The sequence below is a fragment of the Cottoperca gobio genome, chromosome 20, assembly GCF_900634415.1.
Source record: "Cottoperca gobio chromosome 20, fCotGob3.1, whole genome shotgun sequence".
NCBI lineage: Eukaryota > Metazoa > Chordata > Actinopteri > Perciformes > Bovichtidae > Cottoperca > Cottoperca gobio.
Genome location: NC_041374.1, coordinates 17,015,286 through 17,159,464, shown reverse-complemented (window position 1 = coordinate 17,159,464; position 144,179 = coordinate 17,015,286). Strand labels below are relative to the sequence as shown.

General features: G+C 39.7%; 1 protein-coding gene across 1 annotated transcript; it reads right to left on the bottom strand.

Moving 5' to 3' along the window:
* Positions 1-39,210: 39,210 nt before the first annotated feature.
* On the bottom strand, positions 39,211-114,650 carry vstm2a (V-set and transmembrane domain containing 2A). The gene is made up of 5 exons (XM_029458058.1): positions 114,113-114,650; positions 112,794-112,960; positions 57,467-57,517; positions 55,425-55,761; positions 39,211-42,669 (listed from the first exon to the last, which is right to left on the bottom strand). Exons 1-5 carry the CDS (start codon positions 114,189-114,191, stop codon positions 42,593-42,595), a joined length of 711 nt encoding a protein of 236 aa, XP_029313918.1. The 5' UTR covers positions 114,192-114,650; the 3' UTR covers positions 39,211-42,592.
* Between the last annotated feature and the right edge of the window lie 29,529 nt (positions 114,651-144,179).

Below are 144,179 nucleotides of genomic sequence, written 5' to 3'. Positions count from 1 at the left end.
CGGAGAGCCTTCTTATACGTTTTAAGATGATCTAACCAGACTAAATGAGATTCTTCCAATTTAGTGGAACGCCATTTACTTTCAAGATTTCTCGACTTTTGTTTTAGTTTGCCGATTTGTAAATTAAGCCATGGAGCTTTCTTTTTCTGTTTTATGATCTTCTTCTTTAGAGGAGCGACAGAGTCGAGTGTTATTCGCAGTGAGGCTGCAGCGCTATCAACAAGATAATTAATTTGTGAGGGACTAAAGTTAGCATTGGAGTCCTCCATTATATTGATATTGAGTCCTGGTATTGAATTAAGTGCTGATGGAATCACTTCCTTAAATTTAGTCACAGCACTTTCAGATAGACATCGAGCGTAGTATATTTTGCCTACTGGCTTGTAGTCCAGTAACAGGACTTCAAAAGTTATTAAAAAATAGTCTGATAAAAGAGGATTATGTGGACACACTGATAAACTTTCAATTTCAACACCATATCCCAGAACAAGGTCCAGAGTGTGGTTTAAACAGTGAGTTGGTTCATGTACATTTTGATTGAACCCAATTAAATCTAATATTGAGATAAATGCATTATTAAGGCTGTTACTATCAACATCCACATGAATATTAAAGTCACCTACAATAATTACTTTATCTGTTTTAAGGACAAAATTTGATAAAAATTCTGAGAATTCAGATAGAAATTCAGAATACAGACCAGGAGGGCGGTACACAGTAACAAATAAAACTGGCTTTATTGTTTTCCATGTTGGGTTTGAGAGCGTAAGAACAAGGCTTTCAAAAGAGTTATAGTTTAGTTTAGGCTTAGGATTGATCAAGAGGTTTGAGTCAAATATGGCCGCAACTCCACCTCTTCGGCCAGTACCTCGAGGAATGTGAGTATTAATATGACCAGGTGGAGTGGATTCATTTAGACTGACATATTCTTCATGTCTCAGCCAGGTTTCAGTGAGACAAAATAAATAAATCTTATTAGCTGATATTAAATAATTTACCAATCCAGCTTTCGTTGATAAAGATCTGATGTTTAAGAGCTCACATTTAATTTTTCGATTTAGTTGCACTTTTGCAGCGGTGGTATTTATTTTAATTAGGTTTTCATGTATAACTCCTCTTCTGTTAACCATAGACTTGATTAGTTTCAGTGGTCGTGGGGCAGACACAGTCACTATGGGGATTTGAGTGGGTGACTGCCTGGAAAGAAGCACAGAGAAGTGTGTAAGACTGCAACTCTTTGTCCTGGTCTCAACTCAGGGTTGTCATGGATTAGGTCCACTATTAGACTTTGTAATATTATTGGATATGAGATCTGCTCCATTCAAAGTAGGATGGATGCCGTTCCTCCTAATCAGACCAGGTCTTCCCCAGAAAGTCCGCCAATTGTCTACATAGCCCAAATCATTATCTGGACACCACCGTGAGAGCCAGCGACGGAATGATGACATGCGGCTAAACATGTCAACATTTAAAAGATTTGGCAGAGGACCAGAGAAAACTACGGAGTCCGACATTGTTTTAGCAAATGTACACACCGACTCCACATTAACTTTAATACACTCCGATTGACGCAATCGCGTGTCATTACCGCCGATGTGAATAACAATCTTACTGTATTTACGTTTAGCCTTAGCCAGCAGTTTCAAATGTGCTTCTATGTCGCCCGCTCTGGCCCCAGGAATGCACGTGACTGTCGTCGCTGGTGTCTCAAAATGAACGTATCTCAAAATTGAGCTACCGATAACCAGAGTTGGCTTCTCAGCTGGTGTGTCACTGAGTGGGGAGAATCTGTTAGAAACAGCAAGTGGTTGGTGGTGAACCGTGGGCTTCTGATAACACTTCTTTCGGACAGTCACCCAGTCTCCCGGCTGCTCGGGCCCCGCCGGGGGACAGCTAACAGGAGATACCACTGGCCGCACCGACTATAGGGGGCTTGCTAAGAGCTACACTTGCTAACCGCTGACCAGCCATGGTGCGGAGCCGCTCATCTATCCCTCTAAAACTCGCCTCCAACCCTGCGTATAAACTACATTTAATACACGTACCATTATCACTAAAGGAGGCAGAGCAATAGCTAAACATGAAACACACCGAGCAGGAGAGAGCAGAAGAGGGAGATGCCATCGCTAGCTGCCGAGCGTAAAGAATACTACAGCCATGTGGAAAACATATTATAAAAAAGGAAAAAAAGGAAACAAGGTGAAAATTTGAAATAAAAAGAACAAGAAGTAATTCAGTTAGTTTATGTGGTTGGTTTTAGCAGTGAAGAATCCCATAACATTAAGAGCACAACATGTTAAAAAGTAGCAATGTTTCTAAGTATATACTCATATTATATATATATAGATAGATTATTATTATTTGTCCTCAAGGAGGACATTATTTTCCACAGCATGTGCATACAGAGCCCAAAAAGTAAGACATACAGAGTTATAAAGTTATACACAAGAGACAAAGAGATGGATAATAAACACTGTTACATTTACTGCTGAAATATCCTATATAGACACTCTTCACACTGAGTTCACATTGAACATATTATGCTGTGTGCTTTATGTTGATCAATATAAACTGTTTAATATGTTTATGATGTTTATGTCACTGTGGTATGCGTAAAGAATATTTAACAGAGCACCTCCGACCTCTGAGCGTTCACATCTTCACTAGGAGAAAACACTATTCAAATTGAGATGCAAAAGCAATTATAAGATGCTGCTTGAGAAAATACACAAGTGTCGTGTTGTGGTTTAAACACGATATTACACCAGAACACTACAGTCTGCATCTTCTTCAAAATCAAATCAAATCAAATTTATTTGTATAGCCCAATATCACAAATTATACATTTGTCTCAGTGTGCTTTACAGACTGTACGACATCCTCTGTCCTTAGACCCTCGCATCGCACAAGGAAAAACTTCCTAAAAGAAACCCCAAAATTAAAGGGGGAAAAATGGAAGAAACCTCAGGGAGAGCAACTGAGGAGGGATCCCTCTCCCAGGACGGACAGACGTGCAATAGATGTCGTGTGTACAGGATAAACAACATAGTACAAATACAACATTTAACAGAAATTATGTTATGTTGGAAAAAAAAAATAGAATAGAATTGTCCTTTGTCAATGCAATCTGTAGAAGTGGATCAATAAATCATTAAACACCTTCTAATAGAGGAGTAGGGGAGTACTGAACTACATGTAAATAAAATTGTGATTCAACAAGTGGACACTTTTTGAAATAAACTTAATAGACTTCTTCAAGTGTGAAGTAATTGGTAGCTTGCAAAGCTACGCTTTCAAAGTAGCCTCCCCTACACTGTAAATTAGCATAGGATTAGTATTATTAGGTACTACTGTCTATAACTAAATTACATTTTTAATTTATAAATGACAGATTTATGCAGGATTACAATCGCCAATGTTCTTTGCAATTATTAACAATCACCAGCTGTCTGAAGGTAATACTGTTCTGTGGCTTTCACTTCTTGTCATAGCTCTAATTTGGAACCCGTATTTCTCCAGAGAAGCGACACACAGAAACAACTGTGACATGTGCCGCAGACCTTTTAACAAACTTTGGCTTTTGGAATGCCAAAGCCTGGTTCCCACTCTCTTTGTGATTTTTTAAGGAAAAAAGAATGATGAAAAGCCCTCTTCACAGCTTATACCGGCTGCAAAAAAGAAGACTTATCTTTTCAGTAAGATTCCAAATTGTGAAAGGCAGAAACTCGCTGGCAGATGTGCTTTGCTTTCATTATTTGCTTGGGTTTATCTGCAAGCAGATATCCACGATGTGACAGAAATACATTTTACAACTGTAATGACAAGCAGACCAAATCCTGTGACGGAGTAACATTCAACAGTTCTTTGTAGATGGTGTGCAGACTGCAAAGTTGCATATTAGTCAGTGAGATAACATTGAGTCCCACTTTATTATTAACTGAAAACACCACAGCACTGCTGTTCATGCTTACAGAAGGCATGAGGAATCAACAATCATGCTCTCCTCAGGCGGCTGACCCATCATGCTCTCAGTTGATCTGTTTGTACCTTTCTTTTGATGAATATTCAAGACAAGAATGTGGTTCATCTTGCATCAGAGACCAGATGACACACAAACTGTAACTAATGTTTCTAAGCTTACTGTGCTAGAAACTCATTCTGCTTGCCAAGCCGTACAAAATCAATGTCGGTGCAATCAGACGACCATGGATACAGCTGTACTATAAGGTATTCTATTGCATGTTTGACTCATTCATGCTTATGGAGAATACATTTATTCAGACCTTAAACATCTTATGACCGTTAGATCCTACATTGTGATCAATCCACACACATATACATTATATATGCTTTTTTTCTTTTTCTTTCATGGGAGATATAATGATTTTGGTTTAGCATACATATTGTTTTTTTTATTTAAAGTAAGCCGGGCTGCAAAGGTCAAACATATACATTAGCTTATATTTATTCTTTAGCAAATTTAAGCGGTTGATTTTCGTTACGCGTTTGATGAAATAGAAATACTTATATTTACATACATATAAAGCATATACAATAAAATGGTTGCCATCGTTTTGGTATGGGAATCACATACGCTTCATTTTGGCTAAAATTAAGTATTATCTATATTTGACTCATTGTCATAGGTTATGGCCATAGTGTGGACGTGAGCTTCCAGTTTGACTGAGGATTCATTTCTTCATCTTATAAAAATGTGAGAAATATAAAAAAGATTAAATTCTTTTCTGTTTTTGTTGATTTAGTTTTCTTTCTTATCCCTGTAATCATCTTGTGAACCCTACAATTCATCTTAGGACCCCCTGAGTGGTGCAGGCACCCCAGATGGGATGCCCTAATACAATATATTTAAGACCCTTTTATAGTTATACACTAGTTACTTTTGTATTTTAATGTATTTGTAATTGCGACCATGTGATGGTGGAAGGTTTATAACCGACAATCCCTTTATAAAGAAGTATTAATTCATGTTTTTGGCCTCTTGGGGGCAGTGGACTATCTTATGAACACAACATTGACATATCATAAGCTTATAGAGTTGTTATAAAGAACAAGGAGCGATGAGAGTGTTCCATAATAGTAACATGTTGGGCTGTAAAACCAAAACAATGAGTTGAAAGACACAAAAACACTCAACAGAGCCGAGGCGAAGAGCAGAGTTGATGATAATATGTTGTTGGTTCATCACTAAGAGTTATGCAGTTATCATATTACACAGTGGTTTGTATATTGATGAGTGCAAATTGCATACTGTAATTGTTATACTTTTTCATTGTTTTATTTTGAAAATGATTAAACATTTACATTACTGTATGTGCAGAGGGAGTGAGAGAAAATAAAATAAAATATGATATGCAGATCTAATGTACACTATACTGTATTTCGGAAAAAATACATTTAAATTTCGCACATAAACATTACATTTTGTGTTTTTGTTTTTGGAGTGTATTTTGCACGCTGCATTCATCCCATCATGTTACAAATTGTCACAGTAAAAGTGAGATCAGTGATAAAACTACACCTATAAGGCATAACAGCAGATTCATTTTTCGCTCCGTTCATTTAGATCCCATTGTGCTTTTCTTCCTCGTGCTTGACAGATGAACACTGTATGTGTGCACGTACACAAGCAAATCCATATGCACACACACAATATAACTATAAGTCTCCGGGCGCTTTAGGTGTTAAGAGAATATCAGGGCATCTGAACAGCTCGCTCTGCTTCTTCTCTTTCTGATCTTCTCTTCAGACCTCCTGTCTCTTGATGGTTCACAAGTTCTCTCATGCCTGTCTGCTCTTCTTGTGACCTTTTCAAAGTTATACATACAAAATGAGATTATTTTCCTTCAGGAATGGACCATTTCAGAGCGATCCCATAACTAGAAGACACTTTCCAGCACTGCAAGGATTTTCAAAATGCCCATTGAGACATACTGTGAATGATTTACTTTCTTTTCTTTCTCCCTATTCTTCCGCCTCAGTGTTTTTTCATAGTCATTCCACACTTCAGCTCCCACTCTACATCTAATATTGGGCCAAGATTTCAATTTGTTGTTTGACCTTTTCTCAACTACCTTCTTTGGGAAAGTGCAAATAGCATTGTGCTCCCAGGACTTTAATTCTGGGCACTAAGCTTCGCTAAAGGAAAAGTCAATTCTTCAATCTAATATATCCTATAAATAGTGTCATATTTTTCGATGCCTTGGAAATCTAGCTATTATTTACAGGTATTAGATACTAACATTACATTTTGAGCAATATAATGCATCTCCACTGCTGCCTCACCCACACTTGTAATGGCATTCTGACTGTTTTACATGACCAATTGCATTTTTATTGTGCAAATGCAACTCGGATCATAAATAAGCTTGTTAATTTTTTGCCCTGCTGTTTGTGATGACAAATCACCAGCCGTGTAAACATTGTCAACAGATGGCAAAATTACTCAAGCGAGGGTGTGCCTGATACTTCTGGGAGGTATAATGGCAGGGCTGTGTCTGGCAATGGGATGCTAAGTGATGCAGGGTTCCATTCTTCTTAGCTCAGCCTCGACAAACAGCTTCATACATCATATCGACGCACCTCCTTAGACAGATGTGCGCGGAGGAAAAGACGGAACACATGCTAGTATTACCTCAGACGGATCTCGCTAAAACAAAGCGCACAATGGATATTCCACAGTCCCCGAGCTTGACAGGCCTCTGTAATAACAGTGCCCCCCCATGAGTACAATGTGTGTGTGTGTGTGTGTGTCATTGTGAATGAAAGGGTGTGTATGGCACCAGTCTTTGACTCATGTGCTGAGATTTATCAAATTCCATTCATTTCCTGTGAATAACTGTCAGATGCATAAAGTCATCATCTGTAATTACCCACTTTTGTTATGAAATGGCAGTTACACAACACAGTCCAAATTGTCGACAGAGTCATCTTTGTTTACACCTGTGTCTTCCCATCCACTCTGTTCTCCCCTTCTCTACCCCCTGTTTGAAAGAAAGAGATAAAAAGAGACGAATGACCTCATACTATATCTTGTGAATGAACATAAATGGGTTCATTGTATCTGCTGAGATGCAATTACACCGACTTTCTTTTGTGCTCTCATCTCACCTTGTTCCCCACCAGCTGAACACTGATGTTTTGGTAGTTGCAGGTTAGAGGTGAGAAAGGCCAGGCCGGGATGGTGTGAGTCTCTGTTACAGCATAGAAAATCCAGTAAATCCCCAAACTATGTTAACCCGGTTGGGCAACATCACTTTACCCCAAGGTTCTTAAAATATCTGGCATTTCCTTTTTTCCTTTTTAAATGTTCTGACTTCTGGCTCAGTGGACATGAAAAAACACCCCATTGCACAAAAGTCACTCAAATTAAACAGCAAAATACATTGTTTGTCCATGTCTGCCTGAATGACACATATAACTGGCTTCTGATCTGAAGCCATCATTCAAATCAATGTTTAAAAAGAAATCTGTTCTACAATGTTGACAATGCTATTGTGAAGGTTGTCTTAGGTTTCGACACAAAAACATCTTAGTTAAGGTTAGGAAAGCAATGTGGTTTAGTTTAAAACTGTGTTAAGGTCAGGGTACGTTCGTCATCATGGTTACAATAATAAAGTGGTTAAGGTTATGGAATGATTGTGTCATTGCTTTAAAAAAAATCTGTCGGTTGGAAAAAGGAAACAAACAGTGTCCCCCCATGCTAAAGTCTGATGTTTTGTTGACCCATTCATCCATCCCGACCTCCTCCCTACATGGACTCTGACGTCCTCTTCTGCTCCAATCATAATTACTACAGCTGCTAGAGGTCTGAGTCACTCGAGCGTAAACATATGTCATTTTGGGGCATTTCCTGAAACAACTGGTCCTTCTTGGGAGGAGTGCACCAGTGTCACTCTTCAGTTTAAAACTGCCTAATGTCTTATGTTCAGTGCAGTTGGTGAAGATGTGACCCCACTGCTCCCAATAGTTAGGCCTTGCATTGTTGCTTTGCCACCATCAGTTAATTCTAAATGTAAACGGTGAAACCCCAAGTACAAAAAGACCCACATTATAAAATGACTTCCCCTTTTGAAACAACTGTTTTTGAATAAAAATGTTTTGAAAATAATGTAGGCAGTAAAAACTATAGTTTTTAAATGAACCTTATTTTCAGATAAAAATATAGTCAACACATTAAATAATTAACCCTCGAATAGACCACAATACAGTGGTAGCATCGCTTGCCACATTGGAGCTACATTTTTTAATTCTGTACATTGTTGTTTTTAATTATTTTTACAATTAAACATTCAATTTTAGTTTTACACGGTCAGATATGATACATTTTTTCATACAAAATAAATTGCTTACCTTTATCACATTAACATAATATCCTTCTTGTATGTAAATGTATGCTTAGGGAACATTAGATCAGACTTATTGATACTATCCAAAGCTTTATATCCATGTTCAGTGCAGATAATTGTGCTGTCCTTTCAGTTTCTACTCATATAATCCCATCAGGTGATGAAGGTTTAATCAGCAAACAAATCTCTAACTGCACTTCATTTTAATTCTCCTTAAGATCAATAACTGGATAATCACTTGACAGATAAAGTTGTTTTCAATGCAGCACAGAAGCGTAGGCGATTCTAACATCTCAGCATAAATGCTAAACAAAGGTTCAGGTTATTTAAAGACATAAGAGACCTCGTTTTCAAAAGTACTATAGAATGAGAGGGAAAAGGTTGGGTCCCGTATAGAAAGATAATTAGGTATTCACTGCAACCGAAATTATCCTTGTTGTTTTTGACAGCAGTAGACGTGAGGGCTTGTCTTGCTTTGCTTCGATCTACTTGCAGATGTGTATCTTTTTTTATCTTCTTCATGCAAAAGTTTTATTTTCAGTTTTTTTCTAGTGCAGCCATGCCACATTTCATTATTTCATCATTCTGTGGAAAGTGGTAAACAGCACTGCATGAATGATGATCAAATATCTGCAGAGGAGCTGCTGCAGCGTCTCAGTCATCTGCACCAGATTATTAGGAATCATACACTCAGAGAGAAAACTGTTAAAAAACCCAAAAGTAAATAAATCTGTTAGAATGCTTGTATGCACCAGATATACTAAAGATTAGTAACAATCACAATTTTTTTCCCTAAAATCCAACACATTCATCTCTCCGATTCGTCTTCACAGGTAATAATATAAGGTCTCGATGAAGGATGTCATAATCAGAAAGCAATTTTGAAGTTAGCTCTCCAGAGACCTTCAAAATACTAGTCTGAGCCTGCCAGAGTCACCTCTCAAATCTGTGAATTGAAGCCATCACTTGAGTGTCAAGCAGACCCACTTCGAATATTTATCAGTAAATATGGATTGTGCTGACTGATGGAATGGGTTATTTGTTGAATAAAACAGTACAGCACATTAGCATATGCAGTACTTGTAGTATCCCACTCGTGTAGCTTACTATGTTTTACTGTAGGGGAACTCCACAGACTTAAAGCATCCATATTACTTTACCAGTCATGAGTACTGCCCTTGGACTGCCTAAAATATGGATGTAGTCTCTTTGATGTCCCCCATAGGATTCTGAAGAGTCGTTGTGAAGCTCAAAGTGGCTGCTATCTTGGCAGGGCCAACTCTTAACTCCCGCCAAATCCAAAAGCGGCTTGCAACCTGTGACGGCACCTACCTGTTACTTGAAGCGGATATGCACTAAATTATACAAAACTTTATCAAGCCTTAATTTAACTTATACAGGTTAGGTCCAAATTCACCCCACCATTGTTGTGAACGGCAAACTATGCTATAGCGACTAAACCGTTCCTTGTACAAGGTTGTAAACATGTTTAATTATGCTGTAAAGTTGGACATTTTAAAATGGGGGTCTATAGGGATTCAACCAATGAACTACAGTTTATGGCACTTCCACATTGGCTTCATTTTTCAGCACCGGAGTGTGTCGCTTGGTACCACCAGTCAGCCTTTTCAAGTAAAAAAAAAAGAACTCCTGATGTAATATCATGAGGGTTATTTCAGCTTTGTGATGAGATTCTATATGTCTAACAAAAGGCCTGCATTACAGATGCGTTAAGAGGGTAAAATAAATGTAGTTTTCTTAGACTAATACTAGGGATATCTCAGCATACCCTTCTTTGATTTTTAACCTTTTTAGATGCAGCTAGCATGGCAGTAAGGTAATGTTCTGACTGACAGACTGACATTGAATGGATTGACATTATGACATATGTTGTACAGACATTCATTATCCCTAGAGAATGAACTCCTGATTTTTCCATTAACCATTAACCATTCACTTAAAATGTAAACATGTGAACATGCAATCTCTTTTTAGCTTAAGGCCCTGTCACACATATCCGTATGACAGAAACTTATGCCGCCGCATACGAAAATTTGTCAGAGTCCAAATACGTCCAACTTTTCCGCTCTGATACTATTTAAATAAGTAAGTGATACGATATCAATGTTTGACATACGTATAATAATTTGTTATGTATGCGTCAGCTACAACACCGCTGTGGAAAAGTTGGACGTATTTGGACTCTGACACATTTTGAGCTAATTTTCATATACCTGTGTGTGTGTGTGTGTGTGTGTGTGTGTGTGTGTGTGTGTGTGTGTGTGTGTGTGTGTGTGTGTGTGTAAAGACATGAACACAAGTGGGTGGGTGGGAAATAGCTATTTGTTCCCATTTCAAATATATTGAGCTAAATAATCAAACACACAATGATTGTAAATGAACAATAAAATGCTTCACCAGCTTTTAGCCAACTTTTCTGTCGAGATAATATTTTGTGGTCTTTGGTTGTTTGAATACCTATTACATATTCAAGAAGGAAATGAAAAAATCCACTGAGTCTCCATGGCTCTGAGTGCTTTTCTTCCTTTCTATTTCATAACCGGAGCAGAGTACAGGACACTTCCCCAGTGGCGTGGCTGCCACCGCCCCCTGGGATCCCTGCACATACAGATGGAGGCCTTGCTGAGGATTTAATGTGGTGCTGAGTTTGTTCATGACCCTCTTCTTTATTTCCTCTGAGAACTCAGCCTTCGTCTTTTATATAACAAACTCTATTTGGTGTAAGAAAGAAAACTGGCCATGCTGAAGACAGAAAAAAAACATAGATGAATACGAATATAAAAAAACATGAAATGCAGCATTAATCTTTGTTGATGAGATCAGCCCAAACCCTTTTCAAGTTGTGTCTATCAACTACATACAATGAACAGTCAATGGCTAAATTCTCCCAACAACTGAAGAGAATACTAATGAGAAGTTACAATACAGTCTGTGTTGAATGTGTACCAAACATTGCACATAATAGTAGTTGTAAAGCCTCCTTGACATCAGTGCCTCAGGCGAGCGGTATGGGGAAATGACACTGGTTTGTTTCAGCCCTTCTTATCCCAGTTTAAATATGTAGGACAGATTGAATAAGATACATATGAATAAGAGAAAATAGCCTGTTGTCCCACTCTGTCATTGTAAGCACATCTTTGTTTGGAAGATTACATTATTTTTCTCGGCGCAGGGAGGTGATCTGTTCATTGACCATGTCAGGAGCGGGCTGGAGTTGAAGTTTGTTTAGGTGCCGTATCATCATCACTTCACGTGGCTCTTAGATCTGAGTATCCGAGAGTGACATCTCAAATAGCATGAGAGAAGAGAGAAAAAGACTACATCTTGCACACAACAGTCTGTTTTTGAAATAATTACCCCACCAGAAGGCTGTGGTGATTTTAGGAAACTTTTTTTTTTTAAACAACAAAAGGAAAACTGTGACTTCAAACTGTGCAGTCATTTGCTGCACATTGCTTTTCATCTCAGTTAAAGCTTTCTTTTAAGAGACCACAGGGGGGGCATGCAATTAATTAGATTTTTGGTGGCAATGAAAATGCTTTCTAATAAAAATCTGGAAATACAACTCATGACTGTGAATTAAAAAATCAAACGCAAGTTGAAGTCAGGTTGAAATTAAAATGCACTTGCATTATTTAATTTTGAATCAACATGTTCTGTACATCCTTGGAGCTTGTCGTTTTTAAATAAACTATTTAAAACCATTTATAAACTGTGTTCATATGTTAAAAATGCATTCTTCATGTACATACAAAGTCTTCCTCCACAGAAAATGGACTTTATGCCACGACTAACACCAGGCTGCATTCTTTGTGTGACAGAGCCTCAGTACTGCTGCTCCTGTGCGTTGTAGTGCTCTCCCTGCCTTCATCCGCATTGCCGAGTCCTTTTCTGTTTTTAAATCTAGACTTAATTAAGACCCATTATTTTTGTCAAGCTTGTTCGCTAAAAATGCTTTTTTGCTTGTTATAAAGTGTCATGAAAGTTGCTTAAAATCGAATAATAATAATAATAATTATTATTATTTTTATAATTATTATTATTATTGTTCAAACCAGGCTGCTTTTGTTAGCTAATGAAAAGCTTATGATTTCCGTAGCACGGCAACGTAATGCAATTAGTTGTAGGGTATTTACATTAGGCTACAATACAGCAAAAAAACAAGGGTCTTTCCACATTGGTGGCCACAATATTTAACACTTTGGAACTCCTGGTGGTACTGTACTAAACGGCACCCCCCTATTGTTGATAGCAGTGTATTCTCAACAGTGCTTTTATAACAAACTTGGCAGCTGCATCCGTATGCTGACATTTTGCCATGCAAGTATCTTTTAGTCTGTTCTAGTTATGAGGCTTATTTGTTTTTGTACAGTTCTGGAAATTCAGAAACCCAAACGTTCCAAAAACATAAAAGGACAGCCAACACAGTGTCAGCCTGTTCTCATAACTAGCTCTCTTTCAATAGAGGTGCTTTGTTGGCTATGTGGCTTGTTAATAAGGGGGAAATATGCCCTGTATCAACGTTCATAGGATAGGAGTCCTTTGATGTTCTCCAGTCAGACCACAGACTTTGACAGCACCTTAGTTATATTTGCAGATATGAGTTAACTGTTACCATGGAAAACAGATACCTAGAGTCTTGAAACTTAAATATAAAAATGTCAAAAAAATATATTTTGAAAAAAGAAACATGTATAATTATAGTTTATATCAACTATAATGGAACAGGAATTCATCTGTAATTACTGATATTTACTTATTATTAGTATTTACTCATTGTGTTGTTATCCAGGTCTCTGACTATATTCCTTCTGTTCTCTACTGTTATCTACTGCTGAGTAGAGAGTTCGTTGCGAGGAACCTGCTCTCGGCTGTGCATTCTGAGCATGTATGAACAAGTATGACTGACCGTCGCTTGAACCAAAGCCAAGATCAGCCACCCTCCATGCTCTGTCAGACCTTCACTGTGCTGCCTGACTGCTGCTGCTGCTGCTGGGACACATGAGGGGTGATCTTTTCAACTCAAGTGTCCATACTGACCTGAATAAACAGAGCTGGTGATGGGCAGTAATAACTTTTCTAAACATGGCAGTGACATTTTTACCAGATTCTATATTCTCAGAAAATGACATTTCCACACTCGGCAGTGCTGTATTTACCCACAGATGATCCTTCTTCCCCGAGCAGTGACCCACAGAAATAACATTTCTATTCATCTTTTTGTTGTACTTTGCCTGTGCTTGGACACTGGCAGCTTATATTTTTTTTACTTTCTGTAGTTTTCTATCAGCTCAATTATTAAGAAAATGTTATTAATATAACATGTTTTGGTTTACGGATTTAATGTCTACGGGCAAGATGACATTTCTTTTTTAAGGAGGGGGGGGGCAATGTTGGCCAAAGGTTTATCTCGTACATAATTCTACTTTTCTAAACCGGAATTAAATTGAAGGTGGTATTTGATATTTGAACAGCCAGACGAACCCCCCCTCCAGATTTACCATTCTCCCGCTCCCATTGCCTTTCTCCACCAAATCCAGAGCCTTTTCCCTGCTGGGATAGTGTTGTGTAGCTTTTCTTTCTATACCTCATATTATTAATTTGTGTTACTGTTACATGGATGGATTATCCATTTGTAACGCTGCAACGAATGATTTATAAACTATTAATGATAGTGATTGTTAACTGATTGTCTGTCTGCCTTTTTGTAAAACACTACCCTGTTCTTCAAATGCAGTTTTTAGACCAAATGTTCCGATAATGATTTCATTGTCAGGCTGAGCTAATGTCTCAAAGCCTCTGAAATCCACCAAATCACTATCTTGAAGTATGGGTAGAGAGAAAATTAGTTTTGGGTGAACTGTGCCTTTAATGATAATTACAGCAAATGTTAAGAAATTACGGAGTAAGCACCAGTGATACATAAACAGCAAGCTCTGCACAGACTCCATATATTCTGCTACATGATGCATTTCTTCAGTACATTACTCTGCTGCAGTCTTAAAGCAAATAATGTCAGCTACAAAAAGCAGATTATGTTTTCTTTCTGAAGACAGAAATATGTTTCATGACGCCTTTTGTAGAGCCTGTTACCCTCCTGGCTAGTTGTCATCTTACATCAATATACATGTCAGACTGTTAGACACAGAGCCGGGTGGACACATAAGCAAACTAATCGCCTGCTTAGGGCCTCGAGGACTACCATACATTTGAAAATGTATAAAAGGAAATCTGGGGGAGTCAGTTTAAATGGGCCTGATACAGCTGATAAAATTAATAATAGTAATAATTACTAATTGTACTGTAGCAGTGTAAACTTGGGTGTCATGTGTGACTGTGTGGCAATGGCAAATGTTTTGCATGGCTCACGGCCACAGGTCAGATAGGAAGACCTCACAGAAGGCCTCAGGAAGGTCAGCAGCGGCTCTGTTTACACATCTCTTCATATGAGTGCTCGTATTCCAGATGACTGAACTTGACAAGCTCATGTAGTTAATGTGTTTACTGTATGACTTTAATAGACATGTACTTATTTTATGAATGTAAATCCAATCTGTCTGAATATGGAAAACCTTAAAACTGCTCTTGAGTGTAACTACCCAACATATTTCAGTTTGAAACAGTAATATGCACCAAAGAATGTAATTCATCACAATCTCTGCATTCTTCTGGAGGATGACATTTTTGCAGGTAGCACGTCAGAGGGGAGCAGTAGAGAGGCTAACACCGAATGTAATGAGTCTGTCCCAGACATGGCTCTGAGGATGGCCTCGAGTTAACAATATTTTGTGTTAATTAAAATGTTAATTAGACTATCCCTGTAGCAAGCGTCAAAGTACTATTTTTTACAGGTCACTCCATCTAACCTCCCTTGGACACTGCAAATGTCATGAAACAGCAGGGAAGCCGCTTTGAAGTCTTCTCATATCGGAATTGGAGATGCACAAGTTAAACAGAAGAAATAACTGTACCATCCCTACACATAATTTAATGGAGGGGTGGGGCAAAGTGATATGTATTCATGGAAAGACATGTTCATTCTGTCCATTGTATTATAAAACTGCTGCACCCACAGCTTTGGTGAACAGCCTGTGGAAGGTCATGGTTGCATCAGAAGTGGGTCTGAGATTTGAAAATGCATAGAGTAATTTTCCAACCATATGTCCTCGAAATTATGTTCATATTCAACTAAAATGACCAAACATTTAGCGTGTTGACAGGAAATAGAGTGAAATTCATAGCATACAATTATTTCTATTACATAAAGCTCAATAGTTGCATATGAGCGTAATAGATGGAAATTAACCTTGTTTGCAATTACATTTTGAATGTATAGTCTTACAAAATCAGGTTGAAGAGGATTTAAATCATTGAAGTGATGTCACCACATCCCCATGGGTATTGAGCTAAATGGTATCCTAACCCAATTATTCAAAATACTACTCTTTTTAAAAAGAATGATGATGATGATGATGCAACGCCCTGATGGGATTAAGGAAGGAATTAAGGCTCCTACCATGAACTGCAGTGTCCCCGGCACACGTCAAGCCACCAATTCCCATCTCTACCCCCTTTCATTTTCTGTCATCTCTCTTCTAAGAAAGCCAAAAAAACCCTGAAGAGCGAAAGATAACACGATGGATGCCTTTTCTTTAAGGACATTACCGTAAAGGTTCGGTAAAGATTCTGGTTTCAGTTAACAAGTCACTGTCAACCTTTTTTGGTAGTAAGTCAGACCATGAACCTTTCTGAACGTTTAACCATAGAAAAAGTTCAGTAATGCGGTATTCTCAACAAGCACATTTTATATCGTAAATGTGGATATTTTGGTGGAAAGATAACACATATGTTGTCATTGAGCATTTTACTGATACGTTAATGTATCTCCTCTCTGGGAACCATCACCTTATCGTGGTGGAGAGGTTTATGTGTCCCTATGAACCTGAGAGCTGTGTTGTCTGGAGTCTAGTGCTCCTGGTAGTGCATGCCAAGGCAAATTGGTCTCAGGCGAGGGGCCAGACTAAGAATGGTTCAAAAACGACTTCATGAAAAAAAGGGAAAGGAAAGGAGAGACCCTGCCCGGAGGAAGCCCGGGGCCCCCATCTGGAGCCAAGCCCAGAGGGAGGGCCAGACAGCGAGCGCCTGGTGGCCGGGTTTGCCACGGAGCCCGGTCAGGCACAGCCCGAAGAAGCTACGTGGTGCCTCCCATCCATCCATCCTGTGGGATGTGAGACTGTGGATGTGGGACTCATGGGAAAAAACGCTGGGGTCGGGTGCACTGTCACACGGGTGACAGTGATGGTCGGGGACCTCGACAGACCAGAACCGGGCATCAGAGGCTGAATCTGGGGACGTGGAACGTCACCTCTCTGAGGGGGAAGGAGCCGGAACTAGTGCGGGAGGTGGAGCGCTACCAGTTGGATCTGGTGGGGCTTACCTCTACGCACAGTCTTGGCTCTGGAACCGTATTCCTGGATAGGGATTGGACTCTATTCTTCTCCGGAGTTGCCCAAGGTGTGAGGCGTCGGGCCGGGGTGGGGATACTCACTAGCCCCCGGCTGAGCGCCGCTACGATGGAGTTTACCCCGGTGGACGAGAGGGTCGCCTCCCTACGCCTTCGGGTTATGGGAAAGAAAACTCTGACTGTTGTTTGTGCCTATGCCCCAAACCGCAGTTCGGAGTATTCGGCCTTCTTGGAGACCCTGAATGGAGCCCTGCAGGGGGCTCCAGTAGGGGACTCCGTAGTCTTGCTGGGAGACTTCAATGCACACGTGGGAAACGATGGAGACACCTGGAGAGGCGTGATTGGGAGGAAGGGCCTCCCTGATCTAAACCCGAACGGTCGTTTGTTGTTGGACTTCTGTGCTAGTCATGCAATGGCCATAACAAACACCATGTTCGAACATAAGGATGCTCATAAGTGCACGTGGTACCAGAGCACCCTAGGCCAAAGGTCAATGATCGATTTTGTAATCGTATCATCTGATCTGAGGCCGCATGTTTTGGACACTCGGGTGAAGAGAGGGGCGGAGCTGTCAACTGATCACCATCTGGTGGTGAGTTGGATCAAGGGGTGGGGGAAGACTCTGGACAGACCCGGTAAACCCAAACGGGTAGTGCGGGTGAACTGGGAACATCTAGAGGAAGCCCCTGTCCTGGGGATCTTCAACTCACACCTCCGGTGGAGCTTTTCAGACATCCCTGTGGAGGTTGAGGGCATTGAACCTGAGTGGGCGATGTTCAAAACCTCTATTACTGAAGCTGCGGTGATGAACATGTGGTCTCAAGGTCTTAGGTGCCTCAAGGGGCGGTAATCCTTGAACACCGTGGTGGACCCCGGTGGTGAGGGAAGCCGTCCGACTGAAGAAGGAGTCCTTCTGGGTTATGTTATCCGGGAGGACTCCGGAAACAGTTGCAGGGTACTGAAAGACTAGAAGGGCGGCAAAGCAGCGGGTGTGGGAGAAGTTCGGAGAAGCTATGGAGAAAGACTTTTGGTCGGCACCAAGGTGCTTCTGGAAAACCATCCGGCACCTCAGGAGCGGGAATCGAGGAACCATCCAAGCTGTGTACAGCAAGGGTGGGACCCTGCTGACTTTGACTGAGAAGGTTATCGGCTGGTGGAAGGAGCACTTTGAGGAACTCCTGAATCCAACTAACTACCTCTATGGTAGAGGCAGAGCTGGAAGCTGACGGGGGATCATCGTCAATTTCCCTGATGGAAATCACTGAGGTAGTCAAACAACTCCACAGTGGCAAAGCCGCAGGGAGATCCGTCCAGAAATGCTGAAGGCTTTGAGTGTTGAGGGGCTGTCGTACCTCTGATTGAAGAGGAACAATGTGGATTCCGTCCTGGTCGTGGAACAACGGACCAACTCTTCACTCCCGCAAGGATCCTGGAGGGGGCCTGGGACTACGCCCATCCGGTCTACATGTGTTTTGTGGATCTGGAGAAGGCGTATGACCGGGTCCCCCGGGTGATACTGTGGGAGGTGCTGCGGGAGTATGGGGTGAGGGGGTCACTTCTGAGGGCCATCCAATCCCTGTACGCCCACAGCGAGAGTTGTGTCCGGATACTCTGCAGTAAGTCGGAGAGCGAGAGATTGGTCGGAGAATCGGAGCAGCGGGGGCGGTACTACAGTAACTTTACCGCACCGTTGTGACGAAAAGAGAGATGAGCCAGAAGGTAAAGCTATCAATATATCGGTCGATCTTCGTTCCTACCCTCACCTATGGTCATGAAGGCTGGGTCATGCCCGAAAGAACGAGATCACGGGTACAAGCGGCCAAAATGGGTTTTCTCAGACGGGTGGCTGGCGTCTCCCTTAGAGATAGGGTGAGAAGCTCAGCCATCCATGAGAGACTCGGAGTAGAGGCGCTGCTCCTTTACGTTGAAAGGAGCCAGTTGAGGTGGTTAGGGCATCTAGTAAGGATGCCACCTGGGCGCCTCCCTAGGGAGGTGTTCCATGCATGTCCAGCTGGGAGGAGACCCCGGGGAAGTCCCAGGACTTGGTGGAGAGATTATATCTCCTCACTGGCCTGGGAACGCCTCAGGATCCCCCAGTCGGAGCTGGACAATGTGGCCCGAAGAAGGGAAGATTGGGGTTCCTTACTGGAGCTGCTGCCCCCGAGACCCGATCCCGGATAAGCGGTAGACGATGGATGGATGGATGGTTAATGTATCTGTATGATGTTAAAAGAAAACATAAGCCGGTCAGCATGACTTTACCTTCAAAGGTATTTGCTTTAGCAAATTAGTTATATACATTTTTTATATCTGGGAGACAGGGTTATCAGATGACATTTTGTACTAAGTAGTCCATTTCAAGCATACCCCAGCCTTACCTGTTTCTCATGTCTTCAAGTCTGTTTTAAAACACTTCAGGTGCCCATGTAAACATTGAAACAGGTTTTGTTTGCTGTAATCATTCCTCGTCTTCACACTGGCCTCCTTAGAGATCTCCCTATAATGCATTTTCAATAGATGTGGTGTGGAACAACATCCCTCTGTGCAAAAATATTTTCTTAAAATTATCTAGACCAAATATGAGGCTCCAGCAGTCTAGAGCAGGGGTTTCAACATGTTCAGGCCAAGGACCCCCATACTGGTGTAGTGTGGAGCAGGGACCCCCTACTGTATATATTGTATAGAACAGTCGGGGGGGAGGGTGCCGTTTGGTCTGGATGACCAGGGGGTAAGCGTGGTGCAAATTTATTTTAGTTCACCCCTCTCCTTACCTCCACTCAGTCACTAGTAGGTGTGTGTGTGTCGGGAGCGAAGTCCCACCCTTCGCGAAACACAGCAGAGGAGGGAATGTGAATGCGCAAAGCAAAACAAATGAAAATTATTAAATAAAATCCTTTATCTACAAACAATTTTACGACCCCCCTGCAGTACCTCCGCGGGGGTCATACTATAGTTGGCTTTTTAAGAAACTGATGGTTTTCATGATTGAATCAATTCAGATTGTATGGACCCAGTAGGAGAGGTGAAATCCTGCCCACTATTTCTTTGGTGCAGGTGGCTTAAACTTTAAGCCTCATATAAGCTAAACATACAATGAATATATTCTTTGCATTTAACAAGAACTGTGAATTTTGTCTTTTGGGATCTGTATGTACAGACAGAATGATTGCAGCAAGCATAACCTGTTCATATGAGCACTCAAGTGTTAAGACAAAAAATAGTGAACCTTTACTTTAAGGCCATGTACAGATGGATTTAGAATTTCTAAAACTAACTGTTTGTGAAAATAGAACACTCACTGTTTATTTATGTAAAGGTCACGTTTGTACAGGGTTAGGGTTAACAACATGTACAAATCTGATCTAACATCAGAATTTGACATATTCTATACTGTTTAGTATTGAATGTGAGTGAATATATAAGAGAGAAACAACAAACATGATGTAATAATTATGACAAATGAGGGAAACTGAATGGAGGTAAAATAAAAATAAATGAGCAAAAACTCAAATCAAATCAAATCAAATCAAATCAAATTTATTTGTATAGCCCAATATCACAAATTATACATTTGTCTCAGTGTGCTTTACAGACTGTACAGGTTACGACATCCTCTGTCCTTAGACCCTCGCATTGCACAAGGAAAAACTTCCTAAAAGAAACCCCAAAATTAAAGGGGAAAAAATGGAAGAAACCTCAGGGAGAGCAACTGAGGAGGGATCCCTCTCCCAGGACGGACAGACGTGCAATAGATGTCGTGTGTACAGGATAAACAACATAGTACAAATACAACATTTGACAGAAATTATGTTGTGTTGGAAAAAAAAGAAATAGAAAGTATGGATGAATCCAGGAAAATGTCAATAAGGCTTCCCGGTGTCCAGCAGGACCAGGTCAGCAGGCGCTGTCACGATTCATGATCCTGACGTAAACTTTATCAGTGGCAACCTGCCACATGAGAGACAGACACTCCGGGGATGATACCCCGGATGGTGAGTTAGTAACATACATTTACATAAATGCATACAGATCACGTTGGAATTATACAATTCAATTATGTTCCCATGATATCAACCTTCTGTTTGCTAAATTACCATCATGCCTCAGGTTCCTGGCAATATCAACATGCTATATCAACACAGTCAATCATAGTTAGACACACACACTTACACCTACACAGATATGAATACAAATACATTCAATACAAATGCAACTTTCCTTTACTGGATGTGATAAACAGGTATTTTTATCATTGAAACCATTCCATTTCAGTTATGTGCAGATTGGTAATTTGTGTCAGCAATGATTTTTAGAGTTAATTGTGACAGGCGTCAGGCTAAATGGCTTTATAATTCACACTATAGATCAGTCTCTGCACAAGAAAAGAAACATATTACTGTCCTTTTCAGATGAGCCATTCAGCCTGTCCTCCATCCTGCCATATGACATCTATTACAATACTACTCAATGAGCTTCGCAGAATGGCAATGGAAAGTTCTCCCAATGTCAGCTCTCCTATCTTTGAAATTAAGTCATTGATTAAAAGGAGGAAAAAAGAGGAGCAGTACGCTGTATTCGAGATGACAGAAAGTGAGAAGGAGTTCTTCAAGTAGTCATTTGCTGCGTGGCCATCATAAACTGACGGTGCCAATTATTTCTTAGCAGCTTGTGTGTGCGGAGGCCGCTGAGCAAAGCAGGAGAAAAATAAACCCTACTGAAATTATAATTAAGTATGACAAACAAAAGTTTGAGATATTTAATAGCGCTCAAATGCATTACTATATCCATCTGTGAAGACTGCTTCTCATCTGTGTTCATTTTATAATAATGACACAGCCAGGGTTGTCGTCACTATGCTTCAAATTAAGCAGGTTGTACATTGTTTTTCCAACCATTCCATAAGGGAAAAGTGTTAATGTGGGGTAAAAAAAACCTGCCATCATTTTCTCATTCTTTTTTTAGCCCACTGCCTTTCCGATCCAATTCTGTGTCTGAAATACTGGTCAGCTTCCAGGTATTAATATGTAACTGTGTGAATTTGATCAGGGAGTTTGTGCAAAAGAGAGCATTGTTCTCAGTGAAACTCCCCACATCCTGTTTGTTTGGTACAGAATAATATAAGTTTATTAATAAATTGCGACCCCTCTACTCCACTAGGGGTCTCTATGTTCTGTGCTTGTCAACTCTTTGTTTGTATTTCAGGATCAAGATTTAGTTTAATGAGCCACACCTGGGCCAGGTGCTGCAGATTTTCACATACCCATACATGCTTACATGTTTGTTTCAGTCCTTTTGGGTCATGTTGTAATAAATCAGCCTCTTTATTATTTTTAACCTTGTCTGGTCTCCAAACGTTGTTGTAGCTTTTGAGCCGGGTTGTAACATAAGTATTGCTCAATTTTTCTTTCTATATGATACTGATATGGTACAGGCCTTTCATTGAGGTTTGTGTCACAATCACACTATTCTTTACTCTTTGACCTTGCCTGTGGTTCCTGTAAATCCTATCTGTGGTGCAGAATTATTTGACCGTCCCCTGTTTTATTAGTTGTCTTCTTTAAAAATGTCTAATTATTAGATCTGTACTCAATGCAATTACATAACCATAAAATCCCCCTTTTTACTCTTATAGTGTTTCTTCAGTAAAAGGCTTCTTTTCATTCTCTTATCTCTTATTTTCCAAGTCAGGTGCATACAAATCATTTGTGATAGCCCTGGGCTAAAGTTGATATTTTAGGTCATTTATGATTTGGTTATTTATGATAATAGAAGCTCACCTGTATACATAACTAATTAGCCTGCACACTGTATTTAGAATATTATCTGTTGTCATTGATCCGTCTGGTCCTTTAGCAAAAATACATTTGACTTCTCTCTCATTTTTACAGTCCATTTTATATACCAATGCATCACAGTGCATTATAGGGCTGGGACAGCTGTGATGTAGTCTATAATTGCCATATTTTTTGAAACTGGTCATTAACTAATCAGGGCATCATAATATAGATTGGAAGTTATCAATTTACAAGATAATAAAAATTATATATATCATGTGTGGCCCACCCTAAAACTGTGCAACCATTTCGTGTTCATTTAATTTAGTGACCTGAACTGTCAATTTCATTGATTTTCCATGCCTAATCTTATCCCTATTAATGTAGGTGACAATCACGTTATTTTACTACTCCATATGTATTGTGGAGAGATGTTAAATGTAAGCAGCACCAAGGTGGAACTTTTGACACAGGAGCAGTTGTCTTAGGGGGGGAATCTCCGCCCTCTCCTCAGATGCATTCTGGATGACAAAATGAATGCTCTGTGTCTAGAAACGTTTTGATATGCCGCCACTGTTGGCATGTTCAGATGCCGCTGGGCGGGCTTTTGCCACGCCGCATGTGCTTGGGTTTATTTGACCTGAGTATAGACTTACAGGCAGGTCATCAAGTTTTAAGTTTATTTACTTTGCACAGTGTCTTTATTTTGGCCCCTACATGTATACATAGCTAAAAGGAATGGATACATTGTTCAGTGCTGAAAAACACAACAGTAAGATGTTACAGAGCTGTACTAGCTGTGCTTTGTCGTCCCACAGTAAGATTATCGTGTTATACTAAAGCAAGCATTGAAATAAATAAGGAAACCTAGATAGATAAATGGGCTTTATGAACATGTACTGGTCAATTAAATACAAGGAAGTCTTGGGTGACAGGCCCAGTAAATCAACCGGTGTTGTTTTAGTTTAAGTAAAGCGAATAATACGGGTGGACTATGCTAAAACAGACAACGGTTGCATAGTCGTCCCACAGTAAGATTATCATGTTATACTAAAGCAAGTATTGAAATAAATATAGAATACTCGGCGGCGACCCTGAGGAGATTAGTTTAAAAAAAATTACCCGCCGGCAACCCGGAGGATGTTAGTTTAAGAATAGAATACCCGGCAGCGACCCGGAAGATAAAGTTAAAGTCCTACAGAGTAGGTCCGATTAGCTATCGGTTGAAACGTAAAAAGTCAAAGGTAGTAAACCAGTTGAAAGGCCACAGGGGCCCATTGTTGATTTCATGCTTTCAAAATATGGTTCTGATAGTTTTCCCGGCACAGATAGGGAAACTTGGCATGATTTCCAATGCTATTTTATACCATTGTTATTCTGTTATTTCATACTATTTTTAATGCTATTTACTAATTGTATTCTGCTATTTAATACTATTCTTAATGCTATTTCATATTTACATCAACATTGTGATTATTGTACTGTAAATGCTCTGTATAATTTAGTACTAACGTTTTTAATAAGTTTTTGCTGTGAAGCACTTTGTAAGAAAGGTTCTATACAAATAAAGCCTATTATTATTATTATTATTATTAATAATAATATTGTAATGTATATAGTTTAAAGGTGTATTTGTCAATTTGAATATATGTAATCTGGATGACGAACTGAATGCTCCGTGTCATCATTGCGGCTGCACTGTATCTGTATTTTACATAATTCTTTATTGTTACTGTGGTACCAACTTTGGGACCCGTGACAAATTGTGACAGGTGTGGTTATATTTTCCCACCCTCATCAGGATCCTAGCGCCACTGTTCTGGATATATTGGAGCTTTTGAAGGCTCCTGCTTGGAATCCCGATGAGGAGAGAGCGTTGCAGTAGTCCAACCTTGAGGAGACAAAGGTGTGGACGAGTTGTTCAGCATCTGACAGGGAGAGTGTGGGGCGGAGTTTTGCAATGTTCCTGAGGTGATAGAAGGATGTTTGATGTGGGTGTCAAAGGTCAGATGAGGGTCAAATCTTACACCTAAGTTGGTGACTGATGGTGATAGGGGTATGTTTTGACCAGAAATTCTGTTGTTCCAGAGAGGTAGTACTGGAACCAACTCAGGGCGGAGTCAAAGAGTCCGATGGTGTAGTGGAGGCGCTGAAGGAGGATCTGATGGTCGACCGTGTCGAACACTGCAGTCAGATCCAGGAGGATGAGGAGAGATGGGAGCCAGCGTCAGCCGCCATCAGCAGGTCGTTTGTGACCCTGACCAGAGCTGTTTCGGTGCTGTGGGCGGAACGGAAACCGGACTGGAATTTCTCAAAGAGGCAGTTGGCTTTGAGATGGTCCTGAAGCTGGGCTACAACTACTTTTTCCAATACCTTTGATAAAAATGGCAGGATGGAGATGGGCCTGTAGTTTGTGAGGACATCCGGGTCTAAGGTGGGTTTTTTGAGAAGAGGTCTGATGAAGGCAGTTTTTAGAGAAGATGGGACATGACCAGTCTGGAGCGAGAGGTTAATGACTTTGGTGATCAGGGGGCTTAGAGCACAAATGTTGGATTTTACCAGAGCTGTGGGAAAAGGGTCCAGTGCGCAGGTGGAAGGTTTCATCCTGCCGATGACGTCCTCAACCTCTTACTGAGAGATCTCCAAGAAGACGCGAAGAGGCGGGAAAATCCCAGGCTGTGGGTTGACAGCAGGGACAGACTGAGCGGAAGAGCTGGAGAGAAATGAGCGGATGGTGTCGACTTTAGTCTTGAAGAAAGTAATAAAGCTATTGCACTGCTCTTCTGTGGTGTCGGTGTGTGAAAGAGTTTGTGGCCTGAGGAGATGACTTATGGTGGAGAACAACTGCTTGGAGTTTCCAGGGTTTTTATTGATGATATTGGAGTAGAACTGTGTCCGTGCGTTTCTCAGTGACTCTGAGTAGGCTTTTTGGTGTTCTTGAAAGGCTAATCTATGAACACTGAGTCCAGATTTTGTGAAACGCCTCTCCAGTACACGCCCAGCTGCCTTCATGTTCCGTAGCTCTGAAGTGAACCAGGGAGCTGAGCGTGAGAAGGTGACTGTCCGAGTTTTCACCTAAGCGTGGAGATCCAGGATATTGCTCAGTGTTCTATTGTAGAAATCCACTGATTCACTGACTATTGTGAAGTTTTGTGTTGATGTTTTTAAGATTTCTGAAATTAATTTGGCGTTTGGGCTTGGTTTGGTGAGACAATTTCAACTCCATTGAGATAACTTTGTGATCAGACACTCCCAGATCGTACACCAACAGATTTTTAATGGGGACTGAGTCAGTGATGACCAGGTCGAGCGTGTGCCCCCCGGTGTGTGTAGGGACATCAACATGTTGTTTTAGGTTGAGAATTTCCAGTAGTTGTAAGAACTCAGCTGCAGGGTGGCGGGAGGGGGTGTCGACGTGAATGTCCAAATCCCCAAGTATGACAGTATTTGCAGATGTGGTACAGAGTAAAGTCAGAAGTTAATTTATCTCTGAGATGAAGGCCGGGTTTGGCTTGGGTAGTCGGTAGTCATGGGGAAGGGGGTTTTGGATTTAAATGCAAGGCATTTAAATGCAAGGCATTTAAATGAGGACAGGTCAGGCAGAGAGATGGGGGTCAATTTGAGGTCACTGCGGTGTATTATGGCTAAGCCGCCACCACGACCAGTATGGCGGGCTTTCTCCAGGTAATTATAGCCAGGAGGGCAGGCTTCATTTAGGGCAAAATAGGCCTCAGGCTGATGCCAGGTCTCAGTAAAACACATGAAGTCAATCCCCTTGTCTTGGATGTGATCATTTATGAGACAGGATTTATTTGTGAGAGATTGTGCGTTAAATAGTTCTATTTTGAGGCTTGACGTAGTGGTTGACTGTAGAGGCAGGAGTAGGCTGAAATCCACTCCACGTTTTCTGTCCCACTTGGGAGATAGCGATCTGGCGGTATTTCCCGGGCTACTAATACCGAGAGCGTCAGTCCTCTGATGTCACGGCAGACGTGCAAAAGTGGTCCAGATGGAAGGAATGGATGACACAGGCGGGCCAGACTGGTGGTAAACAAACTTTCTACAGGAGCCTCTGTGGGTGTAACGAGGTCTGCGTAGGAGTCCAAGTTGTTTGATGGCTGAGATGCACGTTGGAGTTGTGTAGTTGTTGAGACTCAGCAGTTGCGGGATGGAATACTTGGACATCATGCCGGTTGCCACAGGTTTTAGTCTGGGGCTAGCCGTTAGCCATGGACAGAGATGGAAAACTGTTAGGCAAGGCAAGATGGTTATCCGTAGCATGGCAGGAGGAGAAGAAGCAGGGAGAAGCAGTCCGTTTCCAAGCAGCAGTTTAGCCGGCAAGCTAGTTGACGACTAGCTGTGGAGGCAGCGGTCCTAGCCAACAAGGGCTAATCGCACCGGGACAGCTGAAGGGCTGTCTAGGGGATACCTCACATTAGCGGTGGTGAAACAGTGGTGGACGTATTGTTGCCCACTGACAACAGGAAGCTGACCGTAGGAGCTGACTGGCTCGTTGGAAGCCGACAGACTGCTAGCTAGCCAGCTAGCGTTCGTTGTCCGGGAGCTGTCGATAGCAGTGGAAAGTGCCAGCAACAGGTAGCAGCGGTTGTCCAAACATGGTTTGTAATTCAGTAGAAATGCAGTCAGCAGAAGATATAAGTTAGATGTTTAAAGGTAACATCTAACAACAACAACAACAACAACAACAGACTTAAACTAGAACTAGCAGGAGGAGAAGCGGCGAACAAGCAGCGCCAGCGTCCTCTCTCTCCGTGTACAATGAGCAGGGCTTATCACTTGTGAAGACAGCCTTGCCAGAACTGTACTGCTCTTCCAACAGCTGCCACCACAAACCATACCAAAGAGCATTACACTTACCTTAGCACAGACATGACCATTGAAAGTGTAGAACAGCTCCAAGTAATGCTTGAAGAACTAGGCAAGAGGCGACAATACTACAAAGATATGGCTAGCATGGCAGATAGTAGGTATCACAGCCTAGGTGAGCGAACATCACACCACTACATCAAAGGCTGATACAGAGAAAATGGTTTCCTTAAAGGACGTCACTTATCTCCAGCATAGGGAATTTAAGGTAGATGGGGGACAGTTTGGGGACCAAAACTCTGATACCACATATAGCAGCATCTGCAAACAGATAGACAAGGGAGTCAGGGAGGGTTTTACAGAGACGGAGGTTATTCGAAGTGTGCTGAGGATTGTTAAGCTAGGTGCCTTCAAGGACATGCTCACCAATAAGGATGAAATAACACTCTGTGAACTCAAGCGCTTTCTCAGGTCTCACCTTGGTGAAAAGGCCAGTACAGAGCTGTCCGAGGAGCTCATGTTTGCAAAACAGAATCACCCCAGCAGTTCCTGTATCGCATGATTGGACTCAAACAGAAGATTCTCTTCCAGTCAAAGAAAGCCAACACAGACATTCACTATAACCCTAAAACCATCGATAAGGTTTTTCTCCACACCATTTACCAAGGGCTAGGGTTCAAATATATGGACATTAGACAGCAGCCAAGGCCACTCCTCTCAAACAGCCAAGTTACTGATGAAGAAATTGTCAGCCAGGACGAAAATGAACACCAGCGCAAACTAGGTTATGTCTCCCGACAGAAAACAACACATATACACATTGTTCGGGTGAATGGTGTAAAAAAAAATTGCTGACAAGAAAGAACAGCACACAATACAACTTCTCAGTGCCCAAGTAGAGACTTTAACGAACCTGGTTGCAGCTTTAATGGAACAGCAAACGGCAGTCATACATACAACACCCTCAAAGATTCTACCTGTCCAAAAACTAGGCCAGCCCCAGTTACAACCTCCTCTGATGCCTATGTCCAACAAAGTTCCTAATCCCACATCAGGCCAGCTCCCTATCACAAGGAAAGGTAAAATACCCAGCTGTACTAACAGTCTACACCAGGGCTTAGAGAACTGTAACCATTGTTTTGTGTGTGGGGATCCAGGACATCAAGCGGTTGGCTCTTTAATTAAAAAGAACAAGGCAGCCGGTAAACGGGAACCGGTCTCTGCTGAGGGAAACCAGAAACCATTTCCACAGTTCCAGTCCCACTTAGTAACCTCCACACGTAAGCAGCAACACTCAAAACAAAAACAATATTGCGAAAAAGCCAGTGCTCCCAAGAGACACTTGTGACCCATGAAAATACCACCATGAAGTGCGTCACTTATTGGGAAAAACAATCTGCTGAAATGTTTCATCAGTGTTTATGCAGTAGCTATTTGACTCTGGCTCACAAGTGACTAAGGCAACTAATGTTCTCGAAGAGATGATCAAGGGACGAGAGTGGTCTACTGATGAATTTATCATGGTTATTAGCCTCTTCCGAAAAGTATTTGGCGTGGAAGAAGAACAGACAATGGCTATGGTTAATTTCATTCAGGTTCAGAAAACACCAATCCACAGCATGGCCACAATCAGAGTGAGTAGAAATGATGTGAGCATCCCAGCGGGAAAAACCATGCCATAACATTCTAATCATGATAGACATGAAATCATTCTTCCAAAGAGAACCACGTTGGACTCCATCCAGCATGTAGCCAAAGTCATTGAGTAGGGAAAGACAGAGATACCACAGACTACAACAGTTAGGGCTGAAGTCAACAATGTCACCACTCCTAGGACTCCCCCGACTGAGCCGTTGCGACCACCTGTTGACCTCAGTCATCTTAATCAAGAACAACAACGGATGGTTGAAGAGATGCTTTATGAGGAGTAGGCAGCGTTCGTCCATGACATACAGATGTCAATCAGGCCCAAAGACGACATCCCCGTTCAGAAGGCTTATGTTTCTATCCCAAAGCCGCTGTACAAGGAAGTAAAAGAGTACATCCAATAGTTGTTAGTGAAAGGATGGATTCTAAAGTCCCATTCTCCATATGCTGCACAATAATGTATGTAAGGAAGAAAGATGGGTCACTGCGCCTTTGTATTGACTATCGACTGATCAACAAAAATACTGTGTCGGATAAACATCCCCTTCCCCGCAACCAGGAATTGATTGACTCGCTTGTGGGCTATAGCTGGTTTTCCATCCTTGACCATGGCAAAGCCTTTCACCAAAGCGTCATTGCTGAGGGTTCCAAGCAGCTGAATGTCTTCACAACCCCATGGGGTTTATATGAATGAGTCAGAATACCCTTTGGGTTATCAAACGCGCCAGCAGCCTTCCAAAGAAGTATGGAGGAAATGCTCGACACTCTGATGGATGAGTGTTGCATCCCTTATCTGGACGATGTCCTCTGCTTCTCCAGGTCTTTTGAAGAGCATGTGGAGGTGCTGCAACATGTGCTCCAATCTCTGCAGCAACACAGGGTTAAGTTGAGGGCAGAAAAGTGTGAGTTATTTCGCAAGGAAGTAAGATATGTTGATTGGCTGGTGTCTGAAGATGCTCCTGATATCCCCTACAAAGCCTGCACTGCTTCGACATCTTTCAGATCCACTCTTAGTCAAGAGTGGATCCGAAAGATGTCGAAGCAGTGCAGGCTTTGAAGGAGAAGACTCCACAGACTGTAGGGGATGTCAGGAGCGTGCTGGGTTTCCTGAGCTATTACCAAGCATACGTGCAGGATTTCACATGAATAGCAAGGTAAAGTCCAGTTCACCTCAACTCAAGACTGCAGGGGGAAAAACAAAGGGGCCAGCAGATCCTCAAAAGACTCATAAACATCCTAACCAACCCGCCAGTGTTAGCGTACCCAGACTTTTACTTCGCACTGATGCATTTCAACAAGGCCTAGGAGCGGTCCTCTACCCAAACCAGGATGGAAAGATGAGAGTTACCACCTCCACAGAGGAAAGCTGGAGTTCCTGGCTTTGAAGTGGGCAGTATATGACAAGTTTAGAGACTACTTATTTTATGCATCCCATTTTATAATCTGTACTGATAACAATCCCCTGACTTACATGATAAGCACTGCTAAGCTTAATGTAGTGGGCCATTGCTGGGTAAGGCAGCTTGCAGACTTTCACTTTGAGATAAGATACAAGCCAGGCAGACTAAATGTTGTTGCAGACACCCTTTCTCACTGTCCCCTTGACATCAACACCTACATGAGTCAGTGTTCAGAGAGATGGTCAGAGGACGCAGTGTGCGCAACCTGGGAAGGTAGCAGAATAGCCCAGCAGGGGGAAATTGAATTGGTGGCAGCCCTAAACATCGCATCTCAACAAGTTCACACAGAACCTTTCCCAGTAATTGACCAGAATGAACTGGCAAGCGAGCAGCGGAAAGATAATTTCATTGGAGTTAAAGGAGAGCAACACAGGACAGGACTGAGGACAGGCGCAGGACATTGGACACATTCACAAGAAAAGTCGCAAGAAAGTGGAGCAGGCTATGTGTGGAGAATGGCCTCATGTATAGAAAAACGCTTGGTCGCTAGTCTTACCAGCCACCTATAAACAGACAGTCCTCACTCACCTGCACAACAAGATGGGACATGTTGGTGTAGAGCGAGTTTTGAGCCTTGCAAGGGAATGGCCTTTTATGAAAAGGATTAATTGAAAAGTACATTACCAGGAAGTGTCGTGACAAGATTTTAATGACTTTGTCCCTTGGTTCGGATACCCTACCAAACTTCATCATGATCAGTTTGAAAATGAGCTTTTCAGAGGAATCATACAGTTCTCCGGTGTGAGCCATTCCAGGACATCCCCTTACCATCCATAAGGCAACCCTGCAGAGAGGTTAAATCGGACACTGTTGCAAATGCTTCGAACATTAGGCGAGAAAGAGAGAGAGAAACTGGAAGGATCACCTGCCTCATATTATTCATGCGTACAACTGTATCAAGCATGAGTCAACAAGCTACTCCCTATACTATCTGTTGTATGGTCACAATCCATGTTTCCTGTTGACCTGCTTTTCGGGTTGGTAACAGAAAAAGATACAAGCACAGCAAGAGGGCACGCAGATAAATGGGCAGAAAAGATGATTGAGGCATCTAAGATAGCAAGCAGTCACAGTCAACAGTCGAGTGCTAAAGGTAAACATTGCTATGACAGAATAAACCAAGGTGTGACTCTTCAGCCAGGAGACAGGGTCCTTGTCCGTAACGTTGCTGAAAGAGGAGGTCCTGCAAATTAAAACCCTATTGGGAAAAGATGATCTACATTGTCCGAGAGCAGCTTGGAGATAACGCAGTCTATACGGTGAGCCCTGAGACAGGGAGTGGGCGTATCCGCACTCTCCACAGAAATGTGTTGCTCCAAGTAAATTACTTACCGTTAGACGTGCAAAAAACACACCTGTCAAGTCACAAAAAGGAAATGGTAAAAAAAAATATTGAACACAATCGAGCAGAAACATGACCATGACACAAGTGACAAAGAAGAGGAAGGACCACGGTATTGGCTGCGTGTACCAAGAGTTGAACATGCCACACCTGACCAACTTTCCAACTTTGGGATTCACATGCAATTCTTTAAATATATTGTCCATATTTTATAGTTGCATATATTTTCAAGGGAGAAAGTATGTATTTTTTTCTTTTTTACAAAAATGCCATTATTGGAACATCATAGATTAACTCTGTGAGTATGTTAAATATACTTACAAGTAGAATCTTTAAAATATTCTAAAATGAGGTGTGTTCATGTGTGAATATCTGGGAAACTGCTCATCAAACAAACAATTTTAAGGAACAACATCCACAGACTAAAATTGTACATTATGTTGCCCTAACTATTTGGGCAGTTACAGTTACAGACTGAGAGGCATTAAGTTGCTTTGGAGCATTAATTCCCATTGGCAGATGATCCAGCGGCGCAATCGTCATCAGTAACTGACGTTACAGCTGATAACACCTGAGAGGGATTTAGGCACCAAGTAGTCGGACTCAATGGATGTAGAGACCGGGGTATAAGCCTGCCATTATATTACATATTTCAGCCACATATTTATTTTGCAAGCGCACCGTCGCAGCATCCTGTGCCTGCCGCCGCATCCTGCGCCTGCCGCCCAAGACAATTGTGATTGGTTTAAAGAAGAACAAGCCAGAACGTTGTGACTAGATACTAAGAGCAGAGGCTTACTGGCTGATGTAAGTGGTGTTAATGTTTTTGAACATCTGGTTTGGTGAACTCTTGATGAATAAGTATGTGGTTTCTCTTTCGCTTGTTAGATAATCCACTTTTCATCAATGAGTAAACTGAGAACTGAAAATAAATTTGGATTGGTTGTTGATTGTCAGTGGGATTGGTAATACAATAAATCCTTTCACATTGCTGAGAGATATTTGAACAACTGTTATTGCTTGACTTTGAAGCAAAGCAGGTGTAGCATTTCAGCTTTAGTTACACAAGCAGGTTTTATGCCTCGTTCGACTATTGAAATGGCCTTGTGAGCAGATTAATTATCTGGCTTGGAATGTAATCCTGGATCTAACATTCTAAATTTACATCTCAATTATAGTATATCTTCAAACATGTTGTCAGCCTAAATATTAAAAAATATATATTTATAAGACATTTTGAGGTGCTTGAATATCTAACAATATTCTGACTAAATCTCTATATCCTATATTTTTCAGGTACTGATACAGCAGCAAATAATGTATTTCCGACTATATCTTTAATTTGGAGATCTGGAGGGAAAAAGATGTATTTATGTAACTTAAAAGTGTATTTAGGCTTACTAGGCAACCACACAGCGCAATGTTTAGGGACCTGTCTGTCACTGATTTGTTTCAGTACCTGAGATGCCCCAAAACAACCTTGAATTGATTTGACAGCAGGGTGTCACTCTCACATCCTCTTGTGAATGCAGTTCACTTCCTTCACTTATGCCGCTATGGCAACCTGTGATGATTTGAAGGAGAACAGAGGATTTTGCTGGAGGGGTCTTCCATATTGGATGGCACTTAGATTTGCAACTGCAGCACAGCATCACTTTTGAATGCTGGATACAAAGACACATAATATACCCAAACACACACACATTTTTCCACATCTATGATTAATAGTGATGGGAACTAATTTGTTTGTTTACATGTAAGGAAAATGCTCAGGAGAACAGTACATGCCTGTTCCCAGTTCTATAGTTTAATGAGGCAGGCTTCAGAATTGTCAACACACATTCAAAACTCAATTCTCCTGAGCTCTCTTTTTAATCACCACACCCACTCACTTAAAGCAGTGCAGCACATTTCCATAACTATTGGGTTAAACCGAGAGCTTTGTATTCACACACCTTTAGGTGACGTGGCCATTGTTGTCGTATTCAGTCATTGACAGCATTCCTAAACCCGCCACATTATATTTTAGGCTGTTGTGTCAATATGATTTTCTTTAAAAGCCTTTGAGGTTCATTAATCCTACAGCATTGAGAGATGCTAAGCATTGATGGGTCCACACAAACACATTTCCATTCCTCTGGGCGTTTTGTGGAACAAAACAATCAAGCAGGGTTAGAAAGTCACACGGTACATTACAATGACGGATTCTTGAAAGCTCAATAAAGACCCTTACATCAATGCCAGTTTCAATTGATTACTTTTAATGAGTGCAAATAAATAATGCAGGACTCTTTCTCTCTCTCTCTCACACACACACACACACACACACACACACACACACACACACACACACACACACACACACACACATACACACACACACACACACACACACACACACACAGTAGCAAGCAACAGAAAAAGTTTAATGCCCTTCAATTGCTTTGCCTTTGTTAAAATGTCTTTGAGCAGAATTGCTTGTTAGCACTTTGCCAGCCACCAGATCTCAATCGCAACAATAAGACGGTGTCAGAGGACCCTTCATCCTGTTAAGTCAGAGTCACCAGGTCAGCATTTGTGAAAGCATGTGGGAGATTTGTATTCATTTCTGGGAAATCCAAATTACCCAGAGAAGTACAACTTTTTCAAGCATTGCTAAGGGCATAGCCAAGAGTTTCTTTAACCCATTTGTTCATGGTACGGTTTGAAGAGTCTGTTTGTTCTTGTTTCATCAGGAGAAGTGCTAAATATTCATTAAGAAAGACACATTAATACCCGACAGGTAAAATGATAAAATCAGCTAGATTGTTTGCGCTACAACCACCAGGTCACTACAAATGGCAATGACGTTTGAAGTTTGTCTGTCCAATCATCTGTCCAACACCTTTGACAAAAACATGGTAACTGGTCAGATTTCTTTTGAATTTGGTATAGATATTTATGATCCCTTGAAGATTATTTTGGCCATCATCCCCTGACCTTTCACAATCACAATCATCACTGGCTCATTCATCACGTTTGACCACCAGCTGACTAATTTTTAATCTTCATGTAGGTGTACAACGTGACTGTTTCTAACAGTTTTTTTTACTGATACTTTCATGCCAACACCGTTTGCTCCCACAACTCCCTTCACCACCCTAAACTCCTCCTTACAGTATTGGTGTTGTGAATGTTATGTAATATGTGTTCATTTGTTTGTATCGAGTCAGGATTAGTTCTCCTAGCAATCATCATTGCAGTTCAGATTCCTTGAGCGCTCCCTCAAATATTAAAGCCTTTGCTGTCAAATGTATCTGTTTATCAATTTGCTTTAAATGGTTAAGTCCATGACATGTCTCTAATTGAAAATTAGTAATGGATACATTTTCTGTATCCAGACAATGAAACCTATTATTTGAGACTGTCCTTAACAGAAAGAAAAGACAACATTGGTAGATTGTTCAAATAAAACAATCTGTGTTTTTTGTCCTACCTGATAAGAGCTTCCTGTGGCCATATAAATGATGACTCTTGTCTCAGAAGTAAATGCACAGGTATTGTGTTTTGGAGAAGAAATCGACTGACTGGACACGACTCCGGCATAATGTGAGAGCATAACGGGTGCCACACGAGCTTGGGTGGTTTGTTTACAGTTTGTAAGACATGTTTCTTTTCAGGAATGCAACCGCAATCGGATATTGGAGAAATAATCACCTCTGTTTTACAGCACTGTGTGTTCCACGAGCAGGAATGGACAGTAAATAGCTGTTCAGCTCTGCGTCTTACATCTTGGATGTGAATTAGACTGAGCTGCAACAAGGCAGAAATGCTCACAGTATATGTAGTAGTTAGTAGGGTATATGTATAGGTAGTTGTATAGCAGACTAAAAGGCTTTTGAAGCAGTTATTTAACAAAAGTTTAAATAAACACTCGGCATCGGCTATTGAACAAATTATTATTTAAAAAATCTGTATCGGCCTAGAATTTCACAATTGGTGCATCCCTATTAAACATATTGTATGTCTTTTGTGGAAGGCAATGTTTACCCTTGAGGTTGGAAGAATTGATTTTTAGTATCCAATTGTCCTTGCATCAAATGACGATTTGCATTTAAGACATTTTAAATTGCAGTGGAATGATTGCCTTGGAATTTGGTGATGACAATTATAAAGAATGAATTTATGAATAACATTATGCTGTTAAGCCTTAAACAGTGCCTTCTTGAACTTAAAATTAACTCTGAAAAAAGAGTACGCTTGTTAGAAACTCCAAAGGGCATACAGTATATCTCAAAAGTGAGTACACCCTTTAGATTTTTGCAAATATTCTGTTATATCCTTTCAGGGGATAACATTATCCTACTGAAACTTTGATATAACTTAAAGTAGTCAGTGTGCTGCTTGAATAACAGTATAGATTTATTGTCCTTTGAAAATTACTCAGTACACAGCTGTTAATGTCTAAACAGCTGGCAACAAAAGTGAGTACACCCCATAGTGAACATGTCCTAATTGTGCCCAATGATGTTGTTTTCCCGCCCTGGTGTCATGTGACTCGTTAGTGTTACAAGGATTCAGGTGTAAATGATAAGCAGGGCTGTTAAATTTGGTGTTTTGGGCACAATTCTCTCTGAATGCTGGACAACATGGCACCTCATGGCAAGGAACTCTCTGAGCGGCTGAAAAAAAGGATTATTGCGCTTCACAAAGATGGCCTTGGCTATAAGAAGATTGCCAACACCATGAAAATGAGTTGCAGCACAGTGGCTAAGATCATACAGCGGTTTTCCAGGACAGGTTCCACTCGGAACAGGCCTCGCCAGGGTCGACCAAAGAAGTTGAGTCCACGTGCTCAGCGTCATATCCAGAGGTTGGTTTCCAAAAATAGACGTGCGAGTGCTTCCAGCATTGCTGCAGAGGTTGCAGAAGTGGGATGTCAGCCTGTCAGTGCCCAGACCATACGCCGCACACTGCATCAAATCGGTTTGTATGGCGGTCGCCCCAGACAGAAGCCCCTTCTGAAACCGATGCATAAGAAAGCCCGCAAACAGTTTGCTGAAGACAATGAATCCAAGAACATGAGTTACTGGAACCATGTCCTGTGGTCTGATGAGACCAAAATAAACCTGTTTGGGTCAGATGGTGTCCGGCGTGTGTGGCGGCACCCTGGTGAGGAGTACCAAGACAAATGTGTTTTGCCTACAGTCAAGCATGGTGGTGGCAGCATCATGGTCTGGGGCTGCATGAGTGCTGCCGGCACTGGGGAGCTGCATTTCATTGAGGGACACATGAATTCCAATATATACTGTGACATCCTGCAGCAGAGCATGATCCCCTCTCTTCGGAAACTGGGCCGTAGGGCAGTTTTCCAACATGATAATGACCCTAAACACCCCTCCAAGATGACAACGGCCTTGCTGAAGAAGCTGAAGGTTAAGGTGATGGACTGGCCAAGTATGTCTCCAGACCTAAACCCAATTGAGCACATGTGGGGCATCCTCAAGAGGAAGGTGGAGGAGTGCAAGGTGTCCAACATCCGTGCGCTCCGTGATGTCGTCGTGGAGGAGTGGAAGAAGATTCCAGAAGCAACCTGTGCAGCTCTGGTGAATTCCATGCCCAGGAGGGTTAAAGCAGTGCTAGATAACAATGGTGGTCACACAAAATATTGACACTTTGGGCACAATTTAGACATGTTCACTATGGGGTGTACTCACTTTTGTTGCCAGCTGTTTAGACATTAACAGCTGTGTACTGAGTAATTTTCAAAGGACAATAAATCTATACTGTTATTCAAGCAGCACACTGACTACTTTAAGTTATATCAAAGTTTCAGTAGGATAATGTTATCCCCTGAAAGGATATAACAGAATATTTGCAAAAATCTAAAGGGTTTACTCACTTTTGAGATATACTGTAACAGGCCCATACAGGCTACTTGTGAAGCTTCAGACTTTTAGTCAGATTTCCTGTTTTTCTTGCCAAGATACTCGTAGTCAGATTCACATCTCTAACCTTTAGGCCACTGCATCCCCATAGTGTTGTAATGGTTAGATTCTCCCCATTTTATTGGATGTATGATGTCATGCTCGAGGTGTGTGGAAGCATTTGAGAACACATTTCCTACACCATGCCGTGCTGCCCGTAGGGTGCTCTGCATAAAGGCAGCTCTCTCACTCAGCATGGATTCTGTCTATGTATATATATATGTATGTATATTTCATGAGCATATGAAAATGTAAACTTCACTTATCTCACTGTAATATTTTTTTCCTCGATGGAAGAATATAAAAAGACCGACCGATATTTGCTTTCTGTGAATCATCAACATTGCCAACACAACATATTTGAATATGCAAGTTTTAGACAGACTAAGCGATACAATAATGTTCACCTTCCCTCTTTCTCTGTGGTGAAATAGGTCCAGTTACTTGATTAGAGTGCCAGAGGCATGCCGGTGGTTTTCCCTCTCATTCGCTCTCTTTTGCAACTTTGCCTGCTTTGTATTCTGAATTCACTGATTAAGTAAACCTGATTAGTCACTGCCAGAGTCACTCCCACATTTTAAAGAGGATTTTTTTGTTCCTATCTTTATTTTCTATTGCTCTGTCTTTCAAAATTATGAATGGATGATGAGACTTGACAGGCCAATTTTTACCCACAGACAGAGTTTCCTGCTTGTAAGATTCTCACTGATGAAGGTTGACTGCAAAAACCAAGAGACCTGCAGTAAGACCAATTTGCAATATCACCTGCAAAATGCTACTCTTTACCCCTCAACATCACAGGAATAATTTGAGAGTCGTCTGTATTGGTTTGTGTTTTGGAAATGATGTAAGTCAAAAAGATTTTCTCAGAAATATACTGTAGTTAACTTTCCTTGCGTACTTCTAAACATGTTTTTTTTACAAAAAGATTTTTTGGGTTGCACACAGATACACTGTACATCATTTCATTACAATTACCTGTACCTGAGTCATTATAAGTTATAAACCACATTATAGTCTATGGAGGCTCATTTGATCCCATTGTATTAGCACTTATGAATTAATTGTTTTAAAACATGTTAAAAACACATTTCATTGTACCGTTGACCCTGTGTTAACCTATTATGACAAATAAAACTTGAAACTTGAACTTGAAACATGTTTTAAATGCTCACTTTTGCTCACAGACATATTTAACAAAGAGGTTTACTGTAATGCATCAAAGCCTAACAACGCCAAAGTGTTCTAAAGTTCCCATTACTTCCCATAGCATCTATACCTTAGATAATGCATCCGGTCAGTTTTCATGTGATTATAAAGTAATCTAAACATTCTACAATCAGCGGCTACACATACAGAAATTATATACATTTTCTTCAGGAAATGCTTTTTCGTTTTATATTACTGTCATCATATTCTGTTTTTTTTTCTATTTCTCTGTCTCTGGGCATACATGAAGGGATTTTTGAGTAACATTTAGCAGTACTATCAAATGAAAAGTGATTTAGCTTTCACAAAATAGAACTCTCTTCCGTGTTGGAAACTGGGCCAGTTTTTGCCGTTGTCAGCACTCTCTTCAGTTCACTCACTATGAAGCTCAGTATGTTACCAACCAAACAGATGGAATCCCTCAGTGTTTGAATTTCATCTGTGAAAATGGTTTATTTAAATATTATTCTGATATCGTCATTATAATACAAACTGTTGCAATGTTCCAGTACAGAAGCCTCACACAATACCAAAGAAAAGAGAACTATAATTCATCAGAATTTTTGACAGCATAACAAACAGACAGGACTGCATTGAAATGAAATACATTAGAAGAAACAAATACATCTAGAGTGAATGAGTAGCGTGTCATATAAAACAGAAAAGAAGAATGGCTGTGTTTCTGAAATAACATCCTGGTTGAAGGAACTGCTGCTCTAGCTGTCATTGTGAACTGTTCTCCTCTTTGGTAACAAAGACCTTGTTGCTTGTAAGCAATTCAGCCTCCATCTCAACTCAAACTCAGTATTTTTTTACTAAGCATCAATTTTCATCACTCCAATCACAATATCAAATCAATCATTGCTCCAATCTCTCCTTCTCTGTTTTTCCATATGTTGCAAGGACCCACAGTCAAGCGAGTCCCCTAGATTAGGATGAAAGCTTGATAAAGGAGATGTTTCTAATATATATAGATTTTTTTTTGTTGTCATATACATTTTACCCAAGTTCATTTTGAAGAGATGAAAACCCACTTGTGTTGGACTTGTTAACACTTGAATATGAGTACATAACACCATTGTTACAAGTACAGAACATCACTGGCCTCTGCCTTTTTAAATGGATTAAAAAAATGTTAACATGCTGATTATTTCATTTACAAGTTGTACAGATCTGTAACTTTTTACATGAGGGCTGGACAAATTGTCCACTCAAACTTTGCACACTCTCCAAAATGCTTTTCCAATTCCATTTCCAATAGAATCAACATCCAAGTCCATTTTTCACCTTGAAACAAGCTGTAATTTTTTTGCAGACTAACATTCTGAATCATATTACATAACATGTTCTCATTTCAAAACACAGCAAACGATTTCAAGTGACTGCAGAGTGGCATATATATGACAGCGATGCTAGATGAACTGTCTAACTACACCCTGAAGCTATTTGGAATTTGAGGGATTAGACATTGTTACCCTCTATCAATAGCACATCTTGTACTCAGGCTGGAAGCTGCTGGTCAGGAGATGTCTCTGGTCTGGTCCCAAAACATGACAAGCACTGCCAGCCTTTGAACCTCGCGCTGAATCAACAAGTTTCCCTTCACAGTTCTTTGGGAATGCAGTACAACTATACAGGGGGGGATTTTTGCTTTGTCTGCAAAGCGGAATAAAAGCTCAAAGGGAGGTGAATATTTACCTTTTTGAACACAGCACAGTACTCGTTGGCAATTACATTTGTATGTTATGTATGAATTTTAGAGTATACTATACAACACATGATAAACTACATAATCATGCTTAATGTTAAATCGGTGTAAATCTTGGGCATCAATTAAGCAGAAAAATAGCATGTTCTTCGGGGTTAATGTCTACCAAAATAAAATTTTGATTTCAGTGCAGCTGGCAGCATGATACTCATGGTGGATAACATTTAATTACATTATGATTCTTAAGACATAAATCAACTACTCTATTATTCATAAATATTTCAGTTTGAAATGAAACAAGTGCATTTCTGATGGATTGCGCACAATTTCCCTCTCTGCTCAAAAGTTAACAACAACAAAAGAATCCCATTTATTTTAGAGGTTGTACTGTTGTATCTGTTGTTGCACTATGAAACCAAAAAACACCTTTGTTGATGTTTGTGTCAGATTGTCAAAGCGTTTTTCTTATAAATGCTCTGCGTGGATAAAAATCTCTGTGATATAATATCTGAAAATAAAACAAAAAATATATTACTGTAAGTTATAAGAGAGACACTTTCAACAAAACTAACTTATTTCTCCCAAACATGGGTCATATACAATGTTGTTGATGAGCATGTCTCCTCTCTCTGTTTCACTAAATCTCATCTCAACCGGCCACTCAAACATCTACCTGCAAATGTGCAAACATGTGTGTTTGTGTGCTGGCATAAAAATAATACAAACTATCAATACTAATGATCCAAAGTGGGTAAATACTTATTCATCCTCTGTAATAATGAGACATATCAGGGAGGTTCACAGCAACTGAAGCATGCCATTTGAAAATAGGTGCAGGTCAATTAAAATTAATCATCCAATGGTCACATATCAGGATTTTCAATGACGCGTAAATTGTAAGATTATTTTTATTCCTACTGAGGATGCAATACAAATTCAAATGACAAAGGACAATTTCTTTATTTTACACCAAAGCTAGCACATAAAAATAAAGCTAAATTTGACATACAGTAACACTAAACAGCGTTGACTAATGTAGCTCAAATTACTAATGCTCCCCTTTTTTAAGCTGTCAGACCAATAAGCATGCACACCTGTATTTGTATCACTAACAATATGTAAAATGATGCCCATTAGATAATTCAGATGGCCAATTATACAGCTGAAGAATATTTTTGAAATGTAACCTTTTCTAACCTTATGGTTAAGGTTAACAGTCTAAATTAGAATATACGATAATTTATTTTATTTATTTGAGAGGGCCATAGTGCCTATTCACAATGAGGTTCCATGGCCAATATGGTGAGTTTCAGTTATGTATACAGCACATACAGTAATTGTAGGTGTTTCAAATAAAACAGATATATATCTAGAATCATATATATTACACAAATATAGATTCTCTTATTTTCTTGTTCACTTTTGAGCAATAAACACATGAACTGGAATAACGAAACCATATGAAAGTCAGTCTTCCATGAGAGTTATCCAACAAGATACAGAGTCCATGTTCCCACCGGGGCGCTGCACCTCAGATGGTGTCGAGTCGACTTCTGTACAAAAGGTAATCCAACTGGCTTAAAGGTGATTGGGGTTTACAATGGCTAATAACAATGTGCTGGGTGCAAGAGCAGTAGTGGTGGGGAAATGAGGGGCCAACTGTGCTGTCCGCATGGTGTCTGTCTGTGTGTGTGTGTGTGTGTGTGTGTGTGTGTGTGTGTATGTGTGTGTGTGTGTGTGTGTGTGTGTGTGTGTGTGTGTGTGTATATTTGTGGGGGGGGGGGCACCAACCATATCAGTTCTTCAAATTATAACAAGGCATCCCTCACCAAACCACATGCCAGAAGGAGGACAGCCAGTCCACAGTTGGATGATATTCTTGTACCTGAAAAGAGAAGAGATAAAGGATAAAAACAATTAACATTAACTTATCTGTGCGTATCGTTCTCGAGGACATGGACAAACAAACATGTTTTGTCGGATAATTTGGAGCTCTTGTTTCAACCTTCACACCCTAATGTACTTTCCACCTCACATTATAACATGCACTTTATATCACGCTCTGGTACAAAATGTTTTTTTCGTGTGTTATCTAACATGTGGTTGCTTGTTTGTGTTTCACCCTCTTCTGCATTCCAAATGCTATGCCATATGGTTTCATTAAGTTTGCTCCATAAGGCTGCAGTCACCTATAAAGCCTGTGAACACTGCTCGGCTGCACAGCATTGATTCATACACATACAGAGCAAAAACACACAAGATTATTTCTTTGTGGGTGTCATCAAATTATTTTAACACTATGCAAAACATTATTAGACTATTAAACATTAATTCAGTAACTTTATTGAATTGTTTTCCACTGTCACAACACAGAACAATGGAAATATGAGTTATCTATTTGTAACAAAATTGGTGCACACATATGCAGAGCTCGATTCTCAATGTGAAGTCATGCCTTGATTTACATATTAATCTCCTCAAACATATACATCATGCCGAGGCTACTCAAAGTAATTGCATAATTGGAGTGAAAAGAACCTGACACATGAATCATACAAAACTGTCAAGGTCTAAAATTGTCTTGTGATGAGTGGACCTGAACCTAATATTCTTACATAAACTTCACTATCTTTACCAAACAACCACAGAAAACGACAAATGTAACCCCCCTCAAAGTAAACAGCCTTTGAAGTGTTATGAAAAGGATTTACATGGGCAGCTACTGTTGCCTTGACCCTGACAAACTGCTATCACCACTGCAGGCAGCTCTGACTGTTTACTGAGCATCTGACATGACTAACAACTGCAAACAAGAACACAGCTTCCTCAGCCTATTCGCCCTGCATCTCAGGGACATCGAACTGATGAAAGCCAAGAAACTGATCAAACTGTACAATCCTATGCAGCAGAAGTTTTTAGACAAAAAAGGTTGACTCTCCATCAGCAGAAACAGAGACAGAAAGGATTGAAGAAGCTTGAAAGGATGGAGAAGTGAGAAAACAAAAGACGTGCAAAGTTATATTCCTGTGAAACATGCAGGACCTCGGAAAAAGAAAATGAAATATTCACTAAATCATATTGACATTCACTAGATTCCTGTGTCAGACCGGGCGATGGTTCTAAGAAAGAAAATGTCCATAGGGACACTGTGAACCTTGCGGCCCAGTTCTGGATTTTCTGGGCTGCTAGGGATTGGGGGATGAATGGAGGAATTGTGTGTGTGTGTGTGTGTGTGTGTGTGTGTGTGTGTGTGTGTGTGTGTGTGTGTGTGTGGGGTGGGGGATTTGACCATTTATTCCTCCCCACCTCATCTCATTTGGCTTGAGGTGAACAGGTGTTCTAGAGAACAGGAGTGCCACAGCAGCAATCACTCTGGGCCAAAACATCCTTCACACAGAGAATAATTAATTGGCCTCCAGCTACAAGTCAGAGCAAGACACAGTCGCAGAGAGACAGTTCATAAAAGTGTACATGGAAAAACAAGCACTAATTCACCATTACCAAGCTTTTTACACTCATCAACTCGGTTACGATGTTAAAGATGTCAGTTCTCATTCACCATTCATACTTATACCTACGAAAAGTAATGCACCTTAATTCATTCAGTTTGCATGTAACCCAATCGTGAGCCAGGACAGTGATGTAGTATAAAGATTGGGTGGATGTGTGGGTCCAAGAAAACAGGACTTTCACGCAGGAGGCGACTGTTTGAGTCCTGTGGGAAACCAGAAGTCCACTCTGACTTATTTAACGTCACTTCCATACTTATTTTAACCCAAACCAAAATCTTTTCCTTAAGCCTAACAAGTGATTGTGTTGTTTAAACAGGTTCTGCACGTGTCTCATAAAACATACCTTGTAGGAAATCTTTATTCCTACCGCCATTACTACTCCTCCAACCATACTGTACATGTATAGGTTTAATGCACAACCATGTACAGTACCTACATTAATCAAATAATAACGATGAACTGACAAGTTCCACAAGGTTTTCAAAGTGCCAGGCTATAATATCGGATTATAAAGTAAAAATAACACCTGTGCCAGATCAGTCAAGCTTTATCCTGCACTGCATGACTAATCTGGTGAAAATTATGAAAGGTTTTTGAGGATAAACCTTGCTGAATGTTTAAGTATTTATGCTTACTGGTACTTCTTTACATTTTGGCAAATCATGGAGAAACGTCAAGCTGTTTTGGCTACTGCAGAGACAACAATCACCTGGATTACTTACTAAATAAATGTCTGTTATAAATTATAATGAGTATTTATTTAGGAAAAAAATAAAATGACAGCAATACATTTGATGTTGTTTTCATCAGTGAAGAGTGTGTTACCTGAATATGAACAGATAAATCATATACATTTTGGTTACATCATGACATTTCTATTGCTTTTAACAGTATGCACACTAACTGTACTTATGCTATGTTAATTCAGTTACTGTGTGGGTCACTGTGTTTGCAGATTGCATCAGAGAAGCTTTCAAATGAACTGGAGGCAAAATATTTGAAAACACTGCAATGTTTGAGAATGAGAGTGGATTTCATCACATCAATACTTAGCTAAACTGTGCATAAGCAAATATTTTGTCTGTGTTTGTTGTGTTTTTTTTTCATATGCAACATTTTCATATATTCTCTGCAGTTTGTTAAATACATGATTTAAGCAGTTCAGTACTGTGAAATTCACTGTACACTGATAGTCAATGGGGAAAAATCCCACAACTTCTATGCTGCAAGAATGGCTCTTACTAACGTCAGGTTAACTTGATGCAATATATGTAGCTGTATCTGTTTGGGATTTGCTGACGTAGAATATAACTATTATTACCTTATTATTGGATATAACCAGTAATCATTTCCTGGAACAAAATCAAATCTAACCGTCTATTTTTCTCAAGAAGCAACTAAATAGAGTAGCAATAAATAGAGGCAGGACTACCAGTGCTGGGCCACGATGACATCCTTCTGAGTATAACATGATGGGTCACATCATGTTGCACAGCTGTGCTGGGTCATTTCCTTGCTGTCAGTCCTGACATCCTCCAGATATATTTTTAAATACATTGAAGCAATTCTAAATAGCGCAACACTCCCTCTAGAATCTAGTGATCAACACACTTGTACATAACAGCAGGGAGATTGTTATTCATGTATTATTGATTAGCTGTTTCTATTGCTTTAGTTGGTATTTGCAAAGTACTTTTTCAGTTTGGTTGTCAAATAAAACACAGAGTAAAACAAAGTGCACGTAGAAATGATTTTATCAGGCAAAGAATAACCGGGGGAATTTAGTCAAAAATAAGCAAAGGTATAAAGTCAACAAACTGTCTCTATTAATATGCAAACTAACATAGTGAGATGCTGCAACACCCAGTCAGACCCTTAACTCTATTCAGGGTGTCTCTGGTGTTTTTGTGTTCACATTTTCTTCAGTTTTATAAGACGGTGTCGACAGGCAGACAGATAAGCAACATGATGACAGGATAATGTGCTGCTGTCTCTGATCCCAAATCTTGTAATCATCACGATTCACTTTAAGTCATACGTCACGTGTTCTATGATTACGTCAGGTTGTTGTTTACCTGAATGACTCTTTATGTCTTATTCTATAGTTTGGCCATCATTCCTATCAGTTATGACAACATTATAATAAATAGTTTTACTCTGAAGGGGGCCCAACTAGTTTCCTAATTATTTCACAAAGGTTGAAAAATACATAATACCAGAGCCAGTATAGCAAAGATGACTCTTTTTTACGATTTAAGACTATGATGGGTAACGATTCTATTACTGTATGCTGGTCTAATAGGATAGAATAAGTTGATAAAACTAAGACGGTCACAAAACCCTCTTAGGCAAAATGCTATTATTTTAAAATAGTTTCAAAACTATTGTGTGGTCAGCTGTGAAAACACCATTGATAACGATGAACAAGTCCATACTTTGTCGTTCTATCGCTGGCAAAGTAAGATACGTTTTTTATTTATTTGTTGTTGTCTATGAGTTGCGAGCATTTTAACCAAAGAAATATGCTTTCTTCTGACATTGCTTATTCTTACAGTCTAGTGTTGTAGCCACTGTACTACAATCTAGGTAGCTGTTCATTTCCTGTTTCCCAGAGTACATAATAACTTTGTTTTCTGCCTTTCTTTTTTCTTTTCTTTTTTCAGTATCTGTTATTGAGAACAACAATGACGCCAGAGCTGGCAAGACATTGTGATCCTGTATCTCTGCTGGAAGGAATCCAAAGGAGTTTTGAGGATTGTCTTTTATTTAATTTTTATTTGTATGCCAATATATATTTAGATATTTATTCACTGTAAGTCACACTGAATCTACACATATGTGTATCATGCCTGTATGTTAAGATTCAACTGAGTTATGACTCTGAGAAGGAGTACAATTGTTGATGCAATTTGCCGTAAACCCGGCACTAAGGGTTTTAAAATACCTTAATTATGTCCATGAGCTGTGTGTCACAGCCAGGTTGTTGCTTTAACTGCTGAACAGTACGTTTGCTGAGAAGTAACTTACCTATACTTTTAGCACACCTGCACCTATCCCTTTCATCTCACTGAGTATCTATGCCTCTTGTCATTTACCTGCACCAGTAATTAGAGTCATTGCTTTAGTGACAGCCACATTAAAATACTGCAAAGTCAGATTTTATGAGACTATTTCATCTTACTCTACCTATAAGCATGCATCTGGTGTAAGGTTGTTTCCATTTGTTCTATCCTTGGCACTAAAAAGGCATACAAGCCATAAAATAGTGACACACAACATTATGTCTAAAGCCATAATTTTGATAGAAATTAAACGTTATATCAGCTATTCATTAGTGTGAGCTGGTTTTTATTTTCTAAACACAAAAACTGCCAGTGAGTATATTAAAGGTAAAGGTACCTGCTGTGTTCCTGTGCTATTTTTAGAAAACAATAAAGGAAGAACATTTGTGAATTATTGTTGTTTATGTACACTACCATGCATTTTCATTGCTTAGTAAAGAAATACATACAAAATAGAGGCTAGCAATACAACTGAATACACAACAAAGTACCTTGTACTGGTATTATTAGATTTATCCATCACTGGCTAAAAGCATCAGCACCCACTTCCTGTCATAGTTTGTTTGACAAGGTCACTATTTTTTATTCTTTTTAAGTCATTTCAGTAGAATGTATATATGAATTCTTACATGGTTATTCAGCTAAAGAAAGGAAGCTCGAAGAAAAGTGAATGCTAGAGGAAAACGTGCCCATTGAAGATATTTGGAGACGTCTCACATTCATATGATATCTCAGGGTTTAGAACTGCTCATGATGCCTTTCTTGAGTTTGCATTTTCTCCATGTATTTCCCTGGCTTTCCTCCACAGTCTGAGGAACTGCAAACTGACTTTTCTGTAGGCATAATGAGAGTATCTGTTTGAGCTGGTAGAAACCTTTTCAGGCTTTCTCGGTGCATGCTGGGATAGAATAGACCCACACTGAATACTATTCATTTTGTCCTACTTAACCTAACACAACACTCTACATTTTGCCAAAATGTTTTTGGCTCGGTGAAATGGTGATGTGGAATATCAATTCCAGGCCAGCGAGGCAGTCAGGTTCAGTGAGGCAGGGAGGTGAATCACCACAGCACATCCACAGGGAGCTCAAACTGGCTTAGTGCCATCTCCATCTATTATTGCTGATCCCTGGCCGGCTGACTGGCTAGCTGACTGTTTCTTTGACTCGCTTGCTTACTTGCCTGGTGGCTCCGTTATAATACCTGCCGTCTGATTTTCCTGTTGACTGATACACTCTCTATCTGACTGTCTGGCTGTCTAAGCCATGACTGGATGTTTGGCTGACTGACTAGTTAAATACAACTGGATGTTATTACCTTGCAGCTTGACTGTTCAACTGTGGGTGAGGGTAAATGTAATAACACAGTCTGATGGGTATGCAAAAGCTCCAAAATTACCATCAACTGTGTTTGAAAGGCTCACTCCAGCAGTTTTGTGTGTTTTATCTGACATTACTGCAACCATTTTCCAAATCATCTAGCCATAAAATGACACAAGGAATGAGCAGCTGATTAGGACTTAATGTGGGGCTCCACCGAGTGGTAGTTCTACTTGTCTTTCAATCTGTTTCAGTATCTCTGTACTTCCTAAAACAAAATGACTGATTCTACGACTGTTTAAGCTTCTGGTTTGGACCTCTTGTCATGTAATTAGTTACATTACTGTGGTCAAATGTAACTTAGTGCATTTCCTCAAGTGCTGTACTCAAGTACAAATTTGAGGTACTTTTACTAATTGAGGTCTTTTTCAAATGTATTAATTATGTTTGCATGCCACTTGCTACTTCTCCAAACAGAAAAATGTATTATGCCAGCCAACATAACCTGTTCTGGATATATGAAGATAAACATAAAATGCATTTAAAAAAAAATTAAAAAATAGATAAATGAACAAACTTATTATTTAAAACTTTTAAAACCGTGCTTTAAAATGAAAACAATCTCCGTAACCCTAACCCTCACATACACTTAAACGGAGACAAATTTAGGGAACAAATGTTTTCCCCTCTGAACCCTAACACTAACCCTTTTTTTCTCTCTTACACATGATTTGTTCAAAATTAAAAGAAAGGATCATGTTGCTGACAATTTTATAGCAACATAACTAGGGGCTTGGCTTAAGGCAAGCCTGAGCAAGCCCTAACTATAAGCTTTCTCAAAGAGGAAGTCGTTAGCCTGCTCTTAAATGTGGAGAAGTTGTCTGCCTCCCGAACACAAACTGGGAGCTGGTTCCACAGTAGAGGAGCTTGATAGCTGAAGGCTCTGCCTCCCATTGTACTTTTGGAACCACAAGTAACCCTGCATTCTGGGAGAACAACTATTTTATAAATGCACAATTTCAAAGGCCTAGCCAAGTGTGATGTCATATCAGTGTTTGGTGATTAATTAAAAATGAGAAGAAAAGATCTTACTGCTGACCATTAAAACATTTTATTTTATGCTGGTTGTTGTTCCATTTTTCTTCCTTATTTTAGATTCATAAATACATGTTATTCTCCTGCTTTCTAGGTAGCCCTTTATTTAAATACAGTGTCGAGCCTGAAACTTTAGACATCCACTAAAACTGAGCATTTTTTTTTTGTTACAAAAACCATATAACAAATAATGTCTCAAGCGACTGGTTTCTTGACTAAGAAGAATGTTCAATAGCCCCTCTATAGTCTGCATGGGGCTGCAATACACACTATGGAGATGTGTTTAAAACAATGTGTGTGAATGGTTCATTAAAATCCCTTCTCCAGCCAGCAGAGGTAGGCCTGAGAATAGAATTAAACACTCACAAAGCTGCAAGTCCCCTCTTGACTAAAATTATAAAAATATACCAGAAGGTTTTAAACATGATTTTAATATGATATAAAGATCCGCTATGTGTGACTGTGTAACAACGCTCAAGTCCACTGTTAGATACACTTAACAATAGTTTTGCAGAATAAAATAAGCATAGGTAACAAAAGGAAAGTTATGTTCATCGCCGCCTCCTCAAAGCAGCAAACCTTCAAACGTCCACTCCATGTTTCGTTAGGGCTGATAAAGCCACAGGACACGCTGCTCATAAATAGCTTGAATAATAGCTTTCCTCCTGTCCATGTAGGCAATACCAGTTTTTTAAGATGCAAAATGTAACTGCACAAAAGCTGCTAGCATAGACAAAATGGGCAGCAACGCCTGTAATCCGTTAGCCATGTTGAAAAAACATCTGTTAGTCACATGGCGATTGTTTGTTGTCTTCCGGAAAAGGTTTCAGGGAAGGACACGTCGGGACTGAGAATACTTTTTGAAGAAGCAAATGTGAGTATCTGCATTGTTTTCTTAAAGTCTGTTTCTGCACGTCCAGACTAAACGCATTCCCACAGTTTTCAAACTAGAACGGGGTCAGCAGCATTTTGAAATGTCTCCGTTTTAGGGGCTGGAAAACCCCTGAGTAGTGTGGACGCTAGGCATAAATTTAGCAGTAGTTCTGCATTTCAAAACAAAAACGTATTAATGTGGATGTAGCCCCAGAGGTCTCCAGTTTACATTCTTCCAATCTCTCTTATGCTGCGTTATTCACACTATGCAACACAAACAAAGTATGTTTAAAACAGATTAATGACTCTGCTGCAGTGAAAATCTGCTTTTTAATACAGGTTTGTTCAGGTTCTCAGGTAAATAGATTAAGAAGGGAGACCATATCCTAGTGAAGAGTCTCTAATTATTTCTCACACTAATTCTCTCATGATCAAGAACCCTAAAATTCTCCCTGTACCCCAGTGTGGCTGTAAGTGGTACAATAATGACTGTGCCTGTTTGACACAAACTGCCACTGTTACAGATATTTATCTATTGCGAGGCTTCATTTATTTATTTTTTTACAGCACTTACAGCCAAAAGACAAAAATTTAGTAAGGAAGTACCCAGAGAATCATTCACATGAATTTGAAATGACACATTGACATTGCGTGCAACTGCTTGAGCAATAGGAATGAAGTCATGAACAGCAGTCCGGCGGTTCCTAACCACCTACTGGAGTAATGACTCATTGATGTTCTTTCCTTAGACATATGCAGTCTAGGCAGTTTGAACAAATATGGTGGTCCTTAAAAACAAGGTCAGTGATTTTTCTTGTTTGGATGAATGCTTATGCAATAAGCTGAGTCCATATTTGTTTTTCTTTTATGCAGGAACCAGCGTGGCCTCAGGGGTGGGGGGACAAGTCTGGCTTAGGGGACATTTTTCCCTTCTTTTTTTCTCAACATTCAGCTCTGGTCACCTCTGAGCTTTGAGAGATAAACACTGCCAGAAACGATGGAGGCCGAGCTGTGATCTAACAACATCTGACATACTGGTGGGGAGTAGCTGTGAACAGACCACTCTGCTCCTGCTGCTGCTGCAACCGCTTCACCAGCCACAGTCACATTCCCTCCATCTTGAAAGTGCCTCATTGTTTACAGATGCAGCAATGCGGAAAAGGAAAATATCTGCACTCTCTCAGGTTTAATTTAATCTCAGCCCATTTACCTATTGTTGCTCATCTGCCTCAAACCAGTATTAGAACTCTGTTGCCCTTAGCCGTAACACCTCTGTGCAGCTCAGAGAAGGTGGCTAAGGCTGCCTGAGCAACCACGGAGAGGCATTTATCAGTGTCAGACACACTGCACAGAGGACTCATTGCAACACAGTTGTCAGCATAATTTGGCTGCTTTATAATCTCCGATTCTGCAGCCCCAGGGATTATTCAATTTTTTACCTCTATTCAGTGGCAAGTAATATATTTCTATGTTTTGCTTCAGGGTGCAGAGGGCTATCAGACCCCAGAGCAGGGCAGACTTAATGTTTGAACTGTCTGACCAGGTAGAAAATGATTGACATTCAGGGATGAAGAGGAGTGGTACTGTTGTAACACAGTTTGATAGTCAAAGAATTTGAGTAATGCAAAAGGTCAATGAGAAAAAATTCACACTGAGCCATCTAAGGGTAGGCTGCTTAATAGGGACCTATACTGTTACAAGTTGAACATCATGAAGATACAAGACTGATTTATTCTGTCAGCAAGAGGATGCTGACGTAAAGAAAATATGAGAATACAGAGCATTCGAACAACCATTAACTCCATGCACATTATATTGCTTCTATTTTATTGAATGGTATTGGTAAATTATTGCTTATTGCTACAACAGTTTTTAATTAGCATGACGATGCAGCCATGTCTTTATTGTAGTTGTAGTTATTTTCAAAACTATGTTTTTTTCTGATGGTTTGAGGCCGTCCTCTCTAGAAAATGAATTGCGTTGATAGTTTTTTGTCATGACCACAAGAAGTGTGATGTTGTTGAAATGTTTTATTTATATAGCCCAATGGTGTCTCAGGGGCTTTACTGACTGTACACAAGACTTTTCCCTCTGTCCTTAGACTCTTAAACCCCAATTATGGCTTTTAGGTATGAAACCTTGAATGGCTTGACTTATGGTTGAAGGAGTCATTATTGTCTGCACCTTGTCTTGCATATCAGGTTTCTTTATTTATTTACAGATTGTAAAGTTACAATATAGTACCTAATCATTTTCAGATTCTACAAGTTGGGGATAAACACTCTTTTAAAATGTAGTAAGGAAATTGATCTTATTAATGCAATTTGAACTGATTACATATTAAAGACCTCATTATTCTCTACGGGTCAATATGGGAACTCTGTTTTCTGTCTTTGCTGCTGTATTTTCAATCATACCTACACCACTCTTATACTTATAATAATACAAAACAAACAGACTCCAAATCTTTGTTTTGCTGCTGCTGGTAACCCACTTTAATTAATATTAGACAATTTCTTTCCACATCATCTTTAGTCATAAAAAAATAATGTGGCTAATCAGCAGTCTCATTTCATTTTCACACAGTTCTGTTGTTACAGTAACCATATTAACACATGTAATTACAAAACAATGTGTTAGTCACTTCAGCTTACAAAATTTGAAGTACATTTATGGATGTAAGGTAGCTTTACCAGAGAAATATAACTGTATTTTACAGATGTAATCACTTATTTAAGAGAATGGATTCCTTGACATATGTTCATGTTTGTCAAAGGACTCCACTGGGAACACAGCTGACCTCATTTCAACAATAATGAAAGGGTTAAAATATCCTCCGCTAGCTTGGTGTGCAAAGGCTTATGATGCACTCACCACAACAACTCTTGGTAGTACTTACACTGCTCACATCTTTGAAAGGAATTCAGCCTTACTGTACTTTATGAAAGACAAAGTAACATTGATATTCTTCGCAATCTGCTGAATGCAATTACAGACTGGGTATTAGATTCCCATGATGGAGACATACTTCAAGTTCAAAGAAAGGAATGATAACTTAAAGTCTGTAGGTTTTATATGGTTATAGCATCCGTCACATTTTTTGAATGGTGTTAGTTTTAGTAAGCAGACAAATTAGACAAATCCTGGAGAGAATCGATGCATGTATTTCTTTAAGCCCCTTATCTTCAGTATCACTGGGCCATATCCAAAAGTGTCTTACCACAAATGAGGTCAAATTCTACAAATTCTACCCACAGCAAAGTTTTAAGCAAATGACAATAATAATTAAGCAGCAGTGAAATTCAAAACAAATAAATGTTTAAAATAATATAGAACGATACGATACGATACGATACGATTTGGGCTAGCCTGCTTATCAGGGAGTCCCAGAGCTGAGGAGCCTGCAGCAAGAATGCCCACGGTAATAAGCTGAGCACCAGAGGAGGACTTGCCTGAGGATCTCAGAAGCTGCTAATGGGGGATGAAAATCTCTCCAAAATAGCTGGTAGCCTGACCGTGCAGTGCCGTAACAGTAATAGTAAAGTCTTAAAATACATTCTATAACTCACGAGTAGCCTGCAAAGAGATGAGCATGAAAGGTTGGAATGTGTTCTTATCTCATAGAATTAGTTAAGAAGCCTACCAGCAAAGTTTTGGGTATGCTGAAGGCAGGCGATTGACTTGTAACTTATCCCTCAATGAAGAGATTTGCAACACTCCAAATGAGATGAAATAAAACCACAGACTTCTTCAATTTCTGTGGTGACTGGAGACAGTGACGAAGCCAACTGCAAGTTTCTCCTGCAGGGCTTCGCAAACATGTGTGCCCATTACAACCATCTCCTCAATTACATAATTTTCTTTTTTTTAGGATTCCTAATGGTGTTTATATTTACAATTTTTGGTAAGAATACACAGTAAAATTCCCTCTTTACATAATCTGCCAACACTTATATACACATTATTACACCATGGTTGGACAAAAATCAACCATTGCCTGTCTAGCTTTGCATATAACAAATTCAAATTATTTAGCCCATGTATATTCTGTATAAGTGCAAAATGTCTTCAAAAACAAGCTACATATTATTTTTATAATTATTATACATGGTCACATGGATGGAATCATATGGATAATTTCTGTCTGTACCCCAAAACAGACTTTCTGGAATTTGGCAGACACATACTGCATACTGCTGCAGCTGCACTCAAAGTTCAATCAGATGCAAGTTTGCATTCAGCATTCTATGTTCCCAGAACAGTCCACCACCACCATTAAACCATGCCACAATATTGTCAGGAAGACTGGGGCTTCCAGCTTTGTGACTGGGCAGGAGGTAATACATTGTCCATTCCTGCTACCTGGTACAAGTTGTGACCAAAAGCTACGCTAAACTTTGCCTTTGAGGGAGGTTGATGATCAATACAAAAGTCTCATCAAGTACTTGGCCAACTTCTCTGAATTCTGGCTCTCAAATCACATTTTCCTGCTGGTACTCTTGTTCTGCAACACCTGCACCATGTCAGTTCAGTGAGACCAGATGGTCTGTTTTCTGAAAGGGCTTTTTTACACTTGACTGCTGTATAAATGCGTGCTGAAGTCTGTTGTTGCTTGTTATGTATCTCAACCAAACAACCTTTTTGTGGGTAGGTGATTCACAAGCACGTCATCTCATCAGGAAGGTTGCAGACTATTTTGGTAGTAAAAACTCTGACTACGTGAATATTTTTTGTGTTATACTCTGCTCTCATTATATAACCTTCCCCCCAGGAAATTACCTGAGCCGGGGTTGTGTTTAGCTGTATCGGAGGATGTGTGAGAGGTGGAGGTTGAGGCCACTCTCTGGTCTGAACTCATGCTGTCCTGGCCCAGAGGTGAACTGGATTTTCTCGGCTTCTTGTCTGTCAGGTGCAGCGGGGAGCTTTTCTTGGGAGGCACCAGTGGTCGTCGTGGCCTGGCCGTGGTGTTGACCTTAAGCCATGCTTGGACTTTGTACTCCACAATCTCTCCGTAGTTAGCTCGTGTCACCCGGCACTCGTACAGTCCTTCGTCCTTCTTGCTGACTCTGGAGATCTGAAGCTTGTGTGAGATGTCGTTGCCCTGGACCTTCACTGTCTGTTAGAGTGATTAAAAGAGACCAGTGATGGAACACCACAAGATTTCATGACACATCATGTCACATTATTCTACACCATGCTACATGAATGTCATACTGTGACATTTAGGGTCAAAAGAAGTTGCATATTAACATATAAAGTGGCAATGATAATTACAGGTTAATATATGTTGGTGCAATGGTCAGGATTTGAATAGTGGAACTTAACTGTGTGCAAGCATATACAGGTTTTCTATTCATCTTGTGGTGAACCTTGAGGGCTCTCAAACACCTTTTTATACCCAGTAACACTGGATATAAAATAAATCTGTTTATTGGGTTGAACACATAATCTAGTGGTGTCTTGAAACAGGAAACTGAATACTGAATAGCTAAAAGGTAAAATATTTTTGGGATTATTTGACATTAAGGTTCTTTTGCAGATTGCTGCATCACCGAGATGTAACCCAATATTACCATTAAGCCGTCCTGCTTTTTGATCTATAATGTTTTCTTCAATGGCTTGATAAAACCCAAAATATTTAAATTGATATTGGATCTTGACCTTTTTAGGGGTAGGCTTAGTTTATATACATTTGGTGAAAACACCTGAGTATTTCTCCATAACATTAAATATTCATGGCTAAATAGGCAATGATTGCAAAGTCACAATTCATAAAGGATCTTCCTTAGATATCAATTTACATTATTAAGAATAAAAAACTCATAAACATTTTACCCCTAAACGCTAAATTCCAATCTGTGAGCGAGTCTGCAATCCACATGTGCATGTGTGCATTGATTAATAAGAGGTGAAGAAGTGATCCATAGTGGGCTGTACAGCTCGGAGAGCAGCGCAGAAAACTCACTTTCCCATGCATGTTATTTAGGGCAGCTCAACAGGCCGAGCTGACATATGCCAAACCTGATTTGAGAAATTACGTTTATACACAGGAACCTTTTTTGTTGTTTTACAGTAAAAGTTGTACTTTTGAAGGAACTATGATATATGCCTGAGTTCACTGGCAACATTGTTTTTGTGCTAAATGTTTCAACTTCACAAAGGTCGTAGAAAGGTGATTGAGGTAGACCGCACATTTTGTGTTACTGGTTTTTACATCCTGAGTCCCGCATGGGGTTAGGTCTAGATATGAAAAAAAGATCCAGGGTTAGGAAAAGGTTATGGTTATGGTTCAATAGCAACCACATTATTTTTTCTACTTCAAGTCATGATTTACATTTCTAACTTTATCAACCGCTCAGTATGAGCATTTTGCGAAAATACAGATAGATTTTTTATAAATAAATAAAAATATTTTACCAAGTTAATTATTTAAATCCAGAAATGCAGCTATGCTCTTAAAAAAGAAGTCAAACAGGGCAAGAAACAGCCTATATCTATGCCATTACTTTGCAATGTTATCATAAGTTATTGGGAGGAAGTGTGGTGTGTGTTGCACTGGGCTCAGAATGCACATACAAAGTGACAGGAAAAAGGGGCAGAACGGGTGCTGGGGCATGAACGCAGGAATGGAAGCACTCTGACAGTAATAATACACTGCCACTGATTTCACTGATTAGCTCCTTTCTCCGGTTGAAGGTGTATTATACAGGGTGAAATCAGCTGCTGTTGTGTTTGCTCAAAATGAAATGCTGCCAACTTGAGTCATGATGGCACATATTTGATAAGCACTAGGTTGCAACCAGGGATATTCTTCAACTTACACTTATTTTTGTCCCCTCGTCATCAGGGTCAGGCTCTGGTATCATCTCCATCTGGGAACACAGAAAGCAAGAGAAGGAAAAGGAGAGCATTAGCAGAGTGATAGTAGCCTGCTGTAGTTTCTGCTGCAGAGCCACTCTGAGGACACATTCAAATATGTATGTTATGCAAGTCTAGTGTCATAGTCCCTAAAACCAGCTACAAGATTACTACGACAACTTTAAAAAAAGGCATCATCCATCCGCTGACGGTTATAAATCTTTCATTCCAACATCAACCCACAGTTTACAGACTGAGTTATTGCATTGCTACTATTGTGCCTTTAAAAATAAATGCACAAAGATGTGGCTTTTGACACTGTTTTTGATTTATTTTTAGATTCTTTGAGTGGTTCTGTAGAGAAATGAAAAACAGTTTCCAGACGCTGCAGTGAATCAAGAGGAAAAACCGGTTCAGACCAGGATGTTGTGTTAAAAAACTGATAGCTTTTTGTGACAAATGATGCCACAAAACCTCCATCACTCTCTGCAGTGAAAGTTGTATTTTCCATGAAAACTCCTGACAAGTAATGAAATAGCTTTCCAGTAAAGAAAATTCAAAGCACAAAAAGTACTGAACAGCATCGTAGCTCTGGTGCTCAAAAAATGTCCGTTTGAGCCCCAGTGGCATAATTCTAACACGGTGGCAATCACTAAGCCTACAGCCTACATCATGGACTGGGCATTGATTTTAGAGGCTATTATTTATTTATCTCACATCGGATGCCAAATGGATGTGTGCCCGGAAAGAAGTCTGCTGACTACAAAGCTAAAGAGGAGCAAGAGCAGTGCAGCATAAAAAGGCTTGAGAGAAGGAGAAGGAGCAGGCTGTTTCGAGACAAAAAAAGGCAGAGTAAGAGAGGGATAAAATGGCTACTTATGAACATTTGCAGCAGAGAGCGTTCCTTCAAGTGCTGTAATTACCTCGGAGGAACCAAACGCTTTTTCTCTGGAGGATGTTCGGCAGACAGGTGATTAATGAGCAGAATTAGGAGCCATAGCTTTCTCCGTCTGCATGTATGCATGACTCTTACAGATGGACCTGGCATCCTCTGTTGTATCACAAAGTCATCTTTAAGGGTGAGGCAGGATTAATTGTCCTCAAGTCTTGGCGTTGCTATTTGAAGTCATCAATTTCAGCCTCCTCTTTTACAAACTTCACTGTGGTTATATGGGCTGGGTGTGCAGTCTATATATGTCACCTGAGGAGGATAACGTTAGAGTTCCAATTGAGGACAGATGCTCTACTCTGGTCTACACATAGTGGCTGCTGTGGTCAGGAAAACACACTCACAGTGACAAAGAAGATGGTGGAAAACAGTATGATTGCTTCTCAAATTTCTTTTTGACAAAACCTGGGGCTGTTAAAATAACTTTTCATCACAAGACAGATGAACTCTATTATGTTCCAGTGTCAGATGTAATATAAAATGAATGGTTTTAATTCTTTGTTTTGATTCAAATTCTTAACTGACTTTTGTCAAAGAAGTAACATACGCAACATGTTGGTTATTTTAATTTGCAATATTTAATTTGCAATATTCTGTTACTCTGATTAAACCATCAATACACTATTGATGATTGAGTACTGTCAGGGAACATCTTCCTATTCCACACTTTGTCATTCTCTTTATTATTTCAAACCCTTTTGATGCTAACTAAGGAAGAGTCCTAAACTTGAAACATTATAATCCAATGTAGTCCAAGTGTTTTTGTTTTCTCCATGATATTGTCTGCCTGTATTTGTGCACATATTGAACATATTCTCTCACTTACAGCTCCACTCATTCCTGCATTGTGTCATTGTAAAAAGTATGTACATTTAGGTCCTATTGTTGACTGCAGAACTGCCTGTAAAACTCAACCGTTGATATAATTGCTGAATTTACATGGCCTATGGTCAATTAGCTACACTGATTGTCCTTGCTCTGGGTGTCGCATACCAACTCAGTCACACTCTTCGGGCTATATTCTGGTGTTGGCGCACAATGCACAATGCAAACTGGTATTTTCGTTTTATCTCCTTGACTGTGACGGTTTGGTATTTGGTAAATCACCCCAGTGAGAGAGAGGGTTCTGTAATCCATGACAGTTAGTAGCCTGTACTGAAGGCTTTTATTATAAATTACTCACTGTAGATCAGCTGGTTATATTTGTGGGTAATTAGTACCAGACTGTTGCAAAATACCACATTTTTAATTTTGATGAATTATTTCTCAGTTTCTACTGCAAATCCACATTGGTGTGTTGGCGATGGATGCATTCACAGTCTAATGAGAAAGTCAGATTAATTAAAACTTCTTTCTGCTTTAATAACTCCCTCAGGTCTGTCCTTTCCTGCCAGTCCTCTCTCTGTGTCTCATTCCATATGTTGCAGTGAAAAGTACGGTATGAGATAAAAATATAATATAATATAAAAATACTTTTTTTCAATACCAGCCGCTCAAATTCATATCCTGTGTGAGATTATTAGGAGTTGACCTTTTATTATTTAATACTTCAATCTTTTCCTGAAGATAATTAAATGATTTAGCTGTCTAACTTTATCCAGACTGTTTTTGCCATATACCATGTAAAAATACTGGAGGTGAAAGTTTTGCAGTTATTACCTCCACCAAGGAAAGTTCTCTTTTTGTCAGCAGTATTATGGAAAAACTACCAGCCGGATTTTCATGAAACTTGGTGGAGAGGTGTTGCAAGGGCCAAGAATAAACCCATTAAATATCTGGGTCGATTGGATCCGACAGTTCTATCACAGAGAGCAAACTGCCAAGCTGTAGAGTGGCTGTTGAGAGAGAAGTTATGGTCAGGACAAGGTATTGACGATGAAATATTGATATCATGTTAATAATACACATATGATAAGATTGTGTAAATAATCCAGCACCTCTTAAATCGTTCCCATTTCTTCAGGATCTCACTTTGTCTCCCCCCCACAAAACGAGTGTAATTAATTTGCACTGCTTTGCCTGCTGTATCATCATTGCAGCTTGTGGAGGACTTCCTATTGTCTGGATGCTGACACCTGGATGTTGTGCTGTTCCAAGCGGTTGTAGAACATAATACAAGGAAACGTAACTAAGGAGAATTACATTTTATTTGTACCTTTTTCTGAGGTTTTCCGGCCAAAAACACAAAAACGACAAAAAAAAAGACTATAACTTAACCAATTTGGGTCCAACAGAGGGTACATTTATTTTTTGTTTACAACTACTACCACAAGTTAAGCATTTTATCTATTCCACTTTTATTAGTTATTCATCTATGTATTTCTTTGGTTTTTACATTTATTTTTGTATTTTGTTCTAGTGTTATTCCCTGAGTATATCTGACAAAGCTAAAGAGCTGAAACCTACAGAGACTATACAAATCACACATAAAGATTGTTTCCACCAATTTGAACAGATTTTTTAGTCTTCGACAGTCAACTTTACAACTAATATGCTAGATAACACACTGAAAGGCTGTCCAGTAACCACTGGAGTTCTGGAGACAAACACGCAAATCCCTTGAGAACGCCAATTATAGTGTGTTCTTACCAAAACAAACACAACCGTAACCATCAGCTTGCACTGTTAAAATGGAGTGTGACATTTGGTCTGTAAAGGCTGAAAAATTAGGAGAATGGGTGCAGAGGCTGATGGGAAACACAGGCTGTATAGCCTACATTGGTAGTTGGAGGAATCACCATTCCTCTTCTTCCTTAACTATTTACCGATAGTCAGTCACAAATATCAAATATGTTTAAAATTATATTATTTTCATTTGCCACCTTTTAACATTAACTGACCAGACTGGAACAGACCTTTGTCCTGTCAGTTATCATGCCCAAATTATGCTCAGAGTCCTACTGTATGTTTGTTTCTGCCTTCAGGAAGGCATTGCTTAGGGAGAGAGACATATTATCATTAGGAATTAACATCTCCACATCAACACTGTGGCACTGAGCATATCTAAACAAAAAGTTGATCAAACTTTTTTTTAAATATTTTTGAGAGCTAAATTACCTATTTCTGGTTTCACCTCTGCCTTTCAAACATTTTAAAATATTTTATCCAAATTTACTCTTTGAATTTGCAGGCACTAAAACTAAAACAATAATGATTTATGAGTGTGAACCCATTAGTCACCCAGCATTGTGCAAATGCAATTAAGGTAATTGTGACACAATGAATGTCCGATCTCAATTCAGAATCTTGGCATTTATTTGCCACTAAAATGTTGCTACTTGTGACTCATTAAAAATAACAGATACAAAGTGCCTTTAAACCAAACCTTTAATAGAGAATGATCACTCTGTTGCATTTAACTGTTCTAACTCTTCAAGAACAACCTTTTCTTTATCTACATGTGTTCCTGACAAATGTTCCCAGAAGTAAGTTTTGAGCCTGTGACAGCAATGTAAAAGTTTTCAATGACACTGTCGGAATAAACCTCCATTGTTTTCCCATTTATATTTCATTTCCATTTTCATTTCCAGTGCCTTCTGAGCCAAAGCTGTGGCCGCTCGCAAGTATCTCAATTTCAATCGCTTGTCTCTTTATTGCAAAACCCTTCCACCATGACACGCTGCCATTCTTCATGCAAATCTCAAATTGACTTCTTGTAAAATGTGCTCCGCAATTATTGTGCATCAAAAAAGCTCCATTGAGTTGCTGCGACTAAATTAACGTCACTTGAAGAAAAATTGTTATCATTTAAACTGAAATATAGAGTAGACCACCCTGTGTTGCTTTGATTGTATCACAGCTCTTACTGTGATGGAGTAGAATCTCATGTGAGCGCCCTGACCCCGGATAATACACACGCATGCCCAATGAAAACATTAAAAAGAAAAACATTTTAAATGAGTTTATCTGGCAATCATCTGAGGAGGTTAAACTCAGGTTGTGGACTTCATATGACACATTAAACCCTGTAATCTTAAACTATGGTGGCAGAGGAAATGTGTCATGATATACTGCAGTGAAAAGCTTATAATCACCAGTTTCCATAATGGGATGGCAACTTGGTACAGTAGTGAAATACACAATAAAAAAATAAACTTTAAATATGATGGGAGGCACTAATATTTCACTTAAATACTTATGTGATGTGTTACACAACACAATGAGTTTCAAGATGTATGTATTTAAGTATATGTTTGTGTGTACTATGAATAAAAGTGCATGCAGACTTTAATTTGGAACTAGATTAGAACACCTCTTAAAGTACAGGACACTCAAAATTGTGAATTTGTAAATATGTGTTAATAATAAGGTTGATTGTCTTTCCATCAGCTCGCAGAAATGCCACAATTGATTTTTTAAACTTTACTTTCTCTTGGATTTGAAGTATTGCAGAGTTTCAACAACCAGAAAAAAGTCCAAATAAGGAACACTGCTCTTCTTACCTCGGTGTGGACTTTACAGTGGGTGTGATTGACCGTTGACAGAATGGACTGTTACACTTGAAAAATGCACATTTGGCAGATTTTTCACCATAACATTTCCATGAAGCTTGATCCAAGTGGAAACGAATGGGGGATTTGTGTGCAGCGTGACTTTCTGCCAGAGCTGGATACTGAGCTGCTAAACAGTTTAGTTCAGGAGGCTGCGTGGTGGCTACATTGTTAGAATTGTGCGGAGCTCAGCAGCCGGTGAGTTGTTCCAAATTAATTGTGACTTTGTAGTGATACTGCATTTGCCACCTGCACATATCTTACTGTTAAACATGTATTTTTGAGCTGATGTGTATTGTTGGCCTTCATTAACACATCCCTCTCTCTCTACACCTTAAAAACACACACAAATGCAGACCTTGTTTTGTCAAACATGGGTTGTAGAAGTTTTGGTGTACATGAAATAAACTGAAAGCCCAGTCTCAGACCTCAGTTATAACTTATTGATTATCTATCAGCCAAAAACAAACCATTTAAGGTCGTTAAAGGCCCATCTGGCTCAACCATATAGTTCATGGCTGAGTGATTACTTGGTCGCCATAGGATTGTAGCTTTGACATCATTTGTGATAATAGTTGTTAAGCTGATATTTGATTTTTTGTGTAACTCTTAATGCTCTGCAGAGGACATCATATACATACTATATTTACTTGTGAAAATAAATCATGTACCTGAAGTACTCTGTAACAGACACCTTTTTACACTGATACACTCTTTTTTTTATTTCCAGTGCAGCATCGATGGGGTTTAATAGCATAAAATGTCTCAATGATCTGAAACACCATTTCATCGTCTCAGTCTCTCAGAATCAAAGAGCAAGGCTTTCTTTGTAGAGCCCCCATTTGCACTGATGCTCAATAATGATAAAAGGAGAAATCCATCATGGAAGAAGCCGAGATAACAGTGTCTCCACCCATAGCAGCAGAAAATAGACCAGCATGTGATGTAGCAATATAATGACTCTTTTTGGGTAAGACAGATGTAACTGACTGAATGTTCTCACTTTTAAATCTTATTATATGGCGTACACCCACTTTGATTGAAGTAAATGAGTTCATGGCCTGTTGATTAGGAATGTAGGACATCATGAGCTGAAGCTGAGCTCGATGAGGCGACCTCAGACACATCGACCATCAAATTGATGATGTTCAGCAATGTAAGAGTATGTGTGAGGATTTTTTGTAATACTGCTTATACTTCTGCAAAACAGCACAGAAGCTAGTGTCAGAATAAAAGTGGGAGTTTGATTTGATTTGATGAATATCATACAAAAACACAGAACCATCGTCAAAAGAGATACTGACTGACAGAAGACCATCGGTCTGACTTGCTAAGCCAACAAGAGACACCAATACAGAGGAAAAATTAAAAACAATTATTGACATGGATACTGACAACCCTATTTTAAAATATAAGATATCCAACTTGAAATATGTCATCATCCTAAAAGAGACCACCTGTCTGAAAGCATAATTGATCAACAACATAGTGAATGCGCTGTGCAAGACATCAAATGCTTACTCCAAAAGGCTTTCTCTGCATACTGCCTAGAAAAACAGTGGGTTCAACGTAGCAGTCAGCTTCAATACAATACATAAAATGTCATACTATATTCGTTGCTGTAATCCTGTCCATGAAGCAACTCCTGCCGAACGTGATGCAAACGTCAGAAATTTTCAAACAAATACACACTTGTTTTCAGGTCTATATATCCCTTCGACAAGAACATTCATATTGGACAATTCTGCAAAACCTTGGATCTATGTTCAAGATACCCACTTGATGTGGACAGATTGCTAAAGCTTCCGCTGAAGTTTAGAATACATTTTTGCACAGAATGAGGACCGCGGATTGTTTTCCTCCTTTTCTACAATGTAGTCGAAGGGATCACTTTACAGCCTGTACATCTACCAAAAACTCTTGCATTAAGACTGCCTTGAAAAAAATCCAAATACGGGTGTCGCAATATAACAGTATCGACAATGACATCGATATTTTAAAAATTAAATATTGATATTGTGTTATGTAATATCGTGTTGGCAGATATTTTTGCCTTGTTGATCAGTATATCTGGTTGTCTTTTTACTATCCATTCGTGTAAATGTTCTTTCTTACCTCCCTACACTAATATTTTAAGTGTAATTAAAGTTGAATATGAATTCATAATAATATGAATTATTATTATAATTATACATATTTTTATTATTATTATCATTATTTTCTTTTTAAATTATTATTATTATTATTTTATATAGTTATCAGGATTATATCGTGATTTCTTTTGGCCACGATAATTGTGCAGTGAAAAACTGATATTGTGACAGCCACAGGAGCAGATTTGGATTTGTCAAAGCAATAACGTATACCAGTTCTGTCCCTAAATCTGTAAAGGTTTAGGTTTGTTACACGTGTTCTACAATTGTGACATTGAAATTATTATACCTTCTCAAAATAAGTGGGATATTGTCCAGACAAATCCTGTGCACTGTATGACCTTGGATTTGATGTGCTCTTTCCTCAATTCAAAACCAGAGTAGCTCTCAAACTCATACGACTCTTGTGATCCAGCGAAAGCACAACACTCACTAGTTTGTTTACTAAATTCTATGCAAGTACATCCATCTTATGAATACATATCAACAAACCTCCAGGGCGATGCAATAGAGGAGTAAACACTGCATGTGTAAGGCACCTACAAATTGTCAGTGTATTGATACTCAGTGACACATCTCCAATTATGATGGATGTGTTTGGCGCCATCGACATCCATTACAGCCAGGACAACTTAATCATATCCGATAATGAGATTTAAATGTTGCATGCATTTCAAATGCAATCTCTTTAAGAACAACGTGATGCCATAGTGGGTGTAAAGTTAAAGTACATAAAGCACAGTAGTGTGCCCTGTAAAGTGCTTTCTAATTACAATGCTCACTGACTCCTGCTTGAAGATGTTTTGGGTCTAAGCCTAGTTGTTAACCCTAATTACATCCCACAGCTGACAGGGGTCCCATTCACATGCAAACACTAATCCCCTTCACAGCCCATTGGTTTATGACAAGAGCTATGTTAATTACATGTAAAGCCTGCAATTGTGCGTGTAGAAAAACATGAAAGTGTTTGAATTGTGTACAATTACTCCATTACTTTATCCAATGAAGGGAAAATGATCCTTTGACAAGCCAATGTTACAGGAATTAAAGACGAAAGGAGCATTCTTATTGAACTGTGTGATGGTCTCAAAGCATCAACTGAAAGGTACAAGATGATGGTTCTTCGGACTGACACTAAAAATGCCATAAAATCACATACAATGCATCAATGATATCATTGCAACTCTATTTGTGCCCCCCATACACACTATGGCAGCCACATTAGTGTTGGAATGAGAACACATCAGTCCCAGTGTGCAACACAAGGTCAAAATCAGAGGTCTGTCCTCTTTTCAGCTACTGCTCTTGCAAATAGCTGCGCAGACATCCTCAGACATGCACTTGACTTTCTTTGTGTCGGAGAATCAAAATCCCACAGCGTTAGCTCCAATGAATTACAATTAGTCACCCGGGCCAAAAGGGCTGCAAGAGTGCTTTCAGCTCTACGATCATCTTTTAAAATGTCATCAAAATTGCTGTACAAAATGTTCTGTCTCATACATGTCAGAATTCCAGCATAAATGCATCCCTAAAACCTTTTTATTTAGGTTATTTTGTTGAATTTAATGTGTAAATTAAGGAGCATTTGCTAGATGACTTTGACACACTTAAAAAATATATAACTTCCTTTCTATGCAACAAATGCCCAAAATGGCAGTGCTTTATCAATTATCTTGATTTTTAAACCTAAACACAAACAAAGATAACCTTACATGCTACAATGTTGCTGCCTTCAGATACATGTATTATTTTGTTCTTTAAAATAATGAGTATGAAAATCCACTCAATGGAACACTGTTTATTTATTCTAAAATATCTAGACTAGAGCCTGGTCAGTCTGTTGTTGCCTGCAGCTATAATTGCTAATAACTGTTATTAAGCAGCACGTTTTGTGCATGTGTCTCTTGTCTTCAATTATATTTTTGTTTATCAGTATGTTGTGATAAGAGTTGCAATTTGCCTGAGTTTAAATCGCATTCATCCATCGAGTGGCAGTTGTCAGATACTGTAGAAATAGCAGGTGTTTGAAACAGTGGTGAAATCAGCCTGTACGTATGTTTGTGAAAATGATCAACTATAACACTGCAGGACATTTTATGTTAATTTGACATAAACTTAAATAAATATGTCCACTAACATTAACTGCCACAGCCAATAGGAAATACATTTCCTGCAATGAAAATATTATCTCAACGACCAATAAGTCGTATTTTGTTGCAAAATATACAAAATCCTTACAATAACACAAGGAGGAGAAGAGGAAGAAGAAGGAGGCAGAAGATAGACAAACAGGGACGTTTGATTATTGTGGCTCAGTGGTTATACAACACATACAATATGACAACGTCATGAATGGAAAAGTAATAAATCAGCAGGAACACAGAACAATGTTCCACACACTCTCTCTGTGTGTGTGTGTGTGTGTGTGTGTGTGTGTGTGTGTGTGTGTGTGTGTGTGTGTGTGTGTGTGTAGGTGTGTGTGTGTGTGTGTGCGTGTGCGTGTGTGTGTGCTTGTGTGTGTGTGTGAGAGTGTGAGAGAGAGAGAGAGTGCTCAAAAATGTAAAAGTCACACAAGTCCTTCAAACTAAATGTCAAAATATGTTACTTGTCATCGCCTTCCAAAACGCTACATATGAACTAGACACGCATAACCAGCATTACATCATCTGTTAGTGCTTTATCTGTTAGTCCACAAACAAGAAACTGTGAAATAAAATGAGTAGCAGCCAGCAGGAGAAACCTCTCTAGAGCTACATCCGTAGCACGCTGAGCCCGGCTCGTCTGCTAACGCAAATCCCTGATGCCATTGCATCTGAGGCAAGTTCCAGTTTAGGTAATAGCCATATAAGCAAGCTCCATGCTGTCGGCCCAAATGGAGGTCATTCTATACTAAACAATCAGTATCTGTTTACCACTTAAATAAAAAGATACATTACTATTGAGTGACTTAACAGAAGCCTGGCGCACAATATGTGGTTACAGAAGAAGAAGAACTGACTGTTTTTGTGCAGCACATAAAACCTTAATGAGGTTAATGATGTTCTCCTTCTACAGGAAGCCATTAAGCCATTAAGATTTTTGACTCTTTTTACCCAGAAGAAACACAGATGCGATAACATTTTTGAATTAGGAGGCATTCTCATTATATTACCTCCTAAATCTACTATATTACTTAAGTGGTGCTATTTCCAAACCCAGCTGAATATGATCTTTTCATATTCAGCATTTCTCACTTTAAATGTATATCTTTGTAGGTCGGCACATCGCAAAAGTGCAACCAATATTCCAAGGATGGGAACAGACAAGCATAGAAAAGGGCGTGATAAACTAGCATTAAAATTAATCTGCATGTTGGAGAAACCCTAATTGATTTGCCAGTTTAATTTCTACCCTGGCTGGCTAATCAATTCCCAGGGAGACAAAAAGGTGAAATGGCCTGGCTGGAAATAAGGAGACAGAGGCAAAGGCATTCTCCGAAGAATACCGAATGAGTGAAATGTCAATTCAAGTCGACGGCTAGCAGAATGACAAAGTACTTACTACTCGCAACGGGAATTCCTGATGAGAGCCAAGAGGTGACATTTGAGGAGAACGCTGAATTGTGACAGCATTAGTTCAGTTTTTTAAGTTCAACGAGGCTACTTCGCACATTAGCAGCTCCAAATGACTACTACTTGAAAAAACCTGAACTGAAATGCCCAGACATCCTCAAGGTGTTATCAGCTATTGGTCTGTCCAGTTTTATCTGGACCGTGAATTGCCCACTGCTATGTAGGAGAACCTTTAGACAAGATTATATTTTTCTCTTTTTGTGGATAGACTTTTCCATCAGTGACACCATAGAGAATAGCACTTAATTTGGACAAAGTGGTGGAGTTACAGCAATTAAATTAATGTAAAGCCTGTTACTCGTCCAGCACTACTTTGTGTTTTTTTCCTTCTTAAATCAATGTTTTGCTTATTACAGCCTTATGTCAAGCCTTCCAACTTCCAAGTAAATTCTCTGCTCTTCATGTGAGGAATCAAATATGATATTTTCTTCTCTTTAGATACATTAAAATATGCCAGTAATCCATGTTGAACAAAAACCTAATGAGATCACTTGTATTTCACACCCACTTACAGATGATCTTAGCACAATATGGTCCAAACACATTGAGGATTACAGGATAGATTCCTAATGAGCTCACAAAAACCTTAAAAGATACCCCACAAGACTTTGGGAGAAGAAGAGTCTCTGTTCAAAGCACTTCAGATGGAACTTATACAATAAATGATAAATGACTAAAGAGGGGGAATTTAGAGTTTCTGTGTTGGTTGGGCTCTGTTAATTTCACTATCAAGCCTAGTTTACTAATTAAATGTAGTATCTAAACTGATGCTGCTTTTAACTTCTACGAAATCTGCTTTGACTCATTACTGTGAGACAATTAAAGTTTAGTTAGGCTTTTCTGTTGTCTTTATACTAAATATCCTATTTTCTGTGTTATTTTTAAAAGGTGTAACCATACAACTAGTCAACACCTCTAATACCCCTTCAAAGCCACTATTCATAAAGAAGTGTGCCTCCAGAGTGCTGTAGCATTACCTATCATAATAGTCCTTATAAATGTTGTCTGACGGTCACTAGAGAGAAGGGAGGAGGAAACACTTCGCATATTTTTCTCTTTAAAAGAGCAAACTGAATCTATCACCATGGTATATTACCTTACAGCTTGGATTTCAACACACAAAAGAGATACATATCTCACAATTGATCACTTAAAACTTCAGTATACCGCATACTGCATAATTATGTTTACCAACCAGGTGGATGTGAGGTATTTGTTAGCGAAAATATGCCAAAGGTAAAACATAAAGAGTGAAAATATCTTTCTCTGAGGTACTGTAGCTTCATACGTCGTTTTTTTTTCTTCTGTTCTGCTCATAAAATGTGCTCTTTCAATACTTTCTGTTCCCCGAGGAGGTTTCCTGGCAGATGTAATTTACAACAACGTGAATTGGTACGAACAAAATGAGGCCTGATGTTTTATTGTGTCCCATTTCTCATATGGGGAGTGGCATGCACCACTGATGGTTGTTCAGTATTTACAGGATCTGTGGCCAGTGGTTAGGCTGATTCTTATGGATCAGGACATGTTTAGCTGATGTTCATCTTTCCCGACAGGGGATTTGAATAAAATAACAGATGATGGATGATTTATCCACTATGGATGGTACTTGAATACAAATTAGGATAATTTCTTAATATATCACTTAGTTTTATTTAATTTGCAGACAGAAGTTTTTTTCAAGTGTTTTAATCTTCTAGAGCAGGGGTGTCAAACATGCGGCCCAGGGGCCAAAAAGGCCCGCCAGAGGGTCCAATCCGGCCCGTGGGATGACTTTGCAAAGTGTAAAAATTAGTTGTTTTGATCATAAAGTAAAATACTCTTCCAGATACATGTGACGAAATGTTTTGTGTCTTTGTAGATACACTGTGACCTGTATGTTGTAATGCACATGTGTAAATGATAAATGAGGCATAATATTGTTAGAATTGCACATTTTTTTCTTTAGAAATTTCCGGTTGTTCATAATGTTTTGTAAAAAGATCAAATTTGAACATTTTCAGATTGTACTTGTGCTTTTTTGCACTAAAACGAAGGGAAAAACTTGGAGTTGTCGTTATTTATAGGTTATTATGCTCTGATGTTACTGGTCCGGCCCACTTGAGATCAAATTGTGCTGCATGTGGCCCATGAATTAAAATGAGTTTGACGCCCCTGTTCTAGAGGTTTCTAAGGGTTCAGGACAGGCTCAGTCAGGCCCGGTCAATTAATATTCAGTCTAATCAGGTCAGGTAGGATCCTATTGTTTTGTCGCAGGTCTCTGGTCTACGTTTGAATATTTCTAATACCTGAATGGTTTTGTTCTTTTTTAAACTTCATTTTGGATTGGCTCTGATGACCCTGGGGACTATTTGGATACATTCTAACAGCCCTGGGGTTTCTTTTGGCTCTGGCTTTGTTTTTCGTCTTTTAAAATGAATTTATGCACAGCAGGTAGGTTTTCCATGGGTCTGTTTTGAATTAAGTTTTACATTTTGGACCCAATTTGCCTGTCTTAACATTTCCATCCAAAATATACATTGCTTTCAGTGCCTTATACATTGTACAGTAATCGTTGCAGGATTGATTGGAGTGGCCTTGCCTTAATAGTGCTGATATTCATGTTCTTCACTGACAACAAATTTTTGTTAGGAAGCTTAATCTTAAATTATTTTTAAATGCACTTCTCAGGTAATTGCCTCATAATGGCAGCATCTTCTTAAATTACACTCAGTTCTTCCAGACATACATCAAAATTGATCATAATATGTGAATGGTCATTTGAGCTTAATCTACCAATCTACATCTTGGACTCGTCTATGAATGTTGGGGAGCTGTGGTTTAAGTATTTCAAAACTCCTGATTATGCAACTGCATGATCTATTTCTAGCCTCAAATTTATTTCAACACAGATATCGCTGGAATAATTGAAATTTTTAGCACATCTGTTGTGTTTTTCCAATTTAAGAGTTGGACGCAACACTAGTGACAGCTCAGTGAGAGATGCATGCATTCAATCAGATATGGCAAGGGTTGGCGCACAATAAACCATTCATTACAGATAAGCCATGCTGCAGAGCTCTGCAATTTCTTTAAAGTCACTGTTACAAAATATAACTACAGGAAACTTTGGACAAAGAGTAAAACAACTTGTGGGCTTCTGAAGTTAGTGTGGGCACTAGTAGTCGGTGCAATGTAGAGTAGTCGAAAGCTAATGTCCATCATTAATTGTCATGAGCCCTCTCTCTGCCCGGTAACACCACTAATTGTCTGATTACCTCCACCTGTCTCTGCTCTGCTCCACCCTCGTTAACCTACCAGCTGCACTGCATTTACCACTAATCATGCCCTGTATAGAAAGCCCAGTTTTTCAGTCCACACTTGTCAGATCATCTGCAAGCCTGCATCGGAAAACCTGCCTGTCTGCTTTCAACTCTGACTCCTGATCTGTGATCCCGGACCTGTTACTGCTACTCTGATCTCCAGCCCCCGGTAAACCCGACTTGCCTTCCGCCTTACGACTACGAGTTTTGAATATCCCTGAACTGTACTGGTGTGTGTGTGTGTGTGTGTGTGTGTGTGTGTGTGTGTGTGTGTGTGTGTGTGTGTGTGTGTGTGTGTGTGTGTGTGTGTGTGTGTGTGTGTGTGTGTGTGTGTGTGTGTGTGTGTGTGTGTGTGTGTGTGTGTGTGTGTGTGTGTGTGTGTGTGTGTGTGTGTGTGTGTGTGTGTGTGTGTGTGTGTGTGTGTGTGTGTGTGTGTGTGTGTGTGTGTGTGTGTGTGTGTGTGTGTGTGTGTGTGTGTGTGTGTGTGTGTGTGTGTGTGTGTGTGTGTGTGTGTGTGTGTGTGTGTGTGTGTGTGTGTGTGTGTGTGTGTGTGTGTGTGTGTGTGTGTGTGTGTGTGTGTGTGTGTGTGTGTGTGTGTGTGTGTGTGTGTGTGTGTGACTATGCCAAAGTCCTCACAATTCAGAGAGTAACTCTTCTTATTAGTGTCTAAATAACATTAGTTCTCATTTTTGTTGAAAGTCCTTTTTATCCCTTTCACCTGATTTTTGTGTATAACACAGCATACCCTATCGATTGTGGCTGAATTGCAGTTTCATACACACGGGTGAATTTTCGCGGGCTTTCTTCTGATTGGCTGATTTACGTTTGTGGGCGGTACCTACAGAACATCATGTCTAAGCTCCGTCTAAGCTCCGCCCCCAGACCTCCGTGATTTAAAGGTCCTGACTGGAACGCACCTGCATGGTTTTACTGAAGCACTGTACTGTACATGAAGGTAAGCATTTATATAAATATAGCTGCTTTGTGCATGACCAACTGTTTAGTTTTTGCAAGTAACAGTAACATATAAGTAAATATATATTTAATATGTGTATTTTTAGGAAATAAAGCATGTGGTACGATAGCTAGGCCAAGGCTACATGTGGCTACACCCTCAGTGTTAAGCCTCGTTAACGTTGCGCGTGCACACTCCACCTGCAGAGAGGACAGGTGGAGGAGAGGACGTAGAAAGAAGCTTAGGTTAGACTTTTGGGAAGAAGAAAAAAAACGAAGTAAGAGGTTTTCATGGTTATTTGCTGTTAATAACAACGTTGGTTTCTCTGCCTTGGTTAATTAACTAGCGTATAGGTACTAGCGTATAGCCCCTCCTGCGCGTGCCCAGCTGGAGCGCGTCCTTAACTCATAGAACACTCTTTTAGCTTTTGTGTATTAAATCGATTTTGAAGCCTTAGTGATATTATTTTAAGTGCCCATAGATATCAAGCATTGCCTGGGATGCTGTCAGTAGTAGTTAGAAAATAACATCAATATGAGTGAGAAACTTTAGGCATTCTTGCACATTTATTTAAATGTTTATAAAGGTGAAACATATGGTGTTTTGTAGGTATAGTGTCCATAAAGATTTAAGATAACATCAGCTGGTATTCACTTAAGCAGCTGTACAAGAGGTGAGGGGAAACAAGCCTGGCTCATATGTGTGTAAGTGTTAGTTATTGTTATTTCACGGTTAAAACTGTGTTAAATGTTAATGTTGCTCTTTAAACTGTTCATGTAGTTATACTAGCTGAGGACAGGGGCTGGTATGATTGTGATTACCGTTTCTATGGCAACCAGCCTGCCTCCTGTGAATGTCACTGCTCAGATTATTTTCCAAGGATCAGACTTTGTTAATAGTTTGATTGATTTTTAGTTCAGACTGAACAAGTTGGACAATATAAAAGTAGGGGATGGAGATCCATATTGCTCCTTTTTCATATGTAATGAATGAATTGTAGTTGATAATATATTGATTTGTTCAGCAGTGTTAATAAAATGTGCATGGTGCCGCACAGCATCTGGCTTCTGTCCAGATGTTCATTGTACATTTCTGGTTTTCACAGCTATAGGCTTTTGTTATCTCATCATGCTTGCACTACAAATAAACATAAAAATCCTGGCAATGACTTTTGTTAATTTGACACTTGCCAGTAAAACATGTAAAGAAGAAAATGTGTTAATCCAAAGGAAGATGCAACATCTTGTGTTACTACTGGAAGGGACAAAGTGGGACTTGACATCAAATACATCAATGCCTGCAAAGGTAAGTTGAATCTTCTGATTGTTTAATCATGATTAAACTTTCTTGTTGTCACTTGTTTGTTATTTGTGTATGATCTAGGTTGTGGCATCTTCACCTCTGCTCCATTTGAAAAAGGGGACTTTCTGTTGGAATACAGAGGTGAACTGATAACCAAGCAAGAATGTGAGAGGAGACAGAGACTTTACCATGACCGCCTTAAAGTGTTCATGTTCGAGTTCCATTCTAATGGAAAACTGTGGTGGTACGTATTATGTCAGTGCTTAATCTAATCATAATTACCGGACAATTTGCTTTTGGTGTCCTGAACATGCATAAATTGTTGATAGAAGGCTCTTAAGCAGTGTTGCCAACTCCTCAGTAAGGAAAGTATCTATTGGGATGGGTCACTTGGTAGACTGATAAATGACGACCATATAGACCCTAATGCCAAGATGAAGTACTTCACGGTGCAAGGGAAGCCCCACCTGTGTTTGTTTGCAGTACGAGACATAAGTCCAGGAGAGGAGATCACCTATAATTATGGTGACTCAGACTGGCCGTGGAGATGCAAGGTGGTCAATATTTTACTTTGTCAAATTGATAGCAATCTTAAAGGACATACTCTAACCATAGAAGATTTCACACGCATTAAATACTGTCTGTTCAGTTTGAACATCACTTTTACAACATTATTCACAGTTAGTTGATATACTAAAAAAACTACTTCACTCCCAAATGCAAACATCAAATATGCTGAGTGTATTACAGTAGAACATTTATTTTTACTGTATCTCATTGGTCTGGTGTTTGTTGTTAAAATCAGCAGAAACCTGGAGGAAAGACTTCGGAGGGGCAGCATGGTGAGGGACCTCCCACATCAGAGCCTTCTACGAGTACTCAAAAGGCGTCAACACGTCTGAGTCAAAAAAAGGCGAATGCAGGTTCATCAACTGGTCTGCTCAAAAGCTTTGGAAAGGTAAGTGTAGTATGTTGTTTCATGATATGTATAACAGGTTTGAAGCAACACATAGATGGTAGGTGTCGATATATTTAACTTTTTCTTCTTAAATGTAATATTGCATATTTAATTTGAATGTTGCTGCACAGTTACAAAAGGCTGAGCTACTACAAGCCAACTCTTGGTATTCTGGCTAGCCACAAATTCCCCTTCTACAATTGAAGATGTATGTCTTACAAAACTATCCAGTGAGGTTCAAAGCAAAGGTTTCCAAAGGTCTTTTTGTCAACAGTAGGATGTCATCTTTAAATCAAGCCTGTCTATTTATTGTCCCTTTTCTTTCCTGCTTTATCTGCTACAGATGAAGACTAAGAGCAGACGCATCCAGACAGTTGCGAGCGACCCCAATCAAACAAGTCTGGTACTGGGTCCACTGGAAAAGCTTGAAGAGGTAAATTAAATCCAATGTGCTGCTTAATGATGTCACTTGTGGTAAAATATCAACTCAACCAACATGTTTCATTGGTGTTGTGTGTGTGTGTGTGCAGTCGCCTGAGTGTGACATGGTTTGTATGGACAATGGTATGTAAAGACATTCTCATGAAATGCCTTTCAAAGTGTAAATCAGTATAATTTCTGAGTGTGTGTGTGTGTGTGTGTCGAGCAGTGAGCCGCTTAAATATGATTTGGGAGGACCGTACAGTTTATAGGGTCCTGCCAACATGTTTCATTGGTGTGTGTGCAGTCGCCTGAGTGTGACATGATTTGTATGGACAATGGTATGTAAAGACATTCTCATGAAATGCCTTTCAAAGTGTAAATCAGTATAATTTCTGTGTCTGTGTGTCGAGCAGTGAGCCGCTTAAATATGATTTGGGAGGACCGTAGGGTTTATAGGGTCCTGCCAACATGTTTCATTGGTGTGTGTGTGTGCAGTCGCCTGAGTGTGACATGGTTTGTATGGACAATAAGTTAATGTGCAAATAAGGACCCAGTCACTAGTAATAAATGGAATTTGTGACACAATCGCATTTAAAATGAATTAAAGCAAATCTAAGCGCTATAAAGGCATGAAGTCAGTATGTGAAAAAGCCTACAGTTCCCGCTTCCAGGTAGAGTTATCATTTTAGCATGTGGGTTGGCAATAGAGAAACAATGGAGTAATCGGTTTCATCAGTCAACATTTAGTTTGAAGATTGTAGTTTTGATAGTCTACAGAGTGTACTCATTTGGCCTGTTAAGGGACTATAGAACCTTCCAAAGTTGATTTGTTTCCCACAAAACACTCACAAAAAAGGCATAAAACTTTCACATAATGGTACAAAGACAACATCGTGTCTTTAAGATATGTAGGATAATATCTTCTTTTTTTCTTTATGCAGGGTATTGATGAGGACATGTATCAGAAGGATTCTGGGGCCACAAATTCCCCATCTAAAACTAAAGATGTTGAAGAGGTAGATAATTATAAAATATAGATTTTCATTAATATTTTGCATTTGTGGTCTATGTCTTTAATAACAAGATTCCAAGATGGCGGTGCGCAGCGGCTCACGGCTCTCTGTTCTGGTTGTGCACGGTTTGTTTTTTTGTTTGTGTGCGTGAACGCCCAAGTTTTGGCAAAATACATACAGTCGCTTGGACTTATTTGACATCGGGATGAGTTGTCGCTCTGACATCACAGCCGATTTCCACCTGAATAACATCATACCGGAGGACATAGCGAGACCTCTCGGGTCTCCCTGGATTGTTTTCGGGCCTGTGAAGCAACGCAGGCGCCGGAGGGAGAGGAAGCAGAAGCGAGGATGCCGTGCAGGCCTGCTTGCTAGGCTAAGGAAGCGGCCGCACCGACCACCACTACCAAGCCTCTTCCTCGCTAATGCCAGGTCCATCGCCCACAAAATCGACGAACTGGAGGTACTATTAGCTGCTAACACGAACGTCCGCGACTGCTGTGTGATGATCATCACGGAATCCTGGCTACACTCGCGGATTCCGGATGCAGCAGTGCAGCTCCCAGGCCGCTCTACCCACCGCTACGACAGGAACAGCGCCGAGGGGGTGGGCTGTGTGTTTACATCCACAACGACTGGTGCATGGACTGCAGGGTCACTCATACACATTGCTCTCCCGACCTGGAAGTAATGTCTATTATGTGCAGAGCCTTTTACCTGCCTAGAGAGCTGACGGGTGATAATCAACACTGTGTATATCCCACCTGATGCTAACGCTAGCATTGCACTTCACCACCTCCAGAGCTTAATAAATAAACAACAGAGGTCCCATCCCGACGGAGTTCATATTGTAGCTGGAGACTTCAACCATGTATGTCTCAAAAATGTGCTTCCTAAATTTGTACAATATGTACAATGACCACCAGAGGAAAGAACACACTGGACCGGGTGTATTCTAACCTGAAGCATGCTTACAGAGCGGTACCACTCCCCCATTTAGGACTATCTGACCACCTCTCACTGCTTCTCATCCCAGTTTACACCCCCCTAAGACAGACATAGTAACTGTGGAAAAACGCATTCGGGTCCACCCAAACCAAAAACCATGGATGACAAGAGCGGTGCGGTCTCTCCTGAGTTAACTTGACACAGCCTTCAGGTCGGGGCACGCAGCCCAGTACAGCATGGCAAGGGCGAACCTGAGGAGAGGCATCAAGGCTGCGAAGGAGGACTACAAGGGGAAAGTGGAGGAGAATCTCGCTCATAACAACATAGGGTGCGTTTGGCAGGGCCTTCACCAGCTAACCAACTATAAGGGCAAAACATCTGACACTACTAGAGCTGACGCCCACCTTGCAGAGGAACTAAACCACTTCTTTGACCGCTTTGAGGCTAGCAGACCCCCCCCACTTTTCTACTCTGCCCCTGTCCCTGCATACCACCAGATCCATACCCCCTCCCACCCTCAAAGAACATCAGGTGAAGCAAACGCTGAGGTCTGTGAATCCTGGTAAAGACGCAGGACCCGATGGAGTACTTGGCAAAGTACTCAAAGCTTGTGCTGACCAGGATATTCAACCTGTCCCTGTCACAAGCTAGCCTTCCATCCTGTCTGAAGACGGCTACCTTCATTCCTGTCCCCAAAAAGACACCAGTCAGAGAGCTCAACGACTACAGGCCCATAGCCCTAACATCAGCGGTGATGAAATGATTTGAAAGACTGATAGCCGACTACATCAAAGCCAGCCTTCCACCCTCCCTCGACCCTCATCAGTTTGCTTACAGAGCTAACAGATCCATGGATGATGCCATCGCCACAGTCCAAATATATACCTGTCTATTTATTGTCCCTTTTCTTTCCTGCTTTATCTGCTACAGATGAAGACTGAGAGCAGCCGCATCCAGACAACTGCGAGCGACCCGAATCAAACAAGTCCGGTACTTGGTCCACTGGAAAAGCTTAAAGAGGTAAATCACTGACCTGCTCTCTGGGTATTTCCTCTGGTTACAAGAGGGGAAGATACAGGAGTGAAGGATGTACATGCGTGTATTACACATGTATACACATGTACACGCGTGTGTAGTACACGCGTGTGTAGTACACACGCGTGTGTAGCACACGCGTGTGTAATACACGTGTGTAATACGTGTGTAATACACGTGTGTAATACGTGTGTAATACACGTGTATACAAGTGTAATATACGTGTGTGTGTATATACGTGTGTGTGTATACACGTGTGTGTGTATACAAGTATTACACACACACACGTGTGTATTACACACACACGTGTATGTAATACGTGTGTACACAAGAACATCTCACTCTATGTGCTCACTGTGGTTGTTTCTTCTAGACCAGTGGGGAAAAACACACAAAATGTCCATAATGTGTGTCCATGTGTAGACCAAGTAAAGCAAAGAATAGCAGTCAGCACAAACCTGTGTCAAACAATGCATTTTATGTTGTTGCTTTAAATAAAATCCTTTTTGTAATTCATCAGAGGAAAGCTTTTACTGTGAAATGAGCAGCAGGAAGTTGTTATGCTGAATTAGCAGTCATTCAGTATCATGAAATACAGCCCCAATATGCTGTAGGAAAGACTTCAATTCTGATTAGTGAAAAATGAACCTTTCAAATTAAATGCATTGCGAGCCTTACAAAGATTGACAGGTAAATGGTGATTGTAAGGTGTGGACCCCTTTAGATTCTTCAGGTTTTGCATCTCATCCAGTTGGCTTCTTCAGCTTACACTGTATGGCCAATTACATAATGATGGCCTTAAATGATGCTACTATATGATAAATATTTTGATGTCCAGTCATATGAATTTTACTAATACCATTTCCCAGCTGAAATTGCGTTAAGTGATGCGGAGTCCAAGGACAGTGGGAGTGAATCCGATGACAGTGGCACAGCAAGAGCTAGCATGCCTGTGGATGTTGCATCAGACTCTACAACCACAGAGGCGGTCCATGACACGGGAGAGTTGGGTAGGTTACCTCACTTCATAGTCATGTTTCTGTTTATAAAATGTATCTTCTGTGAAATAATAAACTTCTGTCAAATGATATATTTATCAGGAACGGTGTCGGAAGTGTCGTACACAGCAAATGAGCCTGACCCTCCCTCTGAAGGTAAGTTTGAGTGTAAAGCATCTTTAAAGCTCTAAATAAGGCACTGAGGCAATGTATACAAAAAGAAAAGACGATATAAAAAGACATCAGGTTAAAAAGGATCATAAAATAAAGGTAAAAAGTTGAAATGGAACAAGAAGAATAAACGGAAGACTGAAAAATGACAATACAGTATAAGAATAAATATGGGCTCCCTGGTCATCGACACAGCAAATAGACCACAACGTCCACTTTGAACTTTCAAAATGCAACAATGCCAAAAGATCTTTAAATTGAATTTAATAAAAGAGAAAATGTACCACGTTCAAAGAAAAATGTATCCGTATTTCACACATTTCATTATACCCCTTTAATCCACTGTGCTGATCTATATATGGGTATTAGTCACACAAGTCCAGACTTGACTAGTCCTATTTAAAAAACAAAACTGTGCAGTCTCTCTTCAGGCACTGCTAATGTCACTTTGAATGTGGCCAACGTGCTGACTCTCAGCTTTAAGGGTGTTAGATGTTGTTCAACAAGCAAACTTCTTTCATAAGATTGAAAACAGGACTTCAGAGGGTTAGAGGATGAACAGAAGAAGCATATAAGAGACAGACATACATACAGTATATTAGTATATGTTAAAAACAAAGCATAGTGCACAGTAAACTACTTGATTCAATCCAACAGTTCAGCCACTTAAATTGATGAACAGCAAAGATGTTATAAGATGTGGGTTATGGGTCACGACATCCGATTCTTCAAGACTTGTCATAGTTTTCTGTTTGTGTATTGATTTCTACTTTGCATATCTTCCAGGAAAAGCTGCTGGTGAAGAACATGGGTCCAGAAGAGGGCCAAAGAAAGTGTGGTCTAAGGCTGAAATCGCCGCTGTAATGCGGCATTTCAGAGATCACATGTCAAGGAAAACTGGCCACCAAAACTGAATGCAGTCACTGCAAGCTGGTGGAAGGCCTTATGTTGGCACAAAGAACGGTGCAGAATATGAGGGACTTTGTGAGAAACCGAGGCATAGCTGCAAAGAGGCAGTCACAGAAACAAAAGCCGTAAACCCACTGGCTACTATTTGTAGTATTTTTCTGTATGTGTGGTAGTTATACCGATGACTTCATGTGTTTTATGAAGCAATCAACACGTTCTTTATATATTATAGCAGAAAACTAATGTCGTGTTGTGAGTTGTGAACCAACAGGCAAACATTAGTGTTCTTTTATTTTTATTGTCAGGAGAAGTGCACTTGTTTTTACACGCTTGTTTTATTCACATATTGTTAATATGTCTTTACATTACAGTATGTGCGTGTGTGAACAGTTATTCTATTGCAAGTTCTTTTGTTTTGTTAATAAAAGGAAAAAGTTCCATTAATGCTTATCCAGTCAGGTTATGTGTATTTATGTTAATGATCATTGTCCCTTTAAAGACCCATCAGTGTTTGTTGTGACCTTATAGGTCACATGTTTGTCAAAGAGAGAACTGTCTGTGTAAACCACAACAGTGTCAGGGTGGGGTGTATGAGCTTGTGATGGGTGTATATGACATCTGAAGTCACCTAATTTTTCTTCAGATTTTTAGAAGTGTTTTAATCTAACACCCATAGCTCTAGGACCTCAGGAAAGGGTAGCCCATATAAACCACCACCGGGCGGGTTTGGAGAAAAAGACCCGCTAAATCGTGTGTGTGTCCTGACATTAATAATGTCCTGCTTATTCACAATATGTAAAAAAAGTTTCTGTGTTGGCTAATTTGAAGCTATTGTTCTGTACTTAAACGATTTAACCTATTTGAAGCTATTGTACTTCCTGCAAGATTCCTGCTGTTTGGAGTTGTATCCTCATAATTGTTTGCACTTATTGTAAGTCGCTTTGGAGAAAAGCGTCAGCTAAATGAACTGTAATGTAATTTACAGCTTATTAGGTTTAATATCTGAACTGATGTTGCTTTTAACTTCTATAACATCTGCTTTGACTCATCACTGTGACAATTATATTTTAGTGAGGCTTTTCTGTTGTCTTCAAACTTAATATCCTATTTTCTGTTACTTTTAAAAGGTATAACCAAACAATTTTGTTTCAGAAAGCCAAGACCGTTTTAAACAGCAACTAAATGTGTGAAACAAAATATCATAAATTGATGTTTATTACCAGCATGGGTATTCATCTTAAATGAACTACTTTAGTAATGAATGACAGGAATCTGACCCTAGACCCATACATTATCCAATCTCATGGGCCATTCACTGTCACCATTCATCACCACTTATCTCTTTGGGACTGTTTCAAAACTGTTGTTTAAGTGTCAAACCTTAAGCTACACAAATGTGAAACCTTAACTATTTTGTGACATGCTAGGATAGACACTGATTGTCATCAGAGCCTGATTGCATAGATTAATAGATACATTTCTGGTTTTGGCACAGTTTGGATTTGAATGCACAACAGTTTGAGTTATACTTTCCGAGGTCATATCTATCCAGTGATATTTGTCTCTACATCCATGATCTGCTAATAGCTAATTTGGCACATGTTGCCTTTATGCCAAAAAGATAAACTAATGGGGGTGTACGGTGGTGCAGCTGTCTCAATTTTGTCCGGACGGGGCACCGTGTCAGATTTAGAAAAACCCTGCTCTGGTAGAACTACAAGCTAAAGGCAAATCCCAATACATTTACAAGGAAGAGGATCATCATATCTTTGTGATCTACTTCAGTTCTATAAAAGTGATATGATGCATCAGTTTGGGTTCCTGTGACCATTAAGACATTTTATCACATTGAACGATTGCTATAATTATGAAATAGCTATAACTTATACAGGGTGTAATAACAGTGTAAGATATAATCTTATTTAGTGGAAGTTAATTGGCACATCAATCACATATTCAGGAGTTCTATTTTTGTAGTTTCCATGTCAGGAGTATTAGTGGCTGATATATTCAATCACAGGTTTAATCATAATTCAAAAAAGTTGGAATTGTATCACAAGATTAACAGGGGGAGTCACATATTAATATCTTGACAAGCTTGGAGTTATGGAGAAAGACCTGTGTTTGTCAGTCGCAGTGGAAATGAATGCAATAATAAGAAAGGTGCTTCAAATCAATGTTATTTAAAAATTGTCTCTGGAGTTTGGATTCAAACCTTTTCACTTTTCCTCCAGTGAACCTTCGTCAGGAAAGTTGTGTGTGCTGCATTATTGAGGGGGTGTGCTCCAGCGGTGCTTTGATTCTATAAGCAATAGACCTCTTTAAGCAGATAAAAAGTTTGACGAGAGAGAGAGGCATAGAGATAGTCTCTTCAGAATACTTTGCCATGAATCTATATCAGCTTTGAAGTTCAGATGCCTTACTTCAGAAGGTAATGAAATAGTTATCCCAAAGTTAAAAGGGAGAAATGAAAGCATAGAAGGGAAGAAATTGCACTTAGAAGTCATATTCCTTTAAAAAAGACTGTGAAGCTGCTAAAACTGAGCTCGAATTATCATGCAAAATTAACTTATTGGATAAAGTTTAAAAGGTTTACATCATTACTATATTATTTGTAAAACATGTTCATAAATCAGAGCATGCACTGTTAAACTTCCTGTATTAAACCTTTCCCACAAATTCTGCTCCCAGTTACCAGTCATCGATGTGTAATTGGATGTTGCTTCAATGCAGTGTTTCAACTTGAGGAGCAGCATTAGACAACTTCTTCTCTCTCACAGGAGGGCATTAGTGTCTAATCAATATTATATGGTAAATAATCACAGTCGTCAACAGAGATGTTGGAGGTGTGGGCGTTGGGAAGCAGATGGGGAGAAATAAATTGTGAAAACATGAACTGTATTTCAGATGTTTGCAGCTACGGCAGAAAAGGTTTGACTTTAATGAGGTGATGGTGAACATGTTGATTATTAGTAGTCATGCAGTGGAGCAGCCTGAGTGCTTCCCTTTGAATTTTAAATAAAGAATTGTTTATAGGACAGCTCCACCAGTCTGTGTGTTAACTTGTTCATAGCAAGGTACTATCTCAACAACTACTGGCCAGATCATTATACAATTTAGTGTGAATTTCCATGGTCCCCAGAGGGTAATTCTTAATGACTTTAGTCATTTCCTTTTCCATGGGGCAACATGTTTGGGGGAAATTCTCGTCTTGAAAAACATTTGACCCAATTTGATAAGTTCACTCAAAGAATTTAATCGCTTATTTCCATGTATTTTACTGTGGACGTTCATGGCCCCGAGGGGATCAACCCTAATGTTTTTGGTGACATTCTAATCTTTCCTCTTGTGCAATTATCAGGCCAAACTTTCCTCTTGTACACACACGCAATTACAATCTAATGAGAAGAATGCCATTATACTTATTGGAACATTTATGCTCCCTTTGAATGCAAAATATAAACATGAAGGCCCTCAACTATAATGCCCCTAATGCGTCATGAATAGCACAAATCAAAAAACGTGTAGCCCCCCTCAAGTTAAACTCTAACACAGAAGGTGCAATAGCATGCTGTTAGTTGTAAATTGAACCACGGCATCCACTGGCACCCGATAACAATAACACCCATGCCAATAACGGAAATTCGAAAACCCAATTTTCATAAATCCCAATATCTTGAATGAATGAAACTCCAAATGGTATCGATAGACAGACAGACAGACAGATAAATACTTTATTATTGCCACGCAACAGTGTTGTACATTTGAACTTCTACTGTCATGGGCAAATTTTGCTGCAATTGTGTATCCTTGAATTCTTCCCGTTTATTAATTTTTCGAATAAAAGTTTAAAACCTTGAAATGTTTTGATTTTATTTTACTCAGCTGTACCTTTCTTGCTGTGTCACATGCTGACAGTGTTCTTTCTTGTGGCTGTTATTACAAAATTCTATTTCTGAGTTTGAAAGGCATAAATCGAACTTATCAATTACAAATAGTTATATAATGGAATGAATAATACAATGGACTGAAAATAGAACCTTTGATGGTGACTTTTTAATACAAAGCAATGTCAACTTTGTGCTGCGATATTAGAATATGTTTTGTAAAGGATTGTAGTTTACTGGCTAGAAAGACATTGACATCTTGGAGATCCTAAAATCCAACTTTCCCATTTGCATTTATCATTTCATTAGACTATTCAAAGTTATGCACACAGATTTATACACCTAAATAAAAGATTTCTACCATCATTTTTAAGGCAGCGTTTGTATGTTACTGTTGGGACTGCTGATAACTGTGTTAAACAAATGTAGAACAATAGTGAGGTAAATATTAGAATCACAGTGCGGGTGGAACTCTTTAAATGCGGCTGCTTTGCCTCTCTGGGAACCATCACCTTATCGTGGTGGAGAGGTTTGTGTGTCCCTATGAACCTGAGAGCTGTGTTGTCTGGAGCCTAGTGCTCCTGGTAGGGTCTCCCAAGGCAAATTGGTCTCAGGTGAGGGGCCAGACTAAGAATGGTTCAAAAACGACTTCATGAAAGAAAGGAAAGGAGAGACCCTGCCCGGAGGAAGCCCGGGGCCCCCGTCTGGAGCCAGGCCCAGAGGGAGGGCCCGACAGCGAGCGCCTGGTGGCCGGGTTTGCCACGGAGCCCGGTCGGGCACAGCCCGAAGAAGCTACGTGGTGCCTCCCATCCATCCATCCTGTGGGCCCACCACTCATGGGAAAAACCGCTGGGGTCGGGTGCGCTGTCACATGGGTGGCAGTGATGGTCAGGGACCTCGACGGACCAGACCCGGGCAGCAGAGGCTGGCTCTGGGGACGTGGAACGTCACCTCTCTGTGGGGGAAGGAGCCGGAACTAGTGCGGGAGGTGGATCGCTACCAGTTGGATCTGGTGGGGCTTACCTCCACGCACAGTCTTGGCTCTGGAACCGTACTCCTGGATAGGGGTTGGACTCTATTCTTCTCCGGAGTTGCCCAAGGTGTGAGGCGTCGGGCCGGGGTGGGGATACTCACTAGTCCCCGGCTGAGCGCCGCTACGTTGGAGTTTATCCCGGTGGACGAGAGGGTCGCCTCCCTACACCTTCGGGTTATGGGGGGGAAAACTCTGACTGTTGTTTGTGCCTATGCCCCAAACCGCAGTTCTGAGTATTCGGCCTTCTTGGAGACCCTGAATGGAGCCCTGCAGGGGGCTCCAGTAGGGGACTCCGTAGTCTTGCTGGGAGACTTCAACGCACACATGGGAAACGATGGAGACACCTGGAGAGGCGTGATTGGGAGGAAGGGCCTCCCTGATCTAAACCCAAACGGTCGTTTGTTGTTGGACTTCTGTGCTAGCCATGGAATGGCCATAACAAACACCATGTTCGAACATAAAGATGCTCATAAGTGCACATGGTACCAGAGCACCCTAGGCCAAAGGTCAATGATCGATTTCGTAATCGTATCATCTGACCTGAGGCCGCATGTTTTGGACACTCGGGTGAAGAGAGGGGCGGAGCTGTCGACTGATCACCATCTGGTGGTGAGTTGGATCAAGGGGTGGGGGAAGACTCTGGACAGACCTGGTAAACCCAAACGGGTAGTGCGGGTGAACTGGGAACGTCTGGAGGAAGCCCCTGTCCTGGGGATCTTTAACTCACACCTCCGGCGGAGCTTTTCAGCCATCCCTGTGGAGGTTGGGGGCATTGAACCTGAGTGGGCGATGTTCAAAACCTCTATTGCTGAAGCTGCGGTGATGAGCTGTGGTCTCAAGGTCTTAGGTGCCTCAAGGGGCGGTAACCCTCGAACACCGTGGTGGACCCCGGTGGTCAGGGAAGCCGTCCGACTCCGGAAACAGTTGCAGGGTATCGAAGGACTAGAAGGGCGGCAGCTTCTGCAGTGTCAGAGGCAAAGCAGCGGGTGTGGGAGAAGTTCGGAGAAGCTATGGAGAAGGACTTTCGATCGGCACCAAGGTGCTTCTGGAAAACCATCCGGCACCTCAGGAGGGGGAAGCGAGGAACCATCCAAGCTGTGTACAGCAAGGGTGGGACCCTGCTGACTTCAACTGAGAAGGTTATCGGACGGTGGAAAGGGCACTTTGAGGAACTCCTGAATCCGACTAACACGCCCTCTATGGTTGAGGCAGAGCTGGAAGCTGATGGGGGATCATCGTCAATTTCCCTGATGGAAGTCAAGGTAGTCAAACAACTCCACAGTGGCAAAGCCGCAGGGGTTGATGAGATCCGTCCAGAAATGCTGAAGGCTTTGGGTGTTGAGGGGCTGTCTTGGTTGACACGCCTCGTCAACATTGCGTGGAAGTCTGGGACAGTGCCTAGGGGTTGGCAGACCGGGGTGGTGGTTCCCCTATTTAAAAAGGGGGACCAGAGAGTGTGTGCCAACTACAGGGGTATCACACTTCTCAGCCTCCCTGGTAAAGTCTACTCCAAGGTACTGGAAAGGAGGGTTCGGCCGGTAGTCGAACCTCTAATTGAAGAGGAACAATGCGGATTCCGTTCTGGTCATGGAACAACGGACCAACTCTTCACTCTCGCAAGGATCCTGGAGGGGGCCTGGGAGTACGCCCATCCGGTCTACATGTGTTTTGTGGATCTGGAGAAGGCGTATGACCGGGTCCCCCGGGTGATACTGTGGGAGGTGCTGCGGGAGTATGGGGTGAGGGGGTCACTTTTGAGGGCCATCCAATCCCTGTACGCCCAAAGCGAGAGTTGTGTCCGGATACTCGGCAGTAAGTCGGACTCGTTTCCCGTGAATGTTGGCCTCCGCCAGGGCTGCGCTTTATCACCAATCCTGTTCGTGATTTTCATGGATAGGATATCGAGGCGTAGTCGTGGAGGAGAGGGGTTGCAGTTCGGTGACCTGAGGATCTCATCGCTGCTCTTTGCAGATGATGTGGTCCTTATGGCATCATCGGTCTGTGACCTTCAACAGTCACTGGATCGGTTCGCAGCCGAGTGTGAAGCGGTTGGGATGAGGATCAGCACCTCCAAATCTGAGGCCATGGCTCTCAGCAGGAAACCGGTGGATTGCCTACTCCGGGTAGGGAATGAGCCATTACCCCAAGTGAAGGAGTTCAAGTACCTCGGGGTCTTGTTCGCGAGTGAGGGGACAATGGAGCGAGAGATTGGCCGGAGAATCGGAGCAGCGGGGGCGGTATTACAGTCACTTTACCCCACCGTTGTGACGAAAAGAGAGCTGAGCCAGAAGGCAAACCTCTCAATCTACCGGTCGATCTTCGTTCCGACCCTCACCTATGGTCATGAAGGCTGGGTCATGACCGAAAGAACGAGATCACGGGTACAAGCGGCCGAAATGGGTTTTCTCAGACGGGTGGCTGGCGTCTCCCTTAGAGATAGGGTGAGAAGCTCAGCCATCCGTGAGAGACTCGGAGTAGAGCCGCTGCTCCTTTACGTTGAAAGGAGCCAGTTGAGGCGGTTCGGGCATCTAGTAAGGATGCCACCTGGGCGCCTCCCTAGGGAGGTGTTCCAGGCACGTCCAGCTGGGAGGAGACCCCGGGGAAGACTCAGGACTCGGTGGAGAGATTATATCTCCTCACTGGCCTGGGAACGCCTCAGGATCCCCCAGTCGGAGCTGGAGGATGTGGCCCGGAGAAGGGAAGATTGGGGTTCCTTACTGGAGCTGCTGCCCCCGCGACCCGATCCCGGATAAGCGGTAGACGATGGATGGATGGATGGATGGATGGATGCTTTGCGGTGGCCCAATGTGTCCAATACTTTGGTCTATCGCCAAATACCTGCAAAAATAATGACATTACCATCAGCTTCACAGAGCTGCTAGCTGTCAACTGTGTTAAAGTCTAAAAGCCAACAATTATGATCATGTTGAGACTTGACATGCAGGCTCGTATTGTGCGGAGCCATTGCAGGTGAACTGGACTATAGTGTTACTGGCAGGAGGCAATTCATAATGTACAATTTCTTTGAACTCTATATAAGGTGATTTGATGTGAATTTGTCAGTAATACTGTTGAATATTTTCAAGAAGAAAACATAAATTACTAAAATGAAGAGGCTGACTGCAGCTGAACTTATTCTCAATTATTCCAGTATAAGCAAAGAGTGATTCCCAGTAACCAGTCCTCAGTTTTGCTCTAATGTCACTGCTTTACCAATATAAACTCTGCTGCACTTTGGGTGATTGATACCTCCATCTTTGAGCAGATGTCAGCAATTCTCTTTGATTGACAGCTTGGAATGACTTTCTTTACTCACCCAAAGTGCTTTCTGTCTGCTTCCACCTGAGGATATTGAATCAGTCATTCCTGCTGCTTTTTTCACACATACACCCAAACACACACAACCCCCCCCCCCCCCCCCCACACACATACACAAAGACACACGCACACACTCTTCCTGATTTAAAAAACTTCTGCCTTTTTTCCTTCAAAGTGTATGCTGGCCTTCACACTGTCATTGACCTGAGACTAATAGAGCCCTGTCAATAGAATAGCTTCAGTGTGGGAGTATTCAATTTATATAAGCAAGCCACGACTCTGATATTGTCGAATTTGAATAAACAAGATCTGGAGGACATGACTTTATTATCTTATTGTGTTTAATCATTCCTTCATTTTTCTCTGTGTAAACACATAAAGCAAGTACATGTTGTTTCTGTAATTTACAGTCACATTCCCTGCTGCAGTAGCACCGTGACAGCACACATGTAAGTGTTGGGCCATCTTATTTTAGGGTTATGCAAGTGGAGACCACACATAATACTTAAATAAAGCATTGCTGGGAGTGTAGTTTCAGGCTGTGTATGCAAAGGTGCTGCAGCCTCATCATCTCAAGCATGCTGTGGAAAATTGCCTTATTGTTAATCCAACTGTTGTACAAGCTTGTGACAACTCCCCCACCCCTCTCCACACCAACAACAATCCTCTTCCTTTTGTTTCTTTCACTCCGTTTTCCTAGTCAGTTACTTCATTTGCCATGGTAACATTATTGTTCCAGACAATGAGGTAAAAATAGAGAAAAGAAAGAAAGAAAAATCAGACGATGAAAGTAATTCAAACAAAAACCCGCAGGATGAGTCAATATTTAAGTGGCCATTTAAATTAGGTGTGAGGAATTAGAGTGGAATGAATGTGAAGATGCAGGTCATGAGGCAGTGTCACAGGATGAGGCAGGTTTTAAATGAGCTCATCCCAGTTTGCCAGAATCGAAAAGCAAACATAAGGATTACAGCCGTTTAAAAAGCAGAGATCTCTATGTTTGAGATGACCATGGCCCATTGAATCAAGGTTAATTTAGTTTACATTCAAATTCCATTCATTTTTGATAGGAACACTTAATCAAATGGCTCTTTAATATAAAAGGGCTGCTAGTACTGCTAACCTGCCACGAAATAACAACCATCTCTGCAGCTCTATGCAACTTTTAACCAATTTAGGTTTATTGTTTGGGGTTCCCGAAAATACTGTATGAAGGGACATGCAATGACAGTTTGAGGGAAAGAGAGTCATTTCTGAAAAGAGAAAAAATACTAAATATAGAGAAATAAAGGCTAGAGCTCGTTTCAAATTAAGGTTTGGGTTTCATTTTGGTTGGTGCTCGTCTCTTTGTAAACACATGTTTATGTACTTTGGTATACAATCAGTAATAGCTATCAATATTTTCAAATAATTATCACCGGACTATGGAGTTCCCCTCTGCTCTACCAACCTTTTTAGTGTCTTTCGGCTCATTGTTTTGTTGTTATGGTCTGTGACTTTACCCTTATCAACCTTTTTTCTAGCAGCAGAAGGCATATGTTTCCAGCACAGAAAGCTTAGTTAACCAACTGTACACTACCCGCCGAGTACCAAACAGCAGACAGACACAGTTAGAGACCAACACAGAGCTAAAAAGAGGGTGAATATTGTGTGTACTTTAGCCAGAAACATGTGTGTCATATCAACTTTGGTTTGATTTAGTCCATGTTATGTTTAAAGTGTGCCCCCAAAGTGACCAAAAAGGTTGTTGGTGCAAGATGTGTATTTAGGGTTTTGTCAAGAAAATTAGTGAATGTGGACAAATTCAAATTTCCCAAAGATAAACCCAAACATTATTTTATCATCATTCTGTCTATTTCTTAGTATTTCTATTAATGTGATTTTTCTCCCTGATTTTCAAAGGGCCCTGTTTACTTTGCATTGCCAACCAGTCGTAGGACCCTAACCCACCATAAAACATAAACAATTGTGCTGCTACTGTGAATGGAAAGATTGCACACAATTTGGTTTAATTTCTTACAGCTGATTCCCACATTTCTGTTGTGCATTATGTTGTGGGACAATAGTGTCCATCAACAAGTAGTTTACTTAACCTGGTCAGTGTCCCAGTGAAAATACTCTATACATACTCAGAACCAGGTTGGGATAGCATGGAAGGTTTAATTAGAACAAAGCTCTGTTTGCAATCAGTGTGTCTTCACTGCCTCCTCTCTTTAAAAGGCACCGTCACTGTAAACAATGTGCAACAACCAATATTAAGCTTAATTTAGAAAGCTACCTTACCTTAGTTAACTACAGTCAACAATTAGCCGATAACAGTGTAGAGCAATTATGAGCTCCAGAATATCCAATGCAGACTGATGAAAACAGTACTAAACTGTTTAGTAATCCAATTATTCTAAATTATAAATACATCATTAAAGCTTTTAAAGTTGTTGTTTTTTTCTTTGTATATACTGGCAATTATGGCATAGTTCTTTGCTGATTTATGCCAAGCATTTGTATCCTGCAAAAAGCCATATGGTAGTTATTATAGGTACACATTATAAGGGTTCAAGGCTGGGAGTTTCAACACATAATGAAACACAGTAAAGCCACTTTACAGAGCTCTCTGGTCATACAGCCTAACCTTTGATCAGGCAAACAGCCATAACAGCTGACTAAATCAATATTTTGATTTAAAAAAACTTGAAAGAAAAAGGTGAGAGAAGTGCGTAGTTCAACTTAGTCACTGAAAGAAATTAAATGCAGCTCATACAGCTCTTTGGAGCTTAGATTTGTTTTTTACAAAAATAATAAAAATAGCAGCAAAGGAACAAAGAAATTAATATTTATAAGAATAAATAAATAAGAATTGTTTCAATGATGTATGGCACCACAAAGAGAGCAATGGACCAGGAGCTTTGAAATCTTAAGTGGCTCTTTGAAGCACACATGTGTGAGTCTATGCTATCAGTTTTCAGAGGCAAACGCATTTGGTGAGGAAAATTAAGAATCTACCCAGCCAAAGAGCCTGATGCATTCATCAGGTGGACAGAGAGATAAAGCCTTTGTTTACTTGCATGTTGGCTTAACCACTAGATATAACAATGGTACATCAAGACATTGTTTATGTGATCACAGACTCCAATATAAATCACAGAGTAATCTTGCAACAGAAAATAGTGTCTTAACCCTCTATCTGATACACTGTGGATTCCCCCAATGTATGTATATTAAACTCTCATTCTGGGTTTTGGCACTGGACACAATGTGAGAGGAGGACATGTAATAACCTCACAGTTCTGGGTAATCAAATCAATTAAAACAGTTTAAAACCCCAGCTGCTATCTCCTGCTGTCATTTAAGGCTGAGTGAGCCATGGCCCAGAATAACTTTTTTCTGACTTTTTTGAAATACACATTGATTGCCATCTTACCAGTCAGTTGAGAGGATCAATATAATATAATGTAATCCACTACAGAGATGTTTAATTTAGCTTAACGAGGTGGAAACTTTTAGCATATAGCTGCAACAGAAAGGGAAATAATAAGCCCTCAAACAATACCAAAGATGTTTTTTGCACCTTTTTTGATATGTGTAGAAATATAAATGTAAAATCAATAAGTTATATTTGTGGCAACTGTTAGGTAAAAGAGCTATATATCGGCAATGTCACAAAAATCCTGCTCTCGCTTTGAGGTTGTCGGATTCACTCAGAATGACTGTGGGATATACAGCTATCTCAACAAGTCTTTTAAAAGTACCAACACATTGTTTTGCATTGACCCACATGGGATTGTGACCAGGATGACATTGTTTGTCAGTGCCTTCCAAAACTTACAAATCACATTTTACAAACAAAGTTTTAAAATTTCCCATTGCTATGGTATTGTTTTGTTTGGTTTAGGCACAAACATTACTTGTGTAACACTTTCTATGAAGACCACATATATAGTGTATTATAATGCATTATGACTGCTTTCTGATGCACTATATCAACAGTTCTAAAACATTATAGATGTGACTTATATTGAATTGTAAGTGTCTAATAAATGCTCTTGACTAGTTGTAAACTATAGGTTGACTGATGTTACTTTGTGGAGCATTATTATGCATCAATATGTACTTCACTTTACTTAACACATACAATGTTAATGTATGATACTATATGGGAAATTATAGCCTACTATGAGTGATTACGACAGTTGCTGAGGTGTGTATATATGAGTATATCTAGTCATAATGTATTACAAGCCACATCAGTCAACTTCTAGTTTATAACTTGTCAAGAGCATCCATAAGACACTTCTAATTCATTATAAGTCACACCAATAATGTTTTATAACTGTTGATATAGTGCACCAGAAAGCATTATGTGTGTTTATGAGTGTTGTCATGAAACATTATAAATGCATAAGATTCACTTCAAATGCCATCATAATGCACTATAGATGTGGACATCGTAGAATGAAAAGATCTTGGATTTGGTTAAAAACAAGTACTTTGTCATCATGCTTACTTGGCTAAATAAGCAAATTCTACTTCTGCCTTTGCTCATAACAAGCAGTAAAAGTCAGTTGAACATAAACCTAGGTCATTGGAACTATTTGACTGATCATAATGTTTTTTCTTAGGAGGACAGTCTTGCTATCTAGTTAGAATGCCAGCTAGTTAGAAACAACATGCAAATAAAACAACTTTAAAGGTCTACAAGTCCTAAAGAGTTCCAAAGACCACTCATAACATGAAGTGATAGGTGGAGTTTTATTAAAAAACAATGCATACTATGTGACATGGTACGATTTTAAAATAATAAATGACCTCTGAGCACCTTAAACCCCATGTGAACGACTTTTCTATTTCACCTCTTGTCTGACATAAGCTCTTTCTCCACCTTTGAGTGCAGCAATTCGGAACAGCTACAACCCCTTTTGTCTTTATATATGATCTGCGGACACTTTGTACAAACATCCCCCGGCTTTATTTTTTGTAAATGACTGTTTTAATAAATGTACAGATGGAACCTTGGCAAACAGAATCATTAAAGAGTGGACTGGGAGAAAAAAAAGTTAAAAAGAAAGAAAATAGAAATGTCTTTTTGTCAAATTGCAAAGACCCAGGGTTCATGCACTAAAAGCATTTGAGCCTGATCCTGAGATAAATATTCGTCCTTTCGCTTTGAAAATCATTGTGGACAAAGAATCCTATTGAATATAGAGGAGGGCAGGGATGCTGGAAATCATTAGTTTGGCTCAATAAAATATCCATGCTGGATGGAAACAGAGGGCTGCTCTGTCTGAGTTATGCCCCTAAACAATCGCTGTAATTGTTTGGAGGCGACCCCAATCGATAAAAGGATTATTGGCACTGACAACACATGAGTACATATCAGTGTGTGATCAGTGTCATAACTGTTCTAGTGCAACAATACATTACATTTATTATCCTCAGACTACTATCCAGCAAGCAGAGGCCTAAAGCAATTAAAGGCAGAATCAATGCCCTGAGTCAAAACACTGTGACAGCTCTATTATCCCTGGATATAGCAGGCCGACTGGAGTCTCATTTCTCTGCTTCTCTCTATTCCTGTTGTCTGGTGCATACACACACACACACACACACACACACACACACACACACACACACACACACACACACACACACACACACACACACACACACACACAGATTCTTTCTCATCCATCTTTAACTATCTGCAGTGGAGATACACCAGAGCACTATCACACACATAATACACCAACTTTTCAAATGTTGAGCCATTTTCCTTCTCCGTTTTTTAAGAGCATTCTAACCGTCTTTGAGTCTGAAACAATCCCTTCTGGTATTTTTCAATTTTTTTTCTATTACCTGCCTCTCCTCGTTCTGTCTACCCATCTGTCAGCATCATACCTTTTCCGTTGAAATCCACCAATGTCAGCCTCACATCAGCACTGACAGCACTTTTATTTAATCACACTCAGGCTCTTTTAGTCCTCTAAGGTAACACAGATAAACATGGTTTTTGCCTGCATTATGTTCATTTTGACACATAATACTTTGCTTCACTGACCAGTGTGGCTAATATACAGTGGGCCTAAAATGATCTTAAACACATTTTTCTAGATAAATCTCCACCACTCTTTTGCAGCTTAACACTAAACACCAAGCCGACCAACCAAAACACTGTCATTTTTGGGGTTTTAGCAACCTGAATGGAGTTTACCTTTTTCAGGTTGAAACTTAAGCATTTCTAGGGTGTTTCCATTATCTTTAGAAGCAGTATTTTACCACGAGAAATGCAATATTTCTTCACCTGAATTGAATTCCTGGCAGCTTTGAGAGAAATTTGAAACAGCATTTAGACCTTCGTACTGGAAAATTAAATAATAACGAAACAGGCAATTCCCTTCTAATTTATACAGTAGATATTGTAATAATTGCTTATTATTTTAGTGATACAGATCAGAGACACTTTTCTCATTCGTCACGTTTTAGAGGAATTCCCTTCAAAGATAACATAAACAAAGTTTCCATGAACACGTCTTTTATTAAAAATTGCATTTAAACACATCATAATCGCTAGCAACTACCAACGTTTGTTTTGTACCTTCATTAGAGTTAGTAACGTATCTATTTCTAATTCACTGACAGTGGCATGATTTATTTGTGTAATTTAAAATACAAATGAAAAATATAAAAAGCACATAAAAAACACTAAGATACTTTGTCCCAATTGCCAGTGTACACATGTTCTAATAAATAAATGCTGACAAGTCCACAAACCTGCACAGGTGCTGGAGCTCGAGCGTACGTAGCCGTGGCAGTGATAGCAAAAAAGTATTCAAACTGCTGCATCATCGTTGTCCATTGTTAAACTTTATGAAACAATAACATTTCATACTCATCAAACCTTTCAGCGAGCCCCTTTGTCCGGTATGGAAGCATCTGCATTTTTATATTTCTCCTCCTATTTATTAAGACTTTCCTTGAATTTGTCCCAGTCAGACAGCTGTCTCTCACAAGCCATCTCTGCTGCTGATTCAACATGATGGATTGTCTATATAACCACTGATAAGAGCCGACTACAGCCAACAGACAATGTCAAAAACACTGCCAAAGCTAAAAGCGACAATCAGCCACAGAGGCTCAATGGTGGCCCAATATAGCCTGATTATCTGGTAGAAATGGTCATATTTGACATGCCAAGTCTTTGCATTTTTTCGAGTTACTTAATTGAGTCTTTGATGTCTTTTGTCATATCCATTTCATGAGGTATTTCAAATGAATAGTGGAAGTTATTCGCTATGTATTCATTCATATGAAAGGAAAAATCCACTGATAAATGATATACATAAATTTCTCCCAATGAAAAACTTGCTATGTCAAATATGTAGATAAGTCAAAAGGAACAAGTGTATTTAATATAAAATACCAGTCTTAAAGAATAAGAGACTCCTTCGTCCTGTTCACCTGTGCTGCTATGTCTAAACAGTCCATCAGTATCATGCCAGCAAACAGACAGGGCTGACTGATGAGGCTACTGCCTGAGGAAGTCACACTTCCTGCAGAGTCCCTACACGTTTTTTGTCACTTCACTGTCAGTAGGTTGCCTTAATGAAGTGTAGCATGTCCTGCATCCTGCTGGTGTCACCACATTGTTACAAGACAAGCATCTGTATGTGTGTATTGAAAGGCCATGAGTCAGTTTATTCTACCTGAGCTGTTTTTTTGGTAGACATCTTTATTCTGATGTTCTTTGATTCTGAATTTTAGCTTGATACTCAAACCGACAACCTTAAAGTTGCAAGTCTTCCATGCCTTAGGGACCAATTTGTAGGCGTGCCGAATTGCAGCTTTAACAGAGTCGTAATTTAAACTGTCCTCCAGGGGAAGCACAGCGATAGCATCTTGGGCTTTGCCAGACCTCAGACGGCCACTGCAGGGCTGAAGTGATGCCCTTTATATGCGCCAAAATATGAGTCTACTTCATCTTCATGAAATGTGTACACTAAGACAACATGTTTACTGAGATCAAAAGCACTGCGACTTAGTAAGGTGGTGGCAACGTACCTGATGCATTGGCGGATGTGCTCTGCAAGTGCACTCGAGACTGTTTCAAAGTTGATGCCAAAGAGTTTGCTGGATATGTGCTGCCTACAGTAAAACACCAAAATCATAAACCATTGTTTCCTTCAATAGGGCAAAGCACATCAAAACTCAAACCTGATGTAAAGAAGAATAATGAAATCATCATCACCCTAACACACTAGCAGCCAGAGCTCAAATGGCCCATACACAGCCAAAACATCACTTCAGCCCTGTCCTTCTGACTACCCAACCAGGAACTACCTAAACTCCCTCCTAGTCTTCAGGTGCGTGGTAGGTACTTATGCACTGTAACCCACAAGCCCGGTAAAGCAACCAGCAATTGGCGACCCACCTGCAACTTCGGATGTGCTCCCGAGACAGATACAATGTTCTGCTCCAGCCACGTTCGACACCACACTATCAATCCCCCCGAACAAACTCCAAAGGGAATCCGCTCTTAAGCCTACAGGGACACCACAATTTACTAACCGTGTAAACAGGAGCACGCTAACTCTGCCACAAAACCACCAGCATAACCAGCTCGGCAACACAAAAACACAATCATCAGAAAAGAAATCAGTGACTTGTTATACAGAACAGCTGATTACACAAACTAAAAAAAGAGCAAAACAGCCGACTCACCACACTTGTCAATGTCTCCCAAACTACCAGCTTGATCTGATTCATCAAATCTGTCTTTACCCATCAAGCCATTTACAACCAGCAGAATCAACTGCCCTGCGCTAATACAAACCATTTCAAAAATAAATTGGGAGGAGCCCCCATTTGTTGTTACGACCCAGCTCGAAAGGGGAAAGGGAAGCAACATAAAACCAGATGTTTCTTGTTAAAAGTAGTTATTTATTAACAATAAGTAACATCAGTTAATACAAACTAATTTACCTTAGCAAATAAAATAAATATATATAAAAAAACAAATCAGCATACAAAACACATACTATACGGACGGATTAAGGGAGTCAGGCATTGGCTGTGGCCGTAACAATAACCTCTAGGCTTTTGTTGTGACTTGTGCTACCACATACAATAATTAACTGGATATTCTACACGTGTACTATGTTGTCAGTTCATAACTAAGACTCATGCGCTTCACATTGAAACGTTTTTGCCCTTGTTACCTGCAGTACTTGTCAGTAATCTGTACAAAAGTTATTGTACAAATAAAATGTGCTGCTCTTATTGAAGTTGAATCTAAGAAACTGTTGATTTGTGGAGTGTGAGCTCGACATGATGCAGTGTACTAAACATAAAAAACGTGTAGTTACTACTGTTACGGCTGTGTTACCAACGCGGCAAACCAATGGGCAACTACCCCAAAGACCCAGACCTTTAGGGGGCCCAGAGTCTGCAGTTTTACCATGTGGCAATCAGTTTGCGCTCATTTTACTTCATTCCAAATGTGTTTAATTCTATATAAATAAGTCAGAATAGCTCATTGGACTGCATGATGTGGTGGTAATACTGGGAGGAGAATATTTGAAGTGTATGTCATGAAATATAATAAAATGTGCGCATGAAAATAGGTTACTGAGAAATGTGTAAAGCTCTCTTGACCATTTGTCCTTAGTAATTGTCCATAACAGCAGCATGCCAGGCCTCCAGGCTTCAATATGGCATCATAAGGTGAAAATAAGTTTTATCCTCCACTGCGCAACAAATCTGCTGAAAATGGATGAAAGGTTATATATATATATATTGTTTTGTGTTCTATCTATTTTATTTTTGTATTGACAAATCTGCATCACCAATCATCTGGATTAGTTTTAAAACTAAAGAAAAAGTCAAAATATGATGATTATGAGACACAATCTTAAAATGTCTAAATCAAAGCAAATGTAAGGACTTTTATTCTTGATGAACATTGTACACATATAACTCACAGGATACATTGAGTTCTGCACCTTGTTGCGGTGTGTGTATCACAAATAAGAAGTCTCATGCCAAAAATAGAAGTTGCTGCATACATTTGAATGTTGATAAGACTGCATTATCTCCTCATATCTGAAAATTGATTAGTATTCAGTTACACCCCTAGAATGTACAGAGAGTGGAAGAAACTACACGGTCAATAGGAGCTAAAAGCTCATTGTATTTGCCCCTCCTCCCCTGGTGTGTTAATCCAGCCCTGTTACTGTTAATTATTTGTAATGACTTCATCTTGTCACATTTTGTTATGCATTGTTTTTTTTGTTTCTCTCTAAAGGTCCCAGTGAGTCACCCAGACATATTAGTGGAAAAACAGAACTCATACTTATTGCTACTTTCTATAAATTTGAGTCAGCTATTTTGTCTGTGGCTCCATCTTGTCCAGGCTAATTCAACGCTAATTTGTAAAGATTTCAAATCATTACCGAGTAAATGCATCTATTCACTGTTATTCAGCAGCGATAACCATTTTATTTCATGTATATCATTTTAAAACACAGATGGTAATGATTAAATGTAATTATTTCTACATAGTAAGAAACAATACAGTACATATTTAAAATCTGGCATTGGGCATGTAATTATCTATATCTCAGTGAAGATAGGTGAATAAGGGAACTGGAAGCAATTAGAGAAAGGAATCATGCAAATAAAAGTCCTCTGCATTAGATCTATGCTCCTCAGGGAAAGCATTATGGGCCATGAGTTCTGTAAGCTGAAACAAATCATCCCCCACTTTTCCTTCTACCATTATGATCTACCGTAAAACTAAAAGCAATACTGTCTCCCTTATAGACGCTACGGTCGTCCTGCCCTGGAGTCTACAAACAGTCTTTGTAGTTTTACGCATTAGTCATTTATCAAGTTATTCTTTCAATGTGCACATCATTCTCAGATATTATAATTTTAACTTTGCACCGTTCAGCACGTATATGTATTATTAATCCAACAAATATGGAACATACAGAACTCTATATTTTCCCCTTTATGTCGTTTATTCTTGTTTTTCACTGACTAATGCTGTTTTTTATAATACAAGGTTGAAAGAATATGCTGGATAAAAATATACCATTCTATAAATTCTACCATCAATAACATCTTGCATTACATGATTAACATTTCTAAACAGTATATACGTATGTGATAGATGGTGTATAACACTGCAGTACTGCATACAACTGCTTTATAGCGTGTTGTATTTTAAGCGTGTATTGTAATGTTTGCAGTATCTGTCACTCCACATGTGAAGCGTCTATAACTGGATAAATATGTAATAAACGACAATATAGTTATAATTGTTGACAAAACATTTACATCAATATACACTTAAACTGTCCTCATATGTGCTTACAACTACATTATAGTGTATAAGTATAAGTAAAGATTTATCCTAAATGTATTTGTGGCACGTCACTGTATATTTAAAAATGCCAGACCCAAACTCATGCACCTCCCTGATGAATGGATGCAGCTGTGAGATAAGAAATGTGTGATCCACATTTATTTCAAGAGAGAGAAAAAAAAGGATCAAATACATAAATGTGGGTTTTCAAAAGCCAATCAGGTTTCCTTAATGCAACATCTGGTGATGACCTTGTGTGTCTTAAAGGACTAACAGACACGCTAAATGCATTTTATTTCTTACAAAAACATTTGTAAAGCTGAGCTTTTGATTTTTTGAAACCTGCATTCTTTAGAGTTGATTTATTCCTGGCTGGCAGTCTTTTTTATTTCTTGCCTGTTGCTGTGCTTAGTATGGAAACGCCACCAACCATCAGAAGTGGTCAAAAAAACCCACAGGATACCTTTGACTAAAGCAATCACGTATACATTTAACAGACCATTTTCCAATGGATGCTCTAAAGTGTTATGTTTTGGATTTATTTTTCCAACACTTCCAGACGGCCATAGATTTCCATTCCTATAGGATCATTGAGATCAATTGAGAATCTTGAAACCTACTTGAATTGTGTAATCTATCAGCGTGGGCATCAAGTCTGCATTATTTTTTGTCAATGTTTTATTGTCATTAAACAAATTGATTAGAAAACTTCCAACAATAAAACAATGTTGCATTACCATGCAGTTATAATGACAAAATAATACAAATGTAATGTTCACTGTGATGGATTAAACAATTCTTGAACCATAAAAAATATGTTCATTTAACTCACTCACTATTTTGCTCCAAATTTACACATTGAAAAATGTTATGTTCATATAGTTTATATCATAAACACACAAAAAGATTATTACTAGATTATAATCACTATGAGGATAAAAAAGATCAGCCAAACTGGTATTTATTAAAAGCGTCAATATTTTAGTTAAGAGCACCACCGCTACAACACTGGACAGCTAAGATTAATCATGCTGCTAATGAGTTCTCTGGAATTATTCAGGGATACCAGAGTAACAAACTGCAAGATCTGTTGGAAGATGGTGCAGCACATCTGAAAAAAGACTTTCCAAGCTCAGAATGAAGTGAATGGAAAGTAATGGATTCTTGGAACAAATAGACAAAATACCTTCATCTACAGGACCTTAAATACCGTGTGATTTTGGTCTTGTTTGTTTACGAATTAAAACATGACAGCGACACAGATCGTGTCTTTGTTTGTACTCTTTTTTGCATTGGAGGCGCTACAATTCACGATGCATCCGTGCAACCTGATATGCCTCAGAGTCAACCTTATTAGGTTTTTAAAAACAAATTGCAAATGTTTTAGATTATTATTAAATTACGTGTGGTGAAACCAGAAGTATACATTGCTTCAGAGTTTTAATTTACAGGGACAATTTCAGCAGACTCTCCTAACCTATATCATTCCATTGTTGATGCATCCTTTTCTGTGGTTGTTTGAATATATTTTGATTTGATTTTGATTTGATTTACTATATACACAAGTGTTGTGTATGTGAATATATATTTAATGCAGACAAAGCAGAAGAGTCTCAGATTAGCCGATAATATGTGGCCCTGAGTGCTCAACATATGCAAATGAGGAAACATCTTCACGGATGTGACAACGCACTAAAACATCAACTTGTTCACATGCGGGGCATTTAGAAAAAACGCTGCGAGAAGCTCACAACACCATGGAAAAGGTTTCACACTAAAAGGTTATCCACCGGCAAAGGACGTTTGGAAAGAATGTTTTTGCCATGGTTTGTAGTTTAAGAAGTTATTGAAGTTGGCCAATAATGTTATTGCATAATTCACACACTATAATAATAAGCTAAAGGCTAACGCAAGGTTAACAGCAGTTATCTGCAATAACATCTAAACTATGCAATTAAAATATTAAAATAAGCCCATAAAGCCTTTTGCAATTTTAGTTCATTTTTCCAACTACACTGTCGGATAGCCAACTTCAATTACTTAACATAATATCATTTGTAAACAGCAACAATAAGCGCATAAGCGCTTATTGTTGCTGTTTACAAATTACTATATAATAATAATAATAATAATAATAATAATAATAATAATAATATATTTATCAATAAGCGCATGTCCCAGACCTGTGCATCACTTTTTATTGTCGCCTGGAAACAGTTCCATTGTGAGCTTGTTGCAGCGCTTGATCTAAACGCTGCACATTTGTCGTCAAAGTCGTTTGGATGTCGTTCGTAGTAGTAGTTGGTGTAGATGTTTTCACAATGTTCTGATTAAGTTCTTAAAATGAAATATACGAGTTGCATATTTCATACACTTTATGAACCCGTAAAAATATCAAATACTTTTAAGTCTAAGATTAATCAATATTAAAGCCCAGCTGAATCGAATGGCTTCCAATCAGTTTTGGATGGTAAATGTGTTGTTTCCTGTTCGTATTAGATCCTGAATGTGGATTGTTACTTAAGGACATGGACTTTGCATGAGATTGCAAAAAAAATGAACACTGTTGGCTGCTGTCAACAAAGGAATTGACCTCTACCTTCAGACTATGACGTGATCAGTATGGAAAATACTGCAAAGAATTGACTGTAATTCAGTCATTGAAGGAACTTCAACTTGTAACAAGTATAATGTTGTACATAACAAAGTCCTTTTTTTGCCTGAATTTCTTTTTTTAAATAAGGTTAAAAAAATGTGTCAGACAGCACAGCACAGATTAACAGAGCAAGCCAAGGGCTGCAACTTGACAACGTTTCCAACAATGGAAGAACAGTCAAACAGAGATGACATCAAAGGCATCATCTGAAGACATTTGGAGAAGCCTCAGATTCAATTTGAAAAGTACTTCTCCGATTCTGACAACCGCTGTTGTGACACCAAAAGTATTCAGTTTCCTTTTGGTGACAGTGTAACAGAAGGGTCAAGAAGAACAGTGACAGCAAAGGATCAGTTGATTGAATTATCTGCAGTGGCTGTTAGAAAAAGGCAGATTTGAGATCCAGCCCCCATCTTGTCTGGCGGTGGATGGGCTCCACGCCGGTTTCTTGGACTGACATCAAAAGCAATAAAATGACTTTGCTGTTTACAACCACGCATCTGTGACAGTGGATTCTCCACCCTTCTGTAGAGAGAACACATATAATGCCACGCTTTGGCAAGAAAAATAATAAGACTGTGTCCAATGGAAGAAAAAGAAAAGTATGTACAGCTCAGGACGTCCAGATTTCCCAAGCAGGATAGAAAAAGCATTTCATTTCAATTTTTTTTTTTTTGTGATTACGATGGAGGTAAATTAATTGCTTTTCAGCCAAGGCTGAGGTTGAAAACACCAATGATAGACCATAGTGAAGTGAAGCGCTGATATTTTTGAATTAATACAAGCGTCATATCAGGCAGCAGGTCCTATATTCAACATAATCCTCACTGCCATATCAGCAATAAAATATATAAATTGGAGCTTGTGCATTCACATCAGCATGAGGAAAATAGTCTGTGTATATAAGCTGATTTCCATGGTGTTAAAGTCACAGCCAACCTTAACACCTCCATCATTACGCATGTGTCATAATCTGCTTCTGCCATCAAACAGGAAGGGTAAACCATCTCCCTAATCCATGTTTAATTTCCTGTCCCACTGTGATGCATATAAACTCTTTTTCTGCCACCACTGGTCGTTATCTGCTGCTGATTAAAGCACCAAAAGGAAAATGGTGGATTATGGGAAATCCTTTTGGTAAATATATTGGCTGCAGTGAATGTATAGATATATGAGAGAAACAGTGATTGATGTGTATCCAGACTTTTGTATAATTTTTCAGAATTGATAAATGGGATTGTAATTGGTATCTGGTAATCCATTCCTGTTATTAATGGCACCACTGTCGCAAAGTCAACCGGATGTTTTCCTCAGAGGCTAGTAACGACCAATAACAGGACGCACTACAATTTGTTTTCCAAATGTACTTTGTTTGTTCCACTCTACTGGGGATAGTAACTGCAAAGAACTTACATTGATTTGTTAGAATTTAAAATCATTCTAATTAATTATAAAGGCACTACACACTGGGTACTTCCATATATCAGTGAGCTGCTGATCCCTTCCAGCTCCACTAGGCCTTTGAGGTCATCAGAATAAATGCTCCTGGTTTGTGCCCCAGCTCACAGGTGACGGAGCATTTCCTGTCCTGACTTCTACGCTATGAAACAGACTCCCTCTGGTCTCCCTCATAGCAGCAAACTCTGTTAAAGTGTTTGAAATTTCATCTTAAAACCTACGTATTCTCAGAGGCATTTTATTGATGCTTCCTTCTTCTGATTTATTCAAACTTCAAATTATGTTTGGTTTTTTTTAGTATTGATTTATTCCAATGCTTTTATATTTTTTCTGTAACTGTGAAGCACTTTGTGACTCTTGTTTTGAAAATGTGCTATATAATTAAGTTTTTCTCACTACTAAGTGAGTAATTACTAATAATGGACCTGTATACAGACGGGACCAATGCAGAGTCTGAAAGCTGCTTAGAGAAAAGCTTTCATGAATGAAATTGTTTCCCCAAAAGATAAAAAAAAAAAGAATTCTTAAAATGTAGGATAACAGGAGATTCAATCTTGTCAGCCAGACAAGTAACATAATAAGATTACAGTGTAAGACGTCCTTTGAGACTGCAGGGTAGATATACGATGATATAAGATGAAGTGCAGTCAGTAAAACCATATTGTCTCTTATTGCAGATTTGAGTGTTTAAATACATTGAAATAAAAAAACAAATGACTAAGAAAACAATACTTACTCCTGAATCAAAAGAGCGTCACAATGATTCCAGTGTTGGTCTGAAGGTTAGGCTTCCAAATAGATCACCGGAAGGTTGTAATGTTGTGAGTTCAATACCAGGGCTGCCACCATTTTGCTCCTGAGTAAGGCACTTGCCCCTGTAGTTAGTTAACTGTAAGTCGCTCTGGATAAAAGCAACTGCTAAATTACTGATTGATTTTTTAGTGTTATGATCCTATATTGCCAGTAAACTTACGTGTGTATTCATGTGAGCTCCAAATACTACTGAAATTAATCACTAAGCTAACTAGCTAGTTTTTAGTAATTAATCAGCTTTTCTCCCCTTGTCATGGGACAAGAAGCACAGATAACTTGCTTCAATGAAGTCCCTGCTTTGTGATTCTGCTGTGTTCATGTCATACAGTCTTGCCAATATAGGCCTACAACATAGTGTGGATACACATGGGACATTAAATGAGAATATGTTTAACACGCATGTATGAATCTCTTCCAAATACTTCCCCAAAGGCCTCATCCTATTGCATCACACACCCCCCCATATGTTTTTTCCATCTGCTCGTGCCTTCATCACTCCCTCCATCATCTCATTCCTGTGCAGCACATAAATGGGCTCAACATGGCTGAAGATTCCCTAGATCCAACAATAGAGCCATTTAAAGGTCCAAATCAGGTTTTTTCTGGCATGTTGGAAAGAAGAATTCAGAGGAAAAGAGGTCACAAGGACCATGGGTGTAAGTATGTACACAATAATAAAGGCCTGCGAGGACCACACTGAAGTAAAGGTTATAAAACCAAATTAAGGTCCAGTCACCAAACTGAAATACCATGAATAATCCATAAGGTCACGATGACCATGGGTGATGCACGAAATTGTGGCAAAGTCTAAGTGGTTAAATGAAAGAGTGGACACCCATAATCAGTTGATTAAAATCTGGAGGAGTGAGGGAGAGAATTGAGATGGAAAGAAACAAAACGTTAGTTTTCCTAATTACGCTGAGCTTTATTTGGAGGAGCGTCATAATACCTTAAAAGGCAGTTCACATTAAAATCCAAACACAAATAAAATCCTTGAAAGAGGGAAAATTGTCTCTGTGACCTTCACATTTTAAAACACATTATGTTTGTATTGCATGACAGTCCAATGAGTCATTCCAGCCCTTTGATTTTCAAAGAAGAAAAAAGCAGGTGTCTGAATCAGATTTATCAATATCGAGAAGTATAGCTTTGGCTTTTTTTCTGAGATATTGCAGTCTGCTGACAGACCTTCATTTTCTGTCATTTTCTCTGACACGAGAACAGTCAATCATATTCCATAACACTCCTTTGTCATCATGAGAGAATAAATGCCCTCTGACTAGAAAAAAATTGACACAAAATAAATGTATCATGTTCATGTAAAGGCTGCTATCTCTTATTCCTCTGTGCTATAGAGCTCCATTGTTGTCCAAAAACTATTTGGACATCAATCACATCAATAAGCCACACTGAGTGACATGTTCCTTCATTACCATGAACACACACACACACACACACACACACACACACACACACACACACACACACACACACACACACACTAGACACAACTCATTAGAGCACAAAATGTGGATTAATCCGCCACTGAAAATAGTCCCTAACAAATGCTCTATTTTGTTTAAGTAAATGACAGAGTCTTTCACAAAAATATAAGTACAGTAATTATTTGTGAGACAAGTCCAACTAGAATTTTAAATTGTTGCTTGTTTGCGTCTTTTCTACAGCATACAGCTGCAAATGACATTTCCTGTGCTCACTACCTAAGAGCTGATGTGTATTTTCTTACACCCATATCTGTGCATTAACCAGCTTGTCCCTTATCTGCATAGAGAGTCTTTTCATGAAGCCAAGGAAATCATTTAATTTTGCATAAAGCAATAATGTCACCATTCATAGACTGACCGTCACACTTCAGCCTCCTACTCAACAGGAGCCATAAAGTTTTAACAAAAAGGCACATTTGATCCTTAACTATCTTTTTGCCTTGTCAGCTCTCAATAAAACACACACCTGCATGGCTGCTCCAGATTTTGGGGCTAGCGAAACATTTCCGATGAATACCCGACAATATTTTTCAATTTCTAGTCATAAAATAATATAGCACTAAATAAAAAATAAATCCATTTGACATATTTTATACAACTACTAATTGTGATTTCAGTTGTCTGAAACCTACCATTTATAGTGTTGGTCTTTTCATGTGATTTGATATTCCTATCCTTGAAATGCATCAAAATGTTAATTTATCATAAATATATTTTGTATGTATGTTATAGAAATGCTTTAAATTAAATAGGCTACTCTTGAGCCACCACACAGCTTATGCTGATAGAAATAAAGGCCACTTAATTGTATAGTCACTTTTTTTAAGAAGGATAGTAAAAATGTGACAGTGGTGCAGTGCAACGCAAGGCCAATGTTCCAGCAGCACAATGCGGTAATGATTTCAAGGAGGCCTTCCTTCCATGACGGATGCCTGTAGTGGAGCCTGACAGCGAGCCGTGAATAGTCCACTAGTCGAAAATGAAAGCAGCAGGTATGATCACTGCAAACCATTTGGAAACCGTTACAATCATTACAGACGTGTGTGTGCATACAGGGGGCGACGGGGCTGATGAGAGCAGTCATCCAGACTACGCCTGGTGCATCATATTGACTCCTGATGCAGTTATCTCAGCGAGAGTGTTGGAGGAGGCTGCAGGAGCTGTAGTCAGGCAGTGATGGAGGGGCGGAGAAGCAGACAGTAAGGTCACTCAGAGAGCACGGCAGCCAATGGATTTTATGCTTCCTTGCTGTTACATCCACTGGATTTATAAACTCACTTGTTTAGAGAGGTAAAGCTTGCAGTGGCTTGAGTGCATTTTGGTCAAAGTGCGGCGGATGATGTTTTATGTAATGGTCGTTTGTATTCTGACCGCAGGTCTCAGCTGATCCTATTTTCACTGCCGGGCTTGGTCAAGGGCAGCCTCGCATCATGTCCGCTTACCTTTTCCTAATACATCTCACTTTAACAGACACATCACGCTGTCTTTTAACATATCCCAGGTCAGGTAGATTCAGGTTTGCAGCCTGGCCATTTATGCACTCCAGGTGGTATTTTTAGGAATGAAATGCAGTATGAATTTTTAAACAGCACACATATGCATCGAGTCTCCAGCATCTTCTCTGATTCTTTGTGCCTTTGCTTGATCCAGCTTCGAAATTCATACTGTCAAGGTGTAGCTTTTCTGATATTCCAGATATGCAAATATTTTTTCTCTTCTCGCAGAAAGCATTAAATTGATTCAATGCTGTTTTTATTTTTTATGTATTTATTCTCCACTAAGGTAGGAATATAAACATGCGACTGCAAACTCACTGAGCACTGGCTGAAAGGACCTGAACAGTTGCCTGGAAATAACCCAGCTTTTCTCTGTTGTTTCCTTATATCCAACCATAATCCCACACCAAATAGAATTACTAGTGGACGGGGTTGTAAAGATTTACTCAATAAATAGATCTTATGGCAAACAATAGTGGTCGGATTAGCTGGATAAAGAAAAGAGATCAAACTCTAGAAGAATTGAGTCCACCTCTTCAGAATAGGAAGGATTTAGAGTTTGAAACCAAAAGCGGAATTTACTAATGTATTTTTAAATAGAAAAACATGGAAATTAAGCTCTTTGTCCACCATGTGTGACATAGCCTTGAGTTATTATAAATACCTTGGAGGCTGTGTTCTGTTCTTTCTATGCTTTCTGATTCTATGATGGAGGTCAAAGCAGCAAAGCAGAAATTCACAGCCTCAGGGTTAGTGTTGGTGAAATTACATTATGTTTTCACCTTTGACTTGTACATATGATAAGAGTAAGCACATATATGATTAATATTTGGTTAGATCAGGAGGCTGATCTGGAAGAACGATGTCCAGCATTAAAAATGTACATTGAATTCAAGTTAACATTGAATATTACACTTACATGGTAGTTTGACCATGTTGTTTGTGCCTTCAAGGCAGGCAAGTAATAGATTTAAACTGATATTGATTTTGCATAAGAGAATGGTATTTCTTCTTTTTGCGTAAATGAAATAAAGCTAGTTCAGGCAACACACGGCATATTGTTCTTACAGTGAAACCTTTACAGTGAACCTTCGTTATAATGCAAAGAACTTTAATATACATTTTTGGATATGTGAGTACTGCGTTTCAGAATGCAGTATCTATGGTGACAGTAGTACCCAACCTGGGGTCAAGATCTCTACAATAGGGTGACAATATGCCTAATGGGATAGTAAAGAAGGAAAAATATTGTTTTCCTATTTATTTTTGTGGACACAAGTATACAATGCTTCACTCTCAGTATTTACATACATGTTATGTTTGTGACCTTAGAGTAATGTACACTAAATCCTTGTCTGATAAAGGCAAAATAGCCCAAAACTTGACTTATTTCGCAAAATGAGATATTGAATAAGAGTTGTGTTTCAATTTTTATTTAATTTCTAACTGAATCTGCATCAGTCTCTTCCAGGAGGTTACAAAAACAGACCTAGAACATCCAAAAGAAGTGGACTGCATACTGGATATGAAGAGAGAGGATTTTAGCAGATCAGTATGACACACTACACGTCTAATTATAGTACTCATCCGGCTCATTTCTGTCATCTTGGACAGCTGATTTAAAAAAATGTATCCTGCATTTAAAATGAAAGAAGAACGGCTTTGCTGGCGCATTATACTGCAACAAGCTTCAAAGATGCTTTTTATGTCTGCGCATTTTCAGAGCTACTATTAATTATAATCCAAAATACCAAAAATCAGACCCGAACATGTAATATAATATCAAATAGCACTAACCAATCATGTGTAATCACGCCCAACGCTGCCTCATTTTCTACTTAAAAAACTGCAGCCAAAATGCCGAGCGATAACCCGTTGCATACACAGCAATCTGCTCATGTTCCGTAACAGTAAATGTTTAACTCACACTCATGCTGCACCATCACTCTCCTCCTCTCTGTGTATCTTTACTTCACGACTTCAATCAACAACATCACAAGTGTAGCAAATCCGTTAGCAACATGAATCCTTTTTGTCATGGAGGTGTGGATATTTAGTTTCTGTCTCTGTGTTTGTGCATAGTTATGAACTGGCAGCGTGCCGTTTATAATCTGAGAGGAGAATCATGTTTTGGAAGCTGGAGCCAAACAGCAGCTTTCTCTACTGACATGTTGTTTGCTTTCTTTCTCTAATCCATGTCCAGTGCAGAAATGAGCACACACATTCCAACAGGAAAAAAGATTTTTCTTCCAATACAAATGAGATTTTGTGAAAATAATCACAAATTGCCCATGCTATTTTCTTATTTTCTTCAGCATGTAAAAGCATACATGTAGCTGATTGTATATTACTGCCAACTAATAGAATTATAAAAATTCTCAATAGGGCTTCACCCCAGATTCAGAAATTGCAACCCGCGTTCGTCAAAATGAGCAGACTGTAACTGTTTAAATGTTGCAGGTAGAAATTAATTCTAATGTTTTAGAATAAAGAGTCCTTAGCACAGTATGAATAGTACTTGGCAGAATGTAGTGGCCTGGAAAAGATTAGATATGACGTTGCTGGAAAATCAAACCTTTGTTTTGTTTTTTTATGTACGGAATCCATTTCTCACATAGTGGCACACTTCAAAGCACCTGCGTGATCATTAGTGCTAATAATGTTTGTTTCTTGAAAATAACTGAAGAGACTGTTAAACATTAACGTATGGGTGAATGTAACATTTTCAGTGTCTACATTTAATTTTTTTGTTGCTGTCTGAATTTGGTTTCTACTTCATGGAATAGGGATATAATAGGGATAGTGACACATTCTCAAGAGAATGTGTGAAATGAATGAATGAATGAGATGTGATTTGATAACTTATAACTAACTTCTCTTTGTGTAGTGCATTTTTTCTGTTTTAGGTGTGGATACAGCTACGTTTAGGTAGATGCTCCAGGATGTAAGTTTTGTTATGTTTTTCTTTGTGATATGACAGAAAAGCGTTGAAGACTATATTTAAAAATAAAATAAAGGTTGAATACGAAGGATTCTAGCTCAGGACATAAATAGCACCATTTCACAGTATGTTCATTTGTAAAGTTGAGCACTGATCCTGGGTCGTTGAGAGTTGAAGATAAAGTATCCACCCACCCATCTACCCGACTCTTACTTTCCTTTTGCTTCACTATTTCAATGTGAAACTGCTGTCATGACGTTGCTCTTTTCATGTCATCATTTCAAAGATCCAACAACTCTAACTTTTCATGTATGCAGCAGCTTATATTTGCATACATATTTGCATTCTAAGTCATTGCGCTCATTTTTCTAAATTTCCAGGAGACCAGCTGCTTCCCAAGCAGCATCTCTGACACAGCCTTGACTCTGTTCCCATTCAAACTGCAACACTGCAGGACAAACACGCACAGCGGCTTTCATTTCAAACAGCCTTCCATGATAAGATATGTGGGTAACAATAAAATGTCTGCATCAATAGCCCACTTCAGCTCAACATCCAAGAGTCACGTGGGATCAAACCCACATCAAAGCCTGGCCGATGATACTATGAAAGGCCAGCAACAATGGAACAATAATTAAAGCCACATGGATATCGAACCACCCCCCTGTCTCACACACACACACACACACACACACAAATCTCTTTCTCTCTTTGTCACAATAATAGAATGAGCACCGTTTGATGTCTGTCATGACAATACAGCAACTCGTTCAAATCCTGACATGCATTTACTTGCCATACAATATGTAAGCAAGTCATTTCCATCCATTTGAATGCAGTAAACACATTTAGACGCTCTCATCCACTAAGCAGCCGATCATTATTTGGGGCAAAGGAAGCTGTCATAGCCAGCAGTAATGCAACAGCAATACATAACAGAATGCCAAAGCGCTTCCAATGCGCTGTTTAATGAGGCAATATACAAGAATATGCTTTGGCTGTATTGATTCAGACACTTTTTTTTAATCCATTCATTAATAGTCAAGCTCATTAACTTAATTTATCATGTAATTAATATCCAGAACAAGCTCTTTTTTTTCACAGAGTCCTTGATTAATATTCTTATTTTTTCTTGATGGGACTGCTCCCTGCTCAGTATGTGGAAGAATTATTTTAACTGTTTAAGGGCAGGAAGCCAAACATAACAAATTCAATGTAGAAAAAAGGAAGTTGCACATACACTAATTCTTGCTAATATTTATTATTATGGGCCTGCCTCTGTTTGGATGGAAATGGTGGTTTCAAAACATATGAGGGGACTTTGACGTTCAAGATATAGGAGTTTTTGATCACTTCAAGGTAATATCATAAGATATTTCAAGGTCACAACATGTTGTACCTTTTAAAAAAACAGGTCAACATAAATGATATCATGAGCGCCAGACATCTTCAGGGCTGCTACACGCACACGACGCTGATGTGATAAGGCGCGTAATAACGCGGATACTTGTTGGACGCCCTTATTCCCTTTATGAGTGATTGTGCTTGAAACATAACTCATGATGGGGAAAGGGGGGTTAAAAAAAGAAAAAAAAAGTCCATTGTACCTCTTCAGCGTCGACCTCCTCCTCGCTATCAGTGGGTTCCGGCACTTTCACGAACCACCACTGGATCTCCAAATACACAGACGTGGTTCCGCTCTGGAAAGCACACGCCATTTCTATGTTTTGTCCCTCTTTAACCGTCATATTGGAGGGCAGATCCGTGAAGTGACCTGCAGATGAGAGAAGAAAGGAGGGGGGGGGGGGGGGAATTGATTGGGACAGTTGTGTGATTTATACCCGCAAATTCACCCATCACTTAAATGGTCTGCTTGCGAATGCAGTCATGAATGTGGCCGGTGACAGCAGCTGTGTTATTGAAACCAAGCCCTTGATTAAGGTGCGTGCTTGTTTTAATTGAATGAGACCCCCCTCCCCCCACACACACCCTTCACGAAGCATCTTCATCGGAAATTTAACCAACGCACAGTGCCATCATGGTTACATTATTCACACACTTAATTACCAGCAGGTTGAATTTTTTTATGGGAGTTTTTTTTGTATGTCATTCTGTAGCCGTTGTCGGGTTCCGTCTGACCGAAATGAAATACGAAATTAACTTGACTGTACCATAATTAGGTCAAACACAAGAAAGCGTACAGGGAAAAACACAATAAATAATAAAGGAGTTCAGTTTGAAGGAGGCTAAAAGAGGATAATATAGCGAAAAAAGAGTGGTGGCGACGATAGAATAAAGCTGAGGATATCCGCGCATGCAAACTTCCATAACAAACCATCATTCCAATTCTTTATGAAACTACAGCAGTGTTCAGACAATATATAGGTCTGTCCGCGTTTATCAGATATTTGGGAATGAGAAAGCACAGAGGCAGGTTGAAAGTGTAAATCTCAGTAAAATGAAGCACAGGCTTTCAGCACCTCGGACAGCCGCATGCAGCAGCTGACCGAGGTGCTGAAATCACCAGATGATGGGTCACTTTTTATGCAAGGAGCATCTAAAATTAAGTATATTTCTTTATTAACGGCAAATCTTTATTTCTGGCATGAAAAAAACACAGGCGCCCGCTCTTCTCCCACGCGATGTAAAATGTCTAGATTTCAAACAATCACCAGTTGCATTTTTTGTCATCACGGGGTAAAAAACGTTCTTCATCTTTCATCATGGGCTTGGGTTTCCCCTTTTTTCTGGGCTTATTACAATCCATCTCACTTAAAACATGTTCCTCCAAACAAACCCCCTTTTTGCTTTTCTAGAAAGACTGCGCACTTTTAACACTTTCTACCGAGCAACTCCCACCATGCAGGGCAGTGAGCTCGACACGATGACACCGAGACTGTTTGTTACGAAAATATGCAATTCTTACCTTCAAAGGAGAATCCAAATTGCACGCAAATTCCGGCTAAGAAAACAAATCCAACAGTATCATGGGAGGTCCACATCATTCCAATATAGAAGGGTTGTTTTTCTTTACATCAGCCGAAAGGGGGAAAAAGGCGAATGTTTCCCAAAAAATTGCCAACACACCAGCAAAATCAAACAGTTGCTGAGCGAGTGTGTTTAAACGGAGATTGCCGAAGGTGGAACATGCTGTAAAACTACAGCTTGTCGTTGATGAAGTTATGTTTCCCCTCTCTGTTCCTCTGCGGGAGAGACTGTCGACTGCTTGGCTGCAATGAAGTCTGTAAAATAACCGGGATGCAGTCTTCGTCTGCGCTACTGGAGAGACGTCAGTCTAGTGGATCACTGTGGCATCCACACACTCCACACCTCTGCAGATCTAGTGCTCATCCGGCTCCTTACTGTCACCTTGACCGCTCGATTTAAAAATACGCCGCACATTTTAACGTAAAAAACAAACAAATATTTGCATCATAATAAGGAATCCTTATTTTTTCAAAGTTTGCTGTAGTTTTTAAATGACACATGTTTTTAAAACGACCTCCAATACTTATTAACACACAAACAAAAAAGCAGAATAGAAATAGAAAGCATGTTCTGAGTCATTAAGATAGAAGAGATCCTGCTGGGAGAGCATTACTCTCCTGGGCAGACTGGGAACACTTTGCCCTTTGTTGCAATGGGCACAACTTGTGCCACTCCAAATATCTGCTCTTAATTGATTCAGAGACCAATCAGGGATCATCCTTTTGGGACAAGCACTTTTCTCTTCCATCAACAAAAGTGTCTGTGGGCAGAGGTATTTAGGTGATTAGCATAATCACTGGTCCCTCATGCCATGTGGTTCACAGCAGATTCACAACTGTACTGAGTATTAAAGTTACTCCTTGTAACACTTAAAAGATACAATGGTTGTATTATTATTGAGGAAGCTTAGATCCTTTGGTATGAGCAAGAAGCTTCTTTGTGTTTTATTATCTGGGAATCTGAGTTTCGGAGGGGGGTGGCTAGCAGCACTGCATATGATAAAAGCTGAATCAATAAGATGATCAGAAAGGGAGGCCTTACACCAGACTCACTTGACATCACTGTTGAAAAGAGAACAAGAGCCAGCCATTACTCAGAGTTTAAACAAACTCAGAAGCTCATTCAGTAACTAAGGTTCTACTCAACGACTCACAAGGTATTTTGTTCCAGCAGCAGTCAGATCTTTTAATGGACTTCGTATGCATCTTTCAGCCCTTCATCACATTTAAAATGGCTCTTTATGGGGTTTTTGATTTATTGTACTCCTTTTTTTTTTGTTTGTTTTTTGTACTGTGAATATCATGAGTTTCCCCATTGGAGATTAATAAAGCTTTTTTTAATTGTATTTCACTGGTCTAAATGAAACACAAATGTCACTATTTGGAAGGTAAGTGTGCAATAATGTACTCGTAATGCACTAAAGGTATAAACCAAGGTAGGATTTCAGAGTGCTATAAACAATTTCAAACGGAAAGAAAACAATTCACGAGGAACAACATGTTGCAAGTATTATATTTATTGTATTTTCTTTTAATTTCTGAGCTGTTGCCAGAGTTATTGCAACACCAGTCTATTATGTTCCCACTTTGAGTAGCTCAGTGATTTCTGATAAATGTTCTATTGTGGGGGAAAAAGTGCTCACTATTATTGAAACTAATAGCCTTCATCAGTAACTGTTTTTTTAAAGTATTTTTTAGGGAGGACATTTACAGCCTTTATTTTAACAGGGGACATTGGATAAGTGACAGGAAAGGAGGATAGAGTGATGAGGCATGCACGATGGGCTCTCAGCTGAACTCGAACCTGGTGGCGTGAAGATTAAATGATCAGCATATTAAAGGATAGGTTCACATTTCTTCAATCTATTTTAAAGTCATACTCACATTCCTGTACAAAGGAGTTCACTACAAATTGTTCTTCCTGTCCATACTCTTTCTGAAGCAAATTTTAAAGGCCCTGTCACACATATCCGTATGGCATAAACGTATGCTGGCGTATATCAAAATTTGTCAAAGTCCAAATACGTCCAACTTTTCATCGGATCGGAAAAGTGAACATAAACAGAAGCGCATGTCTAACCTATTGATAAAGTATCACTTACTTATACAAAATATATCAGACGAATACCCAACAAATGCATAAGGTATACAAAAATATGGCGTATACAAAATATCGGGAATACACTGGTTTACGTTGATATAAGGTAAGGTATAAGTAGTATTCGTTAAGAGCACGCAGTGTTACGCTGGGGTGCGTTGTTGAACGCTGATGTTTTGAGCATGTTCAAAATTACCGGACGTACCCGACGTGTGCTTCATAAGATATGCAAACGTTACGTGACGTTACACATACGTGAATACGGAATGCGTAGGTGAATATTTACCTACGTAAATACAGTACGTGAATACTTACCTATGTAAATATAGTACGTAAATACCTACGTGAATACCTACGTGACTACGTTAGAGGAACGTTAGAGGTACGTTAGATAAAGGCTTCATCGGCTGACGGTGAATCCTACAGCCAATTTATTGATAACGAGTCGATAACCTATTCCTACCCTATGTTAAGATTATGCCTGATGACGGAGTAACTTATTAAACGTGTTTCTACAGTACAGCTAGCATTCAGCATTCTAGCCGTTCTCCAGCATCAGCATGACGTGAACCTAATGGCACTTTTCCAGCTGCGTTGTCCAGACGCTCTGATACGTTTTAAATAGGCAAGTGATAAGCTATCAATGTATAATAATTAGTTATGTATTCGTTATTTATACGTCAGCTACAACACCGCTGTGGAAAAGTTGGACGTATTTTTACTAATTTTGAGCTAATTGGCACTAATTGGCACTGGCGTGTTCGGCGTATCTTCTGCGTCCTTCAAACGATCACAACTTACCCTTTACATTTATATCAACCTATTGCCGATATTTCGTATGCGCCGAAATACGTTTCTGTCATACGAATATGTGTGACAGGGCCTTTATGTAGCTGATGGGGCACAAAACCCACAGTCCTATGGATTTATATTCATATGTTATATTTAGAAATTAATTTTGAATACAATAAAAATGTGTTAATTTAATAACATTGGTTAGGGCTATGAACAGCAGCATCCTTTGAATTGTCACCTTGATTAAAATATTGAAGCGCTTCAAAGTTTTACATTATTTATATTTGGTCAGTTTTAAGGGTTTTTGACTCTTGCAACCCTAGTATACTCTACAAATAATGTATTCAATTAATTTACACTATTTTATTATATTACAACCCATCACTTATATCTTCAATATGTTTGGTGCTGTGTGTGTAAGTGAAGCTGTGGTCAGGTTTTGCTTCTTGTCATTTCATAGTCATCTGAGCAGAGAAGTCATATGTTGACATCTGATAGCCAGTGGTTCCTGGTGCTCAGAGGCCTGCTATGTCACAATGTAATGTGGGCACTTTAAGAGTCACCTTGGAATCAGGCGGGAAATGCACAATGATATTGACATTTTCAAGATAAAATGTTTATCCTGGGGATTTGGATTGCAAAAATATTTAATTGGGTGTTATGACTGCATGGCATTGCTACAAGCTACTTGTAATTCCAACCCTTAATTATAAACCAAAATGTTGAAACAAAAACCTTTTCTTTATGGTTATATCAAAGAAGATCAAACATCCTTGTGATCACACTCGGATAAAAATTGTAACAACATAAAAATGTTCCTCTTTGAATAAGTATTTTTGATCTATAATACACTGACTCTCAGCTGATTCTGTTTTTCACATATTGTTATTATGATATATATATATATATATGTATATACTGTATATAAGATCCCTTTTTCTCCAGGAGAAATACAATAATTAGTTATATACAATACTCTATGCAAAGAGCAAAAAAATTATAGGAATAATAAGAATTAGAATTGAAGATGTTTTATACCTCTGCTTTTCATTCATTTCACACAAAAATCACTATAAAGTTTTGATTGTCATAAAATATTCCATTAGGGTCACCGAATCCATTTATTTTTGTCATCTATGCAAAAATTATCAATAATCTATCTATATACTATCTAAACTATATTTTAACAAATTAAGATATATAAGGTGGAAGGAGATATTATTAACAATATTATTATATATCATTATATTAATAAGTTATACTCATACTTTAAGCCATTAAATGTTATGTTAAATTGTATATTCTAAAACAGGAGAAATCCTGCATACACCCAAAAACACATCTTTACCTGAAAGTATCCAAATGTTGTATAAAATGAGAGAAAACTAATATCTAACAGTGATGAATACATTACATCAGGAAAGTTGTAATGTCGGCATAGTGCTACAAATATCTGAAAGGTTGTGAATTGTAACTGTATTGTTTAGTTAGAACTAATTGCAATATTTTGTTCTTTTTTTTTTCTTCTCGTGATTAACTTCGCCAAGGAGGTTATGTTTTCTGCTTGGTTTGTATCTTGGTTTGTTTGTCTGTTTGTTTTTCACTTACGAAGATGTCCTTGGCGGAGGTCTGTGCTCTCTTGATGCCCTTCTAGTTTTTTTTCAAATTTCTTACATACCAAAATAACATTTCAATGAAAAAGGACCCTTTTTTATCAATCTTTGCATTTCTCATTAGGTGTAAATCTCCTCTAGGAGAATCATTAACTATCATGCCGAATACAAATATTTAATGATCTAAGAAACGATCTAAAACACTCTGACAGTTCTGGCAGCCCTGTTGTGAAACCAAAAGAGCCTCTCTGAGAGCGTCACATGTTAATCTCATTTTGTATCCCAGTACTCTGATACAGCATGTCATATTTGTTTGATTAAAGCATTGACTCAGTGTCGGGTTATAAGCAAACAAACCATTACACCAGAATAGAGTCACTGTGTGTTTGTTTTTCTAATTAAAGAAGAAAAACATCTCATCTGTTGTTTGTTCAAATGCCTAAATATGACATATATTGATGTTTTGCTGACAAGGACCTCTAGCAGCTGGTCTGACCTATGACTTTTTTCTGTCATGAGCAAAGCTTTCTCAAGGAATACATTGGCGGAGGTAGTTAGCCACAAACATCCTATGAAAAATCACATCTTTTACCAATTTATTAGTAATTAGCAATATGCAAACACAATATAAACTGAAACTAAAGGCCTTAAAACTAGATTTATTACTTTTGGCAGCGCTACAATGCCTCTAATGCAGGTATCTAAAAAAAGGTAATAATGCAGTTATCTTAAAAAATATATACAATAATAATAATAATTCAGGTTACTGAAGAAGATGCAATGCAGGTATCTAAAATATATAAAAAATATATACTCTGCCAACAAATACTCTGACTTTGACCCATGAGATCACTGTTTGCTTCCTTTTGTTTACCCACAGTCAATTGTTGGTTTCTTATAGCATAACTACAATATTTTCCAAGTCAGTATTTTAACCCAACTTTTCAGTGATTTAATTTGGAGGAATAAGGGATAAATGATTCAGCATGTTTTTTTTCTTCTTCCTGTCAAAGTGTATACGGCTTCTTGTTGACCTTCACTGTAAAATGTACAGACAATATAACCAATTAACTGAATAAATAAAGTACTTCCTCACTGAATTCAGGGCTTCTAAAATCCTGGCTACTGTTTTGGAGAACATCCATACAGTATGTACAGTGTTATATGTGTTGGTGCGTTGAGCTGCCCTGTTCAGCTGCTGCAGAGATTTATCATTTGAGGAAAAAAAGTAAAACCTTTAAAACCAAGCAGTGTCACCTCTGCTGCAGCAGACCTCAGTGCATCTCCACTGTCAAGAAATACCATCTGCCCTGCCAGTACAATAGCCATTAGGCAGTGAAACCACAGTTTAGCTGGTTCCCTGCCAGCATTCATTTTGTCAGCCTGAGCACACTCCACGAGGCTCGCTGAGTGCAACAGAGTGCATCAAAAAATAATTAAACACTTTTTCCAGGGTGATGATGCAAGCAGTAATTAATTGCCTGTGCATTCAGTAATGTTCATTAATGTGACTGCCACAATAATAATGCTTTCTACCAAACTGTCTCATCTCTCGTTATCTTGCTTTCCAAGGTTTCATGGTTACAATAATCTGGTTGTGGAGAAAAACTAGGACATCAATAAGACCCACAGCAGCCAAAAGATAAGTGTAGTAGTGTAGTGTGAGCAATATCTACAACACTAATGTGTAGTGTAGACGAGGAATGTATTAACATACAATTAAAGTTAAAAAAATGCAAACGCAGTTCATTTGAATTTACCTGAACTGCTTATTTTGTGCTTCACTACTCTAATCTCTTTTGCTTTTTTAAAGAGGATGGCTTTCAGTTCTTCTTATCATAATCAACCTCGAAGCCCAGTATCACATCCTTCCTAAAGCAGCCTGTTGTCAGAATGATGCAGCTTTGGTGTTTGAGCAGTGTGAGAGGTCTGTGAGATGAGCCTGTAGTGTCTTTATACCTTTGATGCAGGAATAATGTCAACCATGACCAATGACTAAACTAGTTGAGCTGAGCCTATGTGTAAGCTAAACAAGCTAAAAGACAATTAAATTGTATTGGAATGCTTTACTTTATTGGTCCTTGTGAGGAAATACTTTTTTTCTTGATCTGGTTTACAGGCAGGTCAGAGGTCAGGCCACTGAGGCACAAGGGACACAGGGAGGACGTCTTGGTGAGATGAACTACCATCAGGTCTGACACCTGTCAATTAAAAAACAAAGCAGACATTTTACAATGCTGAAGATGTAAATCTCTCACAAATACGAATATAGTTAAAAAACATTTTAAACAATGCTGAATCCACATTTGGTGCTCTAGTCGAGTATTTGTGGCAGCAGGATAGTGTATTTGGTATTGAGTCAAAATATACTACAGTTCATAGTAATGGAGGAGCATGTTCCTCAGTTCAACAATTTGGTTAGTGTTTGGACAACAATAGAACTCTATGGCACAGAGGAAAGAGATATATCAGGCTGTGATACACATAACATACTTGTTAGTAGATACATTAATTGTTGGTATGGTTCTGCATTTAGGATTTGAATAGAATATTAACAGACTCAACATTAAGACTTTGTATCGCTGTAGGAGTTAGCTTTAAGGTCTTTAAGAATGTGTTAGCTTCAGGGCTAGTTAAGAAGCAGTACTGTTTTTTTGCCCTCGGATATAGGTGGCTAACTATAATAAATGTAATTGCAAGACCACACCCATCCAGTCTTACAATACAACTGTTGGGGATCAGTGTGGGCATAGTTGTACAGGGGATAGAGTAAATTCACAAAAAGGTTTAAGCCCCTGCATGTATGTCTTGACACAGTGTCAAAAACGACACGGTGGTAGATACATGTCAAACCTTCCAAATCTACAAGGAGTGTTTCATAGATTTTCAGTAGACGATTCCTTTAACAAGAGCTTACGACCACTTCCTCCTGTGCATTTGTGTTAACTTTGAGTCAGTGCTTGCAGACAACATAGAACTCCATCAGTCCAATTGCTCTACTCACTACACAACCCTGCTGCCCTTCGTCACATGAGGCGGTATGATGGCAATCAAACTTAACAGCTGTCATAACTCCATCCAGATACTAGTTATTCAGTCAGTTGTTTACTGTTTCTCTGCCATATATTACATCTCCATGTCATTCCAGGTCCTTCCACCCCCTCCTCTCCTGCAGTAACCCCATCACCTGGCCTTCCCCACCTACACACTTACCTGCTCCTCATTACCCAATAAGCCCTGCAGCAAATACACCAGCCCACATCCAGTCACTCTTTGCCAGATTGTGTACTTTGCATCCAGCTTTCCAGCATTATTTTTCTCTTTGCCTGATCCTGATTGAATGAACCCTTCCCTATTTGCTAGAACAGTGTTTCTCAACCTTTTCGAGTCGCAACCCCCCAGATTATTCAGTTTGGTGTTAGCAACCCCTCCCCCCCCCCACCGCCCGCAAAAACGCATTGATCGCTCAGCACATATATGTAGACACGCTGTGTGATTTTAATGCTTTTTGGTGTCTAAACATAACAACACATGATTACTGGAAACCCCACAGCTAAACAAGTGGAGATTTGTGCTATAAATAGTTAAATGAGTATGTCTTAATTAGGTGGTGCTTGTGTAGATGTGTCTCAAATACACTCAATAAAATGTATTCTGAGGCAAATTATATCTCTGATACAGACGATTGTAATGTTAGAGCCATTACCCAATTTAAAATATGTTGTTTTATTTCAATTTTGTCTTTTTATTTCTACTCCACAACCATCTGGTGACCCCCAGAAATGATCTTGCGATCCTCATGTTCAATACCACTGTCTGACTGATGAGTCTTTGCCTACCCCCTGCCTGGTTAAGTTCTGCTTTTTTGACTGATCTCCTGGTTTTGACCTTTATCTGTTTTTGGAATAAAACCAACACAACCTTTTACACTCCTCGGACCGTCGGTGTCGTGCATTTGAGTGTGAGTCAGTTTTGTGTTCATCATTACAACAGCTAAAAAACAGTCTGATTGGATGTTGGAACATTAATATTTAAAAGTATAGGTCTGTAATTAGATAAGTGATTTGGGGCAATGCATCTGCAGAGTGAAGCCACTAAAGCCAGTGCACTTAAAGCAGCATTAATTGATTTCCTTATTGTTTTAAATTTGGACATTTGGGGGCAGCAGAACAAGCTGTAATGCAACATAATGAGCTTATAAAGTTGTGATTGCGGACATATTAGCAAGTATCAGTTTATATACGAATCCAGCGGACACAGAGCAACATTATCTTTCATTTGAGTTGTATTTGTGTCTACTTGATAAATGCAAGTCCAATCTTCACTCTCTTTTAGCTCTGTTTTGGTCTCCCCTAACTCCTGAGAAAAATATCAGGCTGCTAAATTCTACACTTTGTTCATCCAACATTGTCTCCAAAAATGAGGTTCCCATACAACAAAATGGCATTGTCAACCAGTTTCAAGGGAAAACATATTGATTTCCTAGATTCACAAATACATTTCTAATCAGGACGCATAACTTTTTACATGAAGCAGTTCGTGGTGTCTGCTGTTTGTTTCTGAACGGGTCGTGTACAGTGTATCATAGCTTTTACTGAATCCGCTACCAGCTGCTGCTGGAAACAAGGAGAGCAGTGAGACTGAAACCAAACAGTAAAGTTGTGGGTGGTAAAACCAAAACAAAGGGCTGGAAGACACTGAAATGCTTCATACAGCTGAGGGGAGTTGCAGAGTGGCTGATAATTCCCTGTGACTACGAGTGACACGTTTCACATACATGTAGTCTTTTGACCCAATGTTAATATAAAAATAAGGATTTGTGCAGCTTTAGATGTGGTCACAAAGCAGCTATCCATTTGGGATTTCTAATGAAATGTTTGCACAGCCTTTTGTTTAAATAAATAATGGTTGAAATTTTAACTGGTGCCCATTGTCAGAGAAAAAGAACTGAAACCCAAACAATTCTGATTCCAATCCTATCACTTTGCCAATTTAATACATCCATGAATAGAATACTGGATTGGTTTACATATATTTATCTGAGCAACTCCATACCTGTCATTTCAGATGACAAGGGCACTGAATTGCATTGTTTTTGTCCAAGTCAAAACACATGCTTATCTATTTCTGTCAAGTGCATTCCATCTCAGCATGTTTGCCATGGCTTTGCAAAACAACTGAGATCACTTAGGCAATCAGTGTGATAGCAAAGTGGAATGACTTTAAAAAACCAGAGGTTTTTATTGCATGTAGAATGTTTCCTCAGATATATGGTTAAGCTGCAATGTCACTGATAAAGAATCATGTGGGTTATCATCATTAACAAGGGAACAAGGCATGTCTGCTCTGAGCAATGTGTTTAGGTATAAAAGGACCCCAAAACATTGAATTTAAAATTCATGGGCCTTATTAGTGTCCTATATCTGTTTAATATTTTGTTGATGATCTCTCACAAAACTGCTTCAATTCTACATAAGTACTCATTACTGACACATTTGCTCTTGCTGCTCTCTATAATGTTTCAAAAAATTAAAGGATAATTCTGATTTGCTTGACGCTTTTTATAGTTTTGACCATCAGTAACCATCGGTAATAACACTATGCTCACCAGGGAAATTGCTAAAATCTACAGATTAGCTAAAAATCAAATCAAATTAAATCAAATGCATTTATAGAGCCCAATATCACAAATTAAACATTTGTCTCAGTGGGCTTCACAGACTGTACAGGATACGACACTCTCTGTCCTTAGACCCTCGCACCGCACAAGGAAAAACTTCCTAAAAGAAACCCCCAAATTAAAGGGGGAACAATAGAAGAAACCTCAGGGAGAGCAACTAAGGAGGGATCCCTCTCCCAGAACGGACAGATGTGAAATAGATGTCGTGTGAACAGAATAAACAACATAGTACAAATACAAACATGATGTGATCAAATATGAAAAAGATGGATCCAGGCGGATGTCAAAAAATCTTCCCGGTGCCTCCAAAAAACAAATATTATTGTGGGCGTCAGGCAAAACCAGAGTAGGACCAGAGCAAGAGGCGCAGCCACGAATCATGATCCAGACCTAACCTTTAATAGTGGCAACCTGCCAGATGAGAGACACAGAGACACATGCTGAATTAGTAACATACATTTAAGGGACATGAATGGTCCATGCCTCAGTGATCACCTTACAATGTTATTATCCATCCATCCATCCATCCATCGTCTACCGCTTATCCGGGATCGGGTCGCGGGGGCAGCAGCTCCAGTAAGGAACCCCAATCTTCCCATCTCCGGGCCATATCCTCCAGCTCCGACTGGGGGATCCTGAGGCGTTCCCAGGCCAGTGAGGAGATATAATCTCTCCACCGAGTCCTGGGTCTTCCCCGGGGTCTCCTCCCAGCTGGACGTGCCTGGAACACCTCCCTAGGGAGGCGCCCAGGTGGCATCCTTACTAGATGCCCGAACCACCTCAACTGGCTCCTTTCAACGTAAAGGAGCAGCGGCTCTACTCCGAGTCTCTCACGAATGGCTGAGCTTCTCACCCTATCTCTAAGGGAGACGCCAGCCACCCGTCTGAGAAAACCCATTTCGGCCGCTTGTACCCGTGATCTCGTTCTTTCGGTCATGACCCAGCCTTCATGACCATAGGTGAGGGTAGGAACGAAGATCGACCGGTAGATTGAAAGCTTTGCCTTCTGGCTCTCGCTCCATTGTCCCCTCACTCGCGAACAAGACCCCGAGGTACTTGAACTCCTTCACTTGGGGTAATGGCTCATTCCCTACCCGGAGTAGGCAATCCACCGGTTTCCCGCTGAGAGCCATGGCCTCAGATTTGGAGGTGCTGATCCTCATCCCAACCGCTGCACACTCGGCTGCGAACCGATCCAGTGACTGTTGAAGGTCACAGACCGATGATGCCATAAGGACCACATCATCTGCAAAGAGCAGCGATGAGATCCTCAGGTCACCGAACTGCAACCCCTCTCCTCCACGACTACGCCTCGATAGGATTGGTGATAAAGCGCAGCCCTGTGGGAGGCCAACATTCACAGGAAACGAGTCCGACTTACTGCCGAGTATCCGGACACAACTCTCGCTTTGGGCGTACAGGGATTGGATGGCCCTCAAAAGTGACCCCCTCACCCCATACTCCCGCAGCACCTCCCACAGTATCACCCGGGGGACCCGGTCATACGCCTTCTCCAGATCCACAAAACACATGTAGACCGGATGGGCGTACTCCAAGGCCCCCTCCAGGATCCTTGCAAGAGTAAAGAGTTGGTCTGTTGTTCCACGACCAGGACGGAATCCGCATTGTTCCTCTTCAATCAGAGGTTCGACTACCGGCCGAACCCTCCTTTCCAGTACCTTGGAGTAGACTTTACCAGGGAGGCTGAGAAGTGTGATACCCCTGTAGTTGGCACACACTCTCTGGTCCCCCTTTTTAAATAGGGGAACCACCACCCCGGTCTGCCAACCCCTAGGCACTGTCCCAGACTTCCACGCAATGTTGACGAGGCGTGTCAACCAAGACAGCCCCTCAACACTCAGTTGTTTGACTACCTCAGTGACTTCCATCAGGGAAATTGACGATGATCCCCGATCAGCTTCCAGCTCTGCCTCAACCATAGAGGGCGTGTTAGTCGGATTCAGGAGTTCCTCAAAGTGCTCCTTCCAGCGGCCGATAACCTTCTCAGTTGAAGTCATCAGGGTCCCACCCTTGCTGTACACAGCTTGGATGGTTCCTCGCTTCCCCCTCCTGAGGTGCCGGATGGTTTTCTAGAAGCACCTTGGTGCCGACCGAAAGTCCTTCTCCATAGCTTCTCCGAACTTCTCCCACGCCCGCTGCTTTGCCTCTGACACGGCAGAAGCTGCCGCCCTTCTAGTCCTCCGATACCCTGCAACTGTTTCCGGAGTCCTCCAGGATAACATAACCCGGAAGGACTCCTTCAGTCGGACGGCTTCCCTGACCACCGGGGTCCACCACGGTGTTCGAGGGTTACCGCCCCTTGAGGCACCTAAGACCTTGAGACCACAGCTCATCACCGCAGCTTCAGCAATAGAGGTTTTGAACATCGCCCACTCAGGTTCAATGCCCCCAACCTCCACAGGGATAGCTGAAAAGCTCCGCCGGAGGTGTGAGTTAAAGATCCCCAGGACAGGGGCTTCCTCCAGACGTTCCCAGTTCACCCGCACTACCCGTTTGGGTTTACCAGGTCTGTCCAGAGTCTTCCCCCACCCCTTGATCCAACTCACCACCAGATGGTGATCAGTCGACAGCTCCGCCCCTCTCTTCACCCGAGTGTCCAAAACATGCGGCCTCAGATCAGATGATACAATTACGAAATCGATCATTGACTTTTGGCCTAGGGTGCTCTGGTACCACGTGCACTTATGAGCATCCTTATGTTCGAACATGGTGTTTGTTATGGCCATTCCATGACTAGCACAGAAGTCCAACAACAAACGACCGTTCGGGTTTAGATCAGGGAGGCCCTTCCTCCCAATCACGCCTCTCCAGGTGTCTCCATCGTTTCCCACGTGTGCGTTGAAGTCTCCCAGCAAGACTATGGAGTCCCCTACTGGAGCCCCCTGCAGGGCTCCATTCAGGGTCTCCAATAAGGCCGAATACTCAGAACTGCGGTTTGGGGCATAGGCACAAACAACAGTCAGAGTTTTCCCCCCCATAACCCGAAGGCGTAGGGAGGCGACCCTCTTGTCCACCGGGATAAACTCCAACGTAGTGGCGCTCAGCCGGGGGCTAGTGAGTATCCCCACCCCGGCCCGACGCCTCACACCTTGGGCAACTCCGGAGAAGAATAGAGTCCAACCCCTATCCAGGAGTACGGTTCCAGAGCCAAGACTGTTCGTGGAGGTAAGCCCCACCAGATCCAACTGGTAGCGATCCACCTCCCGCACTAGTTCCGGCTCCTTCCCCCACAGAGAGGTGACGTTCCACGTCCCCAGAGCCAGCCTCTGCTGCCCGGGTCTGGTCCGTCGAGGTCCCTGACCATCACTGCTACCCGTGTGACAGCGCACCCGACCCCAGCGGTTTTTCCCATGAGTGGTGGGCCCACAGGATGGATGGATGGGAGGCAACACGTAGCTTCTTCGGGCTGTGCCCGACCGGGCTCCGTGGCAAAATCGGCCACCAGGCGCTCGCTGTTGGACCCTCCCTCTGGGCCTGGCTCCAGACGGGGGCCCCGGGCTTCCTCCGGGCAGGGTCTCTCCTTTCCTTTCCCTTTCTGTCATGAACTCGTTTTTGAATCATTCTTAGTCTGGCCCCTCACCTGAGACCACACAGCTCTCAGGTTCATAGGGACACACAAACCTCTCCACCACGATAAGGTGATGGTTCCCAGAGAGGATGTTATTATGTTATTATAACCAATAGAAACAATAAACTCTTGTTGCTCTCATACCATCTCTTTCATATTCTCCGTATGTGTGAAGGGTATCCATTAGTTGTGTCTCTGGTATGTGTTTTCATGGTCCAGAGGGGGTTTTGTGGTCCACCTGGGAGTAGCTTGACGTTTTCTCCAATTCATATTCTTCATGAATGTTTAGACTTCATTTACCTAACAATGGGCCTCATGCAAGAAGAGTTTTGTATTCTTTTTCTAAACCTCCCTTTGTTGCTGAGACATGCTTGTATGAGTTTCCCAAGGCAAAATCAGCAAAAGATCTTAACTGCACAAAGTTGTCGTAAACTGCTTGCTTAGACTGACCACTGGATAAGTAGGTTTGCATTTGTAACTTTGATCATTAGCTGAATCACTGCCCTAATAGCTCTTGCTGTAAAAAGGCTTCTTGTTCTGCTCCATTTGTGGTCAAGTTTCATTGTTTCAAAGTCACCTAAAAGTAATAAGAGAGAGAGTCGTGGTGTTAAGGGGTCAGCAAAAATTTGAATATGTTACTTAGTTGGTCCATAACTTACATGAGCGAGGAGATTTGATTTGTTCCATTAAAAAGTTGCAATGTTGGACATTGTTTTGGATTATTTTATTTTGGGACATTTTTATAATCTGAATTCATTCAAAGTAAGACATTGTAATTCTTCAGGCAATGTACTGTTTGGGGTACTAGAGATCACGGGTCCTCATTAACAGTTATGTACATCCTTATACTTGGTCTTGGTAAATATTTGTAGATATTTTCTAACAAATATTTGAAATTTTGAACATTTCATTTATTTTTGAAAGCAAATATGGCAAAAAGAAAAAACACAATGTTGCAGTGAAATAATTTGGATTTGGGCTGTACAAGAAAACTATGTAGATAACCCTTTTTCAGGTTGGTATTTGGACATCCAAGTATTCAGACAGGGTTAAGTGAAACGTTATCTAATGTGGGACGACAATATGATACTATTTATAATTACCTTTTTCTCCTTGTGCACAATGTCTATGGGATCAAGCATTGCTGCACTTGGTAACATGGTGCACATTCTCTCATGACTAGAGCTGTAGCTGGAAGTGACGTGCTGCTACACTGGCGAGATGGGAAGATTGATGCTATGTGACTACAACGATTGGTTGCTGCCCTATTGTTGTTGCATTTGATGGTTCCCGCTGAGGCCAATGTGTTGTTAAGTAATGCTGCTGCTTCGGTTAGGGTTACTTGCAGGCTGTTAGTGCCTACACATATACTGTACCCTACGCCCCACTTAATTGACAATGCATTAAATTGTCGCCTCGGAGGCAAGGATGACTCATTTTGTTAAATGCCTGTTGCCTCAACTCGTCTCTTCCTTGCCTCCTCTGCTCACATCTCCCATGGGCGGGACTAAGACGCAAGTAGGAGGAAAGAAATTGAAGATGTACAAACTGGGAAATGTGAAAGGCCTCTTTCCATTAGATGAACTAAAGTGCCTATGCAAAGCTTTTAGAATGTATAACACATCAAGTCCATGATTAGTGCAATGGAGGGGGCAATAATGTTCATAATTCAAGATGAAAAACTGCATCCTGTTCACCTCACCATTACACATTGGTAGCTCAATGATAGTTTTTGATACTAATTATTTGTAGCTTTCCAGCTCCATGACAACGTACTGGAGTGCTTTAAAGGTGTACTTGAGTTCAGGAGGGTGGTTTAGGTTAAACCAAAATGGCAGCTTCAATTATTCAAATCTTGCAACACCATGCTACCCTTGAGGACAGTCCAGATGTCCACTGGTTTTTACGCTGGCATCTATATCCATTGGTGTCCTCGTCACTTTAATTCCCCAACAGGATTGAGACGAGCAGACATCCCTCAAGATTAAATAAATTCTACATGGTTAAATCCCCCCCTTTCTTTATTCTACCACTCTAAATTCTAAGAATGAAGGAAATTGATGAATGTTACAAATTCTCTTAAATCGCTTGTATGAGACACTTCAGAACAAATCTTTGCGTATGAGTGTTTTTGCATTAGGCCCACTGTTCTTTTATATTATAATTTACTACTGCTGCCACTGTCTACTTTATATACAGTATATGGCACTTACTGCATGTCTTTCCATCTGGGAAAATAGCTCTTCCTGATGTCTGGCCATTTATTCATGTTCTTCAGTTTTTCCTTATCCAAATCACAGGCCTAACTAAGAGTGGTTTATGTTGCAAGGATGGCAAATGTGTGATCTGTCCGATATAAATGAAATTGACTTGAGTTGAGACAAATCAGAGGACACAGACACACACATTGTTTTCTATCATAGCAGCACTTTAATGACCCATGTGGCCTGTTTGATTGAATGCAGGGTTGTGTATGGTAATTGCTCTCAACTTGTTTCATGCAGCTGACCTTTGACAGATTAGATATTTATGTGGAATCAGTATATTGTGAAAAACCCTCTTCCCCCAATCCTTGATCTTGTCAATAATGATTGATGCAGACACTATCAGTGATGAGGGAAACCTGTAAGAAGCCTCTCTCTGGCTATAATGCAGAGCCAGTCACACATCAATGAAAACATCTCATCAAACATTTATGATATCAGCTCCGCGTCAAATCTATCTGAATGCGCCAAGCCCCAGGCATAATTACAACCCCTGATGATAAATAATCTCCTCAGCAAAGTTAGAGGGACACATTTCAGGCATTACATTTCTCCCAGTAAATGCATGTGATGAGTTAATTAATAGCAGCATGAAAATCATGACACAATTTCTTAGTTAATGCTAATAACCTGTAGCCACGGTGGATTTCAGCAAGCCCACTATTTTTTGTCAATTTGATGCTGTAAATCCAAGGCCCTCGCACTGCGTGGGATTAATCAAATAATATGGAGCAACATGTAGCAGAAGACAAGAAGAAGTAATGAAATCAAGTGTGTTTTTGAGCCTACAGAGTTAATTGTTGTATTGTTGGACTCTGCAGGAGAGAGGGGGATTAACAAAAGTTAAGTACTTTGAAAGATAACAAAAATATGTATTATATTATTAGTCTAAACTACTTTTTGATTGCCAAACCTCGACAGTTCTCTCATGAAGGCAATTAATACAGGTTCATGAGTTTTTACTTTCTAATAAGCCATCTTAATAGAAGTGAGTCATTCAGAAATGTTACAGTTTTATCAACGTCTAAAGGCCAACAGCAAAAATTAGGTCTAGGTAAATGTCAATACGTTTTAATAAACTAATTTTGGTTTAGATGCTCTGCAGCTCTTTTACCAAAGGTCACACATGGGATTGGAGTGTTGTTCTTATTATTGGTTATAACAGATCTATAGATAATTAACCATTAGGTAACACCATTATAGGGTAACTGATGAAAATGACAAGTTCAATTTATTGTGAAACCTTACCCAGTTTAAACAAGTTTATAGTCTCAAAATTAGTGTAATAGTGTAGTCTACTAAAATGATTTGGATTGAATTTCTGGAAAGCCCCATGCTCATTATCTTTATAAACTCATGTAATACTTAACACTTTTCATAAAAACCCTTTCATTTTAGATATAATTATTCTATCATTACAGGTGAAGCAATGATGTCCCAATAGACATAAATTGATTTCTTGCAATGATAAAAAATGGTGAAATTCAAACTAAAACTAGTGAAAATATACTGCAGTGTAAAACAAAAGGAAGCTTTTTGGCATTCTGGGCTCAAAACTCCTACTGTATTTAATCTGTGCCCTCATTAGGAGTAGAACGTATCAAATTATATAATTCATTTTGATATTACAATTTCTAATAAACCTAATATACTAATTCAGCCTTAACGTCTTTAGTAGTTGTGCTTTCCTGATCATCATAAGCAAGATTGCTCTCCACTGCAAGTGCGTCTTCTCAAGTATCAAGTGAGGCGTAAATAGGCTTTTATTTATTGGCAGGTATAGATGGATGTGACACAAACATTAAGTGTCTCCAGAACAGCTTCAGTACTGCGTGTCACAGATTCCCGTAAGGAATCAACAATGGTTTGTTAAAAGATACTGCCTCATTTGATATTTTGGGGATGGTGGTGTCTGACAGCTCCAAAATCTTCCATATATGAGTTAAGTTGAGGTGACTGTGAAGGCCATAATATACAATTTATCTAATTTTCATGCTCATCAAACCATTCAGTGACCTGCATCTATTCATTATATTATTTCACTTAATTTATGATCCTTTTTATGTAATTGTATGAGCCAGAAAACCAATGTGTCCATGCAGCCGTAAAGAGTTAACAAAGTTATTTTATTGTAGCCCAGTGTCTTGTGTTTGCTTCTATCGGGCAAGCAGACCAAATTGTTGTGATAGACAGACACACACTAGGCTGGACCTGTGTGAGTCCAGAGGGTGACAGGCAGTCCTCCTGCATCATTAACCCAGTTTGTTGTGAGGACCTGCTGCCATTGTGAGGTTGTGTTTTTGGCACACTGTGTTATCAGTAGTGATGGGGAGACTGATTGCAGCTACACAAGGGGGAGGAAATTTCCACAGCCCATCTATCACAGCTTTAGATAAACAGATGGAAGACTGTCGGCAGTAGGCTGCCTCCCCTGCTATCCATTAAAGCTAAGGATTACGTGGATCAGGCAAAAAAGTTAAAGTTGCACTCCAGGCAAGATTCTCTTTAATGTAAAAGAAGCCTTAATCAGTCAGTACAAAGGACAAGGCAGCCTCATTATCAATCCAGATGCCATAGATTCACACCATTTTCCCACATTGGTTCTCCTTAGGAACTAGCAACTGTTGACTTAAAGGTCCATGCCTTTGCCTGTAATCATGAAGCTTATCTCTATGTATTAATCATAGCATGACACGCCTATATACCCCATTATACACTGTCTGTATCACATAGAAAGACTTAATCAATCCCCCCTCTGAAAAAAGAAAAAAAATATATATATTAAAAGAACCTGCATGCAATGATGCAAGAGTGGTGAGACAACTCTAAAACAGTACAGGATCACTGCCTTTAACGTTAAGGCCTTTAAGCTATATCATCAGTATGTTTCATTATCTCTTCATTAATTAGCGTTATATGTTATGGATGGATTTAGTGTTCCTGATGTGGTTGCGTAGTTTGACTTTGATTAGAGCATGTGGAAGTCTGATATGATTCTGGAACTCAAGATCTATATCCAGTGGTGGAGCACATACTGTAGAGTAGACTTTCATGGAGAAGGGGTACTCAGATTGCACAAAGGAAGTAACACAGATGATGTCATCATATGGGTTTCAGAATTGACCTTTTTAAACAGAAATTCTGCTTTACAAAATGGAGGTGTGACGTGAGGATATAGGAGGCAGGGGATGTCTAATAAAAGACATGTCCAAGCTTTACCCACAAAGTACTAGGAACTAAAAGTCAGTACTTTTCTGCCTCTGCGCTTTGATTTTAACCATCTTTATTTAGAAATCAGTCCTTTTGTGAGTCAAACTTTGATTTTTCTTTAACATTAACAAGAGTTTTAATTGCCAAACCGTAAACATACTTCAGCCATAGGGGATTTGATATGACCAACATAATCCTGATGTTAAGTAAACAATCGTAGTAGCAATGCAGTGGTATTAAGCAAGAATTTAAGAAATATGTGCAAAAAACCTAATCCAGGGTTAAAATATAGGTTACTCTACAATCACTTAATCTTACCAGATATATTCTAAACATATTTAGGAATACTATGCATGGCTTATAATACTATAACTATTATTTTGGAAATGTTACACCAGTTGATGTTGTTTCCCTCTAGTACAGGCCCGTGAGACCATTTGATCCGGCCCTCGAGGTAATTCGTAAAACGCACGCAAAAAAAATCCACTAGCAAAAAAACTAGACGGCAATATTTTAAATGGGCGACTGACTGTTTTTCCTGGCCAAGGTCAGGGTCCTTGAACATAACACGAGCGGACCACGTGACAACACTCATCACGTGGTCACGTCATGTCAAAAAACTTCAATTTTAAACGAGACTGTCGTTGACATCAGTGAACGCAGCATGACGAGTGTAAAACAGAGAAAGGTGGACGCGGAATGTCGCACATTCCAGGAGAAATAATCTCTAGCGCCATTACTGCACAAAACATGCCGAACTGCACAAGCTGAAAGGACGAGTGCGTTTGGATAAAGTTAACGCTCTTCGGCGGAGTTTGGCCCAACAAGCAGATCTCTGCAGAGCGTAACATACAAACATGGAAAGATAGACAGGTAGACCACCGCACCAAGAACAGACTATTCCGCCACTGCTGTGCAATTATCACTGCCATTTACAATACTCACTATTTATAATTTGTGCAATTATCACTGCCATGTGCAATACTCACTTTATTTTCTATCAACAACTTGGTACTTATATTATTTTGTATTATATTTTATATATTATATATATTATATTATATTATTGTGTACTGCCTTTTTACTTCATATGTTCTTTTGCTGTGACAAGATACATTTCCCCGTTGTGGGATTAATAAAGGATTGCTGCTTTCTGATAAAAACAGAAAGATACATGGGTAAAAAAAGTTGCATTTTTGCACAGCATATAAGAAAAGTGAAATGAATGGGCTGCGTCTTAAAAAGAATTTGCAGAGGTTATGAGTTCAATAATTGGTATGGCCCTCGAAGGATGTTTAAAAAAGAAATGGCCCTTGATAGGAAAAAGGTTCCCCACGCTCTAGTATAATGCTTCTGATATACAGAAAGAAATGATCATGTATTTATTCTATTTTGCTTCTTTATAAAGCTCTTCTTCTTTACATCCTGTACTATTGAACTTTCACCCACACTGTACATTCCTTGGGTATGAATGAAATATAAATATAGTCAAATGACTCAACATGTGAGCATAGACGGAAACGGAGTTTCGGGCTTCCGGTGGAATCGCAATGCATGCTGGGGTGGCAAGACTAGAAAAGTGAGCACCAACTCTACAAGGGCCGCCATATTGGATTTATTCTCTATGTGTTTACATTGTATTTAGCTTATTCTTCAAGTGTTTTTACATTGTATTTGGCTAGTTTTTAGTGTGTAATCATCGCTCTTCTACTTATGGGATTTAGACACCGGAATTGTGTGGTGAAAGGATGTTTGAACAGTGGGAAAAAGTGGGCAAAATCTTATTGTGAGCTTCACGATGGCAAAAATTGCGACTGCAAGCCCCCGTTCGAACTATTTCCATTTCCAACCGCACTACAGAACAAAGACAGAAGGCTAGCATGGACCAAAACTGTAAAGAGACAGGATTACAATGGGAAGTCTTGGAAGCCCAAGAAATCTTCGCGGATTTGCAGTGAGCATTTCATGCAAGGAAAACTAACTAATTAATTCCCTGATCCTGAACTCGACCTAGGGTGTCGAACCCTAAATCATCAAAAAGGAAAGTGCCTACCCCAAGAGCAGAGCTTCGAAGAGCTTCGAAGCGAAGGAGGACTAAAGTTGAAGGTCTTGATGGAACGAGATGTCCAGAAACATTGGTTGATGAGTCCGTTTCAAGTGCATTGAATTCCACAGCAATATTCTCGAACTCCTTGCGACAGTCAGGTAGAACCCAACACATAATAGATGACCATTGTTATTGCTACGCATGGGATGAGATGGAGGAACAAGGCTTTTGTGATACCGAAAAATGCTTTTCGATACGCAATGAAAAAGACAGTGAAATTTTGCAATTGACAGAGACAGTCGAAATATTGTCCCAAGAGTCAAAACTGAAAAAGTGTGTGATTTGAATGAAAAATCCATAAAGCATCTGACAGGCATTCCAACAAAGGCGTCATTTAATGCATTATATAATATGATAAAGGATAATGTAAAAATAATGAATTGCTGGAATGGAGCTTCAAAATCACGCAGGAGGGGAAGAAAGTTTAAGGTAACCCCTCGTAAATTTGGTCCAAAGAGAATCCTTTCCAAAAAGGACAAATTTCTTATGACAATGATGAAATTGCGCCTGGGATCAACTAATGTTGATTTGGGGCAACGGTTTGGTGTTTCACCCTCTACAATATGTAGCATTTTTAACACATGGATAAAAATACTAGCTAGTGATTTAAAATGCTTAGTATACAATCCCTCAATTGAGGTTGTAAAGGAAACACTCCCAAAACAATTCAAGAAACCAGGTTACTCAAAGGTGCGTCATATCATTGACTACAAAAATTTACATGGAAACACCAAGTGATCCCAAGTTGAGATCAGCAACCTGGTCTGAGTATAAACAACACAATACTGTTAAAATACTGGTTTCTGTCATACCCAATGGTGCATTCAACTGTGTTACAGATGCATGGGGTGGAAGAACTTCAGATGTTTATTTAACCAGGAAATCTAAGTTCTACAGCATTTTGGACCCATATGACGAGGTCATGGCAGACAGAGGTTTTACCATTGCTGAGGATCTGTTGCTACAAAATTCCAAACTACACAGGTAAGCGTGGACAAGAGCAATTCACCAAGGCAGATGTAAAAAAAAACTAAATCAATTACAAATTTAAGAATAGTTGTTGAGCAAGCAATCAGACGCTTAAAGACTTTTCGTTTAATCAAATATGAACTTCCTATTTCATTACTTGATGAAATTGTGATGGTTTGTAAAGCTATTTGTAATCTTTATATACCAATATTTAAAAAGTTAAAAAACTTCCTCCCTGAGCAACAACATAACTAGACATTGAAACTAGACAAATATAGGGTTTATTAGTTATAGAATCTGTTAATAAGTGCAAACATTACAAGCATGAAATATAAAATACCTTACATTACATCTCAACTTTATGGCCAACCTCAATATCAAACACTTTTGGTCTTTTCTCAATAAGGGCAGGAGTCAAGAAATGAGTGTAGAAATATGTCAGGTTTTCCTCAACCTTTCCCCAGTAACTGCCATCAAACATTATAGTTTCAAGATGGTATCCGTTCCGAGTATAAACTAGAAAATGACACCATTGTCTATTAGTGACAGCCATTTGGCCTTGGATCTGTGAAAAATACTGATGATTTCTCTTTAGGGTAACCTTTCCACTATCATCACATAAATATTATCTGGAGTGGGAGTGTCACTAGCAATGGAATAGGGACATTCAATTTCTAATATGCCTTTACCACAACAAGAGGATTCGATCAAGCGGTCAGGGGAAGCTCCTAGATACTGTTTTGTTTCATGAATAAAAATACCACATTCTCTATGAGATATTTTTGTGTTGTTTGTTAAAAGATTTTAAGTATTCCTGATATCCTCCATATCCTTTCCATATTTTAAAGCTGGTATATTTTCAGGTGTTGGGTTAAAACCCATCAGGCTGTCAACAAGTTTCTTTGAGCTATTTTCACCAGTGGCCTTTATTGTTTCAACTTTTGTAAAAACACGATGAAATTGTGATGCAGTTATTCTACCTTCCCTTTGTTTGTGCCAATATTAATTCTCAGCCTGACCAACAGTAGCTGTCTCAATGGCATCTATTTTGTTGCTGGTGAGCACAGAAGATTCAGTGGGAGTTGACACTGGTCCTAACTGTTCCTCTGTATATTCTGTTTTTTGCATCATAATAAATGAAGAGTCTGGGATAACATCTTTCAGGCCATTGTATAACTTTCTCCTCTTTTCATGATCACTCAGTGTTACCTTTCTTTTAATTGGCTGGAAAAGGACACGCCTGCGGTCTGCAGTGGTTCTGAGAAAAACAAACATGTATGAACATTTTGGCGGGGTCTGAGATTTGAACATTTAGTATCAAAGTATTAATTAGTAGACTAGTAGTCCTTGACAATTAATGTACCAATCTAGTACCTTTATCAAATTTTGCAGACTTCCAATCCATCTCGGCTATTTTAGTAGGTTGAATAACAGTCTTTTCGGTTGTCACGTTCCACACACATTTTTTGGAGGTACAAGAAGAGTTAGTCAGCCCATTCCTAAACGCAGCTTCAATTCTGAACAGCAAAGCGTGGATGCATGTACTGCTCATTCTGCAAAGTAATAGAGATAAAAATAAGTATGTAAGTAATAAATGATGTCTGGGTAGTCTATCTACTTATTTTATATATTGTCAAATTTACTTTCTATATATTGAGTTTTATAATAATTAACAAACACAAGTTAGGTATATATTTATAATAGCTTACCCTGCAACACAACTGCAATAAGCAAGCCAGTTTTCTTGACTGCACAGATCCATGCCGAATGTGGCGTTTTTTCAGACAAATAATATTAAATACAATTTGTCTGGAAAAAAGTCAAAATGTGTAATGTACCAGTCTGAACAGCCACTGGCATTATTTGAAGGTCATTTCATTAATACATTCAAAGTGCATTCAATCCAATCCTGGTGTGGACTAAACAACAGGGGCAAGACCACCTAGAGAGGACATTCTTGGGCCAGCTCCAGGCTGATTCTCTGGCAGTGTATGTGTGGTGTGAAAGCGAAATAGACCAACCACAGGATTTTTTGTCAGGTAGTATGATTTTACCATGAACAGTAAAAGCTTAAATCCATCTGCTGATAGTTAACTGTCAGGACTCTTGTTTTGTGGGATTTGTATAAGTACCATTCATGCAAGACAAGTAACACCACATATGTATGTGCATCACCACAAGTTTGTTTTTTTCCAGAGTGAAACAAAGAGTTAAATAGCACAGGTGTGCTTGTGTCTCACTACATGTATTTCAGCTGTTCCTTATTAAAAAGTGAGTAAAATGTATTAATGATTGACCCGTAAAATCGTTTTCTAGCAGTTCTTGTTGCAGTCTCGACTAATAATGCTCATAATCAATTATTTATGTCTGAGCTTTTCGTCACACAAAGTAAGATGAGGTTTAGTAAACTGCATTATGATGTGATGTCACTCACTAGAATTTCAAGGAATGTCCTTCCAAGAAGAATGACAGTATCAGTCTCAAAGTGTCTCAAAACAACATCGGTTTACTTTCATGTGACAAAACCCTTTCATGGCTATAGGAAATATGACGGGAACAAAGAAGGAGGTCAGCTGACATTGTTATAAAGCAACAGAGTCCATGTAAATGGTTGGATGGATCAACCAAACATTAGACTTTAACACAGGAGGCAGCCGTTTCCTGTTTCAAACCAACGCTCCCCTAATCGTAACAACGTGTATTTCCCTAACCATTACCAAGTTGTCTTTGTGCCTAAACCTAACCAAAATGACTACCATACTGTGACATCATAAAACAGATTAAAACAGTGATTTGTGACAGTTTTGGTGGGCACAGAGACAGCATGTTGTCCCGCCTGCTGAGAGGGGCTTTTATGTTCTGTTTTCCCTACGTGGGTCCATGCAGCTGTTAACTGTCCCCATCACCTTTCAGACTTCATCTTTCCTGCTCTTGGTTCATCTGTAGAAAAGCCAGTGTAATCACAAACCAGACCAGAGCTAAAATGCAAGAGTGTATCTGTTTGGTTTTTTTGGTCTGAACCAAAAGAACTGAACTAAAACACGTGTGTGAAAATGAATGACTTACACTTTGCTAGTTGATTAACGTACTGTTTTGGAAATTAATAGAAAACAATGATTAATGGACAACACTAGAGTATACTGTGGATAATAGCATTGCATGTGATATGTGAAGTCAATTATTTGTAGTAAATAGGCTACAAAGTGCAAAAAACTTTGCTATGGTTTCCTAAAAAACAGTTCAGTCAGACGACTCACATTTGAAATGTTTCTTACAACAGCAGGACATAGTTTAAGTTTGGGATCGAGACTCCGACCTGAGCTCACCCTGCAGATACAGTTACATGAGATATAGAGGAGTGATGATTGAACTCACCCCGTCCACCCCCCCACCCCTCGCATTCCCTAGTCGGAGCCTGCAGGTGGATGCCGGGGTAGTGGTGGACCTTAAAGATCAGGCAGCAATACTAATTCAGGGCATCAGCGGCATTGACAAGACAGAGGGAGAGATGGGACAGTTTCACGGCTTGAACAGACAATTGTGTAAGTGTAACCATTTAAAATAAACCCAACATTTTAAGAAGAATCATTCACCACACACCTACACATGCTGACAAACAGTCCAACATGTTCTTATCCACTGTATGTGGAACTGATTATTACAGTGGCCATAATAATTATGCCCTGCAAGATTGCAGATTGGGGCCTTGCTCTCTGATTGAATACTGGCAAAACTGGAGGGACGACAGTCTGGCAAGATGGCACAAAAATAAGCTGACTAACTGACTTTAAAACAACTGGCCCTGGAACTTCAATATTCAAGGCTGATGAGCGCATACGTGTGTGTGCTCTGTGTGGGAATGAAGGGATGATTCATGACACCAGCCGGTGACTAACCTTAAAACAGTAGAGGGGTATTGCAGTTATAACAATAATAACCTATCCTGCTGTAAATTACATGTGATAATCCAGCATAGCGTCTGTTCATGTCTTCATGCTACAATTAATGCAAGTGACTTTCTTGTCTGGATCATATGCAGCCTTTCTGTCTTTTTGAGAGGCTTGCTCCAAAAAAGGGCTTTGTTTCATTAAGACTGAATCTCTGCCTCTGGAACTTGGTTGGAATTGTGTGCATTTAACAGAAACTTGTGCTGTGAAAAGGTTAATGCATTTAGCAATCTGGAAGGATCTAGCTTCATTCTGAGAGTCAATCTGTCATTAAATCACTAGCAGCACCATCTCTGCTACACGCGATGTGAAGACATCAATAAGCCATCTCCAGCAGCATCGGGTTAGGCTGCTAAATTGATCATTGTTATCCTGATGGCCATGTGCCATTGGCACTAAAAGGCTGGATCTATGGAATGAAAGTCTTTTTTCAGATAAGGTAGGCCTGAGGTGTCTGTTCCTCTTACTTTGGCAGATGTATGTGGCATTATGTACTTAGGTTTATGGTGTAAATCCTCCCTTATTTGTCTTAAATCTTCCTAAACTAATCGCCCACCTGTTTACCTTTCAGCCTCTAACAAGGATGATCCAAGGGCTGAACCTCCAGCTGTGATAATAATGCCCTGCGCTGTGAGTGGTTTCTACAATGATCTATGATACAAAACACAAACTAGGCTGAACAAAACTTCTGTTGGTACAGTGAAGATACAAAAATAGGATCATTGTATAACACAGTAGTAAACAGTGATGCTAACAGTTTGGTAACATTGGAAATTACAGGCCAGAAATTAGTCAGGCCTTAGCAACAAAATAAATTATTTTAATTGCGATATTGATTGCATTATTACATAACTGACTAATAGTTGGAAAATATTAAATGCAGTTCTGTTTTAATGTACCAGAACTGCCATGAAGTCCTTTGTGAATTTTAGATGTTTCATGTTTTAAGTAATCTTTTAAAGGATTTAGAAAAGCTGTATGTCATTAACTAATAAAGCAGAAACCTTTTTGGGAATTAAATGAATAAACTAAGATATTGGAGAAACCTAATATGATGATCTGGCAACCCACTGTACGACACATTGTCAGTGTGTAGCTCTGGCAGTAGTACTAGAGTGTGGCTGTTGATGAATAAACAGCAGTTTGTACTATACTTTAAACATTGCAAACATAACAGAGTTCATTCAGACTTATTTTTGCAACCAGAGAATTTGCCCCCTGCATTTAGTTCAATCCTGTCAGAGGCAGATTAACCAGCACAGAGGCACACAGACAGGTGAGCTCTTAGGAGAGCTCTGATATCACTGTGACAATAAGTTCAAAAGCTGAATAAAACATAAAGACAAGGTGATGTTTTTGAGATGATTTAAATTCTAATAAGTTGTCTAACCAAACTCAACCGACTGAAAGAGTGACTTAATTTCCAGTGATGTTTGAAGATGTAAAGCAGACAGGTATCACATTACCATTTCATTTATTTTATCGTATCATTTATTGGGAAGAGCTATCATATCTACAAGTCTCAAACTTATATTGATAAAATCAAATGTTAAGTATTCGTTTACAATCAGAGAGGAATTCAAATGATACTCATCCTCTTGTTGGCACGTTACATGACACAACTACAACCTAATGCTGTAAAACAACACTTTGTATGAGATTATTAAATTGTTTCTAAACTACAGACATAGAAATAAACTTCATACTCAAATATTCAGGGACAGTTTCTCATAAGGGTGCTACTTTACATCTTTTAATCCAATTTTTAATTTCAACTGTATTATTTTAATTTCTTCTGGTACACTGGCAACACCTTGACCCTGCCTGTGCTTGATTAGTAAGACTGCCTAAACTTGTTATTAACAACAACTCCCTACCTTTTCAATTCTACCATGTTAATGTCCTCTTTAATTCAGTGCACAATGAGCACCTTGAACTGGATGTTATTTATGAAAGGTGCAGGATAGATAAGTTCTATCCTCGATTGACAAATAAATACAAATGGTATTTTCCAATGGTCTTTGCTTTGTATAAAAAGAGGAGATCATTTTAATTTGACATTCTTCCTGCGTTCCATGTAAATAGGGTTGGACAGGTGGAGACTAAAGCCTAGGATTGAGCCGGCTGTCTAACTACACACCTTGATTTTAATTCAGCTATATATTATAATCCTCAGCCCTGAATAAAACTAGATTGTAAAAAGAGCTGTACACCTCTCTAGGCTCTTAAATATCACCGCCTAATTTCAACAGAATAATTCCGTCATACTTTAATTGGGCCAAAATAATTACGGTCCAATTTTATGCTGCTGTAACATTTGCAGATCCGAGCCCATTAAACCCGGCACTACTTCATTTCTGTAAGGTGAAACCTTGAACAATTAATGGCTTTAGCCTGTGCTGAGGTGCAACCATAAAGCATTTTTTTCCACTTAATGTAATCATAAAATGTGTCAGAAATCTGTTCAGTGCTTTATTAGCCTGTGAAGAGGGATTTTTGAGTACATCCAATTATGTTGGGAGGCACCACCAAATGTCATTGAGTGCTTCGCAAGACCACAGCTTCATATTAAGGCTTCAATGAGTCTTCGGCACCTATCATGATAATGCACTGATGGATAGCACAAGTAGTGAATTATGAGGACGTTGGAGGTGTGTGTGTGTGTGTGTGTGTGTGTGTGTGAGTGTGTGTGTGTGTGTGTGTGAGCAGCTCTGTGAAGAATCTGTGTTTCACTCGGATGATCCCAATGAGAAGTAAATTAAGCACTTTGTAAAATGCAGGTATGAACACAAAACCAAAACATAATTACATGAGGTGTGCACACAAGGACGATGTTGAGTTTTGCATGTATGGCTTTAACCTTGATTATTTGTTTTTCAATTTATTTAGCAAGTTATAAATGAGACTGTGAACAATGTTTTTCATCAGATTTAATTTCAGGCCCCAGGCAATAAATCATGAGATCTGAAGACTGTACTGTTTTGATGTTTTGAAGTCACTGTATGCTCTGTTTGTTTAAGTTGTGGCTGTATTCCTGCAATACAAAAGAGGCAGTTGTCTACAATAGATGGGTTGCTGAAGGATGTAATCTTCCCAAATCACGATTTACAAAAGTAATAGGCGGAAAATGTTCATTATCTCAAGAAGGAAACCTCCCTTTCAGCTTAGAGAGCATACTTAGCTATTAGCATATAGTAATCTGTTCATAGCCCTGCATTTTGATAAGGTGGTGGATACAGTTAGTAAAGAAACAATGAAGAAGGAGTACTTGTTTTAAGGTCAGACAGCTCACACTACTACTGTGTTTGTTGCTGTTTACGTTCATCAGGCTCTATAAACAATGCAAAGGGAGAGGAGTGTAAAATGCATCTTTTTATTACATTTTTTTTAACCAATTTGACATGTGTGTATACTTTATTTTTCATGATATACGGATCTCTATTGACACAATTTGTTTTCAGTGAAGCTTTGCCTGTATACACTGCAGAAATACAAGCGATCTGATATACTGTATACAGCTGTCTTGTATGTTTTGATGGGGATTGATGTGGGTTCTGTGCTCCTACACTGCAGATAAACAGCAGGGATTTCATGCATGCATATGACACTAGGTCTTATGTGCTGCACGTTGAAGGTCTTGAACTCTTGCAGGCAATTTCTCACTACCTGCAAGATTTAACTTTTGTGTGGTCTGGGTTTGCTTTATTATTGCTTTTAGATGTTGTCTCAAGCGG

What these genes read in the sequence shown, in the direction of transcription:
- vstm2a (XM_029458058.1), bottom strand. Translation starts at nt 114,191, where the DNA reads ATGATGTGGACCTCCCATGATACTGTTGGATTTGTTTTCTTAGCCGGA. An exon ending in ATTTGGATTCTCCTTTGAAG is followed by an intron (nt 112,961 to 114,112) that starts GTAAGAATTGCA and finishes TCTCATCTGCAG; the next exon opens with GTCACTTCACGGATCTGCCC. An exon ending in TAAACACAACCCCGGCTCAG is followed by an intron (nt 42,670 to 55,424) that starts GTAATTTCCTGG and finishes TTCTCTTTTCAG; the next exon opens with GTACAAGAATATCATCCAAC.